Source organism: Onychostoma macrolepis, chromosome 01 (assembly GCF_012432095.1).
Source record: "Onychostoma macrolepis isolate SWU-2019 chromosome 01, ASM1243209v1, whole genome shotgun sequence".
Classification (NCBI taxonomy): Eukaryota; Metazoa; Chordata; class Actinopteri; order Cypriniformes; family Cyprinidae; genus Onychostoma; species Onychostoma macrolepis.
In genome coordinates this window covers 2611789-2755967 of record NC_081155.1, presented here as the reverse complement: position 1 = coordinate 2755967, position 144179 = coordinate 2611789, and the positions used below count along the sequence as shown (strand labels likewise).

General features: G+C 37.9%; 7 protein-coding genes across 11 annotated transcripts; 2 read left to right on the top strand and 5 right to left on the bottom strand.

Annotated features, from left to right (window-relative positions):
• Nucleotides 1-9076: 9076 nt before the first annotated feature.
• LOC131536307 (zinc finger protein 271-like) lies at nucleotides 9077-42419 on the bottom strand. The gene is made up of 6 exons (XM_058769153.1): nucleotides 42326-42419; nucleotides 37566-37733; nucleotides 35029-35395; nucleotides 26334-27352; nucleotides 14750-15041; nucleotides 9077-10113 (listed from the first exon to the last, which is right to left on the bottom strand). The coding sequence occupies exons 1-6, from the start codon at nucleotides 42407-42409 to the stop codon at nucleotides 9077-9079; spliced, it is 2967 nt and encodes a 988-aa protein (XP_058625136.1). The 5' UTR covers nucleotides 42410-42419.
• Nucleotides 42420-50349: 7930 nt separating this feature from the next.
• Nucleotides 50350-58764, top strand: LOC131528272 (microfibril-associated glycoprotein 4-like). 2 transcript variants are annotated; one of them, XM_058757418.1, is made up of 6 exons: nucleotides 50350-50451; nucleotides 50545-50595; nucleotides 50686-50883; nucleotides 50973-51069; nucleotides 51913-52080; nucleotides 58332-58764. In XM_058757418.1, exons 2-6 carry the CDS (start codon nucleotides 50590-50592, stop codon nucleotides 58583-58585), a joined length of 723 nt encoding a protein of 240 aa, XP_058613401.1. In that variant the 5' UTR covers nucleotides 50350-50451; nucleotides 50545-50589; the 3' UTR covers nucleotides 58586-58764. The 2 variants fall into 2 exon arrangements, with proteins under 2 accessions (XP_058613401.1, XP_058613331.1); XM_058757348.1 differs by having other exon boundaries at nucleotides 50434-50451; nucleotides 50532-50595.
• A 5531-nt stretch (nucleotides 58765-64295) lies between these two features.
• LOC131528652 (microfibril-associated glycoprotein 4-like) lies at nucleotides 64296-65907 on the top strand. The gene is made up of 4 exons (XM_058757990.1): nucleotides 64296-64496; nucleotides 64577-64673; nucleotides 64794-64961; nucleotides 65651-65907. Exons 1-4 carry the CDS (start codon nucleotides 64296-64298, stop codon nucleotides 65905-65907), a joined length of 723 nt encoding a protein of 240 aa, XP_058613973.1.
• Nucleotides 65908-79664: 13757 nt separating this feature from the next.
• LOC131526784 (NACHT, LRR and PYD domains-containing protein 12-like) lies at nucleotides 79665-110908 on the bottom strand. Its single transcript, XM_058755331.1, has 10 exons — nucleotides 110816-110908; nucleotides 110410-110574; nucleotides 110227-110270; nucleotides 108189-108464; nucleotides 106827-106889; nucleotides 101307-103125; nucleotides 100744-100911; nucleotides 96749-96922; nucleotides 81788-81834; nucleotides 79665-81479 (listed from the first exon to the last, which is right to left on the bottom strand). Exons 4-10 carry the CDS (start codon nucleotides 108442-108444, stop codon nucleotides 80950-80952), a joined length of 3057 nt encoding a protein of 1018 aa, XP_058611314.1. The 5' UTR covers nucleotides 108445-108464; nucleotides 110227-110270; nucleotides 110410-110574; nucleotides 110816-110908; the 3' UTR covers nucleotides 79665-80949.
• Nucleotides 110909-111735: 827 nt separating this feature from the next.
• On the bottom strand, nucleotides 111736-115515 carry LOC131528015 (uncharacterized). 2 transcript variants are annotated; one of them, XM_058757124.1, is made up of 2 exons: nucleotides 115344-115515; nucleotides 111736-113684 (listed from the first exon to the last, which is right to left on the bottom strand). In XM_058757124.1, the coding sequence occupies exons 1-2, from the start codon at nucleotides 115513-115515 to the stop codon at nucleotides 112876-112878; spliced, it is 981 nt and encodes a 326-aa protein (XP_058613107.1). In that variant the 3' UTR covers nucleotides 111736-112875. The 2 variants fall into 2 exon arrangements, with proteins under 2 accessions (XP_058613107.1, XP_058613119.1); XM_058757136.1 differs by lacking the exon at nucleotides 115344-115515 and adding an exon at nucleotides 113883-114005.
• A 4993-nt stretch (nucleotides 115516-120508) lies between these two features.
• LOC131528209 (microfibril-associated glycoprotein 4-like) lies at nucleotides 120509-125292 on the bottom strand. Its single transcript, XM_058757244.1, is given in 6 exon segments — nucleotides 120509-122132; nucleotides 123249-123374; nucleotides 123377-123415; nucleotides 124268-124364; nucleotides 124445-124642; nucleotides 124733-125292. Coding segments are annotated over 6 exon segments (723 nt in total). The 5' UTR covers nucleotides 124739-125292; the 3' UTR covers nucleotides 120509-121875.
• Nucleotides 125293-125436: 144 nt separating this feature from the next.
• On the bottom strand, nucleotides 125437-139008 carry LOC131526642 (NACHT, LRR and PYD domains-containing protein 12-like). Of its 3 annotated transcripts, XM_058755203.1 has the most exons (8): nucleotides 138819-139008; nucleotides 138274-138358; nucleotides 137790-138062; nucleotides 129966-131772; nucleotides 127851-128024; nucleotides 127047-127220; nucleotides 126612-126658; nucleotides 125437-126530 (listed from the first exon to the last, which is right to left on the bottom strand). In XM_058755203.1, the coding sequence occupies exons 3-8, from the start codon at nucleotides 138046-138048 to the stop codon at nucleotides 125905-125907; spliced, it is 3087 nt and encodes a 1028-aa protein (XP_058611186.1). In that variant the 5' UTR covers nucleotides 138049-138062; nucleotides 138274-138358; nucleotides 138819-139008; the 3' UTR covers nucleotides 125437-125904. The 3 variants fall into 3 exon arrangements, with proteins under 3 accessions (XP_058611186.1, XP_058611015.1, XP_058611098.1); XM_058755032.1 differs by having other exon boundaries at nucleotides 125437-126658; XM_058755115.1 differs by lacking the exons at nucleotides 138274-138358; nucleotides 138819-139008 and having other exon boundaries at nucleotides 125437-126658; nucleotides 137790-138208.
• Between the last annotated feature and the right edge of the window lie 5171 nt (nucleotides 139009-144179).

Genomic DNA, 144179 nt, shown 5'->3' with positions numbered 1-144179 from the left:
TATATATTATTATACAAATTGAGGGAGGAATAGACAAAAAAAAATGTTGTTGAAATGTGACTATACTGTTGTAAATGTTCTATAGTGATATAATTGTCTATTTCTCCTTCCCCAGTGTTGACAGATGATGACATCCAAGAGTTGCAGATTATAGCCCCTGGTGCTGCAGTACTGACAAGTCTAGAAAGTAGTGATACAGACACTGCATCTGATACTGATACAGAGGAACACTCAAACTTACCTGAGCCCTTGACGGCTTTATTTGATGAAACACTCCGGGAACTTTCACCACAAGAATTGCAGGTGAAAAGTGAGGACACATTTCACAGACTGAAGAATACACTACAACCTCATCAGTGTGAAAGGCTGGAATTTGTCACACGACAACAGTCAAGCTCAAAGGATTGGCAAACCTACAGGGCTGGTCGAATTACTAGTACTAGGTTTTATCGTGTGGCTACAGCTGACAATATTAGCAACACCTACCTGAGTGAGATAATGCAGTACAACCACACACAGCTAAATGTCCCATCCGTTCTCTGGGGTAAGTCCATGGAAGAAACTGCAAGACAAGCCTACACTGAAGTCTTGATGGTTTTCGACCATAAGGGCAATGTAAGTTCCTGTGGCCTAGTGGTGAGGCCTTCTGAGCCACACCTCGGATCATCACCAGATGGCATGGTAAGATGTACCTGTTGTGGCAAAGGTTTGGTAGAAATTAAGTGTCCTTACAAATACCGTGATGGTCTTCAGGGAAGCGCAGAGGACAGTCAGTTTTGCCTGGATAAGTCTTTTAATTTGAGGAATTCACACCCATACTACTATCAAACCCAACTACATATGTTTGTAAGTGACGTAAGCTACTGTGACTTCGTGTTGTGGACGAGAAATGAGGTTATAGTGCAACGCATCCTTAAAAATGCAGAGTTTCTGCTGGAGAATCTGTCAAAGGCCCAACATGCCTTCATTTCAACTGTGTTGCCTGAGATCCTAACAAGAAGACATGACCCTTCCTTGCAGGCACAGTCAGTCTGCAAAATCTGTGAAAGGCCAGATTTCGGGAGAATGATCAACTGTGCCAGATGTAATTGCCACTTCCATTACAGCTGCGCACAGATCAAAAGGAAGTCACCAACTTGGTTATGTCGAGAATGTCAAAACAACTGATTTTTTCTTTGTCAATGCCAGAAGCCAAGTGTTGACTAGTAAACTAGTGTTCTGTAGTATTTCTTGAATGTATATTGTTGTCTGTATACAGATGCACTTGTTATTGTTTCTTGTTTGTATGCAGATGCACATAATTTAAGACATTTGCAATTCCATTTCATTATAAAAATAAATTAATCATTATCTTAAATAAAACAAGTGACAGTAAATGTTACACTTCCATAATATGATTTTATTTAATGGAACATGTCCAGATACAGATTTTAGCAGCATTACGCCACAAAACCTTGTACACATCCTCCTGCACCCTCTTTGGGCGATGAGTTATCATACCAGGAAGGAAAGGAAGATTCAATGGATATAATTCCACTGCATGCAAATGATTCCCTTTATGGTAGTGAGGGGAAGGATGAAGAGGATGATGAGGATTAATAAAGGTCTGGTGCTTCAGAGGAGGGGAGCCTGCACGCTGACATTCATTCTCCCATTTTAAGTGCAGATCTTGACTCTTGAGGGGTATGACAGAAGATGAACTAGGGGTTATCAATCCCATGATAAAGGCACCAGACAGTCTTACCAAACTGACCAGCCTTACACTCCAGCTAGGGGAGAATCTCTGAAGAAACGTACTCCCAGGGGTTCCAAACCCTGGGAAGGCCCTGCATAACGGTCTTGGAGTCGATGGGGCATGCTCCCAGCTACACCTGGACAGTTGGGAGAAGTTCACATCAGATCCCTGGGTCCTAGATATCATCAAGAAGGGATACAGTATACAGTTACGGCAGGACCTTCCAACTGTCACGGTTCACGGGTCTGTGTCTTCATACCTGTGTATCTGCGTGTTGTTGTCACCTGTCTAATTGCTTGTCAGTTGTATGCTTTTCCTCCTCTACCCTTGATTCCCTTGGTGCTCAGGAGGGTAGCACTGGCCCATCACAAAGTTTTGCTTGTGGCCCCAAGATGGCCAAAGAAACACTGGTTCCCGACTCTTGTACATGTGGTAATTATTGGCAGCTACCAAGGAGAATCAATCTCCTGTCTCAGGCAGAGGGACAAATTTGGCACCAGAGTCTAGAGCAGGGGTGCCCAATCCTGCTCCTGGTGATTGACTGTCCTTCAAAGTTCAGCTCAACCCTAATCAAACACACCTGAAGCTAATTTAGGTCTTCAGGATTGCTTGAAAATTAAAGGCAGGTGTGTTTGATTAGAGTTGGAGCTGAACTTTGCAGGACAGTCGATCGGCAGGAGCAGGATTGGGCACCCCTGGTCTAGTGACTCTACAACTGTGTGTATGGCCTCTGTTCAGTCCCTCCCTAAGGGCTTAGATGAAGCAGTAATGAGGGCAATAAATAGTTCTAAGGCACCCTCTACTTGGAGTAACTATTCTAGCAAGTGGCAAATATTCTCAGCACGGTGTTAAGACCATCAGCTAGACGCTGCCAGTTGTGACAACAGTTTTGTTCTCCAGCCAGTGTTGGATTCATGGAAATCGGTTAATATGGCAAAGGTCTATATTGCAGCCATCTCACACTTTCATTATTTAGTGGATGGTGTAAGTATTGGTAAATGCTCTTTAGGGTCTCAATCCCTTAAGGCTGCACAATCGTTTATGCCCAGAGAAGGTTATGAGATCACCCACTTGGGATCTTACTATTGTTTTGCATTCACTGGTCAGAGCACCAGTTTTGAATCTTTGGTTTCAAGCTGATCTAAAGTTCCTAACATGGAAAATGCAGTGGTTTATCTTTGGCCAAATCCATCATTCCTGCTCATGGTCCTTAGACCTGGTAAAATAAATCAGGTAATTGAGCTCGATGCTTTTCACCCAGACCCCTCTTGTTCAGGTACAGGGTTGGATAGCTCTTCTCTATGCCAGAGCACTGCACACATACATTGAGCATACTCATCCATTGCGACAGTCACATACAAAACTATTTGTATGTTTTGAAAAGAAGTGTGCAGGCAAGCCTGTGTCTAAGCAACACTTGTCTCACTGGATAGGGGATGCAATTTCACAAGCATATTCCAGTCATAATCTATCTGTTCCAGGTGATCTAGTCGCCTGGTGGCACTTAAGGGGGTAGCATTTTCGGGCATATATACCGCAGCCTCTTGGAGGGCCCTGTGCACATTCACAGGATTTTATACGATTCATGTTACAAATCCAAACTTTTTGGAGTTCTGCTGTTTTATCTGCTGTCAAGTTACCAGGGGAGGGAAATTAAACTAGTACCTCGTGACTGTTGGTATTAGTTATCCAGGATAAGACTTTGGTGATGGTCTGAGTGAGGTTGAAATAGATTGTAAATGATGTCCATAACTATGGATCTATGGGACCGAACGATGACCGTAACCATCCCTTGTCACTCAGGACAAGCTGAGGCTTTCCAGGCAGGAGGAAGTGTTTGCTCCATCTGGATGTTATATAACAGCCAACCCCTAAGGTCACCTGACATTGTTAAAAATGTATGATAGGCGGAAGAATGGTGTCATTCAGGATTAGACCATGTTGACGGTCATTGTTCGGTCTCATAGATCCATAGTTATGGACATAACTTACGATCAGAGGCATGCAGTAAAGAAAGATACAAACAAACCCAGTGTTACTGAGGCCCATCCTTAGTTTCATCAAGACCATCAACAATTGGTCCTCTAGAGGAAGGGCTTTGTGACTTATCTCAATACTGCCACCTAATTTCTTAAGGAGCCATTCAAAGATTACAGAGGTCAGTCCAGTGAAAAACAGTAATTGTCCAATGCTACTTTTAACATTGCTGTATGAAAATTTGGATTTCTGTAATTCATGCTTTAGTTCTTCATTCTCACTGCGTAACTTATAACAGTCCTGCTGCAGGTTGATGTAGTCTTCCTGTAGTTGATGATGTCTAAAGCAAAGATCGTCATATTCCTTTCTCGACACTGGGCGGTCCCCTTCAGCTTCCTCCTCATCTTGAACAGAAAACAAACAGACATACAGAAGTTCAGTGAAAAATGATGACAACTTTGGAGGGTGTAGCTTGTGGTACCACAGGGCTGGTGTATTAGACTGCATTAGTTTTAGCTTTGCGTTTAAGAGATGATTCATACCACTGCAATGATCAATGGTACAGTCTTGTTCCATTTCAGCCATGGAAGAAGCAGGTTGCATGTCAGGGCGTTCATCTCTCCTCCTTTTCCTGTGGTACCTAAAGGAAAACAAAAGGAACAATTAGTGCTGTGTGAAACCATTTAATCATTGTCTAGTTAAACTAGGGCTGCACAATATGGCTGTGATATTGAAATGTTATCATAGAATTTACATGAACAAGGAATTAAAATGCTGTAATTGTAATCTTTTTAATTAGATATCAGGTTCTACACTGAACATATGGCCAATAACACCATTGAGGTCTTAATATCACCCTGGAGGCATGCTTATGCACTGACAAACATCAGACCAATATAATGAGTATTGATTTCATTTAAACAAGGTCCACAGTCCATATAAGACAGAAGGAGAGAGAAATACATGTGACTCAAGAGAGTCTAGTGAGAGGAGTTCAAAGACATTTTGATAAGGATTAGACTAGGTGGTCTACTACTGCGCCCGTTTTCTGGAGAAACAGACAAGCCTTATAGACAGATTCTTTTTTTGTTATTCGTACCTTTCCATTTTTGTCTTGGGTGTCTGGCTTTGTTTTGTGTACACAAACAAGGAGGGCACAAAGTCAGGACTACTGGAGTCAAGTGATGCCTCTCCTACAAAAAAAGAATTGCACACATTGTTTAAAATACGATCTACTGTTGTCATAGTGAAAGCGCTAATGTAAAGCTAGTCTGCTATCTGCTAAGTCTGTAGCATGCCACAGGTCACAATTAATGCCAGATATCAAACTTCACTCAACTATTAAATTAGTCTACAGTTTACGTTAACTCTAACATTGTTGGCACAATGTTGGCGCTAGCCTGCGGCTAACTACTAGCATGACACAGGTCCATGACATTTACAAAACTATTAACCAGCATAGCTTAAGTTTATGGGCTAGTGTACAGAAAACTGTTCATACAATATAGGCTTTCGAGTTTAAGTTAACAGAAAGGGATGATAAAGAATGACTTTACCTGATATGAAGTGAGCACTACAAACACGCGCCTCTTTGATCGTAGCATTGTCCCAGTCTGCCCGTTTAACAGCTTGCAGCCACAGATGTCGTCTATTTTTTTTAAATGGATGAGATCCTGCAGGAATCCTGAAAAACTTGACTCCAGAACTGGTGCGATTTTCACAGTCCACGACGCAACAAGTAGGCATTTTTTTTCTGAACGAGAAATCCTCTGGTTAACACATGGGATGGAATTAACTTTCTGACCCCGACATGCGCACTGCGAACTTTCCTGTGACGTCAACCGTGAAGGGGTTTATAGGAAAGACATTATGCCATAAAAATGGACTATTCTCTAATTAATTCAAACCTTTCTTTGAACGAACACCCATATCATTCAGGTCATTGTGTATATTATTACTGTTCTTGTATGTGTTTTTGTGTATCGTATACTGTTTTATGCATGCTTATGATGGATCACTTGTTAATGTCACTTTAACTCATACCATGTCTGGGCTCTATCAATTCTAATTGATCTAATTGCGAGTGAATATTACATGTTGATACCTATGCAACATATTAGTGTCCTAAGAATCTTTAATAGTTTGTATATCAACTTCCAATCCAACCCCTTAGCAAACTGCCATGCTCTCAGACAAAGGGTCATAAAACCCTTCATTCATCCGAGACTGCATCCGGACACAAAGGAAGTGCAAGTATCGTACATTTAACTAAACTAAACAGAGGTTTAGTATAAGCTATAGACCCTGTTATAAACGGCGCTGATGGTTTTACTCAGGTGGTTAACTGACTCTTTCCATAACTGCATGTTTTCTCTAATAACTTCATCCACTTTAGCTCCCCTTTTGTATATACGCGTGAGTGTATGTATGTTTGTTTGTTTGTTTAGATTAGTTATGTGTGTTAGCGTTTAGTTATTAAAAGTTGTGTGCACAAATTACATGAGTTTCTGGTTCTGCCTTGCAAATTAATTTCCCTTTACGATTTTCGATCCTTACTACATGCTCTAATGCATTAATACTTAGGAAAGTATTTTCTGTGGCCACGAAAATATCCTTTCTTAGAGTTGATATGAACCTACACTGAATAGTTGCTGGACGAATAGATCAGTTGATGGCAATTTAATTCTGCTACAGTTATTACTGTCAACCGATATAAATAATTGTAATTAATCATAATTAATTGTAATTATTTATATACAATTCCCTTTTAAGCTAATTTGCTACACTATATACATTCCTAGTTCCTGCGGTCCAAACATGCCCAAAAGTGGGAACTTCTGCCAATAGTCCTAGGAACTATGGAAAGTTTCCTTTGGTGTGAGAGTGCCTAATAAAACCTAAAAATAACCTGCAGGGAACTTTCTGGGAACGTTCTCTTTAGGTTATTAAAAAAGGAATCTACATGGAATGTTCCTAGAATGTTCTTATTTGGTTCCCAAAAATATAACCATAAGGGAACGTTAAGGGAACATTCTGTGTTTGTTGAGCGGGTATTGTGTACAATGTTAATAATTCCTGCAAGTGCCATAATGCAGTAAATTCCCACTCCCATTTACCTTAAGTATTAGAGAGAGATGTGATTTGCACTGCCGCATCTCTCCCTCGCGACAGCTTGTTGACTCCTGATGATTTTAAGGGCGCGATGCGTGCTGTGAAAGCGTGTTGGGAAGACTCTAATTTACTTGGAAATAATGTACTGAAATTGGAGGACCAGATTCAGTATGCTCCTTATTGATGACCCGTGGCGTTAAAGGTGGGGTATGTAATTTTTCAAAAACGCTTCAGAAAACTGAGTTGGGGCCGAGTACCAAAACAAACTTGTAGCCTATCAGCAGTAAAGGGGGTGTCTACTCATGATGTGGAGGAGAGAGCGTTCAGTGAACAGCCGAGCCGAGTGACAGAAAGATAGAGATGGCGAATAAAAAATAAAAAAAGAGGAAAACGTCTGTGGAACGATAAGGCAAGAAGTAGGACCCGTATAAATATCGGATCAGCTTTCCAGCACTGGAGAGAACTCAAGGAGCGGAAGGCCTGCGATTGGACGCCGAGGTTGCTTTGTTTCTTCTCGATAGGTTAGTAACACCGTGTCTACACCGGACGTGCCGCGCCGCGCAGCAACAGCTAAAGTCTGCCTACACTGGACGCGACTAAGCGACCGTTGAAAATCATTTGAAATTTGTGTCTGCATGTCATAAATAGAATGCGGCAGCAGTTTTCTGTCGCCGATTTGCCGCACAGCATCCAGTGTAGACAGCATCACTGATTATAATGACTTCTATAGCCTAGTATTTTGTCACGCCGCTCCTGGCCGGTGTAGATACGGTGTAACATTGATTTTGCTTTGTTTCACAGAACTAATCATTGCCTGGGTTGCGTAGGCTAAGTATGTGTGGGGTAGAGCTATCAAAATAGAGGCGAGATCCTTTTGGGGTAGGGGCGTGTTTGTTTCGGTGATTTCAAATATCAACATTGGCTTCCAGAAATTGCTTACCCCACCTTTAATATATTGCATTAGTGTCAGTGTGTGATGTAATGTTTGATTAATTTTATACAACCCGCCTTCATTTAGCAAGTGCAAAAACAGTTTTCAAGTTCAACACTTTTTGTTCGATTCAGTTTATAGAGCAGATAGAGCAGCTTATTCATTGAGACTACCACGGCCCATCAAAGAGACTGAGTTTGAGTGTGTTTTCTCTTTTGAAAAAGTTTCCCTGGAAATACTTAACTATTTAATCAGCATAAAAATTTGAGTAAATGTGTAAAAGGTAGGGGATAATGCCCTCATTCTAGAACAATGTGCATTTATGTTAAAATTGTAACATAAATTATCATGGTTAATGATTCTCATTTCTTTAATCACAAAATGCAAAAACTGGCACTGTTTTGGAGATAAATTGGCTCTTTTTAATTTCCCATTTTAACCCATCTCATGGCGTGTGGTGCTAAACCTTCGTATGAGTTTCTAATGGTGTTTGCCTTCTTTGCACTGTCCTAAACATTGATATTTTATGTGCAACAATAGCATGCTCTGTCTCAGTGGCCTTACTTTTTTTACTTTATGATTTAAATGGTGATGATTGTACTGAGAATAACTTTCATCTTTTCATCACTTTAATAGTTTTTTCTGTGTTGTTTTGATTTATTTTAAAGAGTTGGCAGTCAAAATTAAAACTGCTGAATGATAGATATTCTTAATTTTTCTCTGACAAACAACAAAAGATAATGTGAATTACAGTATGCACAATGTTGTCTAAATTCTTAAATTGCAGTGTACAATGTGTAATTATGAGGAGGTAGAATACACAGCTCAGTACTCACAACTCAATACTCACGAGTACTTTTAAATAAGCCAATCTTTTACTCTTACTCAAGTAGTTTTTTGGACAAGTGCTTTTTACTCTACGTACACTACATTTTTTGGAATGTAATGGTACATTTACTTGAGTATATTTTTTCAGTATTCTTTCCACCACTGATCTTGAGTAATGTTTAGTTCACATACTTTTATTACTGAATGAATTAAAATATTTCCAAGGTGTATAAGTAAAATGACAGGCACAAATATCACAACTTACACTCTGGTCTGTAATCCTGCACAAACAGTAAAATCACTCAGTGATGCTGGACTAAATATCCACACTATGAACGCTGCTCAGAAATCCAATTCAGATGTTGTATATTATATTGTGCATGTCTTAATTTGAAATCATCATGTGTATGATATCACTGTCGTATATCACATGGCATGAATGATGAAAGCAACTACCAAAATAAAGCCTTTGTTGACAATCCAAGACATGAAAGTCACTCTGACGATCCTGGAGCAGTTTGTTCTTTAGCGTGTTTGTTCTGGTGGGTCTGAAAACTACCTAAATAAGCGAATCTCTCGCCGCAGATGGAGCAGGAGTAAGGTTTCTCTCCTGTATGAACTCGCTGATGGACCTTCAGGACACCTGATCGAGCAAACGTCTTATCACATTGTGAGCACTTGAACGGTCTTTCTCCGCTATGAATTAATGTGTGCCTCTGTAAAGTACTAAACCTACAAAAACTCTTCCCACAGATGCTGCAGTGATACGGTTTTTCTCCAGTGTGAATTCTCTGATGAACTTTAAAATGAGTTTGATTAGAAAAGCTCTTCCCGCAGTAGGAGCACAGATACGGTTTCTCTCCGGTGTGAGTCCTCTCATGACAATTCAGATGAGATCTTTGACGGAATCGTTTGTCGCAGTATTTGCACTGAAACAGTTTCTCATCAGAGTGGATTTTCTGGTGTGACTTTAGAGAGCTCAAGTTTGTAAAGGCCTTCCCACATTCACTGCACTGGTACGGCCTCTCATTGGTGTGAACACGCACATGTTTCTTCAGATGTGATCCATGGTTGTAGGTCTTCTCGCAGTGAGGGCACTTGTACGGTCTTTCTCCCGTGTGGATTCGCTTATGAACATCAAGATTTGCTTTGGTGCTGAAATACTTGTCACATTCACTGCAGTGGAAAGACTTTTCACTGTGAGTCTTCAAGTGAACTTTTAGTTTTGAAGAATTGAAAAAAACCTTCCCACAGTGTTCACAGTGAAACTCCTTCTTCACGCTTTGCTCTTTAGAAAGAAGTCTCCTGTGCTCTTTTGAATGAAGTCTCCTCTCTTCTACAGTAGGAAAGCTGATTTTGCATCTCCTACAGGGGAAGTCTTTCTGTTTTGTGTGTATTATCTCGTGTCTCTTTAAATTACCCTGTTTGCTGAATGTTTTTCCACAGGTGATGCATGAGGAACTCTTCAGTTGCTCTTTTGAGGTCGAGACTGTTTCTTCATTTCCATCTGAAGATGAGCCACCATGGACATCTGAAAGGAACAAAACCACAATAAAATAAATTTAAAATGGTCTTGAATAAAGTTAGAGAACATCCACTTTAATCCAGATGTTTTCCCACCATTCTTCTGTCACGATCATGTATTAAGAAAATATGCATCCAGGTCAAATTAACAATAATAAAAAGTAGGGATGTAACGATTCACTCAAATCATGATTCGATTCGATTTGGTTTCACAATTCGATTTTTTTTTAATCAAAATGTGATTGAAGACATTATACAGTAAATGAGAAGGTGTCCTTTTATTAGGCTATTGCTGCACGTTTCTTTGTGAAATTGGAATATAACGAAACTAAATTGAAATTTTAAAACAAACCCCAAATCAAATAAATAGAAATCTCTTCATATTAACAAACTAAGGCTTTGTATGTGCTCTTTCCATTTAAAATTAGAGGCAACCACTGCATTTTAATCATCATCCAAACCAGTGGTGGCTGGTCAATAGGGGGCGCCGCCCCCATCAAGTTAGCCAGGGAAGAAACCTACTTCAACAAGTTAAAAATAAGTTAAATATATATTGAAAAATAATCACGAAATTTCATTATTTAGTCATACTATTCGACTGGTAGTCATGTTAGCACCTATTAAAAATAAAAATTGTTTGTTTTGTGTGTGTGGGGCGCCGGACTAATGGGTGTCTATTAGGTCTGTAAACTTCTGAAACGCATGTGACTTGAAGCTGAGCTCTAATTGGCTTATTTCAGATTGTTCTCAGGTTGCAGAGCACTGTGCCCCAGACCCTCCCACTTTTGATCTTAGCATATCAATATTGTTTTTATATGTTTAGGCCTCATGAGAATTGGACCATTCTCGACTGTCAAATAGGTGCAATATCTCTTCCGAGATGAAAGTAATTTAGATTTCACAAGGCGTTCAAATGAAGATGGAAGCTTGGATGGAGTTGGTGAGCTGGATGCGATGTAAGTCATGTCTTTTATTGTTTTCCCTGTTTGCTATTTCAAAGCCCTGTCACCGAAGCATTGTGGGCAACAACACAGAAGGTTATTGAAACAATGCAGTTTAACTTGAGCCGATCATTGGGGTCAAAGCACAATGGCTTGCGAAGATGATGTAGTTATACAAGTAAATTATGAGCCTTTATGTAAGGATTATTATATGCACAATATTCAAACATATAAATAATATAGTGTTCCTTCTTCAGTTGGACATATTCAGTTATGTCTGACAACTTGAATAACATATTTGTCGTCACCATTAAAATTAGGATAAAAAAAATAATGACCTATAAGCATTCAGGAGATTACAGTTTACTTATTACATTGGGCTTTATTAAACCTTATAATTCGTTACATTTATATAGCGCTTTTCTAGGCACTCAAAGCACTTTACATAGTAAGGGGAGTATCTCCTCATCCAGCCCCAGTGTGCAGCATCTACCTGAATGATGTGACGGCAGCCATATTGCCCCAGAACGCCCACCACACACCAACTTATTGGTGGAGAGGAGACAGTGATGAAGCCAATCAGTAGATATGGGGATGATTAGGAGGCCAGGCTGCAGAGGTTACACCCATACTCTTTTTCAAAGGACATCCTGTGATTTTTTATGAACACAGAGAGTCAGGACCTCGGCTTAACGTCTCATCTGAAGGACGGTGCTCGTTGACAGTATAGTGTCCCCATCACTATACTGGGGCATTAGGACCCACACAGACCGCAGGGTGAGCGCCCCCTGCTGGCCTCACTAACACCTCTTCAGAATTATTGGCACCCTTGGTAAATATGATCCTGGCAAGGACGTGTCCAGGAAAAATGGCACGAATGGTCACCCTACTACAAGTCAATTTTATTGAACCATTTTCACAGTCTTTATCTTGAAGGATCTGCTATCCTGTGGCTCCCTCGTGTGGACAACATTATCTCTGAATTATTTTAATATAAATGGCTAATATTGTTTTGAATGATTACAAATGTTTAATGATTACTTTACAGATAATACACCCACATTAAACTCAAATTGGCTGATTCTTACTTCATGCTTTAACAGTTGAATTTTCAACTTACATTTTTAAGTAACAATGATTCATTATTATGTCATTTGTTAAATGGTTATTTAACAGTTGCATTCAGTCATGCTGTCGCATTAACAGTGTTTTTTAGCACCAGCCGCCACTGATCCAATCAAAGATGCAGCATACATGCAGCATGAGCAGTTTTTAATCTAAATTAGACTATATAATTTCGAAATCTGAAGCAAAAACAGAATGGTCTGACTTCTGTGAAACTATACTACATAAAACATATCTGAAGGAAACAGCAGACTAGAGGTCTGCAAGCCCATCGGGTCCTGACGGAGCCCGACACGCTGAGTCCATTCGGGCCGGGCTCGGGCCATTTTTTTTTTTATTACAGATCGGGCTCGGGCTCATTTAGCTTCTCTCCTTTTATTGTGCCCATATACGTGCAGAGCACACATGGCAACTGTATTAAATACTGATTATATTATAAATAGTATACATTGCCTAAGCAATACGCAATGCATATACGCACACATTAGCATACAGGTGACCATGCAGAGCATCAGGGAGAAGTTGGAGCGTAGAGTTACAAAAAGTTCCCAGTGCTTAGGGAAAAGCTGCATTTTTGATCAGTCATGAATTTGATGATGATCCTGACTCGGCATCTCCTCACTGGATGCGCCTTTAGGGATTTTATAATGAAAGAGTTTTTGTTTTCGATTCGAATTATTTCATTTTAAAGTAGTAATTCAAAGCTTTCTATAGATACTATATTTATCAAGTCAGTAAGGCAAGTAGGCTATATGCTGTGTTTCGATTTTTCAGAAGTGTTCCCCTTGCTCAAAACCGCTTGCTTTTTTCTTCTTCTTTATTTTATAAAAGCACGTTTTGTTGATATTGTGAGTGCACACAAATAAAAGTAGACCCTTTACAGTGCCGAACAACGTAGCCTTTTACTCTTACCTTTATGAGCAAAAATTACAGCGTATTTTGAAATGTTTCCAATGCAAGTAATCGTTCTGTCGCGTCCTGTAAAGCGCGCTTCAGTGTCCACTCTCTGCACAAACTACTGGATATGCATCAGTGCACATTTATCTAGGTCAAGCATTTAAACTAACATTGTGGAGCTGTTTTATAATTATAGATTATAGAGAAGTCGTGATGATTTGAGAAAGCTAAATTGATCAAACATAGGCTATGATCAACTCGCTGTCTGCCGCTGGCCGCTTGGTCGTTACTTTAAAAAACAAAAACTTACATTTAACGAATAAAAAAATGTTCAAAATGTTTTTCTAAATTAACTTAATAAAATAACGAAACGAAATACAATCACTTTGCCATTTCATACAAAACTGAACTATTTTAATAGCTGAAACAGTAGTAGATAAGCTGTTTTGAATGAATGAATGAATGATGCATTTATATAGCGCTTTATTGTGTATTGGTGGACACTCAAAGCGCTTTACAATCATGTGGGGAGGTCTCTCCTCAACCACCACCAGTGTGCAGCATCCACTAAGATGATGCGATGGCAGTCACAGGACAATGGCGCCAGTGCGCTCACCACACACCAGCTACAGGTGGAGAGGAGAGAGAGTCATAGAGCCAATCAAGTGCATGGGGATTATTATGACGCCATGATTGATAAGGGAAAGTGGAGGGAATCTGGCCAGGACACCGGGGTTACACCCCTACACTTTATGAGAAGTTTTGGGAGAAGGGGAAAAAAAAAACGGGCTTGGGTCGGACTCGGGCCGAGAATTCTGATGAGCTGTCGGACACGGGCCGGGCTAGGGCCTGAGCGTCTTGGGCCAGGGCTGGGCTAGGGCCCAAATTTTAGGCCTGTGCAGGGCTCTACAGCAGATGAGCTGAATGAGACGCAGATTCACTCTCTGCCAGCAGGTGGCGCTTATGAACAGCAACGATACAGTGTTTCCTTGGTTACCGCTGTAAACAAAGCAGAGCTGCGCTTATGAACACTACTTTAATTTGCATTGTTCAGAGGCAAGATGAAAAGAAAATACCACATAAACCTTTCTAAAGACAAGTCAGTTCATTCAGTTCAGTCAGATACATTCATATAAACTCCTACTCCAATTATATCGTGATTTGTTTGGCATCTCAACCCATTTGAATCGTTACATATTTGAATTGATTTTCAACCGGATCGTGGTTAATCGTTAATCATCTCTAATAAAATGCAACTGTTGTTTTTCGCTGCTTAGTTTGTAGTAAATGCTGTTCCACGCAAGAGACTGTGTCTGCATAATAGGCCTACTTTATTTTTACAGTTAATTAATTATTAATTATTATTTTTCATAATGTATGAATAATTATCACAATATACTCCAAAACAACCATAATGTGATGTTTGGCGAAATCCAGCGGCCTTACCAACAAGCACAGAAAACCTGGAGCTCTTAAAAAAAGCACATTTTAATCCCATTAAAAAAAAATTATCAGAAATATGTCAATTAGAATTTTTCCTATAAATAGTTCAGCCCTACTAACATTTTCCATCATGTTCCCAAACATCTCCGAAAATCTGCACCATCAGTCAGTATGAGCCTGATCCTGCAGAGTCTCTGCTGACATTCAAGTGTCACGAAAAACAACAAAAGGTCTGACTCTGTTGTTGTTCCTCTGCGGTGGTTTCTTCTGCTCTGCTCTCGATCAGGTTCCTGCAGTCCACCAGTTTGACGGAACACATCTTCAGCGGCGTCTGCAGCATCTGCTGTTCTCCAGCGTTACAGTCAGAGGTTTGATCAGTGGATTCATGATCCTGAGCGTCAGTATAACAGAGTAAAGTGAGGCTGAGCTCTGAGTCCTGTGTGTCTCTGGATCTCTGATCTCTGACGCTCCAGACTGAATCCTGAGCTTCTGTCCCATCAGCCACACGCACTGAAACCTTCTCCACATCCTGACAAACACAATCAGCTCATCAATACAGAATCTGGCGATAATTTGTAGTTATTTTGTTTGTGAATCAGCTTAGGAATTTAATTATACATTAAAAGACAGTCATTTCATCAAACAAACCGACAGAGATTGAAGTGAAGGAAGAAATGAAGAGCTCTTGAAACCTCTCTGTTCAGTTTGTCTCCTCTTTCTCTCAGCTTTGCCTCCAGTGACGCCACCTCTTTCTTCAGCCGACAGATTTCTGTGATGAAATCCTCAATATCCAGTGAAGGATCCTTAGATTTTCACTTGCAAATTGTGTGTGTGTGTTTCTATTTTTCATGTTTTTTGTTTTTTTTATTGTCATTCATATAATTTATTTGATTATTTTTGTTATTTGATTATTTTTATCATGTATTATTATTAGTGCTGTCAATCGATTTAAAATAATTAACTAATTAAATCACACATTTTCTGAAATTAATCACGATTAATCCCACCTAACATTAAAGTTTTTAAATATAGATTAGATTAGATTAGATTCAACTTTATTGTCATTACACAAGTACAGGTACAGGGCAACGAAATGCAGTTTAGGTCTAACCAGAAGTGCAATAGCAGCAAGTGCAGTATATACAATGGTTGAATAAGTGCAGGACAAGGATATGTACTGAATATATGTATAAATATATATAGAAAGATGGTTATTAATATAAACAGAATTTACAGGTGATATGTACTATCAATATAATATATATACAGATGACTATTACTATAAACAAGGTGTAAAAGTGCAGTGGAAGTGATTACATATTACAATTAGACGTACGGTGCAAAATGTTAATGTAAACAACAGTCGGCAGTGCAAATGAGCATAGTCCAATTTAGGTATGGTAGTGCAAGATACAAAAGTAAACAGTTGTTACTGTAATAAAAAATTACATTCAGTAGTGCAATATACTTTTATATTGCAATAATTTTACATTCAATCTTAATGGCATCTTTATTTTGATGATTGATGGCCAGAATCACCAATTAATACTGATTTCCTTATAAAAATGTTTCCCCCTAATATTTAACCATTGACTATAGCATTCAACTTTACATTATAATTAAGAGCTATCAATTTTAACATTCATTAGACTTTAAAAATAACTTCTAATTTAAGTGAACTTAAAACAATCTTCACATAAACCCATTATAATAAATGTCATGCCCCTCAGAAGAAATATACAGAAACTGAATAAAGTTATCAAACACTAAATTCCAAACTAAATACAGATGAATCCTTAAAACTATAAAAGTGATTGATTTCCTCTTTTTTCTTTTATTCTTGATGAACAGACATCACAGCAGCTGGTTATTAGGTTGTTTTGGCTTCTGTTTCTTTAAGAGCTGCCGCTTCTCTGGCTTTTCTCGGTCAACTTCTTGACTGACAGAAGACTGTTAAACACTCATTTTGGGTATCAAAAGCTCTGCTGACTAGTTGTTCTGTTACTGGACAAACTGGTATTTTCTGACGGCATCTGGCGTCCAGGGCTGGATCCTAATTATTATCTGGCGTGGAGACCCGATCTAACACCAGCATACAGATCAGTTCCTACTGATTTACAGCAGATCACATCCACCTGCGCTTTTATGATCAAGATCTGAACACAAACACATCATGATTAATATAATACGCATTTATCTGGTCAAACTCAAAACAATATTTACATACGATTAGGTGTTTCTTCAGAATTAACTTAATTTTAAATGTGTTTAGATTTACCACTTCAAGGACAGTCTTTCATATCATTTTCACACAGTAAATACTGAAATTAACCTATATGTTTATTAAGCCTTCTACACACTGCACAATTTTAGAAATCCTATAAGATCATTGCAGATCACACTGTCCGACATGGATCTAATAGACTTGGCTACGACATGCATGAAGACGATGACACCTACTGACTCATAGGCTTCGATGCTCGTTTCTATAAAAAAATAAAGCGTCATCAGCATGCGCTAGTGGTAAACAAAAAGAGCATGATAAGGCATAAGAGCTTGAGGTTTCATGTTTTAGCGCCATGTCGGGTTGATTTCATGTTGCATTTTTATTGGCTGATCAGTAAACGGTCGTAGCAGCAAACCCTCTGTGTGATGATCATGCTGTATTTCTGACACTGTTAGAAAATGACCGTAGGCCATCTTTGATCGCAAGACCGTGACAATGGCTGTCTTTGAACCTTTCTCACTGTACGACATAAGAGCACCGATTAGGAGCCACAGAAATCCCTATGATTGTTTCACGATGGGACAGCCGACAATTCTGCCGTGTGTCTTGGGCTTTAAGGGACACACCAAGCTGACTTCAAAGAACAAGCGGCGATAAAAGCAGACGGTGTTGTCGCCTTCACATCGGCTGCGTTGGACCAAAAAGCTGTGCTTGAACACACCGCACAGACTACAACCGTCTGCGCCGATATACGACATGTAAATAAAGCCGCGCTTGCTTAGTATTTTGAATAGTTATGATCACGTAACATTAGATCAGCCCTCTGTCTGTGCCGCCTTCATTTACTTACTAGTTTTCATCACTTTCACTTTAATTCTCGAGCCCTGACACTATCATTCTGTAATATGTCCCCCTTTCACGATGTCGCTCCACACTGTCGCACACAGAAATATGTCAACAACTAGACTCTATCATTATATCGCGGGAAGACTAATTCTTATCGTGGGGAAAATTTTTGCCGGTATATCGCAAACGATAAGATATCGCCCATCCCTACTTTACATAACAAAAATGCTGCATTCTATTCAGGGAACCAAGGTTACATACGTAGGATGTTCCCTTTCATAGGCTTGCTTCAATGCTGCGATGATGTCATCACTTTGGGAATGCTATACCATAATGCCTGACATACCTTAGATAGCTGGAGACCCAGGAAAGCATCTGCTCAAGCGGATAAGACCCAGGAGCCAGAATGTAGAACTTGATGAAGGTGCTAGGAGAGGACCAACCTGCCGCAGCACAAACATCTTCCACTGATGACCCTTTCAGAAAGGTCTGGGAAGAAGCCACTGCTCTCGTAGAGTGAACACCTAATCCTAGAGGCGAAGTAAAGCCACACGCCTCGTAGGCCAAAGAGATAGCCTCCACTATCCAATGCGACAGTCGCTGTTTAGTGACAGCAGAACCTCTGCTCTTACCACCAAGACACACGAGCAGCTGGTCAGACCCACGCCACTGAGCTGTGCGGTCTACATAAGTCCTCAGTGCCCTCACTGGGTAGAGACTCAAGCTACCTGACCCCGAGGGGGAGGGAGAAAGCCTCTAAGACCACTTGCTGAAAGCGAAATGGGTTCGAAGCGACCTTAGGAACGTAGTCAGGCCAAGGTCGCAGTAAACATTTACCAGCCCTGGGGCAAAGTCCATACACGACGGGCTGATGGAAAGAGCATGTAAATCCCCTACTCTCTTAAGTGTGGATAAAGTCATCAAGCGAACCGTCTTGAGGGTCAACAACTTTTCTGACACGGACTCTAACGGCTCAAAGGGATGGCCTGACAGACCCTTCAAAACGATTGACAGATCCCAAGAAGGAACTCGTGCGGGGCCGAAAGACCTAAGCCATCTCGAACCCTGCAAAAAATGTGAGACCAAGGAATGACGACCCACTGAAACACCTCCAACGGGAGCATGTCCCACAGATATGGCAGCTACATACACCTTGAGAGTAGCGGGGGTCACTCCCTTAGAAAAACGACTTTGAAGAAACTTCAGCACTGAACCGGGTCCAGAATACGTTGCCTACACCATGAGGCACAGAGTCTCCACTTGAAAGCATATAAGCGTCATGTGGAGGGAGCTCTAGAGATGATAATTGTGTAGGTAGTCTCAGCCAAGAGACCGGAACACATTAACACATTTCGCTCAGGGGCCACACCCATAACTTCCGGAGCTGAGAGAAAAATTAACAGCCGGGCAGACTAATCTTTGATAGAACGAAGCGCCAAGACCATAGTACATGACAAACATCCGCTCCAGGCTGCTTTAGTCAGCGCCTAAAGTAGTACACGAAACAAGGGATGGAAGCGTATCACCAATTCAAATGCACATGCCTGCATTAGTGCAGCGCAGAAGTAGAGAGAGAGAGAGAGATAGGAAGACCTGTCTACTCAACTCTACAACCTGAGCGATATAGTATTAATGTTAAAACAGCGTGCCACTTAATGTTCCAGCTTAATGCAGCAGCAGAGCTAAAATAAATATTATATTAGTCTAAAAACAGTGCTCGAACAAGAGTTGAAGGCGTAAGCACCAATCAAATGAACGTGTCTGCATTAGTGCAGCGCCGCGAGTAGAGGGAGATAGACAAACCGTCTGTTCACTCTACAGCCCGAGTCACTACGTTATAGCTTTCCAAGAAGGCTGTCTATAAGAATACTCTCTGTGAGCTCATCCACTTATTTGTTTCAAATCGACGGAGCAGCGGAGTTTGAAGGAAATAGTCGAGCAACTAATGTTTGGTAGCACGAAGCGCCAAAGTATAGTACAAAACAACCATCTGCTGCAGACCTCCTCAGAGTCCGTGTCTAAAAACAGTGCACGAGCAAGAGTTGGAAGCATAAGTGCCAAATCAAGTGAATGTGACTGCATTAGTGCAGCGTAGCAAGTAACGTTAGAGAGAGAGAGGAAAAGCTTGCTTGCTCGCAGTTATAGATTGCTATAAGAATACTCCTCGCGAGCCTGAGGCTGCTGTAGAGTATGCTTCATCTAATCCGCAGCCGAAAGAATCAATTTACGAGCTTCTGCAGCAGGAATCAGATTGACTAAACCACGGGACGCACGAGGCGCTCTATGATGAACGCACACGGTCCGGGGAAGAGAGCAAGATAGGAGGGGATTAATTCCATTCGCTCACTCTCCGTACACTTGGAAGCGGTCTTCCTACATGTTTCCTCGTGAGTCCGTGTAACATGCATCCAAACATACCGGAAAACTCATTGTGTCCGCCTAGAAGAGTAAACTCTATAAAACTTTATAAAAACTCTATAAAAAGGATGGCTTAGAACACAATAATCTCTTTCCGATGGGCAACAGAAGATTCACTTCCTGAAGGAATTGAAATCTGATGAAATAGCGTGCGGCACGCTGATATAGCATACGGTACATATGCGTGGGGGCCGTGCTAAGCGCTATTTGGCCAATGAAATTGGCGTGATGGTATAAGGGCTTCAGACATTCGTCACACCGAGGGTGTTCCCGAAGCGATGACGTCATCACAGCATTGAAGTGAACCTATGAAAGGGAACCAAAAATTAACTATGGTTTTGCAACACTAACCATAGTTTAACCCTCTGGGCATAGGCGTAAATCCCAGGGAGGACGGGGGGGACAGGACCCCCCCTATCTGAGGCTTGTCCCCCCTAAAAATATCATTACAAGCGACTCTGTGTATTGAAAATAATATAATGCACATATACTTAAAATAACTGTGTGATTAGTAAAACAAAATAAACGCAAAAAAACGTTTTAAGTTCAGAAATGTTTTGATTCCCCCCTCTCTTTCCTCACAGTGGTTTGGTCCACTGCCTGCTTTCCTTCTTTACCGATACACAGTTATGTGTTAGTTATGTGTAAGTAGGCTGTCAAGGCTGTTTTATTCTCTTTAAATATCGGGTGAAATGATTCTTTCTCTTTAATACAGATGATTAATAAATTAGTCATGACAAAAAAAATTATGACATCCGATGTATTTTCTATGAGCGATTATAAGGTTAACAAGCTTAATACCGTAGCTCACCCACTACAACTAACACGGCGATAAGCCTGTGTGTGAACTGATATTAGGCTAATATTGTAGACCTACGTGTTGGGTTTTGCTCAATATGATGTTAAGTGGCAGATCAGTGGGTTTAATGCAGTCGAATTAATGCGAAAGAGACATACTAGGTTTCAGACGAAACCTAAAATACTACGGATGACGCAAAATAATAATTATAATATGACCACGTGGTGAACCATGAACTCATATTTAAACACGGTCTCCATGCTATGTACACATGCTGTGTACACACATCTATCCTTACAAGTACAATTTTGGCTGTATTATTTGTGTCCCCTTCAAAAATTGCTCTTGAGAAATTTTACGTTTATTGTCCCCCCCTACTGTCAGATGAAATTTACGCCCCTGCCTCTGGGGTCGACAAACGCATATATGCGTTTTGAGGCAGATTTTCCTGATAAGGCCGAAATGAGCTTGAATTACTCTGCCATTTTTGATCGTACAGATAAGAGCAATACACCATTCGAATCTGTAACGGGTCTACTTTTATCTGTATACACTCATAATAACAACTAAACTTTGTGCTTTTGAAGAATTAAGAAAACAAACAGGGTGCGCTCTCTGTCTTCTCTGTCTCCGCGAACTGCTTTTTGAAACTCAGCAAATACTTCACACAGAGACATGAGAAATATATCTATAGAAAGCTTGACATGTCTACTTTCAAATGAAGTAAGTCTTGCCGAAAACAAATATTCTGTGATAAAGTAATCCGTATGAAACCAAGGACATGTCCAGTTTTTTCCGTCTGGTCTCATTATCTCTAATTAGGTCACGCCCACAAGCTGCTCGCGCTATTGTTATAGAGCTTGGCAACTGACGTCACTGCGCAGTGCATTCTGGGACGTAAACAAGAGGGTGCCGTCATAATGTGAGGCCACATCGGGCGAGACTTAAAACGAAAAACAATGTTGAAAAGTCGATTAAAAGAACGAAATGTACTATACAGAGACAAACTTCTACCTGACGCAAGAAAACGGTACCTGGAAAAGATGGCCAACCACCCGCACCTATATTTTTGAATTATGAATATTAGTAGAATTATGCTTAATCAGGTCCTGAATTTCGGTGTGGGATTGCGCATATTCCCGCAGCAAATGAGGGAAATTCCTGCAAACCATTTATTCAATATAGCGTGTAGGTTAGATGAGTAAATAAATTCACACAACCAGTCATTTGAAAGCAGCGTGAGTGATTCAGCTGTACCGCGTCTTCTCTCTTTGACCTTCTCTTCACATCAGCGCATCTGTGCTGCTGCACTCTGCGATACAAAACTTTAGCTCGCGTTTCGGTACAGTAGACAGAATTGTCAATCGCCTAATCAGTCATTGTTGCATCGTCACAGAAATTTATTATTTGCACGTCTTTTTATGTCTTTCTGTACTTGTGCGCTCCAGAGGCGCTTTTCTGTGTGTTGCAGTCACATCCAAAGCGCGCGCTGCGAACAAACAAACACACGAAGTTTGTTGCGCTTAAGTGGCCAAATACACAAAAAATAGCGTCAAAATGGTCATCCTGGCAAGTCACCGCGGCGCTAGAGCAGTGACGTTACGCCCCCATCCCTTATTACAAACCTCCACGCGAGACACGCGGCATGTAAACGCCCACACCACCGTAAACAAAGCAGCAACGCGTTCATCTCGGATACTTTTCAGTTTTGGAAGAACAAGCTGTGAGGAATAAGCCTTGTATTTACCTCAGAAACGCGCTGAGAGGAAAAAGCTTTGTTTACCTTACAAACCGAACGCGAGCGCAGCTGGAGCTGGCGGAGGAGGAGATCTTCTATACCGAGTAAGTAATGTTTCTTATTGGCATTCGATAATGTGTTGAATGCAATTAATAGTTGAACTTTTCCCAAACTATAACTCCAGAATAAAATGTGTAAAATCGAGTGCAACATTTGAAATATGATAGGCAACCTTTCATTGCATTTAAATGTTGCAGGACGTGAGGATAGTTATATGTTCTATGCTTTATTTATTTTGAATAGTAAAAATATGTAGGCCTATATATTATAATAAATATAATGTACTGTTTTTGCTGTACTTTGGATCAAATGAATGCAGGCTTGGTGAGCTGAAGACACTTCTTTAAAAACAAAAAAACAAAAAAAAACATTACAAATCTTACTGTTTAAATAATTTGACTGGTAGTGTATGTATTGTCACCATGTTTGCTTTGTCCGTTCATTGTGTTGCTCACGTCTGTTTTGTGTTTTCTCATGCAGTTTCTGCTGTCTCCTGTTTCCTGGGTTCCAGTTTCCTGCCACTGTTTTGGATATTTTACCCACGATGTCTTGACTCTTCTGTTGTTTATTTGTTTGTTTGTTCCTAATAAACTGTTTAACTGCACTCACAAGTGAATCTCAAGTTATTTTATGATAGTTATATGTATACACATTTCTTTTTTCCTCACATTCTTTCTTGTAACTCTTCTCTCTCAGTCACACACCTGACTCAATGGCTCATTATGGAGCTCATTATGCGGGCCTTTGTCTTCTCAGGTGTGAGTCACGCCCTCTCGCATAGAGCCTTTCCACTCAAAAAGTGACTTAGAAAATTTAAATCAATATATTGTTTTCTCTGAATGAGTGAGTTAGATTATTTTCAGATCATTTTGAAGCAAATATTCTAGGCTACAAGATCCAGTTCTCAAAAGTCTTGTGAACAAATGTTCTGTATGTGTTTTATGGCCTTATTTAACCATGCATAAACGTTGTTTTCTCAAAAACACAATCACGTACGTACATGCTGCTCACATATTATTGTAGCCCAGTTTGTGCTGAATACAGTGTTTTTAGACTTTAGCCATTAAAATGTTTATAAGCAACTGAAAAAAGCACAAATGTCAGGGCATGTCAAAATTTCTCCGGGGCCCCAAAACACCCTCAGACCCCAGAGGGTTAACCATGGCATAGGGAAATTGTGTTTATACAAATGTAATCAATACGCCAAAGAAAACATGGTTACTGCACATTTACTACAATAAAACCATGGTTAAAATATAAGTCACCTTTGTTTAAAACATGTTCAGCTGCTGGATTTGAGATATTAAAACAGAATATTCTGTACACTTCTCTGTAAAACTTAAAATCATTTAAACTGTCCATCAGCGAGATACGAGAAAGCATTTCAGAAAGCCATAAAGCATAATATGATGCAAATTCACATAACCGACCTGAAATATGTGAACCACGCACCGGCAGAAAGAAAACTCTGCGCTACTTCCGTTATGCGCTCTGCGCGGGTGCCGCAGCAACATATGACGCACTTCCGCCCCCTGCTGGACTGGAGCGCCAACTTCACTGGATAGTGACTTCAGTTTAATGATGAAAATGAGCGGTATTGGCCGACAGAGGATGATTGTAGAAAATGGGTACTACAACAATGACAGACATAATGATTAACCCGTTTTTCATTACGTATAATAAAGGCTTAAATTAAGCTGGTATTACTGACACAGAATTGTACAGCTGTATGTGTCTAAGATTTATGGGTGTAAAAGGGAGAACGAGACAAGAGACGTGCAGATCCATTTGCAAGCTTTATTAAATAGAGATGTGGTTAAAAATACAGGCAGGGTCCAAACACCTGCAAACAGGTATGGCAAAGGCAAAACACAAGAATAGTCCAGTGAACAGACGGGGTCGATCGCCAGCGAACATAATCCAGGGGGGACAAAACAAAGAGAGATAATCCAAATACACAATAATAGTCCAGGCAGGGGAAAACAGAGTCCAAGAAACAAGACGAGAAAAATCCAAGGCAGGCTATAAACTAAAGGAATGAACAAGACTAAACTTAAACACGGGAAACACAGAAAGGCTCGGTAAAGCAGCTATCACTAGGTAACTGACAAACGCAGAACAATACTCGAGACTAAACCGAAACACGGAATGGCTCAGTAAAGCAGCTATAGGTGAGTCATAAATGCAGAACAATACTCGGCAATCTGAACGAGGAAGTCCAGGGCTTATAAAGCGTATCTGATTGGTAGCAGATGTGTGTGTAATCAGTGCAATGGATGATGGGAACTGTAGTCCGGAGTGACTAATCACTGTTGAATCATCTTGAATTGAAATCATCATCTGTATGATGTAATCACTGCATGAATTATCAACTGCTGAAATAAAACCTTTATTGCATTGGTCTCAAACTCAATTCCTGGAGGGCCACAGCTCTGCACAGTTTAGCTCCACCCATCTCCAAATCACACCTGCTTGGAAGTTTCTAGTGATCCTGAGGGCTGTTTCATAAAAGACGCTTAGAAATGCGGGGATTAAAGTCCAAAACTTGATTTGAAATAACTTAACAAATCAATCAGGACTAAAGCGGTTTCATAAACAACAATTTAAGTTCACTTAATCTCACTAATTCGATCCAGGTTCAATGAGTCAGGATAATTTGATGTGCATGCTTATTCTTAAGCAGCCCTTAATGTCGAGCATGGATCAAATCAATCCACCATGGCAAACACGTCACAGGTATATTTTTCATCTGTAAATGTTAGAAAGTCATGCAAATATATACATTTTGCTGTCAGGAGTGGGCGAGGCTTACACAAGCGAATGAGCGCTGCTGCACTACATAGACGGAGCACAATAGAGTACTAGCGCAGTAATTCTGAATAAAATATACATTCTGCTAAAATATTTGTTGTTGGACATTAAATGTGACACATTATGATAGCAGTAACTGTAAATAAAATGTAAGCTGGCTAATACAGCCATACTAGCTCAAATCAGTTGAATGTGTTCCTCTTATCAGTTAAAATGTAGTCTGATTTCTATGATTTATTTAAATTTTTAATTCAGTGATTTTAACTTTTGATTTAGTGTTTTTAATGCTTTAAAGAGACATTTTAGATTGCAATGTTTTAATGTTCTAATAACCATAAAAATGTCATAAATTCAGAGAGAAAGGCTGCATGGCTAAACCGCTGATCAACTAAATGTGCAAGTAGCAACTATGTTAAAATGTCATTAGCCTATATTTTGGGCACAATACATTAAATACAGTTGGTTGTAGCCTATTTTTTTTTTTTTTTTTTTGGATTATTTAAGGTGTATTTTCTGTATACTTTTATTTTTGGACTAATTATAAAGTCAACTAATTGTATGTGAGAGAGTCAGTGGTAATTTCGATGTGTTCCTATTGGTCAGTGTTAGAGGAGCTCAGCTTAGCCGGACAGTTAGCCTGCTCCTGACCAGGTTAGTTTCTCAGCATAAGTTGCCACAGTGACTGAGCTTGAGCTATGGTAATTTTGCTTTCGGAAACCAAATCAAGTGAAAATAAGTCAGAATTACTGAAATAAGCCTGGCTTATTTGGTCAACTAGTTTTAAAAGAGCCCCCTGAAGACCTTGATTAGCTGGATCGGGTGTGTTTGTTTAGGATTGGAGCTAAACTGTGCAGAGCTGTGATCCTCCAGGAACTGATTTCGAGACCAATGCTTTATTGACAGACCAAGACATGAAAAGTCACTCTGATGATTCTGGAGCAGTGTGTTCTTTAGCGTGTTTGTTCTGGTGGGTCTGAAAACTACCTAAATAAGCGAATCTCTCGCCGCAGATGGAGCAGGAGTAAGGTTTCTCTCCTGTATGAACTCGCTGATGGACCTTCAGGACGTCTGATCGAGCAAACGTCTTATCACACTGAGAGCATTTGAAAGGTCTTTCTCCGCTATGAATCCTCTGATGCATTACTAAGTTAGTGTGTTGCTTGAAACTCTTCCCACAGATGCTGCAGTGATACGGTTTTTCTCCAGTGTGGACTCGCTTATGGTCTCTGAAATGAGTTGGATCAGAAAAGCTCTTCCCGCAGTGGGAGCACAAATACGGTTTCTCTCCGGTGTGAATCCTCTCGTGACAGTTCAGATGAGAAATCTGGCGGAATCGTTTGTCACAGTGTTTGCACTGAAACGGTTTCTCACCTGAGTGGATTTTCTGGTGTGACTTTAGAGAGCTTGACTCTATGAAGGTTTTTCCACATTCACTGCACTGGTACGGCCTCTCATTGGTGTGAACACGCACATGTTTCCTCAGATGAGGTCCATGATTGAAGCTCTTCTCGCAGTGAGGACACTTGTACGGTCTTTCTCCCGTGTGGATTCGCTTATGAGCATCAAGATTTCCTTTGGTGCTGAAATACTTGTCACATTCACTGCAGTGGAAAGACTTTTCATCGTGTCTCTTTATATGAGCTCTCATATTATAAAGAGTGGTGAAAAAAACCTTCCCACACTGTTCACAGTGAAACTCTTTCTTCCCACTGTGCTCTTCTGAATGAAGTCTCCTCTCTTCTGCGGTAGGAAAGCTGATGTTGCATATCTTACAGGTGAAGTCTTTCTGTTCTGTGTGTTTTCTCTCATGTCTCGCTAAATGACCCTGTGAGCTCAATGTTTTTCCACAGGTGATGCAGGAGAAACTCTTGGTCTGCAGCTGATCTTTTGAGGTTGAGACTGTTTCTTCATCTCCTTCAGAAGATGAACCACCATTGACATCTGAAAGGAACAAAACTTTAATAAAATAACTTTAAAATGGTCTTAAATAAAGTTATAGAACATCAACATTAATCCAGACATTTTCCCACCATTCCTTCTGGCATGATCATTTATTAACAAAATATGAGTCCAGGTCAAATCAACAATAATAAAAAGTAACTGCTGTTTTTTGCTGCTTGGTTTTAAGTAAATGCTGCTCCACACAAAAGCACATGTATGCATAATGTTGTTATGTTTACAGTTAATTAAAGGTGCACTAAGCGATTTTCGCCAAACAATGTTGATATTTGAAAGCACCAAAACAAACACGGCCATACCCCAACAGGACCTCGCCCCTATTTTGATATCTCCACCCCACATGTACGTACACAACCCTGGCATAACGACGATCGCGGAAACAAGTGAAGATGACACACAAGCATATTCAAACAAAAGCCAACACGGATAAGTTCTATGAAACAAGCAAAATCAACGTTGCTCACCTATCAAGAAGAAACACCTTGAGTTCTCTCCACCGCTGAAAATCTGCCCAATTATTTATGCAGGTCCTACTTCTTGCCTGATCGTAGCCCTTCTTTTTAATGTTTTGTTTCTCTGATATTATGATGTGCAATGACTGTGGCAACTTTAACATTTGAAAGGATACTATGGCAAAGTTATTGCTTTCCTTATTCAAACTGATTTTTTTTTCATGAATATATGGTTGACCTGAAGAATGAAAGCTATATCATACACTTGGAAAATTATGAGCTGTATCACCGCTTATCAACACTAGGGGCGTGACAATATACTTAGATCACGAGATGAGACAAAATACAGATACTTGGTTCACTAAAACGAGACAATATTTTAATACTATTTTTAAGAAATTTTCAATGACAAAATATTGGTCTTTTAATTACAAAAAGTAAAACAATGCAGTTGTATTTTAAAATATTTTAACTAATCTAGGGCTGTAACTAATGATTATTTTGGTAATCAAGTAATCTACTGATTATTTTGACAATTGAGTAATCTGATATTTTTTAGTAACACAAATAGACCTAAGTGAAAACCAGGCTTTAGTATGACTATTTATATATAAACTAAAGATATGGCAATAATAATTGGCTCAAATAAAATATCAAAATCAAATAATTACTTGGTTTTATTGAACAACACTGTTAAAATACATAATGTTACATGCCTATACATAATATGAACATAAACAACTTAAGTACATTATGTATTATAACAAATACCTGAAGAGGGTGCCAACAGCCTGGTGACGTTTCACTTTACAGCGTGATTAAACGACGTTTAAATCCATTCAGTTTTAATATTTGGCCACAAGCAAACTCAGAAACTTTTATTTTAAAATCACTATGTACAATAAATGGCATATTTAGAAATAGGTTGATGTATTCTCCTGTGATGGCAAAGGTGTATAAATGATTTACGTTATAAATCTAGTGAGATAATGCACATTGTTTTCCCAGATGAACGTTAACGCAAACTCACAGCATATGCAGAGGAAGAGTTTAGCCCCTTTCACACATACAGTCTTTACTGGTAAATTACTGGTAAGTTACCATTAAGAGATCATGTGAGAACAGGACCTTTTCAAAAATCCCAGTAAATTTGTTCTGGCAATCATATCGTTCTCATGGAGATGACATGATTACTCTGAGCTGTTTACAAAGCTCTGCTGCTTTTTAATTAGTTTTTCTGTGTAAATATGCACTAGATGGACATCTTTGACCATTGTGCCTCACAGCTTTTTCAACGTGTCGTGCTTCTCCATTCATCAGCACTGTGGCTCTGGTGCGTTCATACCATATCGTAATTACGAGATACCAACTTGTAAAAAGTGTTAACGTCCTCGTAGAACTCTTAATTTCAACTTGTGAACTGAGAGCTTTCTGAAAGCTTGTACCACGTTACTGCTGCAGATTATTCCGACGTTTTGCTGAACGTTGTAGTTGGCGGAGCGGCGGCGCTGATCAAACACTTCAGGACGCGCGGACAGGGGAAGTGAGCTGGCGCACTCGTGAAGCTCAGACAGCGCGGATTCAGAACACCGTTGCCTAGCATCCAACGGGGAAATCGCGCAGCGGCGGGACGTGCTTTTACATCAACGAAAGGTGGTGTACAGATGTAACTGTGTTAAAGAAGATGTGCTGTCCCGATCTTGAAACACTCTTCATTAACTGCAAACCGTTCTATTCACCGCGGGAGTTTTGCTCGTTCATTATCGTGAGTGTTTACATTCCTCCGCAAGCGCACGTGAGCTTGGCTTTACAGAAACTCGCTGATATGATCACAGAGAGTGAGCAACAACACCCGGACTCTGTTTTAATCATTCTCGGGGACTTAATAAAGCAAATCTCTCCTGTGAACTGCCAAAATACAGACAGCATGTCCCACCAGAGACAGTAATATATTGGATCACTGTTACACAGCAATAAAGGATGCATATCACTCTATCCCACGGGCAGCTTTGGGGCTCTTTGATCACGGTTTAGTTCATCTCATACCGACCTACAGGCAGAAACTGAAATCAGCTAAACCTGTATTAAGGACCATAAAAAGATGGACTAATGAAGCAGAGTGGGATTTACAAGCCTGTTTCGACCTTACTGATTGGACTGTTTTTGAAGCTGCTGCCACAGATCTGGACAAGCTGTAACATCATTTATCAGTTTCTGTGAGGATATGTGCATTCCTACCAGGTCTCATTTAACCTACAACAACGACAAACCATGGTTCACTGCAAAACTCAGACAGCTCCGTCAGGCCAAAGAAGATGCTCGCAGGAATGGGGACAGTGTCTTGTACAAACAGGCCAAATACACACTGGAAAAGGAGATCAGAGTGGCAAAGAGGAATTATTCCGAAAAGCTACGGATTCAGTTCTCTTCTAGTGACACAGCTTCAGTGTGGAAAGGTCTGAAAGACATCACCAATTACAAGACACCATCCCCCAGCACTGTGGAGAATCAACAACTGGCAGACAATCTGAACGAGTTCTACTGCAGGTTTGAAAAAACACCATTCACACCTCCTGCAACTCCCCTCTCCCACCCTCCTGCACTGCAGATCAGTGAAGATGATGTGCACCAGGTCTTCAGAAAGAACAAGAGAAGAAAGGCACCAGGCCCAGACAGTCCAGCCTGTCTGAAAACTTGCGCTGACCAGCTGGCCCCCATCTTCACACAAGATCAACAGATCACTGGAGCTGTGTGAAGTCCCCTCATGCTTCAAACGCTCCATCATCCCCGTCCCAAAGAAACCCAAAATTACTTGACTTAATGACTACAGACCTGTGGCTTTAACGTCTGTGGCCATGAAATTATTTGAAAGACTGGTTTTGGCTTATCAGAAGGACATCACTGAACCCTTACTGGACCCCCTGCAGTTTGCCTACAGAGCAAACAGGTTATTATGTTCTGCAACATCTGGACAGACCAGGGACTTATGTGAGGATCCTGTTTGTAGACTTCAGCTCTGCTTTTAACACCATCATCCCATTACTCCTCCAGCCCAAACTAACTCAGCTCTCCGTGCCCACCTCCATCTGTCAGTGGATCCAGCTTCCTGACAGACAGGAAGCAGCTAGTGAGGCTGGGAAAATTCTCATCCAGCACCCGCACCATCAGCACTGGTGCCCCTCAGGGCTGTGTTCTCTCCCCACTGCTCTTCTCCCTCTACACCAACAACTGCACATCTAAAGACCCCTCTGTCAAGCTCCTGAAGTTTGCAGACGACACCACACTCATTGGCCTCATCCAGGATGGTGATGAGTCTGCTTACAGACAGGAGGTTAAAGAGCTGGCTGTCTGGTGCAGTCTTAACAACCTGGAGGTGAACACGCTCAAAACAGTGCAGATGATCGTGGACTTCAGGAGGAACCCCCCTGCACTCCCCCCACTCACCATCATGAACAGCACTGTGACTGCAGTGGAGTCATTCGGATTCCTGGGCACCACAATCTCCCAGGACCTTAAGTGGGACAATCACATTGAGTCCATTGTGAAAAAGGCCCAGCAGAGGTTGTACTTCCTTCGCCAGCTGAGGAAGTTCAACCTACCACAGGAACTGCTGAAACAGTTCTACTCCACCATCATTGAATCTGTCCTCTGCACTTCAATAACTGTCTGGTTCAGCTCAGTTACCAAATCTGACCTCAAAAGACTACAGATGGTAGTCCGGACTGCTGAGCAAATCATTGGTACAACCCTCCCCACTCTCCAAGAACAGTACTTATCCAGAGTAAGCAAAAGGGCTAAGAAAATCACTCTGGACCCCTCACATCCAGCACACTCCCTCTTTGAAATGTTGCTGTCTGGTCGACGCTACAGAGCTCTGAGCACCAGAACGACCAGCACAGGAACAGTTTCTTCCCTCAGGCAATCCATCTCATGAACACTTTTAAAATTTGCACATATCATAACTGTACATACATAATTGCCTATATTATATATTGTGTTTTTTGCTATTTTGTATATTTGTATATTATTCTTTTTATTATCTGTGTCTTGTCTTGTCGCTGTCATTCTGTTGCACTGTGGAGCTTCTGTCACTTATACAAATTCCTCATATGTGTAAACATACCTGGCAATAAAGCTCATTCTGATTCTGATATTATGCATGTCTTGTATTTATAATAGCAAAACATTCTGATTGGCTAGTAATGTTAGCTTGGTTGAGAGTGAAATCTGTGCTCCTCTCATACCATTGGTAGGCAAACTCATGGACTCGAAAGTGATATCAATAAGTTTTTTTTTTTTAAATGTAGGATTATTTTTTTCCGCAGCCAAACACTGCACACGCCAGAGATCCGGCACGGTGCTGGAGAAATTTAACTATTAACGATTACTAGACACCCCCCCTTACTGCTGATTGGCTACAAGTGTGTTTTGGGACTCGGTCCGACACTGTGGTCAAACACGTTTTATAAATATTGCTTATTGCACCTTTAATTAATCATTTTTAGGGGTGTCCCCGACTAAGGATTTTCATAGTCAAATCGGAATTTTCGAATCTTGCTGATAGTTGACTGATAGTAGAATCATATGTTTGGGGGCGGGGGGCAAAATACACTGAACAAAATTATAAACGCAACACTTTTGTTTTTGGCCTTTTATTGTGGCCAGCCTAAGGCACATCTGTGCAATAATCATGCTGTCTAATCAGCATCTTGATATGCCACACCTGTGAGTGCTCACTAACACAGATTTAGACAGATTTGTGAACAATATTTGAGAGAAATAGGCCTTTTGTGTACATAGAAAAAGTCTTAGATCTTTGAGTTCAGCTCATGAAAAATGGGGGCAAAAACTAAATTTTGTTCAGTGTACATTACCAAGAGTCAAGTCAGACATTCGACAGTCATAATTACTGATGTTAACACACAGGAAAAAATGTGTAACGGACACCTCGCAGATACAAAATAATGTTTTAAGTTTTGGTTAAAAGATAGTTAACATTACACATCAGCGAAAGAATTCACAACATTTTTTACAACAGTGCTCTCATTATAACATTATGTATATGACAATAGTTATTAATGTTCAGCATTTCTGTTTTGAGCTGCGCGAGCTGAAGATGACCAGTAGAATGAAGCATATGATGGCAGATTTTTAATCAATGGGATTTAACTCATCATTTATCTCATATAGAATACGCTTCGTTATTTATGCAACATAACGTTACTATTAGGCTACGACTTATAGGCTATCTGCACAAAATGCACCGAATGCAGAAGTGAACGTGTCTGCGCGGCTCTGAATGAACTCCTTTTGTGGGCGTTCTTCACGCAACAACATGCAGAAACACAGCATCTAAACTTCACAGCGTTTTATAATAGTGTCCTCATTATGATGTTATGTATATGGCAGTCTCCGTCATAGGTATTAATATTCTGCATTGCTGTTTGTCCTGCTCGCTCTGCGCGCTGAAGAGATAATCAGCGTAGTACTACAATGAAGCGCTTTACTGCAGCACAACTCAACCAAATGCATCTTATACGAAATAAATAATATATACGATATATATAAACCGGCTGAAATGTTTTGAAATCACTTGTACCCTACCTGATTGGAAAAATCCAGTCTTTGCCAGTGTTAGTTTGAGTCTTGTTAAAGATTTAAATCCCTGCCGCTTTTCTGTCAGTCACAGATCATAAAAGTGAAACTTAAAGGTGCTGTATGTAGGATTTTGACTCTACTAAAGCATAAAAATACCATAATATGTTTGCAGATATTTAAGAAACATGCTAAGTTAACATACATGTTTATCTGAAAAACAATACTACAGTCAGTTATTCTCCTTTGAAAATGTGCATTCCGGCCCGGAATGTCTGTGTTTGTTATGGTTTGTGAAACCCGCCCACTGCCAGTTTACCCAATTGTATTTTGGCACCGCGGGTTGCCAGTTGGTGGAAAACACAGTGTATTTAATTGTATTCATCCTCATGTGCGCTTGTTCCTGTTGGTGTCATTAATCTGGCAACCTGCGTGTGCGTCAAGTCTGAGGAGGAGGGGCAGGGTGAAAAAAACATCTCCAATATTTTGAATTTGGACTGCAATACCTAGTTCAACCTCTGGGTGTCAATCCTACATACAGCACCTTTAAAGGTTTTAAAAACAAACTATCCCGACCGTCGGCTTGATGTGTCCCGGCCTTAAAGGTGGGGTATGTATTATTTCAAAAACGCTTTAGAAAACTGAGTCGGGGCCAGTACCAAAACAAACTTGTCCGGTGTAGACACGGTGTTACGATAAGGCAAGAAGTAGGACCCGTGTAAATATCGGATCAGCTTTCCAGCGCTGGAGAGAACTCAAGGAGCAGGAAGGCCTGTGATTGGACGCTGAGGTTGCTTTGTTTCTTCTCAATAGGTGAGTAACATTGGTTTTGCTTTGTTTCACAGAACTAATGGTTGCTGTACGTATGTGTGGGGCGGAGATATCAAAATAGGGGTGAGACCCTTTTGGGGTAGGGCCGTGTTTGTTTTGCGATTTCAAATATCAACATTGGCTACCAGAAATCACTTACCCCACCTTTAAATCTATAGGGGTGGTTGGATTTATTCACACACATTAAAATATTTATTTAAAGCTTCTTTATTTTCAGATTCTTATTAACCGCATTATCTTAATAGGCTGTATATTAACTTATTGGGAGAAAACCAGTAGTTCTATGTGAAATCAGACATTTGAGCACCTCCATATAGCCAAAATGTCGGATCATAAAACCCCACGAATATTCGACTGTGAGATTGGGAGTCGAATCAGGCTCCTCCTGAGGAGTCATTGACTATTCAGGGTCACCCCTAATAATTCTTATTCATAATGTATGAATAATTACCACAGTATATGACAAAACAAAAGCATTTGGGAGTTTGGCCAAATCCTGCAGCCTTACAAACAAGCAAAGAAAACATGAGAGCTTTTAAAAAAGCTTTTTTCTTAGTAAAACTACTTAAATTTATTTTTTATTTATTTATTTTCATAAGAAATATCTCAGTTTGTGTTTTTTTCCTGTAAATACTTCAGCCCTACTAACATTTGCCATCATGTTCCCAAATATCTCAGAAATTCTGCACCATCAGTCGATATCAACCTGATCCGTCAGAGTCTCTGCTGACATTCAACTCATCAAAAACAACAAAAAGGTCATAAAAGGAAGAAACACACCTGGAGGAATGAAATCTTCATCGTCATCATTCCCATTATTCTCATAATCATCATCCTCCTGCTCTTCCTCGTGACTCTGTTGTTGTTCCTCTGCGGTGGTTTCTTCTGCTCTGCTCTCGATCAGGTTCCTGCAGTCCACCAGTTTGACGGAGCACATCTTCAGCGGCGTCTGCAGCATCTGCTGTTCTCCAGCGTTACAGTCAGAGGTTTGATCAGTGGATTCATGATCCTGAGCGTCAGTATAACAGAGTAAAGTGAGGCTGAGCTCTGAGTCCTGTGTGTCTCTGGATCTCTGATCTCTGACGCTCCAGACTGAATCCTGAGCTTCTGTCCCATCAGCCACACGCACTGAAACCTTCTCCACATCCTGACAAACACAATCAGTCATATATTTAGTAATAGTATGATTCAAAATAAGACATTAATTCACATAACAATCAGTCCATATTAGCAGCCAGGGCCTAAAACTAACTTTTTGCCACACATGCCAATGGCCGGTGACGTGATAAAATTTACCGGCCAAAAATTTTTTTTACCGGGCGTGAAACTCTTTTTGCAAAAACAGGTAGTTGTTATTACTACTACAATGACTAAAAATATTTACAATATTGGTCCTTTACTTTACTTACAAGAAAAAAACAACAAACAGATTTATTGATTTATCTTTTTTTTTTTTTTGTCCCTAAAAAACTTTTGAGATTCTTGTTCTTTGCATGTTTTTGGCAAACGGAGCAGGCCATCGTATTACGCCAGCTTCACGCATACTCCGTTTGCAGTGCGTATTTTTTTTCCACATCCGTGTTAACAGATTAGAGCAGGGCTATTCAGTTAGCTTCATTTGAGGGCCGGATTATCGAACTGAAAATTTTAAGGGGGCCAAGGGGGTATGCATAAACTATACAGATTTATCTTTATTCAAGCTACAAAAGTTAATCAGCGACTAGAGCAGTCCAATGATTTCTCTTTTTCTTTTGTTCTATGATTTACATCAATGACAGACTTCAGCAGGTTTTACTTTAAAAGCAGCACTGTTTCTTTAAAAACTGATGCACATGACGCGGATCTGACACATATCTTCTCCAGGGCTCGCAAAATCGCAAGCCCGACGTCCCGGGGCTATTGTGTTTTCCAGTCGGGCTACCAAAATGTAGCAGCGTTTATGAGCGCGGAGCTGCTTTGTGTACAGCGTTTCTGGGGAAAGCGCAATATTTCAGCGCTCCTAAAGCGCCACCTCGTGGCAGAGAATGAATTTGCTTTTCCAATAAGCCTTTCTTGCTGTTTATGGTCAGATCAATGCAGATATCAACTCATGTTTTTACGCAGCAAACACAGAGTTGTAAATGAGAAAGAAGTTGATGTGCCTTCTAAAAATCTAAACAATTAAGACAATAATATTTATACGTTTTAAATTAACATAATTTATGTTTGATTGATCCCTTTTCATAAAAAACGGTCTATAGCCTGAAACGCTGTTGTATAAGATTAAAACCTGTATCTGAACTGTAAACCATGTAATTTTATGGCTCAATACTGTATGTTACCATAGACACTGTCCAACCCCGCTCATTCTGTGTTCATTTTACTTGTGCAGCTCTTAAAATGGGTCATAAATTGCCTTAAATATATTTTTAAAAATTCTGCAGATACCCTGTAAATAGTGAAATAAAATTCCTTCCTTCATTTTTGTTGATATTTGTGTATTGAAAATATTTTTGATTGACATTTAAACTCCTATCTGATTTTCTATATTTAAATTAAAATAAAATATTTAATAATAAAATAAAATAGTAATTTTTTAATTCGGGCTAGTTAAATTAATATTCTGGCTACCAAAATATGAAGAGTACCTGGCCGAAGGGCTACCAGGGATTTAGAAATTTTGCGAGCCCTGTTCTCCAAACTCTTTACAGTCATTTAAGACTTTATAACTCATGTAAGACTACATTTACGAGGTAACTCGCCAAAACAGCGCATTTTGACATAATTGTGTGTGTTTTCGTCCGTCGCTACTGGTGCGATGTCTAAAAGCGGCTCAGCGTATGTGTTCAGCCAAACGAGCAAACTTTCAAACTATAGGCTACTTCACTGCACCGTTTCTGTGGCGTAACCCCTGGTATGTGTCGCCGCATTCTTGGGTTATGAAGAATAAAGAAGGGACAAGTTAATCTTCCGAAATGAAGCAGCAAAATCTTCTCAGAGTCTATAGGCACAAGCTGGCCATTACACTGCTCTGACCTTATCAGCCCGTTTGTATCCTATTATTTGATTCGCTCTTGTCGCTTATGACAGAACAGCTAATCATCTTATCTTTGGAAAATATTATTTTTGCTTACATCAGAAACAGCGAATCCCTTTTAAAGCTGGCTGTTGTTCTCACTACATTGCATTGTTATATTTCGTAAGAATTTTACCCGCCAACTCGCGACTGACACTGTTACATCTACTCGCTAACGACAATTTTTACTCGCATTTGGCGCTTGGCGAGTGTTCATTTTAGGCCGTTAGCAGCTAAAGATGAAATGAAGAGCTGTTCAGACCTCTCTGTTCAGTTTGTCTCCTCTTTCTCTCAGCTTTGCCTCCAGTGACGCCACCTCTTTCTTCAGCCGACAGATTTCTGTGATGAAATCCTCAATATCCAGCATGGACAGATCAGTTCCTACTGATTTACAGCAGATCACATCCACCTGCGCTTTCATGATCAACATCTGAACACAAACACATGATTATTAAAAGGCAAGGTTTTTTAATTTTTTTAAATTTTTTAATTATTTTAAATGTGTTTAGATTTACCACTTCAAGGACAGTCTTTCATATAATTTTCACACAGTAAATACTGAAATTAACCTATATGTTTATTAAGGCTTCTACACACTGCACAATTTTAGAAATCCTATAAGATCATTGCAGATCACACTGTCCGACATGGATCTAATAGACTTGGCTACGACATGCATGAAGACGATGACACCTACTGACTCATAGGCTTCGATGCTCGTTTCTATAAAAAAATAAAGCGTCATCAGCATGCGCTAGTGGTAAACAAAAAGAGCATGATAAATCACACTTTGGCCGTTGTAATTTTTATGTGTGCTGAAAAAAGTGGCATAATAGCTTGAGGTAAGCAGGTTTATGTTTTACTGTCATGTCGTGTTGATTTCATGTCGGATTTATATTGGCTGATCAGTAAACGTGGGTTGCAGCAGCAAACCCTCTGTGTGATGATCATGCTGTATTTCTGACACTGTTAGAAAATGACCGTAGGCCATCTTTGGTCGCAAGACCGTGACAATGGCCGTCTTTGAATCTCTATCACTGTACGACATAAGAGCACCGATTAGGAGCCACAGAAATCCCTACGATTGTTTCACGATGGGACAGCCGACAATTGTGCAGTGTGTCTCAGACTTCAGGGCTGGGACACACCAAGCCGACTTCAAAGAACTAGCGGCGACAAAAGCCGATGGTGTTGTCGCCTTCACATCGGCAGCGTTGGACCAAAAAGCTGTGCTTGAACACACCACAAAGACTACAACCATCTGCGACGATATACGACACGTAAATAAAGCTGTGCTTGCTTAGTTAAATAGTTAATAGTTAAATAGTTAATATTAATGTCGATAACTTTCTTCATTTTATGCGACTCATGTTATTATGAAAATATTTGCATTTTGGAATGTTTGGGAAAGATCACGTAACATTAGAACAGCCCTCCGTCTGTGCCACCTTCATTTACTTACTAGTTTTCATCACTTTCACTTTAATTCTGGACTCGTTTACTAAACTGAACATCCAATCAGAGTTCTCACTCGCTCCGACGTGTGCAACACACCAAACAAACTATCCCGACCGTCGGCTTGGTGTGTCGGGCCTTAAAGGTGGGGTATGTATTTTTTCAAAAACGCTTTGGAAAACTGAGTCAGGCCCAGTACCAAAACAAACTTGTAGCCAATCAGCAGTAAGGGGCGTGTCTACTCATGATGTGGAGGAGAGAGCGCTCAGTAACACGACGGACATTAGCCGAGCGACGACAGAAAGATAGAGATGGTGGATAAAAAAAAACAAGAGGAAAGCATCTGCGGAACAAAAGAAGGCTTACACCGTGTCTACACCGGACGCCACGCTGCAACAGCTAAAGTCTGCCTACACTGGACGCGACAAAGCAACTGTTGAAAATCATTTGAAATTTGTGTCAATACGTCATAAATAGAATGCGGCAGCAGTTTACTGTCGGGGATTTGTCGTGTCATGGCGCAGCATCCAGTGTAGACAGCATCACTGATTATAATCAGTTCTATAGTATTTTGTCGCGCCGTGCCGCTCGCGAACTGGTGTAGACTCGGTGTTACGATAAGGCAAGAAGTAGGACCCGTGTAAATATCGGATCAGCTTTCCAGCGCTGGAGAGAACTCAAGGAGCAGAAAGGCCTGCGATCGGACGCTGAGGTTGCTTTGTTTCTTCTCGATAGGTGAGTAACATTGGTTTTGCTTTGTTTCACAGAACTAATCATTGCCTGGGTTGCGTACGTATGTGTGGGGCGGAGCTATCAAAATAGGGGCGTGTTTGTTTTGGTGATTTCAAATATCAGCATTGGCTACCAGAAATCACTTACCCTACCTTTAAGTGAATGGTTAAATATTTTATCACCATGAACGTTATACTGTATGTTTAACTGCTGACCAAGCATGTCAACAAACTTTCTTTATATTAATATAAATTGGTAAAGTTCATTGCCTTCATATAATAATATAATATAATACAATAATGTCACTGATTCTTGCTAAAATCAATTTTAGCTAGGCATAGTCTATATATTTACAATAGCCTTTTATGGTTTTTGACAGAATGTCTGGGACAATGGTAATAAAGATAAACTCTAAACATAAAAAAGTATTTGATAAAATGTTCCAACTACAACTTTAACGGTACTGCGTTGGGCTAACTGAGACTTGTCATAGCACTTGCTTATTATTGCTCTTTTGTTGATTCTGATTGCATCCGTTGTACTTATTTGTAAGTCGCTTTGGATAAAAGCCTCTGCTAAATGTTACCTTTACATAACAAAGTTTACTAAGAAAAAAAACAAAAACAAACCTTATTAGAGACAAAAAAAAAAAAGTGCCCAAGAAAACATCAAAATGTTATAAACGTGACTTATAACACTTATGAACATTAACCATGGTTTTACTACAAATAAAACCCAAAATCCATGGTTACTATTAAAACATGGTAACCAAAAATTAACCATGGTTTTGCACCATAGTTTAACCGTGGAATTTGTAGGAAAGTTGGTTATAAAAATAATCAATACGCCAAAAAAAACATGGTTGCTACATTTTTACTACAATAATACCATGGTTAAAATATAAGTCACCTTTGTTTAAAACATGTTCAGCTGCTGGATTTGAGATATTAAAACACAATGTTCTGCTCGCTTCTCTGTAAAACTTAAATCATTTAAACCGTCCGTCAGCGAGATACTAGAAAGCAATTAAGAAAGTCATAAAGCACAATATGATGTAAATTCACATAACCGACCTGAAATACGTGAACCACGCACCGGCAGAAAGAAAACTCTGCGCTACTTCCGTCGTGCGCTCTGCGCGTGTGTCGGGCCTTAAAGGTGGGGTATGTATTTTTCAAAACGCTTTGGAAAACTGAGTCAGGCCCAGTACCAAAACAAACTTGTAGCCAATCAGCAGTAAGGGGCGTGTCTACTCATGATGTGGAGGAGAGAGCGCTCAGTAACACGACGGACATTAGCCGAGCAACGACAGAAAGATAGAGATGGTGGATAAAAAAAAACAAGAGGAAAGCATCTGCGGAACAAAAGAAGGCTTACACCGTGTCTACACCGGACGCCACGCTGCAACAGCTAAAGTCTGCCTACACTGGACGCGACAAAGCAACTGTTGAAAATCATTTGAAATTTGTGTCAATACGTCATAAATAGAATGCGGCAGCAGTTTACTGTCGGGGATTTGTCGTGTCATGGCGCAGCATCCAGTGTAGACAGCATCACTGATTATAATCAGTTCTATAGTATTTTGTCGCGCCGTGCCGCTCGCGAACTGGTGTAGACTCGGTGTTACGATAAGGCAAGAAGTAGGACCCGTGTAAATATCGGATCAGCTTTCCAGCGCTGGAGAGAACTCAAGGAGCAGAAAGGCCTGCGATCGGACGCTGAGGTTGCTTTGTTTATTCTCGATAGGTGAGTAACATTGGTTTTGCTTTGTTTCACAGAACTAATCATTGCCTGGGTTGCGTACGTATGTGTGGGGCGGAGCTATCAAAATAGGGGCAAGACCCTTTTGGGGTAGGGGCGTGTTTGTTTTGGTGATTTCAAATATCAGCATTGGCTACCAGAAATCACTTACCCTACCTTTAAGTGAATGGTTAAATATTTTATCACCATGAACGTTATACTGTATGTTTAACTGCTGACCAAGCATGTCAACAAACTTTCTTTATATTAATATAAATTGGTAAAGTTCATTGCCTTCATATAATAATATAATATAATACAATAATGTCACTGATTCTTGCTAAAATCAATTTTAGCTAGGCATAGTCTATATATTTACAATAGCCTTTTATGGTTTTTGACAGAATGTCTGGGACAATGGTAATAAAGATAAACTCTAAACATAAAAAGTATTTGATAAAATGTTCCAACTACAACTTTAACGGTACTGCGTTGGGCTAACTGAGACTTGTCATAGCACTTGCTTATTATTGCTCTTTTGTTGATTCTGATTGCATCCGTTGTACTTATTTGTAAGTCGCTTTGGATAAAAGCCTCTGCTAAATGTTACCTTTACATAACAAAGTTTACTAAGAAAAAAAACAAAAACAAACCTTATTAGAGACAAAAAAAAAAAAGTGCCCAAGAAAACATCAAAATGTTATAAACGTGACTTATAACACTTATGAACATTAACCATGGTTTTACTACAAATAAAACCCAAAACCATGGTTACTATTAAAACATGGTAACCAAAAATTAACCATGGTTTTGCACCATAGTTTAACCGTGGAATTTGTAGGAAAGTTGGTTATAAAAATAATCAATACGCCAAAAAAACATGGTTGCTACATTTTTACTACAATAATACCATGGTTAAAATATAAGTCACCTTTGTTTAAAACATGTTCAGCTGCTGGATTTGAGATATTAAAACACAATGTTCTGCTCGCTTCTCTGTAAAACTTAAATCATTTAAACCGTCCGTCAGCGAGATACTAGAAAGCAATTAAGAAAGTCATAAAGCACAATATGATGTAAATTCACATAACCGACCTGAAATACGTGAACCACGCACCGGCAGAAAGAAAACTCTGCGCTACTTCCGTCGTGCGCTCTGCGCGGGTGCCGCAGCAACATATGACGCACTTCCGCCCCCTGCTGGACTGGAGCGCCAACTTCACTGGATAGTGACTTCAGTTTAATGATGAAAATGAGCGGTATTGGCAGACAGAGGATGATTGTAGAAAATGGGTACTACAACAATCAAAGACATTATTAGTTTAGCCCGTTTTTCATTACAGTAAATACTAAAGTAAAATAGGCGATACTGACACAGAATTGTACAGCTGTATGTGTCTGAGATCATTTATGGGAGTTTAGGAAATTGCTGGTGTTAGTGATTACGTGACTCACATATGTCCAATTAAAAATAAATGTGTGCAGCAAGCCTAATTTAAGGGCATTTTGATGCGATTCGTGGGGTGGTAAGCAGTGGCCACTTGTGCTTTCAGGGGGCACAATTTTTTAATTCATCCTAATCTACTTTAAGTATTATTAATTCAGTCATTTTTCACCATGTCATGTATCATTGTAATCTATAACAATTTCAACTAAAATGAATATTTCATCATGTTTCATTTATTTGACAAATAATTTTGTATGTCAGGGGCATAATTTTTGAGGGGGCACAAGTGAGTGGGGGCTCTCATGCTTGTCATATGACACACAGCAGCCACAATACCACTGCATAACTGATATCGGCTTATGTATATTATTTTTTTATTCGAAATATTCCCAAAATATATCATGAAATATCTTGATTCTCAAATATGTGTAAGTAAATGCATTTTGCACCTTTATAGATTATATTAGTAATAGTGTAATATTAACTTTGTATAAACTTTGCTTTTTACTTAAGTACCAGATGTCATACCATAAAATGAGTGTCATGCGTACCATACACATAATACGACTTACTTTGTATTTTATGTGGATTTAATAAAAACATTATACAAAAAGAGCAAAGAACATTTACATTATCAAAGAACATTTTCACTTCAGTCCAGCGAGTTCAAGCACTCTCAAAAACTCCCATAATAATGATGTTGTCATGCCATCACGTGATGGTCATTTAAATGTATGTTTTTTTTTTAAATGATAAGTATCGGTATCGGTATCGGAAACGGTATCGGCGATACTGGCCCTGTATTTACTCGGTATCGGATCGATACCAAAATTTGCAGTATCGCACACCCCTAATACATACAAGCTCCCATACTGTACCAGCTCAGTACATTTTTTTTAAAGGCCTGGAAAAGTAAGCGTTATAATTCCAGGTCATTCCAGGATCTTAAACTACCCTGTCAGGCTTGCAACTGGGGCTGGGGAGCTAAAACCCTTGAAAAAGAACTGTTTTGCACAGCTTCTTGCATATGCTGGCACTCTGTAACTCCAGGGTAGTTAATTTTGCGATGTGGTGCAGCCTTACTTTGTGAAATACAGACACCATAAATAACACAAGCATGAAATGATGGTTCTCAATTCTGAATTGGGTTTCTGCAATGTGCTCCCCAAGTAAGAACACATCCTTTGAACCAATCTCCGCCTGAAGAAACGGTTGACGAAGGACACACTGACACCTTGTTCTTTTGAGTTGTGTCGAATCACACGCTCTGCTGTTCTGATCACCTTCACTCATGAATCAGGTAATCCCACGCGATCTGGTATCAATACTGCGCCGGTTATTTTTTTCATATCGCGATATTATCGCAAATGCAATTAATCGTTCAGCCCTACGTTAAAATTCAACAAAGCGGTTTAATAAAGAATGTATTGATCTTGTGAATTAGCTAATTTTACTATACCTGTTATGCGTCGTGGTTGTAGTAAAGATGTGCACAAAGAAGGGAGTAGACGTAAAGGGTTTTTAATAGACATCAACACACGTTTGGCATTGGAACAACATTAATTCGGGACAAAGAACATAAGGAGAACATAGGGCTTATAAAGACAGGCAAACAAAAGGAACAAACAAGATAATTAATCAGATAATTAAGATAATTAAACTAAGGAGCAACACAGGGAAATGACCAAATAAGGGAAGACAGGAACAAAACAGGAAACATGATGAAAACTAAGACAAAACAAACTGAACATGTGACAATACCAATATTTTTAATTGGCTGTTAAAGTTTTATGTGGGATTATTACATGACACACTGATCCTTTAACAATGTATTGGCGCAAAAACACACCTTTTGGACCAATTTCGCAACATGATTCCTCGACTGCCACAAATACTGCCTAAACAAAATCCTGATTTTATGCACGTTTTACTGTAACAATATTTTAAATTGGCCTTTGAAATTAGCTTTATTGCATGGCAAAAAAAAAAAAAAAGCCTCACCTTGCCAAAACACTGACAGAACCCACTGATATATTGGCATTGTTGAGCACTTCAAATGCAAACTTTGCATGCAACAATCAGGCAGCAATTGACAGCACTCTGATCTAATGGCATACAGGCATCGTCAGATTGACAGTACTCTAGCTCAATGATGTTGGGGGATCCAGTTGAGCGAAATCATATTTCAGCTACTCTTTATCACAATCCTGCTAAAATGTAGGGCCAGTACGTGCGCTCATTGGCGCCCCCTCCAGCTGGTGGCACCCTAGTCGACCACCTAGCTTGCCTATGTCTAGAAACGGTACTGAACAGGAGGAAACACTAAATGTACTTTATATAACGGATAGTTCCGGTCATTGATTCTGATTGGTTGAGCCACGTTCGAAGCTGTTGTAAATTACACTACAAACATACACTTTTGTTTACTTCTAGTGTGTTGCTTGGCAACCACTTTGTTGGAACCACAACTGTTTCTGAGGAACTACATTGTTTGGTGGAAGAATACTGTTTTTATTTATATCATTACACTTTATTTGCTCTGTTTTATTATGTGAAACCTTACTACGTATATGGAATAACTGTTTTATAAAAGCAAAAAGCCCCATGAAGCCGTGGTTTACAGTCAATTCTTAACAACTAAGGGGGTTTTCTGCTTCGCGTCGTGCCTAACAATGCTGTTATAAATTCACTGTAAACCACGGCTTCTTGGGGCTTATTGCATTATTAGATGTGATATATAGTTGATATGACAACATGTTCTCCTAGGAAGTCTGTGTTTCCCTTCAGCTGGCTTTTATGTCTTTAGGGAAATTCATCTTTTTACAGTGTACTGTTTAACATACATTAACAAACATGTTTCTTATATCCATGTTTTCCTTGCACACGACATGTTCAAAGTAAAACATCCTCAATGGTTTGGTCTTCAGTAGATCTGATGTTTGAGAGGTAAACAGGCTGACATTTAAAGACACTGTCTGTATTTGTCTACACAGTCATTTATTTGTTTTTATACATGTGTATAAAAGAGAAATGTTTTTCTCTGAAAACAAAATTGATTACTTTGAGCTGTTGACATCCCCAAAACCAATATAAGAATCATTTCAGTTCTGACACATTCACACGCAAAGCTGGAGGTCATGTGATCTGTAATCAGCTCTTTAGCTTTTCACTAAGACCAAAACCCATCGAGGATAAACAGCACTTACTCAAAAACATACAACAAGAACAAACTATTATTTCTACAGAATTTACTGTGAACCTTCCCTCGATCACAACCTGTCTAAACATCTAAACAGCAATGAAAATTTCTGAAGCTGGAACCCTCTTCTTATTACTTTTCTTTCGTTAAAGGGGTCATGACATGGACTTTTTTATTATTTTAATATGTTCCTTGAGGTTTACTTATAATGATAATAAAGTTTTTTTACACAAAAAAATAAAATTAAATAAAAATAAATGTGGAAAAATTATTGTTTTCAACCCTTATTCTGAACTAGAGTTCTGCATTCCCGCGGCTCTCCCGCAGAAACCGCGGGCCCCAACCAGATTTCTTGCAACGCGGGATTGAATTCCCGAATAAAACGTGGTAGCGGTCGGTAACTTTGGTGTAATTTGAACAGGAGCGGGCGGTCTAACAATATCCTGTTCCCGACGTCCTTTCAGAACAGCATATCTGCGCGCTTTATTCTTATTGACCACCGGTACAGCCTGCACTCAGGACAGGCTGCATGCATGAACCAGTGCTTTCTGCATCACACATTTTATTTGCAGAGCCTGTGCGCAGCATGTGCATAACAATGCTCAGAGCAGGCTGTAGCCTACCGGTGGTAAATATACGGCCCTCAGACAGAACAGGCAGGTTGTCGATGAGTAAGAGAGCAGAATAAGGATGGAGCGAAGTGTGGATGCAATGTCTTTGAAGGACCTTCAACCCAGTTTTTTTTGTATTTTGCTTAGCCTATAAAAATGACAGATATCGCATTTATTTATTTATCTCTGTGACACTTTTCCTACTGTGCTAACAGCAAAATGTTAAACGAATTTAGTATTTTGACAAGAATACTATTGTGTTATTTTTAATTTATATTATGATATTTACTCAGTATGGTATTATTTCACTTAAAATATGATGTATGTTCAAGAATGTAATCCATATACTGATCAATATGCTGAATTATTCCAATACTGGATGTCTTAATACAGATTGTGAGTCTTAAAGGGCCATCCATTGGGCAGTACTGGTGTTTTTCCATTGAAGTATACTAGTGAACTTAAATAGCCCAATGAACTTTGGGTGAGTTCCAGAATATGACAGGAACAGGAAAACAAGTTTGATGTATGTCTCATTAGATCCCCTCCAACCAATAGGAGGCCGTAAAATAAAAGTTTTAAAAAAATGGCGGATCTGGCCAAATTCCACCATTAAAAAATGGACCAGGTGGGCTAGTAATAAATTGTGGCAAACCAGACAGGCATAGCCAATTAAAAACCGGAACTACCAATTTTGGGTGGAAAGATGGGTATTAAATGAGTGCCCCGACAGACAGAAAATTCAGATGCGGTGACCGTTATCTTGGCTTTGTTATGTTGCTTAATAAAGTCTTATTTTGACATCTGGAACTCTGCTTTTCGAGCTTCATTGATCAAATAGAAGAAATCCATCATTGCTGGCAACATTTTTATTTTCTCTGTGACACTTTTTTTCCCTACTGTGTTGGCAGGAAAATGTTAATGTTTTTGCTGTCAATAAATTCAAGACTCTTGACAAGATGAATAAAATTAGCCTATCTCTCTTTCTTTCAGTAGCGGAAATTTAAATGTGAGATTCTGGAAACGAGATCTAAATTTATGGGAATGGTCGGGTCGGGAAGAAAATTATTATTAAGTGGACAACGGGTGAACAAAGAATGAATGTATAGCGGGAGCGGGTAGGCACAGAATATAGCCTCACGGGAGCGTGACTAAAAAAAACAGTCCCGAGCAGACCTCTATTCTGAACTTCTCTCAAAAACAGGCTGTTTTTAAGGGGTGGGTCCTTTAAAACTTCTCAGTAATCGGCAACTGTTATGATTTAAATCTGGCCCCTGGCTTTTTTATTGATGATGAGCACATTTTAAGTTATGAAACTTGCAGGATGCATTAACCATACAAAGACCTCTTCTGTATCAAAAGATCAAGGGAAATTTGGGAAATTTCACGTCATGACCACTTTTATTTGGTGGCATAATCAGAGTAATAGAGTGATGTGTTTTAGAAGAACATCATAGGCCTGATTGTGCTATGATGTGTAAATGTAAAATATACAGGTGTAAAAAAAAAAAAAAGTGTAAGGTCATTGCTACACAACAAAGTGAAATATTAAAGCCCAGCTAACAGGGAACATTATTTCAAAGTTATAAGCACAATTCACTTACCGGTACTTAACATTTTTTCAATAACATGAACAGAATGTTTGTTCCAAATTCTCTGGTATTTACCAATGTACTCAATACTTTAGCACAAATGTTTTGGTTGGACTTCATCTAACATTTTTTAAATATTGCTACTTCTTTCAGAACGTTCCCATTCGAAAGTAACATTCGCATAATGTTTGCAGAATGATAACATGGAAAGTTCCCTTATCGTTCATATAACCTAGAGAAAAAAACTTTTTTTAAAACATTAATTTGGATATTTTGAACATTCAGAGGACATATTTTGTTGGCTGGGTTTGCTGTCATACTATATTTGTCTGGCTCTACAAGACAATCTGAGTGCAAGTAGTCAGGCTGTGTGAGTGTGGCAGAGGCAATTTACACTTTAAATATAATCAAATTAATTAATATAAATAAAATTGTTGTGGCCATTTTGGCCTTTGTTATACAGTCATGGCCAAAAATATCGGCACCCTTGGTAAATATGATCAAAGAAGGCTGTGAAAATTAATCTGCATTTTTAATCCTTTTGATCTTTTATTTAAAAAATTCACAAAAACCTAACCTTTCATTGGATAATAAAAATTTAAAATGGGGGGAAATATCATTATGAAATAAATGTTTTTCTCAAATACATGTTGGACACAATTATTGGAACCCCTAGAAATTCTTATCAGTAAAATATCTCTGAAGTATATTCCCATTCATATTCACAATTTTGAGCACACCAGGGTGATTATGAACATGAAATTATCCAGCCATGGCTTCCTGTTTCACAGAAATACAGCTTTCCTGTAGCTCAAATAGTAGAGCATGGCGCTAGCAACGTGTAAAAAATGTAAAAAAACTGTAACTTGAATGCAATGTAAGTCGCTTTGGATAAAAGCGTCTGCTAAATGCATAAATGTAAATGTAAATATAAATAGGAGGGAAAACAAAGCCCAAATTCCCTTAATCATCCATCACAATGAGAAAAATATATATTTCTGATGTGCAGCAAAAGATAATTGAGCTTCACAAATTAGTGAAGTGGCTTTAAGAAAAGAGGTAGAGCAGTGAAAATTCCCATTTCCACCATCAGGGCAATAATTAAGAATTTCCAATCAACATAAAATGTTACGAAACTGCCTGGAAGAGGACATGTGTCTATATCGTCCTAATGCACGGTGAGAAGGACCACAGCTAGAGAATTGCAGAAAATAGTTGAGTCTCTGGGTCAGAAAACCTTAAAAAAAAATTGGTCAAACAGCACCTACATCACCACATGTTGTTTGGGAGGGTTTCAAGAAAAATTCTCCTCGCTCAAACAAACTCCAGCATATTCAGTTATCAGACACGACTGGAACTTCAAATGGGACTGGCTTCTATGGTCAGATGAAACTAAAAAATGAGCTTTTTAGCAGCAAACACTCAAGATGGGTTTGGTGAACACAGGGATAAAAAGTACCCCACAATGAAATATACTGCTGTATTTTTGATGTTGTGGGCCTATATTTCTGCTGGAGGTCCTGGACACATCTTGTTTAGATCAAATATCAACAGATAAAAAATCAATAAGTGACTGACTCTGTTAGAAATCTTATAATGGGCCATGTTTGGATCTTCCAACCGTACAATAACCCAAACACAAACCTCAAAAACAACACAAAAATGGGTCACTGAGCACAAAACCAAGCTTCTGCTGGCCATTCCAGTCCTCTGACCTGAACCCTGTAGAAAATGAGTGAACTGAAGAGAAGAAGCACCAACATGGAGCTGTGAATCTAAAGGGTCTGGAGTGATTCTGGATGAAGGAATGGTCTCTGATCTCTTGTCAGGTGTTCTCTAACCTCATCAGGCATTATAGGAGAACATTTAGAGCTGTTAAACTAGCAAATGGAGGTTTCAAAAAGTATTGAATAAAAGGGTGCCGTTAATTGTGGTCAATGGGTATTAGAGAAAAACATTTATTTCATAATGATATTTCCCCCCATTTTAAATTCTTATTATCCAACGAAAGGTTAGATTTTTGTGATTTTTTTTAAATAAAAGATCAAAAGGATTAACAATGCAGATTAATTTTCACAGCCTTCTTTGATCATATTTACCAAGGGTGCCAATATTTTTGGCCATAACTGTAAGTGATGGTGTGCGAGTTAGTGTGTAAATAACTTTTGCAAGCAGGATGGGTTATTTGCCAGAATCCAATATTTAATTTTGAATCTCTCTCTCTCTCTCTCTCTCTCTAAACATGTTGCTAGACATCTAGAGCTTCATAGTGGACATTTACATAAATATGCAGAGGAGGAGCCTGAGAATCTGACAGATATATAAGGAGCGTTTGTTTCAAACAGAACAACACAAACGGCACAACACAAACGGTGAGTTACTTTACAGAACATAAATATAAACTTGAACTTTTAGAAAATAGACATAATATAAAAGTTATTTTTTTATTTAGTTTTTTTGTCTAGGTAAAACAGATCCCTGCTGTGATCTGCTGAGGAAAGATTGAAAAGATGGCAGTAAGTTCATCAATAACTCTACATTCCTAAATATGTTTTCAGCTTTATTTCAGTGTGACGTTCATCTCTTTCTCTCTTTGTCTCATGTAGATAATGGTGTTTTTGCTAGCTCTTCTACCGGCTGTACTGGGCAGTGACTGTAAATTCATGCCATTCGACTGTTCTGACATTTTCAGCTCAGGACAAAAAATCAGTGGGATTTTTCCCATCTATCTAGCAGGTGATGTTCCTGTCTGGATTTACTGTCACATGATCTCAGATGGGAAAGTTGACAACGGAGGATGGACGGTACGAATGTGACTTTAGATCATTAAACACATAAAACACACATCAGAACATTCATTATGAATAATTTATTCTGTATAAACCCATCACAGGTGATTCAGAGGAGAATGGATGGCAGTGTGAATTTCTATCAGCCGTGGGATCAGTACAAGAGAGGATTTGGGAATGTGGAGGGTGAATACTGGCTGGGTAAGATCTCACAGTGTGTGTTTGTGTGGATGTTCATGTCCAGTGTTTGGTTGATCGTGTTCTTCATGTGTGTTTGTGTGGATGTCCGTGTCCTGTGTTTGGTTGATTGTGTTCTTCATGTGTGTGTTTGTGTGGATGTTCATGTCCAGTGTTTGGTTGATTGTGTTCTTCATGTGTGTGTTTGTGTGGATGTTCATGTCCAGTGTTTGGTTGAACGTGTTCTTCATGTGTGTTTGTGTGGATGTTCATGTCCAGTGTTTGGTTGAACGGTTGAACATGTTCTTCATGTGTGTTTGTGTGGATGTTCATGTCCAGTGTTTGGTTGAACATGTTCTTCATGTGTGTTTGTGTGGATGTTCATGTCCAGTGTTTGATTGAACGTGTTCTTTGTGTGTGTTTGTGTGGATGTTCATGTTCAGTGTTTGGTTGAACGTGTTCTTCATGTGTGTGTTTGTGTGGATGTTCATGTCCAGTGTTTGGTTGAACGGTTGAACATGTTCTTCATGTGTGTTTGTGTGGATGTTCATGTCCAGTGTTTGGTTGAACATGTTCTTCATGTGTGTTTGTGTGGATGTTCATGTCCAGTGTTTGATTGAACGTGTTCTTTGTGTGTGTTTGTGTGGATGTTCATGTCCAGTGTTTGGTTGAACGTGTTCTTCGTGTGTGTTTGTGTGGGTGTTCGTGTCCAGTGTTTGGTTGAATGTGTTTTTCATGTGTGTGTGTGTGTGTTTGTGTGGATGTTCATGTCCAGTGTTTGGTTGAACGTGTTCTTCGTGTGTGTTTGTGTGGATGTTCGTGTCCTGTGTTTGGTTGAACATGTTCTTAATGTGTGTGTTTGATCAGGGCTTGAGAACATGTATAAGCTGACAAGTAACAGGAAGTACATGCTGAGAGTGGATCTGGAGGACTTTGAGGGAAATCAAGCTTTTGCTCGGTATTCGTCTTTCTCCGTGGGTTCTGAAGCTGATGGGTATCGACTGCATGTTTCAGGATTCACTGATGGAGGAGCAGGTAGGTGTTACATTTTTTTAACACGTTTTTTATCATGTCTTTGTGTTTTGGTTTAGTCTATTTTGTTCCTTCCTCTTTAGTTTAGATCTTTGTCTGGTGTCGTCTCTGTTATGGCTGTGTTACTTGCCTGCCTTGTTTGGATCTACCTGTGACTATTATTAAAGACTATCTTGGAACTTTACCTTTTTCATCGTCCTTGTCTTTACAAGTGTTATTGTGACAGAACACCAGACCTGAAAAATGAAATTGGAGATTGCTTCCATAAATGTGGCCCCAATGTGAAATTATTACAATCCCAACTGGGCCACGATCTTTATTTTACAAAGAAGAAGAGACTTGGAGGTGTATGTGAAGAAGTTTGTTGGTACCAGCCATCTTGACATCTGCGATAACATTACCCTCATGGAGGGGTTTTGAGTCAGATTGGGCAATAAGATCCGGTTTGTGATGCTCCAGGTAAAATCCTATTGGATGCTGGCTAAATACATTCCATGTCCGTCCCAGAGAAAAAGCCTGAGATTCTGGCTGACCAGATGTGTGAGCCTGCCACTACATTCCTGCCTGTAGGAATTTTGTTGAAGCTAGAATCCGAGAAATGGCTTATTGACTGGGACATGGAGGTAATGCTTCCCACCCTGCGCACCTATAAATCTTTCTCTTGTATAAGTGTGTCTTCATCATCGCTGATCCTACTCAGCTCAGAGTCTTCTTCTTTGTCACTGGTTCTGTCCAGTTCAGAGTCTTTGTTGTCGTTGATATTGTCCAGCTTAGAGTCTCCATCGTCGCTGATTCCACTCAGCTCAGAGTCTTTGTCGTCACTAGTCCTGTCCATCACAGTCTGTTCTTCGTCATCACCAGCCCTGTCAATCACTAAGCCTGCTTCCTCACCAAGTCTTCCTCTCCTGCACATTCCACCAAAAATGGCCATTACTTCAGCTCTGCCTCCGCTGGTGCCCTTCAGCCCCTCAGCTCCACCATCAGCTCTGCCATACAGCCCTGATCTGCCTTGGGGCTTTCAGTACCCAGCTCTGCCCTGGCTTGAGGAGTCCCATGTTATGCTTCATCGTTCAGAGCCCCCAGCTCCACTTCAGACTGTTGACCAATCAGCTCGTCCCTAGCTTTTTGCCCTCTCGGCTCCACCCGATTCCTCCCACAGGCTCTGCCCTGGTCAGTTGTTGCTCCACCATCTTCGCTGTGCTCCATCCCTTCACCCCTATGGTTCTGTTGGGCTCCTCCTTCTTCCCTCAGGCTCCACCTCACTCCTCATTCACTCACTCCATCATTACTGCAGTCCTACGGCACCATAGCTCCTCCTTGGTTGCTTGTCACTGGGACTATTTGTTTAATGTCGGGAATTTCCCCTGCTTATTAAAAAGTTACATTCATATACATTACAGTAGTGAACATCAGATGAACATGATAAACAACGGACGGACTAAATTCTCAACATATGTACAGATGACAAGCTCATTCTGAAATCTGAATAAAGCTTTATGCTTTGTATTCACATACCTTAATTTGCCTTGTACAGTCACTGTTTATGTAATTTATTATAGTGTTTTTATTCATACAGTAGGCTAACTGCAAATGTTTCAACAATGAGTTCATTAACAGCATTCATTATGATGCAGATAATGATTTAAACGTTGGTTAAATTAATTATTAATTTAACATATATAAATAGCATTTTGAAATGGAAACAGTAACGCTAGTAAAACGACATATTTGTGTGAAATTGGACAGTCTGAAATAGATGTTGCTCAATCAGGATATTAAAAATATACACATCATAACTTATTCAGAGAAATAACGCTGACCACATATGGTACGGACTTAAAGACATGAAGCTTTATTTCCAAGATGAATGAAAAGCTTTTAATTTCTATACAATATAGAACAACATAGTAATAGGCTTGTATCGTATTATTAATTGTATATTTGGATCAATTTCGGGTACTAATACCAGATATGTTCATGTTTAATATCTCCTGCATAATTACATACATAAAGAACTATATTTTTTGTTGGATCCGTTACCTGTGTTGGCAGTGTGCAGTAGACACACTCACCTTAACGATTTAAATATATAGCTTATATATTAAACATTGCAGATAACATCAGAAGTAAACAAATACCATAAAAACTAATCCTGTGCGACTGATACGCTTCAAATCGGGTGATTTAGGTCAGTGTTTTGGCTGTCAGTCAACATTTACATGCACAATTTTTGGTTCAATCGGACTGAATTCATTCCGATTGATGAATCTGAATGTAGTGTTTACATGAATGCTAAATAAATCGATCGGGTTGATGTCAAATCGAAATTGATTTTTTTTTTATATGCGCACACTGCACAAATATAGAGTTTCTCATTGTTTGCACATACACTCTAACAAAAATGGTGCTATATAGCACTAAAATTGGTTCTTTGGCTCATAATCATAGGAGAACCACATTTGGTGCTGTATAGCACCAAATCTTGGTGCTTCAGTGGTTCTTCACCGGTTCTTGACTGAGGGGCTATATAGCACCGCTACCATATACAGAACCTGTTAAGCTCCTGTATGGTTTTTCAACGGTTCTTCAGTGGTACCTTGGGGTGATTAAGGTGCTATATAGCACCACTGCCGTACAAAGAACCTGTTAAGCCCCTTTAAAGGTTCTTTACGAGCCAAAGAACCACTGTTGGTGCTGTTTAACACCATTTTTGTTGAAGAAATACAATGCAGTATAGCACCTCTTATGGTTCTACATGGCACCATTTGACAAAGGTGCTGTATAGCACCTTTAAAGATATGGTGCTATATAGCACCAAAAGTGGTTCCCCTATGATTGCTCTCCTACACTGTTTCTTTATTCGTTTTTAACAGCAGAATTAATATTTATCAATTTTTGGATAAATATAAACTGCTGTGCCGTGCTGCTCATATCGCGCAGTAAAATTGCCCCTCCCCGCACCCAAAACGGGTTGCCTGGCTGAGAATCCAAAACAAGGACTGGTGGGAGGTTGTCCTGCTCCACTTCACAGTTACCGAGTGAAAGGAGAGTTTTATAATGACAGGACACACATTTATACAACACTTTATTCAAAATGAAGAACCGCTCGTTCTGCCCCATACAGAAGTCACATAGATTGAAATATATTTTTAATAAATATATTTTGATATATTTAAATATCTTAAAGTCAAATAGAAGAAAAATATTTTATACAATATATGTAAATATATTTTGAAATATATATTAAAAATATATTTAAATATTTGATTTTGGCTGCTTTTAATATTTTTCATATATTAAATATATGTAAATATATATTTTTGGAAATATTTACATATATTTATTTCCTTTATATGTAAATACATTTAGATATCAGACTATGTAAATATATTAATTTGCAATATATGTCCATATATTAATTTCTAATATTTGTTAACATATTACATTTCTGTACATGTAAATATATTAGATTTCTATAAATGCAAATATATTTTAAAACATTAAAATATTCAATTAAATAAACTTAAACATGTTTCATAGAATATATTCCCGTTTACTCAAACTTTATGTAAATAAATTAAATCTCCACACATGTAAATGTTTTCATTATCGAGATTATAATTTTCCTCTTCATAATAAATAGAATACAAACAACATTTGGACACTGAAAAACTGGAAAACTCTCCAGACAATGCAACTTAAAAACAATGACAATATAAATGGATTTATTAATATAAAGAGTACATTTATCAACACAAGTTCAGTATGAACCAACAAAATTATGAATGCTTATGTTTCTGGCACATAAATGAAAGATTATCCTTCTGTAATCATCCAGGGTCAAAACATTATGCACAAATATGCAAGTCTTAGTAGGCATTCAACACACTGTATTTAAATATTTAAGAGCTATCATTAACTATGCACAATTTCTCAACTAATCACATGCTCCTCTATTGAACCCGAATCGAGCATTGTAATGCATCAGCTAATCAGGCCCTTAACCAACCCACTTCCAATAATTAATTGAAATTTTTTTCAAAAAAGCAAAAAACAAAAAAACATTGGAGGTTGCATTGTTATGCCAGTAGGTGGGAGCAAGAGACTGTCTTAATGAGTTAGTTAACCAATGAAAGAATACTATGACAACAATATCACTTTATGGATATACAGCAAATGTGGGGGGAATTATGATTCACGCTGGTGCACTTCTGAATAGATGTATTATAGCAAACCAAGTTTAATGAATCAACATACACTATTATGGTCATTATACACTGCCACAAATTTTGTTTTGTTTGGTCAGTGTGTTCACCCTGCTGGAGTATGACAAGTGTGAAATGCCTTTTAGGTGCTTTGAAAAAAAAATAAAATCCATATATATATATATATGAAGAGTTCATTTGCAAAAACCGATAAACGCCACTTTAAAAAAAAAAAAACTTTCAAGGCATTGTGAGTTCACGTTTTACTGCAGAAGCCGACAAGCGCCCTTGTTGCTTTTGAACAGAAGCCGATAAATCAATTTTAGCGAATCAGCGCGCTGTATTCAGGTCAGATGACAAGACTAATTTCACTTTGAAAAGACGTGCTAGCTGAGAAGAGTTTCGTCAAAGCTGACTAAAAGTGATTGAGGATGGATAATTTTGACGAACTTGATGAACCTATGATATCTTCTTCAGGGCGTAAAAGGAAAATTAAAGCTTAAACGTTTTCATGGAACCTTGCAAAAGCAGCGCGTTACAATGGTGAGGGAAAAGCTCTGTGTATTGCGTGTAATCACATCCATAATCTATGATCACAACAACAACAACGTTTGTCAGACTTCTACATCATCTGAGGAGATTACAAAGATTAAATGAGAGTTTCTTTTAAAACTCCCAAAACATGAAATGTGGAGTTATCTGCTTTTGCCAAAAAACAAAGTTGGAGTTATCTGCTTTTGCTATAAAACAAACTATTAATATGTAATAAAAACATACTTTCAATGAACTTTAATTTTGTAAATTACTAGTATTTGCACCTAACTCTGAAGAGAACACATAATATGCTAGTAGACAGCAGTCCTTGTGCGTGAGAAGTCTGGTGTGGAGGCTGGATCTGGAGCTGAATTCTGTCCAGGTTGTCACAACATCTCTTGATTTTCTGTCTTCACGAACAGCCCTGAAATACAATTCAAACATTAACAATGATTGTTATAAATGTAATGTGAAGCTTTTACATTCACAATGCTCATTTTGATCTTGGTGGTGAAGTGTGCAGGAAATTCTGCCGGACTGAAATATACTCTTTGGTGAACAGTTTTCAAGAGTGCAAATAGGATTTTAAGTTTTAAGCACCTTTCAGGCTTGTGTGAGGTTTCCACAAGCAACAAAGTCTACTTGAACAAACACTTTACTACATTTAAAGTTTAGACAATCTTACTTATAATTCCCACCTTCAGCATCCATCTGACAGATGACCATAACAGATTGTTTCACTTTGAAGTGAGGCACAGTCACGGTACTCTGTACTCGAAGTCTTACCATTATTAATTTTCATTTCAAAGAACTTTTTTATTATCATCTGTGTCTCGTTTTGAATTATGTTGTACCTCTCTGGTTGTAGTGTCCTCAATGCAGTGTTAAACAGGATGGCCTTGTAAGACATACAGGACTCCAAAAATATTTGATATCCATTTGATATATTTTTTTAAATATCTGATAAACTTTTGAATGTTTGAGGTTTTACTTACTAGTCAGATGGTTCATAGTGCCTGGAGAAGTTCTTCAACAAAAGGTCCCCTCCAACTCTGCTGCACGGCCATCAGCATGGAAGAATATAGGAACATAAACAATCTGTCACAGAGCCAACAATATGTAGTATACAGTGTCAGGTTTATTAAAAATAAACTACAGCAGAGGTGAAATGCAGAAAAGATAAAGAATAATGTACAGAACATACAAAAAATCTTAAGAAACGAGAATTTACGTTTTTAGGTTTTAAAGATGCATGATGTAGGTGAAATATATATTGTGAAAAATACATGTGAAGTTATTTAATAAGCTTTCTCAGATCACCTGTGTTTCCTATATCTCTACCAGCAGCATTTATTTTTTTTTTTTTTTTTTTTTTTTTCCTGATGCTTCTAAAATTACAGTACAATTTTTATCAATATTTGTCTACAATGAAAGATAAAAACTTGTTTGGAATAGTTGCAGCCCATTTTAGTTAATGTAAGTGGATTAACAATACAGTGCTCTTCCTCTCTGCAGGCGAGTCTTTGACCTACCATAATGGACAGAAGTTCTCCACCTTTGACAAGGACCAAGATTCCTATGAACATAACTGTGCCAAACTGCATCTCGGGGCATTTTGGTACAATATTTGTCACGGTACAAACCCCAACGGTGTGTATTTATGGGGAACAAATACAACCTTTTTTGCCATTGGAAATGTTTGGCGAACTTGGAAGGGTAATGATGTCAGTTTGAAATCCATCAGCATGAAGATCAAACATGTTTCTTAGAAAACATTAGTGTTTTCAGGAACCAGTGTCTGATATTGTTTTCACTATTTGACAAATGTGAAGTTTAAGGTTTTACTTTCCTCAATGTAAGTAAATCAGAGTTTATCTTTGTTTCTGGTCTTTTGATTTACTATTAAATAAATTAATCAAATCTTCAAATAAACTCCTGCATTGAAAGCGTTATGTCTATGTACATTATGTCAGATGTGATCTCATTGGAAATCAATCATTTTATGAACAATAAATCATAAGTGAAACAAATGCTTAAAGTAAATAAACCATTAAATAAGTTAAATAAATAAATTAACAATTTTTTTTGGCAGATAAATCATTACAAAAGTGAAATACATTAGATAAATGTAATTTCTTGCCACACTGCTGCAAGTGGGTTTTAAAGGTACGGTCACATTTACAGTTGCTCAGCAAAATTTTGCAGGCAAAATCCGGTAATTTCAATAAGAATCTGAGTGAATTTGCCACACTGATGGAAATCTGCAGGGTTTGAAAGCGACTTCTATGGAAGCCCGTTTCTGCCATTGAATAAAAAAAGGTAATAGTGACTTTTTATCTCACAATTCTGACATTTTTTTACACAATTGTTACTTTTTTCTCAGAATTGCGTGACGTAAACTCGCAGTTGTGAGAAAAGTTTCAATTACCTTTTTGTTTTGTTTTTTTAATTCAGTGGCGGAAAAGGGCTTCTGTAGACTTCGGTGTGAACTGTGCTATACATTGCTACTTTATTGACAATAAAAATTTTAGAAAATTAACTTTTTTTGTAACTGCTGAGGAAAACTTTACGTAATGGATCCGAGTTATCTCAACAGAATATTAAACATGAGCAGATCTCCTCCTATATTAAAACAGACAAACCAACTTAATTTCAACATTTACTTTCCTAACACAATCTGTTTCAAAGCATGCAGGTAAAAATCATGTCCCACTTACTCAATTTCTTTGTAAATTGTTGTTGAAGATGAATAATATTGATATGAAATATGTAATAATTGTAGTTCCCAAAACTGTTCAGTATAATTTCTCCATTCTCAAATATTTTGATTGAAATTTTACAAAAATATTAAGTGTATTTTAAAAATATCAATTTTAGTCAAATACTAACTTCCTTTCATGAGAAAAAAAACAAAAAAAACACTTAAATAATAAATGCACAACACAAACTAACTCAAACTAAAAGTGGTATTCAAAGATTTTATTAAAGTAGCAAAGTTATTTATTATTGTTATATTTATTTAAGGCCACTGAGTTGTTTTTAGAGTGTACTGCTAACCATGTAACTTATCACCAGTTGGTATTTCAACATTGTGCAGTGCAAGTGTGACTCAAATACAGATGCTCTTCCCGATAAAAGCTCATCTGAAGATGAAGTGACTCGTCAATTGTATAGGGTTCCCTTTCGAAAGGGAACTCCACGCTGCGTCCTCTAGAGGGCGCTAGGGGAACGCCTTCAGCGTGACCAGTGTTTGAAGCATGAATGAAACAACGACAATGAACTTGACATTGGAAGGCGGCAGCCTATGACGTGAACAATAAAGCGACTGCAGGTATAAAAGAGCACCTGTGGAATACGCAGTGTCGGAGCCAGGATGTTTTAATAGGGGTGGCCAAGGAGGGGCCAGCAACCAGTCTGGGGTGGCACAGAAATCTTCCTTATTTCAATAGAAAAATGTGATTGACTATAAAGTATTTAGTGCCTAAAACACAACTGAATACAATTAATTTCTACTAAACTGTAATTTAGATATTTGTGAATTAGATCAAGTAATGCTGATTGAATATGACAACTTGAGTCTATTCCCCACCTCCAGGTATTTTAATGAAGGGAATCACTATAGCTTTATTGCTCACTCAGCTTGGTTCTGGTTCTCAAACCCCCCAAAAGCTTGTTCTCCATCGTTGCATACTCATTGATGAGACACGCAGATAGTGATAAGAACTGGTTAATAAAAAAATAAATAAAAAAACACATAAATGCCAAAATGTAAAATGAGTTATTGTATGCATTTGAATTGTTTCATTTTCATTTATAATTGCACAATATTTTAGTACATACATTTGAAAGACATTCTTGACTAGTTTTAACTAATTCAAAAAGTTTTTCTCTATGGTAGAAGCTAGACTCAGAGAGACATCAAGAATCAGCTTGTGAACCTCAACAATGGTGACCGATAAAATAAATAAATAAATAAATCATGCAGCAATGCATGCTGGGAGCCATGCATGAGTTTTGTACTATGCTAGTACCCAACATGCATTGCAGCAATTTATTATTATTATTATTACTTAATGGTCACCATTGTTGAGGTTCATTTCAAGTTGATTCTTGATGTCTGTATGAGTCTACTTGCAGCCATAGACTGAAACTTTTTGAAAGTCCTTTATATTAACTGGCTGTCATAGAACCAGTGGCTCTTAGAATCACTTTTACTATAATCAATACAACATCCATTTAACCAGAGACTAGACACACAATGAGTCTATGTTCACTCTCAATGAGATTAGCTCACTTACAGATGATTGTCATCAAAAATATATAACAACCAACCACTGATCATTTCCTCTGGGCTTTTGAGTTGTAACAAACATGTTTGAAAAACACATAGTTACAACAACCAGAGAAAAAGAGAAAGAAAAAACAAACAACTAAAGTAGATGTCAAGGGTCAAGAGCCCAACTAAAGCAGACACTGATCTCTAACATGGTTACTTCAAATGAAACTAAATCAACATCTAAACCTTAGTTAATTCTCAATAAGATCTTCTGTAGATGTCTGACAGAAATAAAGTCAGTCTGGTTATTAATAAGTGGAGCTGGTGATGCTGTTTGTGGGATTGTTTAATCAGATTTTGAGATTTTTTTTAAGTTATATTTTTGGGCTTTTTATGTCTTTATTAGATAGGACAGTAGTAGAGAGCAGACAGGAAAGCATTGGGTGGAGAGAGGGGGCAGGATTGGCAAAGGACCTCGAGACAGGAATTGAATTTGGGTCACCGTGAACACAGTTGCGATATATGTCAGCACACTAACCACGAGGCTATTGGCGCCGACAGATTTTAAGATTTAATGTATTTTATTTCAGTTGATTTCATCTAAGGTTATGGCTGAAGTCAGTTGTTGTTATTGTGTTTCTCTTTCTGTCAGTGATTCTGTTTGTTAACAGCAGGTGTTCATCACTAATGCTCAATCAGCACTTAATTAATCACTTAATTACTTAACTGCAATGTATATCTTATTTTAGTGAACTCAACTGAAATAAGTTCAGAGCACTCATAATTGCTAGTTTTAAAAACAAATGGTTTAAGGTAATCAGTTTCCTCAAACGGTTTGAGTTACTCTAACTTGTCGGGTTTTACAGCGTAGGCTTGTATGATGTTGACGTGCTGGCTTTGTTCACATCGAGTCTGCATGCTTTAACAGCCTCTACTAGCTTCCGCAGGATGCGGTCGTGGTGCCACCCGTACCGGCCCTGGGTCAGAGCAGTCTTACAGCCGGAGAGGATGTGTTGTAGGTTGGGACTCTGGTGGCCACAAAGCTGGCAAATCTCTTCTATGCCGTACCAGTGTTGCAGGTTCTGGGGGCTTGGGAGGGTATCATATGTGGCCCTGATCAGGAAACTTAACCTTGTTTGGGGCAGCTTCCACATATCAGCCCATATAATGGTCCTGTCGATTACGGCCTCCATTTGGTTGTCCATTTCCCTTGCTGGGATTGGCTCACAGCTTTGACCCTGTAGTTTTCCGTCTCCTCCTTCGTGACCTCCTGAACAATCAGCCTTTTCCTCTCTATCTTTGTGGTTCTGGACCACATGTTGGTTGATGTTGTCCATCCGAAGCCTGCCCTGCCGTGCTGTATCAATCCCACGACCTCTTGGTGTTTCAGACGTGTTATGGCCTGATGCACTGCGTATGGTGCGTCCCATTTTCTTTCGGTACAAACTTGGGCATTAGTATTTTGTACCACTGGGTCAGGAGAGTCTTTCAGTTCGAGCAGCAGCCTCTCCTTTTCCAGTTTGTAGCCCAAGCTGATGGTTTTCATTGGAAGCCTCAGGGTGTTCTTCCCAAACAGAGCTGAAGTGGACAGACATCGGGGAAGGCCGAGCCACTTCCAGATGTAGTTATTTGTCTTTGTGACCATCTTCAGGATTGTCGATGAGGTTAAAATCTATTTGAAAAACATTTATTTCATGCTAAGTATACTACAAATACATTTACATATGTACTTTATATGAATACCCTGCAATTGTACTTTTAGTATACTAAACTAGTATACTTAGTGTGCTAAATTGGAACAACTAATTTTGAACTTAATGCACTTTAATTGTGTGGAAGTAGTGCTGAAGTCCAACTAAAGATATACTGAAGTATATTTGATTGTGCTAAAGTGGAACTATTGCAAGTATACTTCAGATACACTTTAATAAACACCTTGTTTGCTTTGAGAGAACTTTGAACTGTTTTTCCTCCTCGTTAGCCCTTTGAATCTTAGGGAAATAGTCTGAATGAGTAACAGTAAGTATGTTAATGATTATGAGTAATTGCTGTCTTAGATCCATGTTTCCTTCTCAAAATAAAATTTTATGACATGTTACATTGAAGTGTACAATCGAAATGGTCAAGTCCTGATGTTTGTGGATGTTGAACAGACTGGCATTTCACCTTCAATGACTGATGCACTATTGGTTATTAAAGATATTGGTCATTAATGATCTAATTTGATGCTTTCAGTGTAAAATATTGGTAACACTTTATTTTAAGGTCCTGTTCTCACTATTAACTAACAATTAACTATGATTATTATTTTTTTTCTCTCAACTCCTAATTACATCTTATTAATAGTTTGTAATGTAGTTGTTAGTTTAAGTATTTAGGTAGGATTTAGGATGTATAATACGGTTGTGCAGAATATGTGCTTTATAAGTACTAATAAACAGCCAATATGCTAGTAATATGCATGCTAATAAGCAACTAATTAATAGTAAGCATTGGTCCTTATACTAAAGTATTACCAAAATATATGTTTTAAATGATGCATATTCCCTGAGAAGCCCTATTGGGAAATATGAGACATGGCTCTAGATACATTTACTTAAAAACATATTTAAAAATCCTGATATTTGCTGAATTCATGTATTCTGTCTGTCAGAAACGCACTGCAACATGTGGTTTATTACCATATAACATACCATAATGATTCATAATCATTAAACTTGTCATTTCCGTATATAAAGTCAAAATAAAAACATCTGATCTGCCAGCAATAACTTTGTCAAAACTGAGGAATTTAACAGTTGAAAATGCATAATTAATGTTTTTATGTACTTTACTTTTCTAAACGATATTTACTTAATCCTGAACATGTCAAAAGGACACAGAGGAGGAGCCTGAGTATCTGACAGATATATAAAGAGTGTTTGTGTCAGACTCAACAACACAAATGGTGAGTTACTGCTTTATTCTTCATATACCTCACAAAATATTCTGGAATTTTCAGAATATAAAATAGAATATGAAGATGTTTCTTTTAATTTTCTAGATAAACAGATTTCTGCTGTGATCTACTGAGGAGAGCCTGAGAAGATGGCAGTAAGTTCATGTGTTTGCTTCATTGCGTTAGTTACCCTGAACCACTGGTCTAAACTCATATTTGTTTATTTTCAATATGATGTTCAACTCTTTCTCTCTGTCTCGTGTAGATGATGGAGTTTTTGGTGGTTCTTCTCCCAGCTGTATTGAGCAGTGACTGTAAATTCATGCCATTTGACTGTTCTGACATTTATAACTCAGGAGAAACAGTCAGTGGGATTTACTCCATCTATCCAGCAGGTGACATTCCTGTCTGGGTTTACTGTCAGATGATCTCAGATGGGAAAGATGAAGACAAAGGAGGATGGACGGTACGAATGTGACTTTTGATCATTAAACACACATTAGAACATTCATCATGAATCATATATTCTATATAAACCCATCACAGGTGATTCAGAGGAGAATGGATGGCAGTGTAAATTTCTATCGGCCGTGGAATCAGTACAAGAGAGGATTTGGGAATGTGGAGAGTGAATACTGGCTGGGTAAGATCTCACAGCGTGTGACCGGTTGTGTGGATGTTCATGTTCTTCATGTGTGTGTTTGTGTGGATGTTCATGTCCAGTGTTTGGTTGAACGTGTTCTTCATGTGTGTGTTTGATCAGGGCTGGAGAACATGTACCAGCTGACACGCAACAGGAAGTACATGCTGAGAGTGGATCTGGAGGACTTTGAAAGAAGGAAGGGTTTTGCTCTGTACTCTTCCTTCTCTGTGGATTGTGAATGTGTCGGATATAAACTGCATGTTTCAGGGTTCACTGATGGAGGAGCTGGTAGGACACTTTCATTCCTAGGAGTAAATGCACACTTGATCATGCACTTTCGATTTTTTTTCGTCATTTTAATTGAAGGGATAGTGAAAATGAAAATTACCTCATGATTTACTCAAGCCATCCTAGGTGTATATGACTTTCTTCTTTCAGACGAATACAATTGAAGTTATTTAAAAAATGTCCCAGATCTTCCAAGCTTTATAATGCAGTTAATGGGGGTTGAGGTTTTGAAGGCCAATAAAGTGCATCCATCCATCATAAAAAAGTGCTCCACACGGCTCCGGGGGGTTAATAAAGCCCTTCTGAAGCAAAGTAATGCTTTTTTGTAAAATAAAAAAACAATAAAAACATAAATAAATTCATTGTTTTGAATGTCCTCAACTTGGATCCAGACTGTTTGTTCAGTTTGTAAATATAATTTATATGTCTCATTCCTTAAATGTGACTTTCATTGGTGAATGTTAAGAAAACTGGACATTAATCTCTGAAATCTTCAGGAATAATTACACTGTCAAGGAGAAGTGTGGGTTGTTGGGGATAATACTCTGATAACATACACAATGTGGGTAAAATGAATACTGCTGATTGGAAAAGTGCGTATTTATCATGAAACCCATCTGGCTAACCAAGTAGGAACAAGACCATGTGATACATTGTTAATCTTGTTAACAAACTCTTCCTCTCTGCAGGTGACTCGTTGACCCACCACAGTGATAAGAAGTTCACAACCTTTGACAAAGATCAGGACTTCCATGAAGGTAACTGTGCCAAACAGTATCTTGGGGCATTTTGGTACAATTACTGTCACAGAACAAACCCCAACGGTGTGTATTTATGGGGAGAAGATCCCACCCATTATGGCGTTGGTATTTCTTGGTACACCTGGAAAAATAATGATATTATCAATATGAAATCCATTAGCATGAAGATCAAAAGTGTTTTCTAGAAACATTAGTGTTTCCAGGAGCAAAAAAATGCTATTATTTGACTCTATCACAAATGTGAAGATTTAATGTGTAAAGTATACTTTGGTTTTGACACTTGAATACAGCCATTAAAACTAATTAGTACCATGATGTACAGGGTCCTGCAACTCATCTGTAGGACAAAACATCTGTTTTTTCTTGTCTTCACCACCTGGCTACTTTTGTAAAATGTTGAGCTATTCTATTTATTTATTTATTATTTTTAATTGAATAGAATAAAATAAAATACATTTAAAAAAAGATTGCAAGTGAAGTCAATAGTGGAAGTGCAGGTGTCTGAGAGTGCAAGTACTGAGAGTGCAAGTGCAAGTCTGCAGCCAGACCGTATTGGAATACATAGCCTTTCAAAGTATACTCCATTTGATAGTGTGCACAGACACAATCGCTCGACAATGTGTGTTAGAAACATAAATATTTGTCCAGTGTCTGCACTCTTTCTCTCCAGAAATTTTCAATGACGAAAAATTACTCTGTTAAACAAGAGTTGTGGGTGTCTAATGAAGTACAAAAAAATGTACTTCATGAATGATATGTGACCTGTCCTTTTAATACACTGATTCAATTCCCTTTATTTAATTTGATAATTTGGCTTAAAGTCAACAATTTGCAAGATTGGCCTAATAGTTGGCTCTATTGAAAGGATACAAGAAGCCATTTTCACCTGGCCAGAAGCATCACGGTCTGACCAAACAGATGCAGATGACATTTGAAGGAATTGATTTTATGATCATAGTTAGTGTACTATCAGAAGAGGTGGTTTCTGGAATGATTGTAGTTTTGGGTAAATGTTTTATGGTCTTGGTGTTTTCACATTAGTGTCTATGATGAAGCTGTTCTTTTTGTTTTTGAATGTGAGCAGATTCTTTTTCGGGAAAGTGGACACAAACTGTTTTAGTTCTATTGTAGTAAATTAAATTTCAGTTCTGTAAGTTCACACTTTCACATGCAAAGCTGCAAGTTCTATTACCTGTAATTCTGAGCTTCCACAAACTTTTCAATAAGAATACATGAAATGCTTCATATTTATTTTAAAATAAGAATTCATGTAACATGGACATGTAAACTTCTTTTTGTTTTTCTTTACTGTACATTGATATCAACCTCAGCACCTTAATAAACATCTTGTTTGCTTTTAGAGATCTTTGAACTGTATTTACTCCTCATTAGTCCTTGAAATCTTTTGGGAAATAATCTGGATGAGTAACAGTAAGTATGTTAATGATTATGAGTAATTGCTGTCTTAGATCCATGTTTACTTCTCAAAATTAAATTTTATGATGTGGAACTTGAAGTGTACAATCGAAATGCTCAAGTCCTGATGTTTGGGGATGGGGAACAGACTGGCATTTCACATCCAATGAAAAGTGAAAGTGACATGTGGCGAAGTATGGTGACCCATACTCTGAATTTGTGCTCTGCATTTAACCCATCCAAATGCACACGCAGTAGTGAACACACACACACACACACACACACACACACACACTGTGAACACACACCCGGAACAGTGGGTAGACTTTTATGAACTATTGGTTGAACTATAAAGATATTGGTCATTACTAATCTAATTTAATGCTTTCTGTCATGAATCCTGTCCATGATCTTCCGTCTGCTAGCCACCAGAGGTCGCCTTTGCATTATATTGACTCTCACACCACACAGACTGTTACATGTCACCCTGGACTACATTTCCCATGTTCCATTGCACTGATTACGCACTCACCTGCAGCCAATCACACACACAATACGAGGCCCTAACCACTGTTCAGGGCCGAGTATTGTTTGTGTTTATCGCTGTCAGTGATAGCAACTTTACGCAGCCAGTTCCCTGTCCTAGTTTCTAGTTCCTAGTCCTAGTCTAGTCACGTCTTGGTTTTGCTTTGTAGCCTGTTTCCTGATCACCTGCCCTGTCTTGAATATCCTTTTGTCTTGCCGTTTCGGACTCAGTTTGCCCCTCGTCTGGACTATAGTCTGTCTGTTGGATTACCCATTTGCCTTGCCCTTTGGATTACATTTGCAGTCGATTAACCTACGCCTGTCTCTGGATTACTCTTTGTCTTGCCCTAGCTATATCTGTTTGCTGGTGTCTGACCCAAGTTTTGACCATGTCTTTGAATAAAGCTCTGCAGATGGATCCGCACACTTCCTCTGTTCGCTCCGTAACACTTTCAGGGTAAAATATTGGTAACACTTTATTTTAAGGTCCTGTTCTCACTATTAACTGTGATTTTCCCTCAACTTCTAATTACTTCTTATTAATAGTTTGTAAGGTAGTTGTTAGTTTAGGTATTGGGTAGGATTAAGGATGTAGAATATGGTCGTGCAGAATATGTGCTTTATAAGTACTAATAAACAGCCAATATGCTAGTAATCTGCATGCTAATAAGCAACTAATTAATAGTGAGCATTGGTCCTTATACTAAAGTATAGCCAACATATATATATATATATATATATTAAATGATGCATATTCCCTGTGAAGCCCTATTGGGATGGCTCTAGATACATTTACTTAAAAACATATTTAAAAATCCTGATATTTGCTGAATTAATTTATTCTGTCTGTCAGAATCACACTGCAAAATAATAATTGTGGTTTACTACCATATAAAATACCATAATGATTCATAATCATTAAACTTGTTACTTTGTATATAAAGTCGAAATAAAAGTCAAGTCAAATCAAGTCAAGTCAAGTTGAGCTTTATTGTCACTCCGCTACATGCGGGGCATACAGTGGAACGAAATGTTGTGCCTCACAGGACCACGGTGCTACATAAATACAGGCATACAACAATGAAGTAAAACAATATAAACCTATACACAACTATCTTACTGATAGATTTGACTATAAATATGCTATATATAATTTTTTTTTTACCTATACATAAACTAAAAAATACAAACTATACAAACTATACAAACTATACGAGTGCTTTAGATAAATACTGTTCATGTGCGAAGAGAAACATTGTGAGTCAGCATCTGGCTGGGGAACAGTGCAGGATGATTTGTAGTGCATGAGCATGTAAACATACGTATATTACTGAGTCTTTTTGTGGGATTTGTATACACACAGCATTGTGTGTGAAAAGTGACTAGTGCGCATAGAGGGGGAGAGTGTGCTACTACAGGTGGTTTGTACAGGCCCACTCACCTGTGTGTAGCACACTTCGATTACACAAAAAAAAGTTCCATAAGTTTCAGATGGTCCATGTTTCAGGAGGTAGGGGGTTTGTATGGGGTTTCAGAGAGGGGCGAGGTGATTTGAGTTCAGGGCTCTCACAGCCTGGGGGAAAAAGCTGTTGAGCAGTCTGGCAGAGTCTGGGCTCTGATGCTGCGGTACCGTCTTCCTGATGGTAGGAGCTGGAAGAGACTGTGGGAGGGATGTGTGGAGTCCTTCACGATACTGTTGGCTTTGCTGGAGCATCGTGTAAGGAAAATGTCCAGGATGGAGGGGAGAGGGGCACCGATGGTCTTTGCAGCTGTGTTCACTGTCCGCTGGAGGGTCTTGCGGTCTGCTGCGGTACAGTTCCCTTACCAGACAGTGATGCAGCTGGTCAGCACACTCTCAATGGTGCCCCTGTAGAAAGTGGTGAGGATGGGTGGAGGGAGACTTGCTCTTTTCAGCCGGCGGAGGAAGTGTAGGCGCTGTTGTGCCTTCTTGGAGAGTGACATGGTGTTGGTGGTCCAGGTGAGATCCTCTGTGATGTGCACCCCCAGGAATTTAGTGCTGCTGACTCTCTCCACAGGCGAGCTGTCGATGGTCAGTGGGGGGTGATCACCGGAGTTCCTTCTGAAGTCCATCACAACCTCCTTTGTCTTACTCACATTGAGGGACAGGTTGTTAGTGCCACACCATTTCGCCAGCTGTGCCACTTCCTCTCTGTAGTGCGTTTCATCATTGTTGCTGATGAGACCTACCACTGTTGTGTCATCAGCGAACTTGATGATGTGGTTGGAGCTGGATTTGGCAGTGCAGTCGTGGGTCAGCAGCGTGAAGAGCAGCGGGCTGAGCACACAGCCTTGTGGGGCACCTGTGCTCAGTGTGGTAGTGCTCGAGGTGTTGTGGCCGACACGGACTGACTGAGGTCTTCCGGTTAGAAAGTCCAGAATCCAATTACAGAGGGAGTTGTTAAGGCCCAGCAGGTTTAGTTTATTTATGAGCTGATTATTATTTTGTTTAATGCTGAGCTGAAGTCAATAAACAGCATTCTAACATAAGAGTCTTTGTTTTCTAGGTGGGTAAGAGCCAGGTGGAGGGTGGAGGAGATTGCATCGTCTGTAGAGCGGTTTGGACGGTATGCAAACTGGAGCGGGTCGAGTGTGTTGGGAGGCTGGTTTTGATGTTGTGCATGACTAACCTCTCAAAGCACTTCATTATGATTGGAGTCAGTGCTATGGGACGGTAGTCATTTAGACAGGACACAGGTGATTTCTTTGGTACCGGTATGATTGTTGTGGATTTGAGACATGTGGGGACGACTGCCTGGCTCAGCGAGGTGTTGAAGATATCTCTTAGGACATCTGTCAGCTGTACAGCAAAGTCTTTCAGTACATGGCCAGTAGGGTGCATCAAAAAACACAATTCTTGAATTTTGATATGGCTGGGTGCTAAAAATGTTCCAATATATGTAGAAACAACACATGCAAAATATTTTTCCAGTACATGATGATTTAGGGGTGCCACCGCACATCTGTTTTTGTTGGATAAAGTGGTTAACAGTGGTCGCCATTGAGATCTGAGGTAAACAATACTACAGCTCAAGAAAACTGAGGTGATCTTTCTGTTTGAGGTGATCTTTCTGTGTTGGGTATGTATTATTACATATTACTATCATATCTGTAGTTGTGTCTTTGTATACTTATTTATCATAAGTCATTTAAGTCATATTTATAGGTATTTGGTGCTCATTACATCTAGCTAACGTTAGTTTGCCAACCACAGTTAGCTATCTATGTTAGCTAAGCAATAGCTTAACATCAACAGTTTTCTAGAGTGGACAATGTCATATTCAGTGTATACTGTAGATGTCTCATGTTTATTGAGAGTAGCATTGTATTTGTTACAGTAAATTAACATGATGTTGCTCATTGGAGCAGACTCTGGCACAGACTGAGCAATTAAGTTTGAAGTTTAGTTAGTGTCAGCTCTTACCATTTAGGCCCTGTTAGTTGCCAGTGAGTTAGCCACTAGAGAGGGTTTGTTCTTTTAAGTGTGTCAGTATCGCCCCTTGTGTTTAACAATAAAGTCAATTAAACTTTATGTGTGTGTCCGACATCCATCACTGCTGCACAAAATTCAGGGTAAGACCATGTGAACATGTCCCATTGACCTCCATTCATTTTGTCTATAGGACAAATTAATGGAGAATCTTGAAAGTTGAATTCTGAGAAATGCCCAAGTTGCACAAAGGGCAAACAAACAACTTTTACTTTGATAACCCTATAGAACATGTTACTGTATAAAAGTTCACTGTACTCAACATTTCCAGGTCAATCTTTTGGCAATTAGACAAAAAATTGCACATTTTTCGAAATTTCGCCAAAGTTCATGTGTTAGGTGGCACCCCTAAATCTCAGTGGAATTCCTCAAAACTTTGCAAAAGTAATTTTTATGTTAATTGGAACAAAATGCAATGCCAGCCAAATTGATATTTTGAAATTAAAATTTCCCATTCAAATTTGATGCACCCTAACGGCCAGGTATGTTGTCGGGACCCGCAGCCTTGCGTGGGTTGATCCTAGATAGGGTCATCCTTACTTCGACTGGAGACAGACAGAGCGCCTGGTCGTTGGGAGGTGTGGGCAGTTTTTGTGCAGGTGTGTCATTCTGCATTTCAAACCGTGAATAAAAGTGGTTGAGTGTATCTGGGAGGGATGTGTCATCATCACAGGCCTGTGGCGGGGGCTTGTAGTCTGTGATGGTCTGAATGGCTTGCCACAGACTCCGTGTGTCTCTGCTGTCTGTGAAGTGATTGTTGATTTTTTGAGCATATGACCGTTTTCCATTTTTGATGTTGCGGGACAGATTGGCTCTTGCTGTTTTGAGGGCTGCTTTGTCTCCTGATCTGAAAGCTTCATCTCTGGTCTTTAGCAGCCCGCGAACCTCTGCTGTCATCCATGGCTTCTGGTTGGCGCGTGTGGTGATGGTCTTGGTGACTGTCACATCATCAGTGCACTTTTTGATGTAAGCAGTCACAGTTTCAGTGTACTCCTTCAGGTCTGTGTGGTTGTTGTAGGTGGCCGCCTCTTTAAACATGTTCCAGTCTGTGTCCTGGAAGCAGTCCTGCAGTGCTGAAGGTAGCATTTTCTGGCCATAACGTGATCTGTTTTAGAACTGGTTTGGCAAGTTTGAGAAGTGGTCTGTATGCTGGGATTAGCATAACAGAGATGTGGTCGGATTACCCGAGGTGGGGGCGGGGTTCGGCTTTGTAAGCATTCTTTTCTGTTGTGTAAACAAAGTCCAGTGTGTTATTTCCCCTTGTTGCAAAGTTCACATGTTGGTAGAACTTTGGCAAAACTGTCTTTAGGTTTGCGTGGTTGAAGTCACCGGCTATGATGAAAAAGCCATCGGGGTTATTTGTTTGTTGTTCGCTGATGGCGCTGTACAGTTCACGAAGCGCGTCCTTAGCGTTTGCACACGGGGGAATGTAAACCGCGACAATAACAATGGCCGTGAACTCCCGCGGCAGATAGTACGGTCGACACTTCACAACCATAAACTCAACCAGCGACGAACAGTGTTTTGATACTAACACAGCATTGTTACACCATTCTTTGTTGATATACACACACAAGCCACCCCCGCGAGTCTTACCAGACAGTGATGAATCTCTGTCCGCTCGGTAGCAGGTTAGCCCGTGCAGCTGAATGGCGGAGTCCGGGATGTTGTCGTTTAGCCATGTTTCAGTGAAAACAGACAAACAACAATCCCTTGCCTCATGCTGTGAAGACCGACTGAGTTGAATTAAATCCAGTTTGTTTTCCAGAGAGTGAACGTTTGAGAGCATGAGTGTTGGAAGAGCCGGTCTTGTGGGGTTAGCCCTTAGCCTGGCTCAGATACCTCCGCTTACCGCGCCTGGCCCTCTCTCACACCGCTTGCGACCCCGCCTTGTGCGGGTAGCATCAGTAGGCGAGGCCGCGGTCTCGAGGTCCGGCTCCAGCAGTAAACAAAGGCCTCGTAGCTTCTCAGTAGCCGCCGGCGAGAGTTTGTGTTTGTATGTGTTGTCGATATCCAAAAGGCTTTGGCGATCATAGATGAATTAGCGGTAAATTGACATTGTTTGGAGATGAACAGACGACATTAAAAGACATAAAAGCACCGTCTTTGGGACCTGCTGCGTCTGAGTGCGCCGCCATCTTGGTTATACTGTGATGACAAAAACATCTGATCTGCCACCAATTGTGTCAATACTGAGGAATTTAACAGTTGAAAATGCATAATTAATGTTTTTATGTACTTTACTTTTCTAACAGATATTTACTTAATCCTGAACATGTCAAAAAGACACCAAGGAGGAGCCTGAGTATCTGACAGATATATAAAGAGTGTTTGTGTCAGACTCAACAACACAAATGGTGAGTTACTGCTTTATTCTTCATTTACCTCACAAAATATTCTGGAATTTTCAGAAAATAAAATATAAAATAGACAGAATATTAAGATGTACTTCATGTGTGTGTTTTTATGGATGTTCATGTCCAGTGTTTGTCTGAACGTGTTTTTCATGTGTGTGTTTGTGTGGATGTTCATGTCTAGTTAAACGTGTCCTTCATTTGTGTGTTTGTGTGGACGTTCATGTCCAGTGTTTGGTTGAAAATGTTCTTCGTGTGTGTGTGTGTGTGTGTTTGTGTGGATGTTCATGTCCAGTGTTTGATTGAATGTGTTCTTCATGTGTGTGTTTGTGTGGACGCTCATGTCCAGTGTTTGGTTTGTAAGGATCCACCCGCCAGCCCAAAAAGCGAAATCCAGCGGCGTTGTCGAAGGTTTAATGCACTTTTACTTGCGCTTCTGAATTTATGAGGATTTCAATAAAATTGTTTCAATTTTAGTCTAGCTTCGTTTTCAATCGGACTCCAATTTCAAGTGATCATTACGTTTAGGCAATATTCTTAATTAAAAACTGATCACAAATATTGATTATTAATTTAGATATTTGATTATTCTGAAAATCCCATACTTTCAATTCTTCGTTCATTAGGGACCAGGTATCGCACAGGAATTACACTTCGGCCGATTTTAGTGAATCCACGGCACAAACTCGTCAGTCCTGACATATAAGTTTCCATGTAACAGAGAAAACATACACACACACACACACACACACAAAAAACCTTCTCAGTATTTTACATTAATATACAATATCACCTCTTTTCTTGTCTTCTATCAACATATTTCCAAATCCACCACATTTTAAAAACATTTTGAAAGGTCCCCAAACTCCATCAAAAATTATGAATTCATCTCTTAATATATATCTTTTCCATTAATATATTTGATACCATTTCTTTCAGCCATCGTCCTATGTTTGGTGCATATATACTTTTCCAGTTTAAAGAAATAAGCCGTTTCGCTTCAAGAATACATATATTTATAAATATATACTCCGTCTCTTTTAACTTGATCTCCTTAGGATATAAATGAAATAAAAAGATTAAAGGTGACAGTGGTATGTTAACATCAAGGATCTTTTCTATCATTCCTTTCACATCTTTCCAAAACTTCCTAACTTCTTCACACTCCCATATACAGTGATATAGCGTTCCTTTAAAGTCACTGCATCTTAAGCAAGTATCTGGGAATATTTTCATTATATTTATGCAATACAACTGGAGTTATATAAATCCTCATCAACCATTTATATTGTAGCAGTTTCATTCGTGTGTTCATTGTTAGTGATTGAGCTTCCTTGCATGCTTCCATCCAGTCCTCTTCCATCCATCAGACCTTTAGAATGATACCAAACATGAAAGGGAAAAAAACAACATTCACAAGATATAACACTCATGGCATACTGATATTCTTGTTTTTGGGCAAGAAGAGTGAGGGGGGAGAGTCAGAGGCAGGGAGGGGAGAGGAGAGGGAGGAAGGGGGTCGTAAAAGATCAAGGAGACAAGTTTGGCCAGGGGGGTGTTGTTTGTTTTCTTTGGATATCGCTTCTCCAGATTAGTTTTATTGTTCTATTGCATGGCATCTGTTTTGCGAGAGTTCCTGAGTTTTGGCCTCATGAGAAATTAATTTCATAAGGAAATAATTTCACTTCATTTCAGTCCTCCCCTGGTCCCTTGGAAAAACTCTGAGCGTTCCCATAGGGGGACACAATCAGATGATTTCCGTATGATGTTCATTACTGCCAAAGTCTTTGCAGAGTGGGCAGCACCAGAGTGGGATTACTTGTGGTATCAGGTCCATTGAGTTGATCAAGCATTAGTTGAAAGTGTACTTCTATTCTGGGGAAACATCTGTGTCCAGTGCCGTCCTCCCCTGGATGCATGTCTGACCTGCTGAGAAGCCTTCTGTTACCATCAGGTAGAAGGTGTGATTTGCCGAATTTGTCAATCTCCATGAGTGAAGGAATCATTTGACCACAATGACCATGCAATACTGAACACAGATGACTTTGGTGATGTTGTGGGATGAGAAGAGGATTATAAGATAAACAAAAATACACACAATAACAATCATGTCAAAAGTGCAAGTTTTTCAGTCAAATATTTAGTGGACAGGTCTCATTTGGTTGCCAGATTGTTTATTACCACTAAATAATGTAATTTGGATTTAGGTACTTGGTCTGGGTGAATAAAAGGGAAGTAGAAAATATAAAATTTTCATAATTACCATCATAAAATTGCCAATATTAAGTGTTTTAATTGCAAAGCATTAATGCAGACCTAAGGTTTCAACTAGGTCAATCAGATAATTAAATTAACAGAAAGAGAGATTTAAAATCTTTAGATCAACTTTTTCAATCAATTTCTGTGCATTTGATGTGCAGACGTAAGTCACACTTGATAATGTAGATTTGTTTAAATAAATGTGTATGATCATTAGACGTGTTCTAAACTAGTGGGCCCCCTAGTTTGCAACAATGCTAATGATTGGACATGATAAATATTTTGTCCTAAGAGACCAGTTGCATTGCTCAATAGGTCTCATTTTAGAATTTGTAAATATAATTTGAATCAATTGATGTGTGACTGTAGCCATGCAAGTCCTATGCACATTACAGTGTTTACATGTGTCATACATAAGTTCATAAGACCATACAATTTGCACAAGACTTTAAAACTGCAAAAATGTTTGCCATAATTGAAATGAAATTATAAAAAAAATAATTTCCTTTGACCTATATGTATGAAGTCAATAATGCTTGATAGGTTTGAATGATGTGAGTAATTTAGACCTGGATGTCCATCGGTTTTGCTGTACTTTTGCTAAACATCTGAACTCGGTAGAGTGCACACTATTGGGAATCTGTGTTGCAGATTTGGCACATTTTTCAGAAGAAACCTTTAGAATCTAGAAACTCATTGCTGCTAAAGACACAAGTCTCACCATGTATTTCAAATATGAGAATAATTAAATTATTTTAAGATGACGCTGTGTATTTTTATTTATTTTATTATTATTTTTTTGGTAACACTTTAGAATAATGGTCCGTTGTTAACAAGTAACTATGCAGGAAGTAATAGGTAGTGCTACATTAACACTCAACTTAATACTATTAACTAATAGAGAAGTAAGATTAACTAAGCAGTAAGTAGTAACAATTTTAGGACAAATGTAGTTCCTTATTAGTTATGTGATAATTATTAAATAAAAATCTCCTCATTGAGAACTACTTGCGAACTATGACCAATTAATAAAGAATAACCAATTAATTACTAATAACAACAGTAACATCTTAAAAGTGAGCAATTGGGTTCTTTGTGAAACTAATTTATGAATATGATATCCCCAAATAAGTCAGCTACAGTTTGAAATTGTGACTTCTACTCTTACCAAAGGATGGATGTTCTCCGTTTATTTCAATCAAAACAGAATAATAATAAAACGATAATTCACTTAAAAAATTAATAATTAGGAAGTGATGCTGACAAGCTCATGATTGAATTAGTTCACAATTATGAACTCTGTTTTATGTCATTTCAATATGTATCCCACTCCAAATGACTTACTGGTAAAATATCACTAGTGCTTCACACAAATGTATGACTCTATCATGTGTCAGATATAAAACATTACATAACTTATTAATTTATGTGTGAGTAATTACTGAGGGGTTAACGTGTTTTTCACTTTAAAATAATGGTCCAGATCACTAGTAGTTCCTTAGTAGCACCTTAGCTTTAAAGTGAAAAATACATGAACCCCTCTCAAACGTTACCTTGTCATCCTGCAGGAACTACTAGTGATCTGGACCATTATTTTAAAGTGAAAAACACCTTAACCACTCAGTAATTACTAAGTAATTTAATAAGTTATTTAACACTTTATTTTGATGGTCCCTTTTGAACATTCTGCTGACACTAAGTAATGTTGCAACTACATGTCAACAAACTCTCATAAGAGTATTAGTAGACTGTCTGCATATCTACCAACTCCTTGTTGTGTTGGTCTCCCAACAGATAATAACTTTGCAAGAACGTGTCAACTTAATCTAACCCTAACCCTACTAGTCAACTAATACACTACTAACACTCTAATGAGAGTTAGTAGAAATGTAGGTGCAACATTACTTATAGTCAATAGAATGTGTTAAAGGGACCATCAAAATAAAGTGAAACCAAAATATTTAAATCTGACACATAGTGTACATTCATACATTTGTGTGAGGCACTAGTGATATTTTAGCAGGCACTGTAATCTGGAATATGCTGTTTTGTGCTTAACACAATATAAATGCAGTCGATGCCTTCATTAAGGATGTAAACTGCTTTTATCAAGAGAACATCATTAGTTATATTCAAGATAATTCCTCCCCAGTCTACTGTCACTAAAGGTAGGTCTTTTGGAGTCGGAGGCATACTGAACTGACACAAACTAGAGCTCATAATTGTTAACTAATTCAATCACTTCCTAATTATTAACATTTTTAAATTAATTATTTTTATTATTATTCTGTTTTTGATTGAAATAAACAGAGAACATCCATCCTTTGGTAAGAGTAGAAGTCACAATTTCAAACTGTAGCCGACTTATTTGGGGGAAATCATATTCATAAATTAGTTTCCACAAAGAACCCAATTGTTCACTTTTAAGATGTTACTGTTGCGATTAGGAATTAATTGGTTATTCTTTATTAATTGGTCATTAATTCACAAGTAGTTCTCAATGAGGAGATTTTTATTTAATAAGTATCAAATATCTAATAAGGAACTACCTTTCTCCTAAATTTGCTACTACTTACTGCTTAGTTAATCTTACTTCTCTATTAGTTAATAGTATTAAGTTGAGTGTTAATGTAGCACTACCTATTACTTCCTGCATAGTTACTTGTTAACAATGGACCATTATTCTAAAGTGTTACCATTTTTTTGTTTAAGAAATAAAGAAAAGGGATGAGTCAGAAGTATAAATAATTATTTTGTTTCTTAGTGGCTTTGATTGCAGAGGATGAATTTGCATTTTCAATAAGCCTATCTGCTGTTTTTGTTCAGAACAAAAAAGCTTGTGCCTTCAAAAATCTAAAACAATTAAACAGTAAGATGTCTTGTGTGCTTTAAATTCAAATACATCTTTACACTTTTGACTCATCCCTTTCCTTTATTTCTTAAAAATAGTTTAAATGCTAAAATATCAGGTTTTGTCTGCCAAAGACTATAGAATCAGGGTATCTTCCGTTCATTCATTTTTTAATTTAATATTAAAAACAGAAAAATAAGAAAATGGTGCCAAGAAATCACGCCTGCTCCTTGAGAAAGTCAATATGTTAATTTTATTAAATAAAAATCACTAGAGACGCCAGAATTTTTTATTACATTCTGTTGTGCTCCTAAAAATGTGCTTTATGTGCCTTTTTTTCCGGTTGCTTGGAGGCATTTGTAAACTGCAGAAATAAAATAACTTGGAATTTTCAACATATTTTTACATCATTTATTTTTGCACCAAATTATATAGAGTAGTATGAATAATGGTATCGATGAGCAGTATCATATCGGTATCAATAAAATGTAAATGATACCCATCCCTACCCTGAAATCGATCGCAAAATCCACCAAAGGGGGCCCCCAAAACACTAAACACGCCCCTGCTTGTAGCGCCACATGGCAGAAATGTGTTGCAAACAGGACGTGAGCAAAGGGGAAGTGGAGGGAGTCAATACTCAGGCAAGGACTGGATGAATGAGTGTGTTTTTTTTTTTAAGTGTTAAAAGCTGAAGGAGCCCAGCAGGCACAGGACGTCAATATAACGTCTGGTTGACATTGGACATAACGTCGAACGTACGTTGCATTTTGGTTGAGAATGAAAATCGGGTTGACGTCAGTATTTAATGCCAATTTGACATTTTGACTTAACGTTGTATTTTGGTTACACAACCTAAAAACAACACATATCAATGTCAGCTGACCTCGGTATTGGACATCAAATTAACATTGTCATTACATGTTGAATTGACATTGAATTTTGGTCACCCGATGTCGCAACCGAAATTTAACCACATTTTAAATATCTCAATGTCTTATGACATTATGAGGGCATTCCTTTAAAGGTGTGAGGTCATGTGAAAACTAGGAATAGGAAAGAATTCTTTAAACTTGTTAAATCTGTGAAATAAACATGAATTTTAAACTCCATACCTACTAAACTACTGAAGGTGTTTCCTGAAGTTAATGGACATCCTTTTAACCCTTTAAAAAGTCTTTCAAAAATGGGCCACATTTTGGCCGTTCCTGCTAAAGGAACTCTTTTTTTAAAGAGTTTGCCTTTTTGTTGATGTTAAATTAAACAAAATCATTGGAACTTTATTTTTATTACTACTTTTGTATTTTTATTTTATTATTTTTTATACTGTCCACATGTGTGGATTATGCAGTTATCAGGTCTTGGTCACATTGCTTTTTATGGTTTTATGAACAGATTAAGTCCCAGCAGACACAAATAGATTTAGAAAGAAACCACAAAAAAAAGATAAGGATATAAATGGAAAGTATGAAGTAATTTTTGCTTGAGACAGGAATTTTGAATAGAGTTACTCTTGCAAGATATGTGAAACATGTAACTGCTACTATTAAAGCATGATGATCAGAAAGCAGAACTCATCTTGGATGTGTGAGACTGATATATTTTAACTCTTCCCATGAGTTCACTGTTTTATGGCTTTATGTACAGCATCACATCAACTAACAGCAGGGATTGATAATAAGGACTGCCTCATGGCCCGGGGTCAGCATGAAAGATGCTCTGGACAGTTGATGGATTTGTCACTGGCCTGACACTGCTGCATCATCACGAAAGTTTATAATTTGCACGTAATTTTAAGCCTTGCCAGTTTAAACTTTCAAGTCAAGCTTTCAATTTTAAAGCATTCAGATTCAAGATAATGCAAAATAATTTGGGTAATTGCAAACACTGAAACAAGTTTTCTCTTTCATCTTCTTATGCTTGAACGGACAAATATACTGTATATAAAATTATGTCAAAATAATACAAACATTTAAGAAAATATCAGATGTGTGTCAATGGAACATGATCACTTTCTTCATTCCAGACAGCCGGTAAGATGTGTGCAACCTCTTTACTTCCTTGTTTGTTTGTTTTTCTTCTCATGAACTGATTCTCTGAGCTGATCAGCCAATCAGAATGATCTCTCGCACCAACTGCCCAATGCGGATTCAACACTCAAAAAGCCACCAACAAGGTCCAACTAGTGCCAACAATGCAGAACACACCGCAAAAACTGCTCAATGATAGCCTATTGTTATCCTATATAGTCCCAGCAACTGTAAAACGTGTCCTAAATCTATTTTTTTTATTTTATTTTTTTTTATTTGTGTACTCAAATCTGACACAGAGACAGTGAAGAATCATAATGAACCCCAAATCCAGCATAGAGGGGTTCAGTGAGTGTGGTGTTGAATGTGTGTAAGTGTGTGTGTGTGTGTGTATCAGAGACGCTGTAGAAGGACAGAGTGCCGGCCATCACATCCACATACACTCCTACTCTTGTAGAGAATGAAGCAACAGTTATGTCAGTTTTCTTATTATTGTGACGGACAGTGAATCTGTTATCAAAGTACCAGAGACTCCAGGATTTGTCATTGTATCCAAACCAACAACCTTTACGTTCTTTCCTGCTGATTCCTTTATATGACACTGCTATAATAGCAAACCTCCCACTCCATTCAGCCTCCCAGTAATGGCGCTCAGTAAGACTCTCTCGACACAGAACCTGGTCACAAAGCTCAAATCTCTCTGGATGATCAGGATACGGCTGATGCTCATACACAAGTGTGATCTTCCTGTTCTCATCAGACAGAATGAGACGAGTATGTGTTGTGTTTGGATCCAGTGTGAGGTCACAGGCCCCTGCACACAAGAAGAGACAAACAGTGTTTCTGTGGTCCATTGACCCCTATTGGTCCTTTACATAATTATATTTAACAATATAATATTTGTACAGATGACACGTTCCCATTAAAAAGACAATGTAACAGATGAAATGGCTGAATATTGGAAATTAATTATACTTGATTGCATTTGTTCATCAAAGTCATAAAGGACAGGTTGAGGATGGTTTCAAAGCAAGTTCATGATTAATGACTCTCAAAAAAGTTTGAGACTTATCTACAACAACACAACAATTATTAAAGGTGTGTCTGTGTTTGAAGACTTACATTTTCGTAGTCCTGCTGACATTCTGATCGCTCCTCCATGATCCACACTATAAACACACAAAAACACATTTGAACTTTATCTCTCATCTTCATTATCAGGACATTCATCACAAGTAGTATTTTTTTTTTTTACTATACAATTTATTATAAGTAAAATGTAGTAAAATATTAAAACACTTTTGAGATCTGCATTTTTTTCTTCCCTTGTCATACTTTGCAGATGTTTGTCATGGTCGGCACCTCTCTCCGACTTATTCCTGCTGTTCACCAGTGTTCTGTCTCTGTCAGCTACACGTGGTAGTTTGTTTTGATCCTGTCATCATCTGCTGCACGTGGGGGAGCAATCAGTGCTAACTCGTAGCGCTGCACGCTCTATCAGCCCCGCACCTGTTACTCGTTTCCCCTTCCTATTTATTCCTGTCTTTGTCTTCTCTTGTGTGACACAGCACTTGTGTGACAGTGACTACATTTACATGGACATCAATACTCCGATTTTAATACGATTAAGACAATACTCTGATTAAGAGTCTACCATGTAAACAGGGATTTTTGAATACCTTAATCCGGCAAAAGTCATAATCGAAGTAAACACAAATCGAATTAAGACATGTGGAGTATTTCTATTTTAGTTGCATTATTGAAGTGCAGTACAGACATGTAAACACTTTAATCACATTATTACCATCGTGTAGGACTTTTCGCCGCATTTTGTGACAGGACACACACACGGCAGTGGTCAACCGTTTGATGGCAAATAAAAGAGCTTCAACTCTGCCGTCGTCTGTATGCACATACAAATAATTACCTGCTAAACGTATGTTTATACATGAATTTCTGGAGGGGACGTTGGATGGCATCGTGTGGTGACGTAATGACGTGTGCCATTAATCGAACTATGTACTATGACGTGTAAAACGGGAACATGAAAGGATTATTTTAAAAGCAACTCATGTTAATCACAATATTGTCTTATTCAGAATAAGGTAAATAATTTACCTTACTGATGTCCATGTAAACGTAGTCATGACTTCACACGGTTATGTGATTTCCATTTAGACACGTGCACAAGTAAAAACATTGCTCTTAGATTTTTTTTTGTTATCAACATTTTTTATTTTTCATACATAACATCCAAAAAAATTAATAAATAAACAAATAAAAAATACAAAATAATAATAATAAAAAAAAAACACAACAACAACAGACACATACTCAATATCTCAAAGTCCAGTCAAAGGGAGGGAGAGAGGGAAGGACAAGAAAAACATAAGTCACTCCTTTATACAGTCACGTATATCAAAGAGAAAGCACTGCCAAGCATCAATGGTAGAAGGCTTGGCCCAATTGATTCATGCTGTTGTACATTCACAAGTCACTATTTGCAGGAGGCTACGGATCCAATATGTTTTTCCACACATGTGCGGTGTAAACCAGTTTTGTATTATTGTCTTCTTTGCAGCTGTAAAACCAGCAAACAACATTCTCTTTTGCATTGAAGTTATACAGAGGCCAGAATCATCATTAAGAAGACACAAACTTGGATTAACAGACCAATCAATATGCAGTAAGGATGATAGAACCAGGTTTACATGTGTCCATAGACTGATGACGACAGGACATTCCCAAAACATATGCAGAAAAGTACCTGACGATGTAGTATTACATATATGGCAGTTGAGATTCGGTTGTAGTTTCATTTTAAATCTTTTGTAAGGAGTTATGTATGCTCTATGAATGACTTTGAAGTGAATAAGACGATGAGCCAGATTTTTAGATGTTAAACTGAGATTAGACTACACTCTCTCCCAGTCGACAGACAAATTAAGGTCAGATAATTCCCTATTCCAAATAGTTTTAATAGAAGGAGGTTTGGTAATGCAATCAATAATCTTATTATATATTAAAGAAACAGACGGCCGACCAACAGATGGTGCAATCCAATCTTGCATAGGATGAGAGGAGATGGGAGATGCCCAAGGAACTCCATACGCTTTGAGAGCAGAACATAATTGAAGAAAGACAAAATATGCGGATGCTGGTAGACAAAATTTGGTTCTTAATGTCTGAAATGAACATAAGCCCTGGTTATCATATACAGTGGGTACGGAAAGTATTCAGACCCCCTTACATTTTTCACTCTTTGTTATATTGCAGCCATTTGCTAAAATCATCCAAGTTATTTTTTTTCCCTCATTAATGTACACACAGCACCCCATATTGACAGAAAAACACAGAATTGTTGACATTTTTGCAGATTTATTAAAAAAGAAAAACTGAAATATCACATGGTCCTAAGTATTCAGACCCTTTGCTCAGTATTTAGTAGAAGCACCCTTTTGATCTAATACAGCCATGAGTCTTTTTGGGAAAGATGCAACAAGTTTTTCACACCTGGATTTGGGGATCCTCTGCCATTCCTCCTTGCAGATCCTCTCCAGTTCTGTCACGTTGGATGGTAAACGTTGGTGGACAGCCATTTTTAGGTCTCTCCAGAGATGCTCAATTGGGTTTAAGTCAGGGCTCTGGCTGGGCCATTCAAGAACAGTCACGGAGTTGTTGTGAAGCCACTCCTTCGTTATTTTAGCTGTGTGCTTAGGGTCATTGTCTTGTTGGAAGGTAAACCTTCGGCCCAGTCTAAGGTCCTGAGCACTCTGGAGAAGGTTTTCGTCCAGGATATCCCTGTACTTGGCCGCATTCATCTTTCCCTCGATTGCAACCAGTCGTCCTGTCCCTGCAGCTGAAAAACACCCCCACAGCATGATGCTGCCACCACCATGCTTCACTGTTGGGACTGTATTGGACAGGTGATGAGCAGTGCCTGGTTTTCTCCACACATACCGCTTAGAATTAAGGTCAAAAAGTTCTATCTTGGTCTCATCAGACCAGAGAATCTTATTTCTCACCATCTTGGAGTCCTCCATGCGGGCTTTCATGTGTCTTGCACTGAGGAGAGGCTTCCGTCGGGCCACTCTGCCATAAAGCCCCGACTGGTGGAGGGCTGCAGTGATGGGTGACTTTCTACAACTTTCTCCCATCTCCCGACTGCATCTCTGGAGCTCAGCCACAGCGATCTTTGGGTTCTTCTTTACCTCTCTCACCAAGGCTCTTCTCCCCCGATAGCTCAGTTTGGCCGGACGGCCAGCTCTAGGAAGTGTTCTGGTCGTCCCAAACGTCTTCCATTTAAGGATTATGGCGGCCACTGTGCTCTTAGGAACCGTAAGTGCAGCAGAAATGTAATTTTTTTGTAACCTCGGCCAGATCTGTGCCTTGCCACAATTCTGTCTCCGAGCTCTTCAGGCAGTTCCTTTGACCTCATGATTCTCATTTGCTCTGACATGCACTGTGAGCTGTAAGGTCTTATATAGACAGGTGTGTGGCTTTCCTAATCAAGTCCAATCAGTATAATCAAACACAGCTGGACTCAAATGAAGGTGTAGAACCATCTCAAGGATGATCAGAAGAAATGGACAGCACCTGAGTTAAATATATGAGTGTCACAGCAAAGGGTCTGAATACTTAGCACCATGTGATATTTCAGTTTTTCTTTTTTAATAAATCTGCAAAAATGTCAACAATTCTGTGTTTTTCTGTCAATATGGGGTGCTGTGTATACATTAATGAGGGGAAAAAAATGAACTTAAATGATTTTAGCAAATGGCTGCAAAATAACAAAGAGTGAAAAATTTAAGGGGGTCTGAATACTTTCCGTACCCACTGTATATCACCGCATGTGTTTACACCCAAAGAGGACCAAGAGGGTTGGACAAATGGACGATTTCCGCATACAAAATTAAAATTGTGCCATAAAGGTGTACTGTTACAAAATTTGAAGGTTCCTCCTATCCGACGTTCCACCGTTTTCCAGATTTTAATAGAGTTGGCCACAACCGGACCAAATTTATAATTATCCCCTTTTTTTCCTGTGCCAGTAAATAACATATCTTGGAGTCTATTTGGTTTAACCTTGTCAGCTTCAATCACTCTCCAAGAAACTGTAGATTGAGGATCAACCCAATTATGAAGAGCCTTAAGCTGGAGCGACCAATAATACAGTTCAAAATTTGGTACAGCCAGTCCTCCTGCGCTATTAGGATGTTGTAATGTGGTAAGCTTAATTCTGGGGCATTTATCATTCCAGATAAATTTAGAAATTATGGAGTTGATCTCCTTAAAGTAACCTGGAGGGGGAGAAAGTGGTAGCATAGAGAAAAAAAAAATTAAATCGAGGTAACAAATTCATCTTAACAGTGGAGATTCTTCCTTGAAGAGATACTTTAAGATTCTTCCATCTTTGAATGTCATTTTTGACCTTAACTAAAATATTATTAAAATTGTCTCTGGTAATCCTATGAATGTTTTTATGTATGGTAATGCCCAAATAGATGAAAGATTCCTTAATAGGGATAAATGAGGGAATAGAAGAATTAACTTTAACATTGTTAATTGGCATTAAAGCAGATTTGCTCCAATTTATTTTATATCCTGATAAGCTACTAAAATGATCAAATTCCTTAATTATACTAGAGACTGAAACATCAAAGTGGTCTAAATATAGAATAATATCATCAGCGTATAATGAAATACTATGATTATGATCATGAATCTTAATCGATACTTCAGATTTCTGATGGCTTGTGCTAAGGGTTCAAGAGATAGACAAAACAATAAGGGGAAAGCGGACATCCCTGCCTTGTTCCCGCTGCAAAGGGAATGGGGAAATAATATTACTAGTTATGACTGATGCTGCAGGTGAGTGGTATAATGTCTTAATCATAGAAATGAAGTGTTCACGAAGCGAAACATTGCAGAACTGCCCACATATAATTCCACTCTAGCCTGTCAAAGGCTTTTTCTGCATCAAGTGAAAAGACCGCACAAGGGGTCAGGTGGGAGTCTGCAAAGTCAAGAATATGAAGGAGTCGACGATATTGTCAGATGCATTGCGCCTTGATGAAACCAGTTTGGTCCTCCTTGATCAAACTATGAATTACCTTCTCCATACGAAAAGCAAAAACTTTAGCATAGATTTTAAGATCACATGGGATAAGCGAAATCGGTCTGTAGCTGGAACAATCTAATGGGTCTTTCCTTTTTAAGAAGTAATGAAATCAGTGATGTTTTTGATCTCTATGAAATACCCCATGTTCAATTGCAAAATTAAATGAATTAAGCATAAGTGTCCCTACCAAATCCCAAATTTCTAAATATAATTCAGGGGAGACCATCTAGACCTGGCGATTTGCCCTTTTGAAGGCTTTTAGAGAGACGTGCAGCTCCTCCAAACTTAATGGGGCCTCCAAAGATTCTTTATCCATCTGTGAGATTCGAGGCAGTTCCAATTTATCTAAATACTGCTTACAAATTGGTTCATCAAAATCGGTTTCGCTTTATACAGATTCATGTAAAACCTTTAAATATGTCATTAATTGCCGCAGGGTTCGTGGTGACCTGATCATCCGATGATTTTATTGCGCTAATATATGCCTTAGACTCGCATTCTTTCAACCTAAGGGCCAATAAATGACTAGGTCTCTCTGATTCAAAATAATATTTTTGCCTAGTCCTATGTAAAATAAATTCCGCCTTTGAGTGTGAAAGTAAATCATATTCTTCTTTTAAAGAGGACAACTGTGTAGCCTGTTGATCAGTAAAATGTTGTTTTGTAGGTTTTGCAATGATTGGATTTTATTTTCTAATTGTGTAAACTGGTGAGTTTTCGCTTTGGCAAGAGTAGAAGAGAAAGATATACAGAATCCTCGTATGGCACACTTAGTCGATTCCCACATTATTTGAGGATCCACATCAGAGGGCATATTGATTTCAAGAAATTCCTTAATATATTCTTTTAGTGAAGTAATGAAAGTCTGATTACTTAATAATGATATGTTAAAGCGCCATCTAGGGGACTTGGCTTTAACATCGGAGAGAGGAACACTGCACAACACAGCAGAATGATCAGATAATAAAATTGGTAATATAGAAATGGAGGAATTAGACGAAATTAAAGATGGGCTGAGAAATATGTAGTCTATCCTAGAGAAAGTCTTATGTCTATTAGAAAAAAAAGTGAAGTCCTTAGCTTTAGTATTCTGAATTCTCCAAAGATCGATTAAGTTGAGCTCCGTGATAAATTTATTCAGTAATTTAGAAGATGGATTGGCTGTTGTAGATTTGATTTGATCAGATTGAGATTCATCTAAAGCAGGATTTATGACAGCATTAAAATCACCACCCACAACTAATGGGCAGTCAGTCTGCTCAAGTAATGTTTTGGAAATCTGTGTAAGGAACGCACTGTCTGTCTCATTCGGACCATAAATAGAGACCAATGCTAACCTATTATTATATATTTTGAATCGGATAAAAACAAATCTACCCTTCTCATCACTACCAAGGTGTTCAATTGTTAAATGTAACTTTCGATTAACAAGGATAAGCACCCCCTTAGTTTTATTTTGAGCGCAGGAAAAAGCCGCTAATTTATAATATTTATTCTGAAAACGTGCCATGTCAGATTGTTTTAAATGCGTCTCTTGAATTAGGGCACAGGAAATAGACTTACGGTGTAAATATTCTAACACACGGGTTCGTTTAACAGCAGAATTTAAACCATTCACATTCAGTGATAAAATATATAGAGTATGCATTGAATATTCATAATCCCAAAATTGTAATCAATAAATGAAAAAAAAAAACAGAAGCACTTCCATTCTGTAAGTAGCACGTAAACGCTGTTGCTCTTAGATTTGATGACAAGAGATGATAAGAGTGTGCCATAGTCAGTAGATTGGCACTGATTTAAATAATAATAATAAAAAAACGTTTTAGACATTAAGAAATAAATAGAGGTTTTGTGAAGAGTCTTCTGAATGGTGTACACCAGGGACGTTTCAAGACCCTTATTAAGTCTTGTTAGTTTAAACATTCAAGTGATTTTAAGCCATTCCATCACAAGGCACCATGAGAACTCAAATCAGTATTTGTGTAATGTGATTTCTGTGCACGCACACAGAAAGCCACCTCTCAGACAGCACACAAGTAGTAAGTCTTTGTGAGAAAATACACACAAAACTTTGTCAAAATGCCTGTCTGTTTTCCTGTATTTATTTATACTACTGGTTGTAATTTGTTTATTTGTCCTTACTTTATTATTGGCTGTCTTTAATGGTTGAACTTTATTATAGTTAGACTAGCATTTTTTATTTTGCCTTTTTAGCAATTACTGGTTAAGAACAATGAAAGCAACAACTTATTTATTCAGGTGTGTAACGTGGGGAGCGTGACAATGGAGTTAGAGATCCAAATGCAAGGCTTTATTATAGAGCATGGTCAGACAGGCAGGATCAAACACCAGAAAAAAACAGTAATATCCAAGGCACAGGCAAAAGGGTAATTTAAAACACAGGCAAGGGTCAGGGCAGGCAGCAAACAATAAAAAAACAAGGAAACAGTCCACAGTCAAAAACACAGGAACACAGGAAAATACAAAAGCTAGGAACACACTACAGGCTAATTATACTCAGCAATCTTAGAGTGTGTGTGCAACTTTTATACTCCTCCTGATGGGTAAAGGGAGGAGTCCGTAATTGGTTCCTATGCAGAGGGTCATGGGAAATGGAGTCCATGGTAGAGTAGCAGGAGTCTGGAATGGAGTGCCCTGTAGTGGAGTTCATGGGTACTCCAGCTGGCGATCTTAACAAGGTGGAACCCGTGAATATTTGGCGGTTAGCATTGAGCCCGTAGTCAATATTTTTGTTTTAGCTGCTATTAACAGTAATACTTGTTAATAATGATGACAATATTCAAGAAACCATGATTGTTCTGTTTATTCCTGTAAAGTCGCTTTGAAACAATCTGTATTGTATGAAGTATATAAAGTAAATAAAGGTGTCTTGACTTAAGGGAATACGAGCAGCAGCAGCAGCAACTAATGACCTGGCCTGTTGTTCAAGTACTAGCCATAAACATGACCCTATTCCTAAACCAGAAATTCCCAACTAAGCAGTTTAATTTAATTAACATAATATATTAACACTTCCAGTTTCTGATAAGTAAAGTTTGAAAACAAGCAGCATTGAGAGTTATAGCACAAATACCAGAGGAACTATATCTAATATTTAAAAAGAAGTGAAAAATGAAATATGAGGCCTCAGGGCCAGTTCCAGTATTTCATCTGAAATAGTCTGAAATCACTGAGGGTGCTCTTGTGCAGATATTATGTGTAAGCAATGGCTCCTAAGCTGATAACAAAAATAGTAATGTACAGGTAGAGATTTACACAATTGCAAATGTGCTATTCATTACATTTACAAATAAGTGCACCCTGCTACACTCTTGCAAAAAAACTTTTATTATTACATTACATTGCATTATTACAATGAAGCTGTCTATACTGCACAATGTAGCTCTCATTTACATCATGTACAACACTGTTTATATGACAGGATTCACAAGAATATAGAACTCAGCGCTGAACAAAATTCCAGTGTTTTGAGCGGTGAGTGGATTCTGACAATGTAAACACCTCTCATTGACTATTGCGTCGACAAATAAATCAACTCCTATGTCAGTGATTGGCTGCACTGCTCAATGCTATAAAGAAACCTCTGACGCAAACACAAATATGTAGGGTACAACGGGGCTAAAGGCCCACCTTTAGAAAAAATGTGCTATTCACTGCGCCTAAAATGTATAATTGCAGAAAAAAAATATATGCGTTGTATTGAACATTAATGGAGTAACAGATTTTGTGTGAAAATAAATCATTCAAGTTGTTTATTTTGTTTAAAAATCTTAAATGTATGAGGTGGCAAGGGGGTAAAAGGCACACAGAATTGATACAAATAATTCAGCTAAAATAATCTTTTGTTTAATAATGTCTAAGTTAATACTTGTTGAAAACAATCACTTTAGCAAAGTTTGTACTGTTTTCTGCTTAATTTGAAAAAAAAAGTTCAATAAATATACTGTCATTAAAATATGTTAATATAAAAAAATATTTTAAAATACAGAAACAAAATCATTTTAATTAGTAAAGATTCTGAAAGTACTGATGGAGATCCAATATTAATTGAAAATATATTTACAGCAGTAACAACAAATTAAATTTTATTATATGATATTATTAATATCATGTTTTAAAATATGATGGCTTCATTCTAAACATGGTGATTATCTCTAATATGGACATATGATATTTACCATCTGAATCTAACCATTTCATGTCAACAAATGGAAAAGTCAGCAATCTATTAATTATCATGTTACTTACTGTGCGCCTTTCGCCCCCAACAGCAAAGGCACTTTTTACCCCAAATACCATACTTTTACATATTCTTTCGTTATTTAAAAAAATTTGCTTTAATTATCTTAAACAAAACTAAAAATCATAAAGAAGACCTTTGTCTCAAAATATATGCATTAATTTTAGAGATTCTCATTTGCTACTTAAATCTATTGTAGCATTTGGACCAATCAGACACACAATTTTGCATTTGATTTAACAAATCAATTAGTTATTAGATTAACAAATGGTCACAGACCCTTACCCAATACACATTCCCGGTGCCAGTAGGACTGTCAAGGACTTTAGGCCCCTGGTCCCATGGCAACCAATCAGATAACACTAGTTTTATTGCTCAAATGAATGCAAATGGCCGAGCAACACTCACTTCATATCCCCTTTTGGAAAAAGACATTATGCCATAAAATTGACTTTTCTCTAATTAATTCATAGAAAAACCTTTCTTTGAATGAGCACACATATCATTAAGTCATTGTGTATATTATTACTGTTTTTGTGTATTGTATACTGTTTTATGCATGCTTATAATAGATCACTAGTTAATATCACTCTGACTGTAACATGTTTGGTCTCTATCAATTCGTCTTCGGATGAATAAGTGTAACAAAATCTCTCAAACATCAGTTTAACGAAAGCCACAATAAAAATATGGGATACCATCCATTGAGTTTTTGATACTGATATATTAAAGTGTCATAGTGTATACAAACAAGCAACCTCCACACATAAACAACCATTTCACCCCCTCTCCATAATATGTACACATCAGTTCCTTCAAAACAGTCCACGCAATAAGTTTTACAAAAAAACCTGTGTTTCCAGCGTTTTTGGCCGTTGCCAACAATTTTGTCCCAAGTGTTCCAATACCGGCAATGACACGATGAATCAGTCAATGAATAATCCACAGACCGTCGGTATGTAATCCAATGCTATTTCCCACACGCATTTCGCGGTTGAACTTATCGTACACAGTCTAATAGAGCTACTTAACTCAAAACCTTGTGTAACATACAGTCAATTTAACATAAGGCTCAGGGATTCAGTAGAAAAACATTTTCTCATCTCTGGCCTAACAAAGGATGAAAACCAGTGAGCTCTCACTCAAGCATCCCGCCTTTTGTATTAAAACCAACCACCCTTCAACTTCACTTACTCTCTCTGCTTATATTGGAGTCCTCCCCCTCCTACCTGAGGACGTAGCCCTCTAGTGTTGAGGAGAAGAACTGCAGTAACAGTAAATTCAACATAGAACTGTTACATAAGTGAGAGTGAATATTACATGTTGATACCTATGCAACATATTAATGTCCTAAGAATCTTTAATAGTTTGTATAAAAACTTCCAATCCAACCCCTTTGCAAATTAACATGCTCTCAGACAAAGAGTCATAAACTCCCCCCAGTATTTCCAAACTCCCGCTTGGAAATTCAGCCTTTCTCATTGGTCAAGCCCATCCTGAGAGGTGTTACTTTTCTCACCTTAAAGGGCTCACGCACAGTTCCGCCTGCGGCTCTTCTGCAAAAACTCTACTGCTAAATCTCCAGACTGCTGCCCGTGTGGAGAGCCTGAGCCGGTACCGGTGTGCCTGGTGGGCTCCAACATATCTCAGTCTGCGGTTCTGTTAGATCCTAAAAGGATGTGAGCTAGAACTCTTCTGAAACACTTAAATTTTGCGCCAGGCCTTGCGGCCTTGACTTTCCATTCAACCAAAGCTCCTCGGACCTCAGAACACAGAATAACAGCTTGTGGAATTCATCACTCTTCAACCCGGAAGAACGTGATCGCGAGTCCAAAACCTTGAATCCATCAAGACTTTTCATCCGAGACTGCATTCCAGACACACGCCAACAGCCGTGGAAGTGCAAGTATGGTACATCTAACTAAACTAAACAGAGGTTTAGTATAAGCTATAGACCCCGTTATAAACGGCACTGATGGTTTTACTCTGGTGGTTAACTGACTCTTTCCATAACTGCATTCTGTTTTCTCTAATGGCTTCATTCATCCACTTTAGCTCCCCTTTTGTATATACGCATGAGTGTATGTATGTTTGTTTGTTTGTTTAGATTAGTTATGTGTGTTAGCGTTTAGTTAATAAAAGTTGTGTGCACAAATTACATGAGTTTCTGGTTCTGCCTTGCAAATTAATGTCCCTTTACGATTTTGACCCTCGCTACATGCTCTAATGCATTAATACTTAAGAAAGTATTTTCTGTGGCCACGAAAATATCCTTTCTTAGAGTTGATATGAACTTACACTGAATGGTCGCTGGACGACCAGATCAGTTGATGGCAATTTAATTCTGCTACAGTTATTATTGTCAGCCGATATAAATAATTGTAATTAATCATAATTAATTGTAATTATTTAAATACAATTCCCTTTTAAGCTAATTTGCTACACTATAACATTTAAAAAAAAACATAAAATATTAGATAAAGTAAGCACAGAATCAACTTTGCACTGTTCTGCGCGATCGCGTCAAAGATCAGACAAATATACACGTGCATCTTGAAAAGAGAAGGTATTGGAAAGTGCTACGCCATGTTTTTGTGCCATTTAGTGGTTTAGATGAAAATAATATCAAAGGCACCTTTTACCCCGGGGCGCCTTTAGCCCCGTTGTACTACTGATGTGATTTTTAAATCTGTTAACCTTAATATTATGGTTTCAAATGAAGGTGCTCTTGCTTTTGTTGCACTTCTAACACCTCTGTAGAAACATGGGGCTTTTGAATATTGTGATGGACAAATGGGGGTGGGGGGCATAGAGGTTGAGAACCGCTCGACTATATACATACATATACATATAAGGGAGCATTTAACTCACACATTGGATCTATGAAATTATCAGACTGGATGAACAAAATATTCAAGTTGAAATTCTATACTTATATACAGTGTGCCTTACACAACAATGGTTAGTGAAAGCAAAAAGGGCTGGATTCAAAAATCACAATGAAAATCATATAAAAAAATAAATAAAATTCAGGCTGATAATAATAATAATAATAATAATTCGTTACATTTATATAGCGTTAGAGAGGAGACGGAGTGATGAAGCCAATCAGTGTATGGGGATGATTAGGAGGCCATGATGGTCAGAGGCCAATGGGGAAATTTGGCCAGGATGCCGGGGTTACACCTTTCAGAAAGATCACAGCCACTCATAATGTAAATCAGTAATGTGTAAGGCTCCCATGTGCCTGTATGCACTCCCGATAACATCTAAATATTCTCCTGATGAGATGATGGATGGTGTCCTAGTGGATCTCCTGCCAGACCTGGATCAACGCATTAATGAGCTTCTGGACAGTCTGTGGTGCTGTTTGGCAGCTTCAGATGCTCCGATACATAATGTCCCAGAGGTTCGAAAGAATGAATGAAAGAAAGAATGGATGAAACGCATTTGTCCATGTTTCACTCCGTCTCGAATCGCGCTCACGGAAACCGCTCGAGAACTATCTCTTCTGCGGCTCGGTTCACTTTCAACTCCTTTTTATTTTTAGTAAGAGCAAGAGACTGTACGACATTGACATTACATTATTTGGCTGATTTTTACGTAGAGAGCGTGACAGCGCACCGCATTAAAATAAATGACCATTCATGTTTTCATAACCGCTGGCCAAATTCAAAAACTAAACTAAAATTAAAACATCTTTGAGAGTAAGGGTATCTGTCTCCCGGTATCTCTTCCATGCTCTTGAAACTGTGCTGGGAGATACAATAAACCACCTTGCGACAGCATGTACGGATGTGCCATCCTGGAGGAGCTTGTAGGGAGTTAAATTATTTCCTTTATGAAAATAACTCCTTGTGAAGCCAAAACTTAGGAACTCTTACAATTCAAATGTCAGGCCACAAAACAAACTCTTAATTTAGGCTTTGATCTCTTTGTGAAGCCAAACACCCAGGAACCCTTACAATGCAAATGTCATGCCACAAGACAATAAACTCTCTAATCAGACAAGAAGATCTGAGAGAAAGACCATTTGGTCCACTCACCCATCCTTCCCCTCTGGACTCATGGTACTGGTCACTGAAAGAACTCAAGTTGCTACTCTTACATAAATATTTACTGTATCTTAAGAATTAATGATCTTAACCCTTTCATGTTTGGTATCATTTTAAAGGTCTCTGTGCGATGGGTAAACTGGTCTCAATTTCACAGTAGTCATTTATATTATGGGAAATATTGGAAACTTAAATGAATTCTGTACCTCTGTTATGGGCGGTCTCCTTTCAAAACCTGATAAACATTGCTCTACAGGTGTGACCATTTGGGGCACGAGAACATCTCTTCCTGAGGCTTCTCATCCCCCATACACAGATTTAATCTGTTTTGGGGCAGAGAATAAATGTTTATGAGCCTTTTGTTCTGGTAGTATTTAAGGGAAATTTGCAAATCAGTCGGGGCGATTTGTAGCCAGATCAGCCCGTAGTGTGGAGGGTATTTAATATGTTCCATACTATGTATTTTTCTCTTGAATTCAGGTAAACATTTTACTCTTAGATTCATCTTTGAACAACTGATATTATGTATTTTCTTATTTTTGAATTGGCTTCTTATTGTTTTATGTAATTGGCACGACACGTTTACCTGACTAATAATAAATTGTTATATTTGATTTATTCTGAACTGTCCTGAAATCATTATGACTATTAGACTGTGAGGAGGCTTTTGTTCCCGCAAATCTACGGCCAGGATAGGTCAAACTGAAGGCTCATGAATGAACGGAGCAGTAGGCACGTCATCAGAGACCTCAGATTTCTGTCTATCACTGGTGCTAGCAAGTTGTACGGGAAAAGACTAAATAAACTACACTTTTTGTCATAAGCAAGCAGTTGGCGGCAGACAACTAGGTATTAGTCTACCTGCATCCTCTGACTAACATCAGACTGGCGAGTTTGTGATCGTGAGACCGGAGCTTCGGCCGACGCTATAGGCTCAAAAGAGACATTAGGTCCCCAGTGAACGGATAATTGAAAATATGGTATGTCGAGAATAATCAAATATCTATATTAATATATAAGCGATATTTGTGATCACTTTTTAATTAGTCTAAATTTAATGATCACTTGGAATTGGAGTCAGATCAGAATTGGAGCTAGGTCAAAATTGAAACTAAATCCTGATAAATTCAAAAGCGCCAGTAAAAGGCCGAATATGCATTAAACCTTCGACCAGGCCGCTGGATTCCGTTGTTTGGACTAGCGGGTGGATCCTTACAAGCTGGACTGCCTGTGCAACATGACTGAATTGCAGGTACTGCCTCATGATAAAAGGAGTGAGAAGGACACTAACACTACAGACAAATTAGTCAGGAAGGATGAGAGAGCAATTGTCTGTGTCCACCACCTGTAAAACAATTCCTATTTTGGGGGTTATCTTGCTGTTGCCTCTCCAGTGCACCTGTTGTCACTTTCAATTACACTAAAGCAGGTGAAACTAATTCACAATCACTTATGCTTCCTAACTAGACAGACTGATATACCTGAAGTTTAACTAACTTTGTGTTATACTGTAATAATACTGTAGTAAGTTATAATATACTGTAATAAATGGTCCCTTATTTTTTTATTGTTGTTTTGAGCAGTGTATATAAAATTTACTTAGTGTACAATTACTGTACAATGTTTCTTACTGCCAAACATACTTGAGTATATGCAGTTTGTAGTTTGGATCCTCCAGTTTGTGGTTGAGCAGCTGGACTCCTGATTGTCCTGGGTGATTGTAGCTCAGATCCAGCTCTCTCAGGTGTGAGGGGTTTGAACTCAGAGCTGAACACAAATAACCACAGCCTTTCTCTGTCACCATACAGCCTGACAACCTGCAGAAACACATCAAGTGTCCAAACACATTATTGGTTAAATTACAAACATCATGTACAAACACTTATACCTATATTAGTGGCCTGAATTATATTAAGAAAGATTTGGCTGCAGGGTTAAATTTGCAATAGTTTCTTTAAATATTTATCTTTGTCAATTTCACATTTTCTAAAGAGAGAGAGAGAAAAAACAAGTTGATGGAATCTTGTTGCATCACATCTGGTTATTACACAGTGTAAGGCCAAATCTGCAACTTTAAATAATTCAAATTCTACAGTTATTTGCTCTGATTTGTTAAGGATTATTTGGTAACACTTTATTTTAAGGTCTCTTAACTAGTTGCTTATTAGCATGCATATTACTAAAATATTAGCCATTTATTAGTAGTAATTAAGCACTTATTAATGCCTTATTCTACATGACCTTATTCTACATCCCTAATCCTACCCAATACCTAAACTTAACAACTACCTTACTAACTATTAATAAGCATTAAATTAGGAATTTATTGAGGGAAAAGTTGTAGTTAATAGTGAATAAGTGTTCCCTATTCTAAAGTGTTACCGATTATTTAATAAAGATTGATTAGGTGTGTCCAAAATTTTGACTGGTACTGCACTCATTCCCTTTATAGAAATTAACGTAAAATCTGCTCAAAAGCCACAGACAGAAAGGTGAAATTATGTTTTGTGTGAGCTGGTCCTGCCTGCAAGGATCATACATAAAATTTTAATCTTGTTAGGCATTAATTTCGAACTCACTGAATTATATGTCCTCGCACACAAATGCTTCAGTTTACCTCCCAGCATGGGAAAACTTTTGTTTTCTTTTAGTTTGAATCAGAACTGACTGTGGCACAGTGGGAGCCTGCCTCGATACATGATACATCAAAAGGAAATAGAATCCATTTTAATCAGTGATTCTGTCTACAATGGATGCAGCACGAAAAGTAACTGCACTGAAAAAAATGTTTAGTTGGTTCAACTTAGAAATTGCCTTTTTAGATTTAGTTTTTCTCTGGTTGCTGTAAATGTGCATTTCTAAAGTACATTTGATGCAGCTGAAAGTGCTTGATAAAACTTAATGAGATGATGATTTTATCCTCAAGTAGTGATCACATATCACATCTGGAGTGTGTTATTTAGATTTATTAGTTTCACATTTTGAAGTGTTGTACTGCTCTGAAATTTAGTAAGTTTTTAAATCATTATGCAGAAATTATTGGGACTGGATCACACAGACATCATGAATCTGCGTATGAACCTCAAGAATGGTGACAGGCAACTCTGAACATCACAAAAAAGGTTTGCATTGATTGTCACCATTGTTGAGATTCATGCGCTGATTCTTGATCTTTGTGCGAGTCAAAAAGACACAACTCAAAACACTTCCTATATAACAAAAGAAGAAATTCACAATAGCTGACAGTCATAACATGACGAGACTAACAGCTAACATTTTCAGACATCAGACTCCTGATATGATCTGTGAATCTGACCACTACATGATGACTGAATCATCATCATCAATAAGTAATCAAGATCATCTGATCACAGTTTCTCTCACAACTGTTGCTATAACAAATGCGCTGTATAAACACACAGTTGCAGCAGTCAGAGAAAAACTTAAAGCAAAGCCTAGTTAAAGCAAACACGTATCTCCACAATGGCGACTTCTTGATTATTTTCAATAAAACATCAACATCTAAACCTCAGTTAATTCTCATTAAGAAGTTTAATATGAAAGAAATAAAGTCAGATTGTAATGAGTGAGATAGTGATCTGTTAGTGTTGAATGTTTTGTTGCTTCCAGTCATGTGACATTTTTTATTTTATTTTTTTTTTTACAGTGGTTACCAGCGCTGTCAATTGTGATTTTCACTTTGCTACAACTTAAAATATATAATAACTTCAAATCATAATTTTTCATTGAACCAAGATTCACTGATCAGCATGGAGCAGGTGTTTATTTTGAATATGTTTTTTTCTGAGTTTTATTGGAAGTTGTATGTTGGGTCAACATAATGGATTTAAGTTTAAATAACATCCTCCATTATCTTGGTTGAACTATATGGAATGATTTTCCGGACTATTGTCAAAAGCAATTGCAAATTGTATTTTCAATTGTGTTTTCCACATGTGGGCGCATAATATTGAGGCAGGTGTAGAAAGGAATAAAATGTACTGTAATAATTGTAGAATTGCACTGTCTGTTTCCTCATTTGCATCAATTGGAGTGAGAGAAGCAGTGAGAGATGTTGAGACAGGTTAAAAGCGTTTCGTTAATAGTGAAAATTGACCTATTGTGCGTACCGTTGTTGCTCCCGCTGTTAGCAGGGTATAATCGCTGCATTTGGGGTAAAAAAGACAGAATTATGTATTGTGCCAAGAAGGTTGTCTGTTCGTTCACACAGGCACGAACTGATTGACAGCTGCCTTTAGCGAAGCCTTTCCCGATTACTTCCATTAAGCAAAGTGTTCAGCACGGTCATCTGTGAGTGACGTCACCTCCCAATACAAACATGCCCCCTAGTATAGTCCCGCCCCCCTCACATTGATTGACAGCTTTCCATTTAGACATTGGAAATTCAAATGCAAAAGGAATTGCGATTTCATTTAAGTTTTGGCAGGTTACATGCGCGACACAGAGAAAGTGAAAAAGCAAATGTGGTAATTAATATTGCTATTTAAATATGACAGGCTCATAACTAGTAAGACATGGGAAATACAGTTGCAAATGGAATTTGCTTTTTCATTTGAAATGTGGCAGTCACTGTGCGTTTGCGAAGGCGAAAATGCAAACGCTAATGCAAGATTTGCAATTGCATTTGGATTATGTCCCAATTTATGCGCCCACATGTGGAAAACGCGATTTGCAATTGCTTTTGAAAATAGTCCAGAATATTATTCCATAGAACTTAGTTACAACAACAAAACTAGAATTGTATGTAATATCAGATAGAAATACCTCCTTAAAGCAACAACTGCACAGGTTCACTTTTTACAGCGTGGCAGTAAACTGATGACGAGTTCTATTTCTGACAAACTTTAGGTGTTACTTCCGACAACAGGACAAATACCTTTGGCTTTGGAATGTTTACTTTGATTTGTCCAGTGTAGACAGCCATGAGCCGTTGCAGTGTGACAGTGTCTTACAATGTGCCATGCATGTGTAGGGAGCACCATTTAACTGTATAATTTGATGAACATACAATAACATACCAGGAACACACCGTTTGTCTGTTACATTTCACAACAGACTCTTTTTCTTAATTATTCTCAGCACACTGACAGTTTTTCTAAATATCTTGCATTGAAAGTATTTTGTCCTCTGCGGCAATCTGAAGCTCACGCTGATAAACTCAGACATTGAGGGAGCATAACATACAATACCAAGCAGTTTATTAGAATATAGCAACACAAAGGAATCAGGGAACGGGGCACAAGGTACAGAACTCAACATTCCAACAAAACATCCATAAATGAACACAATCAAACAATGAATGGAAGAAACGCCTTGGCTTCTATATACAGAGGTTAACAAGATTAACTAAACATAGATGAAAACAAGGAGACTAATGACAAGGGACCAGGGAATAGAAACTAAAGGCAAACTGTACCAAACTATTCACAATACCAAACAAAAGCACAAGGAACAGAGGGCAACATGTGACACAAACATATACTCATTGCTGGTCATCTGGAATATAAAACACTTTTAAATGTAGCTGCACTGCATTACTAATGTTTAATATTATTTTAAAGGTAGTAGTTAAATCAATGTTCAGAACAATATTGTAAAATACAGAACTGTACTCTACCTCAGTATCTCCAGCTGGCAGTTTGGACTCTTCAGTCCATCAGAGAGCAGATTCACTCCTGAATCCTGCAGGTCATTGTTAGTCAGATCCAGCTCTCTCAGGATGGAGGATTGTAGCACTGATGACAAACTCTCACAACACTCAACTGTGAGATTACAGGACTGTAGCCTGTGTGGAAAACAAAACAAATAATCTATGATTTGAAAGCAGAAAAAAAAAACTTTTGATTGTAGAGAAGTTAATAACATCAGATGTATCCTGTGATTATGGAATTTAAGTCTGTGAAAGTAATTTAAAAATGTTCCTTTATTTTCATTCAATAATTCAGCTCTTCATAAAACAACTCCTGATTTGTGACAAGATCAAGACAATTTACCCAGTATTTTTGTAGCATTAAGTTTCTTTAATTTATGAAACAAAATAGTTATTTCTGAAACAAAATAGAGACAATTTGACTTGTCTGATGGTAGAGATTCAGTGTCACTTAATGAAATGTAATATTACCACCTAATTACAAAGACTAATTATGAATATAAATGAATAAATGTAAAAATGGTTCTTACAGTGCCCTTCTTGTGTTTTTGATCACTGGCAACATTCTCATCAGTGCTTCTTCAGATCTTCTGTATTTTTGCAGTTCCAACTTATCTTGAGTCACTTCTGACATCAGCAGCACATACACCAGAGCTGACCATTGAGCAGAGGAGAGATTCTGTGCTGAAAGATTTCCAGAGCTCAGATTCTTCTGGATATCCCTGACAAAGTCATATTTCAGTTCACTTAGACAGAAGAACAAGTTGATTGTCCTCTCCACTGATTTCTCCTTCTCTATTGTCTGTTTGATGTAGTCAACAGTGTCTTTAATATTCACGGTTTTCAGTTCCACTTCTGGCAGCAGTTCCTTCAAATCATTCTGATTGGACTCCAGTGAGAGACCCAAGAGAAACCGGAGGAAAAGGTCCAGGTGTCCATTCTCACTTTGTAAAGCCTTGTTGACTGCAGACTTCAGAAGATGAAACAGCTGCCTATTAGACAGTTTCCATGATAGTGTCTTTTTCCAGGTTTGAAAAAATAGGTTTGATTTCTCATCTTTGTAAATCAGAAACACATAGAGAGCAGCAAGGAACTCCTGGACACTGAGATGTACAAAGCTGTAAATGTTTCTGGCTGAAAAAGCCTTTTCCGTCTGAAAGATCTGAGTGCATAATCCAGAGTACACTGACCCTTCACTGACATCTAGTCCACACTCCTCAAGATCTTCCTTGTAGAAAATTAGATTTCCTTTCTCCAGCTGTTTAAAGGCCAGTTTCCCAAGCTTTAGAACAATCTGATCAAAGCACCTGGCTTCGAACTTAAGTTCAGGATTATCACTGTATTTTTTTTCCATCTGCTGCTTCTGAGAAAGCAAGAAGCTTGTGTATATCTCTGTGAGAGTTGTAGGAGTTTTGTCATTGCTCTCTCGAGCCAGCAGTGGCTGAAGAACAGTGAGAGAGATCCAGCAGAAAACAGGGATGTGGCACATGATGTACAGACTCCTGGATTTCTTGATGTGACGGATGATGTTTCCAGCAACCTCAGGACTACTGTTTTTGATGAAGTATTGCTCTTTTTGCTCATCGTTGAATCCACGCACTTCTGTCACCTGATCAATGTATTCTCGGGGTATCAGACCGGCTGCTGCTGGTCTAGACGTGATCCAGATGAGAGCAGAGGAAACCAGATGTCTTTTGATCAAGTTTGTAACTATCTTACTCACTGTTGTTTTTTCATGCACATCTGTTAATCTATCACTATCATGAAATCTCAAAGGGAAGCGACATTCATCCAGCCCATCAAAAATGAACATGACCTTACAGTCATCCTCAGGAAGTAAGGGCAGTTCTTCAGGACCACTAAAGAAGCATTCGTGAAGCAGTTCCATGAGACTGCAGTCCTTTGTAATCATATTCAGTCTACGGAATGGGAGTGGAAATATGAAGAGTAAGTCCTGATTTTCTTTTCCGTCAGCCCAGTCAAGAATGAACTTATTGACAGAGACAGTTTTTCCCACCCCGGCGATCCCCATCGTTAGCACTTTTTTGTTTCGTCGACCAGTATCATACTGGACTTTGAACAGATCATTGCACAAGATTGTGGTGTCCATCACAGTAATTTGGTGGATGTTCAATTCAATCCGTCTCACCTCATGGTCACTCACTATTCCTCCAGTCTCATTCTCCACCACGTATAGATCAGTGTAAATATCATTCAGATATTTCTGATGACCCGTTTGTGAATTACCAATCAATATCCGATTATAGTACTCTTGTAATATGTTCTTCAGTCTGAGGCTGATCTCTCTGTAATCAGGAATACCAGCTTTACTGTCCTCTGCAGTTGAGCCTTTGTGAAAAAGGAAAATAAAATAACAAAACAAGTTAGTGTTATCAAAATTCAGTGTTTAGAACTCAAAGTTTAGTACCACGGACTGAATTTGGATTTACATATTTTTTTTAATTAACTTGGTATATACATTTTAAAAAAGAAGCTGTATAAGTGTATTTTATTTGATCTTAGTGCTGTGTTCAACACTTAAGATTACAACATACTCTTAGATTAATTACACAATTATACTGGTATTCGGAGTCAAGCATTATGATTGATTAAATCCTTCTTGTGTGACTTTTAACATTTGTCTATTTAAACAGGGAATTATGTAAGTTAACACAAGAAAAGTTTGGAGTGCCACAAGGATTTGTCTTAGGACCTCTGATATTTTAAATATATATGATGGTCCTTAGTAATATTAGAAAACATGGGATTAATTTTCATTGTTATGCTGATGATACGTAGTTATTATATTTCATTGAGACCAGACCAGAAGTTAACAGTGTGTTAAAGATATCAAATGTTGGATAACCAATAATTTTCTTCTATTAAATTCAGATAAGACAGATATATTACAAAAAATTACAATTTGCATTTAGAGGGATGTACTGTTACTTCTATTCTATATCTGGGTGTTATTAGACAGCAACTTATATTTTATCTCACATAATTCAAAACAGCCTTCTTCAACCTTAGAAATATTGGCAAGCTAAGAAACATGTTATCTCTCTTTGATCCACAAAAGCTAATTCATACATTCATGACCTGGACTGGATTATTGCAATGTACTACTATGTGGTTTTCTTGCATTTTCAATAAACAAGCTACAGCTGGTCCAAGAATGCAGCTGCTAAAGTTCTTACCAGGTCAAAAAAAAAAAAAAAAAAAAAAAAAAATATATATATATATATATATATAAATATAATTACTTTTAAAACAAATATTATTATTATTATTTACATAACAGAGGCAAAGATAAATCTATTTCTAATCACTGTTAAAAAAAAAAGAAAAAGAAAAAAAAGGTTATTTAAAGCTATACTAAACATATTCAGCCAACACTGATTTTTTTAATGCACAGATATATGTTGAAATTTTATGTTTTTCATCCACTGCTATGGCTATCACTGTCAATCTTCAATTTTTTTATTTTTTTTATTTAGCAGATTCACGCCTCCTGCATTTAAATGCAGCTGCATGGAAATTAAAGGTTGTACTCAAATTGTGAATGGACTGTTTACAATAAAACAAATAAAGAACGCATCAAATCTGGCTGAGAAATTACCCTCCAAAAGATCATTTAAAGCCATTATTGTGTTAATAAAAAGAAAAGCAACAAATATACATTACAAAAAGTAGCTTTTGAAAGAAACATTTTATTTGTGTCAGTTTCAGTTCCTGTTTTGCCTTATTTGGTCACCTTCCTATCCTTGTTTAGTTTGATCATTAGTTGATTCCCCGCACCTGTCTGTCCCTCGTTATCCTGAGTTTATAAGCCCCGGCCTGTTCAGTTCATTGTTTGTCGGGTCTACTTGTTTATTTGTGTGTTGCTCAAGCTCCTGTTGTGATTGATTCCCCTTGTTTCCTTGATTAAAGACTGTTAATCGTTTCCTTGTGCCTCCAGTGTGTTCCTATACAGCGTAACATGACAATTTGATTCAATATAGAATGTATTACACAACTTTTACGCTACAATTGCCTAACATAAACTGTGGAATATAAAATATAATATGAGAAATGTCTTAATATTTTTTCTTCATACAATGTATTGTTGAAAACAGTTTGGTTACCAACATTAAAATATCTTTATGCCCCCCACCCACAAAAAAGTAAATGTCTTAATGAGTCACTGAGCCATTCATTTGATTCATTCAAATAGCTGATTCATTCAGGATGGCTCGCTTTATGAATGGACATTTAAATCACTGGTTTGCCTGATTCATTCAGAACCCAGATTCATTCAGAAATGAATCACTGCTGTGTTGCTCGGAGATGCACAATAGTTCTGCTGTTTCTTTGTAAGTAATATTTTCATTGAAAATTGGGCTAAAATAGACAATATTGTGCTGCCAATCAACTATATGAAATGTAAGATGACCTGAGGTAGGGGTGTGCATATAAATGTGTTAATTATTAACGCGTTATTAATTAAATTAACATGTTAAGTACACAGCCTTAATAATAATAACTCTTGTTCATGGCTTTTTTGCTCCCTGGGAAGGTGATGGTAATGATATTCCAATTGTCCAGTCAAATCAAATCTGTTATTTGACATTCAGTGACATGCTTTTTTTAATTAAACAAATAAATAAAACTGTGCTCCAGATATATCTGATCAAATGAGCATGGTTTTCTTTTGCTAACAGCAGCAATGCTGGGTGGAACTAGATATTATGCAAGCTCCAGTTTGGATCCAGCCTCTTATGAAGACTTCAGATGACGCATCACCTGAGAAGAGATAATGTCAACCCCTGCAAGGACTTCAGACCAACTCTGAATCTACATACAAAACAGCCGAATTGTCCTTATTGTAATCATCATGATTAAATGTAATTATTGCTTCAATCATGTTCATATTGAAGCAATAATTACTCTCTACTCTCCAAGAACTGTATTTATCCAGAGTGAGCAAAATGGCTAAGAAAATCACTCTGGACCCCTCACATCCAGCACACTCCCTCTTTGAACTGCTGCCGTCTGGTCGACGCTACAGAGCTCTGAGCACAAGAACGACCAGACACAGGAACAGTTTCTTCCCTCAGGCAATCCATCTCATGAACACTTAACAATAAACATGGAACACACAACACTATAATACATTATTTATTTAACACACATACTTATTTACATTTCAAATTTGCACATATCATACCTGTACATACATAATTGTCTATATTATATATTGTGTTTTTGCTATTTTGTACATTGTCTATTTTGTATATTTGTATATTATTATTTTTATTATCTGTGTCCTGTCCTGTCGCTGTCATTCTGTTGCACTGTGGAACTTCTGTCACTATAACAAATTCCTCGTATGTGTAAACACCTGGCAATGAAGCTCATTCTCATTCTCATCGTTTCAATATGGTCATTTACTAACTGTGACTTTTGTTATCCTAGAACTACCATTTGGACATTATGTCTGATAACAGATAACTCTTAACTGTAATGTAGAAACATTTATTTTCTGTTATGCTGATTTCAAACGATGTGTATCGTGAAAAGTACTATACAGATAAATGTGAACTGAAATGCAGTGAAATGACACTGATTTCGCTTATTAAACAGACATGTCATGTCATGCATGTGCTTTGGCTCATACGGAGGTTCAAAGGAATAAATAAAGCCAAATCTAATGCTTACTGCAATAATTCTGTAAATGTGCTATTTCAGGGAATTCCTGACAGGCTTGCACAGACACCATGCAATTAAACAATAAATCTACAAACCTGAAGAAGAGATCATGAATCAGGGCACAGAAGGCCATTTGTCTAACCCTGTACTACTGTTGCGAGGTGTGCTCTCTGAAGACGCTACAGCCTACTCAATTTACTTATATCAGATCTGCTGCTGTTGTGCTTAACCCTGTAACTATTGCTAGCAATTACACTTTCTCTGGTATCAACCTGAGATAAATACCATATGACTAAAATATGAATAAACCCCATTGTGAAGTAGATAAATATTTCCAAGTACAGAAAGTTATCATTATTTACCCCAGATCTGTTCTGAAGCAGCTCCGATGGTGGTTGAAGCATCTACATCGCCCTGATCCTGAACTGTAGACGAAACAAAATGTAAATGCAGTGACATAAAGCACACAAAGAAAATAGGAATGTTTAAGCTGAAATCCAACTATTACTTTTTTATCTTTACACTTCTGGGGCCGGTTGCACCAGCTAGACGTAAAAAAGCTGGGTGTAAGCCCTACGCTGGACTTTGCAACGTCCAGCTTAAAAATAAATATTTACACCTGTTGCACCAACTAAAACTATGATCAGGCGCAACTACGCCTGGCATAGACGATGCGCGTCCACGCGGACACATTCTCCCGCAGTGATAGCTGAGACGACGTTCATGCTGCAGTGGCTACAACTACTAATATAGAACTGAATTGCTCAAGACATCATAACAAGTCAAGCCACCGCGCCATGATTTCATTGAGTAAACATTTTCTAACAAGTTGTTAGAATTTTTTATATCTGAAGTCTCCCTGCACGCTCCCATGACAGATTTTTTCAAACAAACATTAAAAATGAAGGCGGCAGGTTAAGCAAAATATAATGAATGTAGCCTAATACAATGCTTCTCTCTAGAGTTATTTTTTCTAGCTGACAATCGAGTTTATGTACAATGAATGTCTTTCCTGAGGTAAATATGACTTTACGTGACATTGTGCATTTTACTGACATCTTTCTGTGGCTGAAAAACACATTTATAGTTTGTATTTTGTGATAAAACCGACAGAATTTGAAAAATGATACTTTATTTCTGATTAAAAGTAACAAAGCACAAAACTTACTGCGATTATTGGATGGCAGGCACGCTACAAATAATGAATGGAATTAAAGACGTGAAATATTTCCAAGCATTTGTTCTGTCCTTCCAAGCAAGATGTTGAATGGTACAATTTCTTTTAAGAATCCCAGATCATATGTAATATTTTACTGCATATTACATTCTGTGCAGAAATATAGTTTTTTTTTTTTTTTTAGGTCAATTACTGTCGGCATGGTACACCGAGCTTCGCGATTGATATCGCTTATCCTGCCCCGAAAAGACCATACATTACAGTTCACATCTGCAGTAATAATTAACTAACAGACATGAATCCTAAAAACTAATAATGTCCGAGCAAATCATGACTTTTCACTTTACACCTACCTCTAACTAGGCGTAAGATTTAGCATCGGACGTAGCTATACGCTGAGATGGTGCAACGGGTATGAATTCTACGCACGACCTAAAGCGCATTTTATGTCCAGCCTAGTCTTACAACCGGGTGTACGTCCAGCTGGTGCAACTGGCCCCAGAAGCCTCTCTGTTAAAGATAAAATATATAATTTAACTTTTAGTACCTTGCTTGTTTTCGTTCTCTAACTCTTCAACCAGAAGGTTCTGGTTCATCTTCTTCAGGATGTTCATTGTGATCTTCACAGCTTCGTTTGGTCCAAAATATGCCACCATTGTATCCACTGTGTCTAAGATATCTGCATTCTCCATTTCAGAAGCTGAAACACACTCATAATTCTTCAAGTGCCACTGAAACTCCTTCAGATCATCTTTTACCAGTTCCTTCAGTGTGTTTACAAGCAGCTCTTTAACAGATGCCATTGTCCTTCAATGATTCACTTCTGCAGGACAAGAAAAACAAAATCTTAAATATAAGACCAAGCCCTGAACAGTCAGCAAAACCAGTGCAGAGCCGGAAGAGAAAAACAGCATAAAGAGAATGAAAAAAGAAAAAAAAAAAAAAAGAGTTTGGTGTAACCCCGGCATTCTGGCCAAATTTGCCATCATCATGGCCTCCTAATCATCCCCATGTTCTGATTGGCTTCATCAAAAGATAAGTACAATGCTTACCCAGAAAACAAAGAAATCGAAAAGACACATCACTCACAATTTCAAAAAGTTGACCCACACTGGGCTCAAACCCATGGCCTCTAGGTTTAAAACATGTTACTCATCTTGCTATGCCACAGGAAAGGGGAACGCTGTTTCCATTCAAATCAAAGCGTAAATAAACGTACAATACATATCCATGCGTTACTGATGACAGAGAATAGCGTACGCACTTTGCGTCCATCGGATGCTCTCCAAAATGGCACTACGCTGACACAGAGAGACAGAGAGGAGACGAATTGTTGAATAAATGTCATCATTTTTATTTTTATTTTCTTTGCGTACAAAAAGTATTCTTGTCGCTTCATAAAATTCAGATCGAACCACTAATGGCAGATGGACTATTTTGACAATGTTTTTTTTTATACTTTTCTGTGCCTTGACAGTGTAATTTACTTGGCAGTCAATGGGACAGTCACAAGCCTCCCGGTTTTCATCCAAAATATCTTAAATTGTGTTCCGAGAACGAATGAAGCTTTTATGGGTTTGGAACAACACGGGTGTAAGTGATTAATGACCAAATTTTCATTTTGGGGTGGAGTATCCCTTTAATGATGTTTTACAATAATATGAAACTTAGCAAACTGGCAGTTCTGGTAGTAAGATTAAAAGATTTATCTTGAACTCTGTCAAGGAAACTAGCATGCATACACCTTAACTGAATGATTTAATAATCAATTAAAAATGAATTTATACATGTAGCCACACTGGACCAGGGGTTTGGAAAATGGATGGATGATTCAGCTGAAGACGCCATCTTCTGGCAAGACGCAGGGATAAATTTGGCAGGACCCTCACGGTGCATCATTGGTATTCGCTAGCTGTTGGGTGTACATCATTTGGTCTCAACTTTTGAATTAATGAGTACAGGAAGAAAGAAATTAATAAATATCTAAAAATGAATTTATTCATGAAAAAAGTTACTCAAACATACTTAATGTTTTAAGTCATATGATATTATTTGTCTATTGTGCAACAAAAATAAATGGTTAACAGGCGCAGGGTTGGATATTCTCAATGTTTATCAGTTGTTTGTGACAGCAAGAAAAAGCATCTTCATTCCGCAGAGAATGCAACAACAAAATGTCAATGATACTGAAGTGAGTCAAAATACTTGAACAAAACAGAAATAACTTATTTTAATATGCACATATTGTATAGTTTTTTTTTTCTAAACTTATACTTGTTTTCAGAAAGCAAAATTCTTCTCTGTCCCCTGAGATGAAATCCTGCAGACGCCCCCGCTCAGCATTAAATGATGAGTACAAGAAAAGAAAAACATCAGTGCAACGCTGCTACATAAATTGCATACAGTGGACTGTCACTTCACAGGGACTTTAGACAAAGAAAGACTGTAAAACATGTAACCTTTGTACTAGAAACCAATATCAGAAGTTGTTTTGGGGTGTGTATCTTAACACCTTTTACCATATCTTTAAAGCAAGTCGAATATGGACTTGAATTATTAGCATTTCAAAAAGAAAATAAACTCACCACAGAGGAATCTTCAGTCCTAGTTGTATGTTCTTGCTCAAGTTCTTAAGACATTTAAATCCAAAGCCATTTTTCCCCCCAAATCCAGCCGAAAAGGTAAAGGGAAAAGCAGGTATAAGATAAAAACTATTTAATTATATTTTATATTAAAGAATGAGACACAATAATGAATGGTGTAATCACCTTTGGGCTTCTAGTGTTCGGTGGGACCAGAACTTGAAGCAACTATCAACTCAGTCTTTTATAATATGGATATGAGGTCATCTCATTAACTTGGCCAAGGTGTCCAAAGTCCTCCTCCTTTCCTGTTCAAATATCTTTCAGTCGATCTTCTGCTGCCTCATTTCCCTGAACACACGCAGACACACATGAGAATGTTTGAGAAAACAAAAAAGATGGTAAAAGGCTAAACATGTTACTGTAAAAACTAGCTATTTTGTTAATGGTAAGCTTCTTATATGTGGTAAAAAACTAAATAAGTTTGTGAGATCGTGATGAACTAAGGAGAGTTTGCAAATGTCAAATTGAACTTATACAACAGTTTTATACATTTTTGAGTTTATACAAAAGTTAATAATAAGTGACTTACATTTTAGGAACACTCTATTTTGCTCTATTTCGTCAACAAAAATAAATTTCAAAAACAAAGTCACAGCTGAGCCGCTGCACATCTATAGTCTTTGACACAGTGCAGTTTTGTTTATGAATGAATCTTTGCTTTTGAACAAATCTAGTGAGTCAATGATTCAATGACTCATTCATAAAGAGAATCACTTGCTTCGTTCCTAAATGAATCAGCCGTTTGAACAAATCGATTGAATGGATGATTAAGTGACAAAGACAGTGACTTGCTGCTACTGGCGGTTTCAGTTTCATTTTTAAAGTAAAAATTCAGTCATTTAAATCGTTTAAATTTCTATATTCAAAACTTTATATTTAAAAGATTAATCTCATAACATTGTTATTATGTCTTGTCAAAAATTCTGTAAATTTTCCTTAATGCCACATATGTGCCCTTCTGTGCCATGCAAAGATACATTGTTGATGCTGATTTTATTTGACTAGTGACTTATTCTTCCTGATTGTATCTTATTATTTTAATTGAATTTATTGCTTAATTAAAATTTTTGATAGAAGTGTATAAATAAAAATTTTTGGCATAAAAGATGACATACATTTAATAAAATTAGAAAGATTATAATAATACGTTATAATAATAATAATTAAAATAATAATAATAATTAAAAAAAAAAAAACTTTAAGGAATCAAATATCAATGGGAGGGTTAATTTCCGTCATTGATCAGGTGTCTGTTCCTTTTTTTCTTTCTTTTTTTTTTAAGTAGGAGCAATGAAAATAAACAGTGTTGGGCTAGTTACTCAAAGAATGTAATATATTACTCACTACTAGTTACTCCTTTCAAAGGTAATATTGTTACTTTACTTATTACTTTCTGGCAACAGTAATTAGTTACACTACTAGTTACATTACTTTTTCTTCACTCCCCACAGAAGTTGTAACTGTGTATCTTCCAGATCAAATTCTTCTAGAATGTTACTAACAACATATTTCTGCCTCATCATTTGAGCAAAATCCACATTGGATCGCAGTCAGAAGTTATTACAAACACTCAATAGTGATTGATAGTGACATTCGAGTAGAAGAGTTGTATTAATCTCATTAATTGTCATGTATAGCTTGAAGTAATTTTTCTGTTACCCATATGCGATTAAATTTCGTTATGTATTTTATCAAATCACATGAGTTTGTAAGAAACGGTTTAATTTTCCAAAAATATTTTAAATGATATTATATTAATATAATGTACCACATGCCGATAATGCAATATTTCTATCTGCTTTTCCATATTCCAAGCTTGCCTGCTGCACTGGGGACATCACATGCATGTGCGAGTCATGAAAATTATGAAAATAAATCTAGGAATTATTTGATTGTTGGATTTTAAATCAGCGGGGTTGAGGCATCAAAAGTAACTAAGTAACTAAGCTGTTTTATGGAAAGTAACTGTAATATTATTACTGAAATCTTATTAGTAATTAGTTACACTACTAGTTACTGCAAAAAGTAATATTATTACAGTAACTAATTACTAGTAACTAGTTACTGCCCAACACTGAAAATAAATATAAGCATACATTTCCTTAAGTCCTTAAGAATGCTGCAAACATATTTGCAAAGTGTAAACTATTAAATATAATCTACAAACATGCAATATTGTACCAGTAAAAGAAGTGTTTTGAGAGCTTAGCTAAACAGGCCAGTTAGAGTCACTAATCATTCTCATTTTTTTTTTATTAAATCATTTTTTATTTTCACTAATCATTTTTAGTTTTTTATTTTATTAAACACAGGGGGTCATTAATGATGCTTACATTATAACATGTGGAAATTCACACGCAATATATCTTTAATTTGGCCAAAATTGCAGGTGCTTGTCTTAATATACCAGACAGTTTAGAGAAAATATTAATAAATGTTATTATAGATTATAAAGTGTTTTATAACTAAATACATCCGAAAGGTCATCTAAAATTACCATTACCGAAGTGCTTGTAACACCATGTCTCAGGCATTGTTTAAATAAGTACAAGCTAGGGAAGGAATAAATAAGTTTTTTTTTTTTTTTTTTTAAGTGTAGGGTGAAGTCAAGTAGTGTCGAAAGAGATTAGTTTTCAGCTGTTGCTTGAAGATTGACAGGGATCCAGTACTCCGAATATGGGTGGGAAGATCATTCCACCAGCCAGGAATGGTGAACGAGAATGTTCTGGAGAGTGATTTTGAGCCTCTTTGTGATGGTACCACGAGGCGTCGCTCACTAGCAGATCTCAGATTTCTGGAGGGGATGTAGATTCTTAATAGTGAGTGCAAGTAGGCGGGTGCTGAGCCTGTGGTTGTTCTATAAGCAAGCATCAGTGTCTTGAACTTGATGCGAGCTGCGATTGGTAGCCAATGCAATGAGATAAAGAGAGGTGTGACATGGGCTCTTTTGGGTTCCTTGAAGACCAGTCGTGCCGCCACATTCTGAATCATTTGTAGAGGTTTGACGGTGTTTGATGGAAGTCCAGCCAGAAGAGCATTGCAGTAGTCCAGCCTAGAAATGACAAGGGCCTGGACAAGAAGTTGTGCAGCATGCTCCGTTAGAAAGGGCCTGATCTTTCTGATGTTGTGTAGTGCAAACCTGCAAGATCGAGCAGTCTTTGCAATGTGGTCTTTGAAGGTCAGCTGGTCATCAAAGATTACACCAAGATTTCTGACCGAAGTTGATGGGGTAATTGTTGATGAACCTAACTGGATCGTGATGTCATGCTGTAGAGTCGGAGTGGCGGGAAAGACAAGAAGCTCAGTCTTTGCCAGGTTGAGCTGAAGGTGATGTTCTTTCATCCATGCCAAGATGTCCGCCAGGCAACCTGAGATCCTTGCAGCTACCGTTGGATCATCTGATTGAAAAGAGAGATAGAGCTGTGTGTCATCAGCATAGCAGTGGTAGGAGAATCCATGTGCCTGTATAATGGGACCCAGTGATGTAGTGTATGTGGAGAAGAGGAGGGGTCCAGGAACCGATCCCTGAGGAACCCCAGTGACCAGTGTATGTGCTTTGGATACCTCCCCTCCCCAGGCCACCCTGAAAGACCTACCAGTGAGATAGGATTCAAACCAGCGAAGTGGAATTCCAGCGATGCCCAGTGATGAGAGGGTGGAGAGGAGCATCTGATGATTGTCAGAGGAGAACTGGCCCCCCGACTGAGCCTGGTTTCTCCCAAGGTTTTTTTCTCCATTCTGTCTCAGAGGGAGTTTTGGTTCCTTGCCGCTGTCGCCTCTGGCTTGCTCAGTTGGGGACACTTAATTTCTAGCGATTATCGCCGATTTGATTGCACAGATACTATTTAAACTAAACTGAGCTAGACAATGACATCTCTGAATTCAAATTGAGTGTTTAATCTTATCATTATACATTACTGACACTCTATCCTCCAATTTGATACTGTTAAGTGCTTTGACACAATCTGTATTGTAAAAGCGCTATATAAATAAAGGTGACTTGACTTGACTTGATTGACAGTGTCAAACACGGCAGATATATCGAAATTATTCTAAGTAGTTACTAACTCACTTTAACTAATGATATTTGTAGATGTTTCTTGCACCTCCTCTGAACTGTTATCTTCAGCAGAAGCCCCTCCAACTTCTCAATTTCCATAAATGTCAAATGTTTTTTTTTTTTTTTTTGCCTGAACCAGTTAAAGCACACCCACTTTGTTAAACATCATTATTACATCATATGACCCAGTAAATGAAAGTATACACAGGTATGTCTAGTCTTGTAGGTCAGATTGTGTCCCAATAATCCAGGGGTTTCTGGAGCACATTTTAAATGTTTCTGTTTGTGGACACACTGAGCTCAGGTCAGGTCTACTGATCAGCTGAGGAGTTGAGCAGTGAGAGAAGCATCTGAAATGTGCAATGATAAGGAGGATCCAGGAAGAGTTTGGAAACCTGCAGCAGTCAAAGCGTGACGTTAACAAACTCCCTACAGACAGGACACGCCCATATCAGCGTCTGGTTCAGTGTTTGTCAGATAGAGAGCCAGTCTTTCAGCTTATCTGTGCTTCTGCAGCAGGAAACGAACTGAAACTTTAAATACATGACAGTTTTCAGAAAGGTATGATCTCATTTTCTATTCCACTTGTGAAAGAAATACTTCTCTATTAAACAAAAGTTTTTTTTTTAGTCAATATATGTATATACAACATACACACACACACACACACACACACACACACACACACACACACAACAATTCTGTATTGCTGATTTGATCTTTTGTAAATGTGTTAAAGTTGTGGAAGCTCCCAAAATTTGCTAGTATTTCAAACAAGATTAAGTAAATTATAACTCTATGAAGTAGTTGTTCACTGGTGAATAAATAAAAACATGAAAAAACTCCAATACCAATAAATAAATCAATTCAAGTATAGTTTTATACAGTATACCATTATATTCAGAAGGCTAAACAAAATAAATGCACTATAAACACATTTATAGAGAGAGAAAATATTTCTGCAGAACTCTGAGTGATCTTGTATTGTAATAAATACCTTCATATTCATCTCTCCTGCTAAGGTACAGGACCATGGTGGAAACATTAAATGAATTAGCCCAGCTGAGGAACACTAGCCCAGTCAGCAAACAAATTTGGCCCAGATTTGGCATGCATCTGGCACAGCTGGCATTCATCCGGCACTGGCATACAGCATGTGGGCCAAACATGGCCCGGGTTTGGCAGAGATGGTACAGGGTTTAAGACGGCACACGAGACATGGGCCAGATGTCAAATGCAGTATTTGGCCCAGATATCAAATATAGATATGTGGGCCACATAAGTATTGCCGATCTTGACCCATATTTAAAATCCATTTCAAATATTTTTGAGTAAAATGCCAATGTTTTCCCATACAGTAAGGTAATATATTCACATAAATGTGAAACTGTTAAATATATTTTGAAAATATATTTTTAAAATGCATAACATGAAGCTCATGTTGTGTGTTATTATGTGTTTACTTGTATGCAAAATTATATTCATGCCTCATATGATATTATATAATATATGATGTTATATAGTATATTATAGAATAATATATTCTGTTATTTTATATATATATATATATATATATATATATTCATATATTCATCTGCCATTCATCCGGCACTGGCATACAGCATGTGGGCCAAACATGGCCCGAGTTTGGCAGAGGTGGTACCGGGTTTAAGACGGTACACAAGACATGGGCCAGATGTCAAATGTAGTATTTGGCCCAGATGTCAAATGTAGATATGTGGGCCACATAAGTATTGCCGATCTTGACCCACATTTAAAATCCATTTCAAATATTTTTGAAAAAATATAAAATCCCAATGTTTTCCCATACAGAAAGGTAATATATTCACATATATGTGAAACACTGTTAAATATATTGAAATACATTTTGAAAATATATTTTTAAAATGCATAACATAAAGCTCATATTGTGTTTAATTGTGTTTACATGTGAAATTATATTCATGCCTCATATGATATTATATTATATTATATGTTATATTATAGAATAGTATATCCTGTTGTTTTATTTATATACAACTGACTTCAAACAATGTTTTGCATTCACTGCTTTTATATTCTCATTCAATTTACAGTTTGATGTAGGCCTACTAAACAATACATGATGAAATTTCAGGACATTTTATTTGACTCTTGTACTATTTATGTAAATGCGTAACTTTGATGTGTTTTAGGCCATGTTGGCCAATCAGAAGCCTGACAAAGTTTCAAGTAGGCGGAGATAATTATTTTTTTGTTTCAGTGACAACAACTGAACGGCCGGCCGCATAGAAAAAGCTGCTGTTTTGAAAATAACCGCGTTCGTGTGGACGGCCAATGAGCGCGCGCGTTGAGCATTCAAATCAAACTGAAGCAGAGGAGGTTACCATGGTAACAGCGCGTCAACTCACTCAGCTGACAAGTAGCCAGAGGCTGTCTCTCTGCTGTTTTCACTGCTTTAACAATCTCTAAAAGCTTTAAAAAGCTCATTCACAAAGTCAGCATCTATATTAAATTTTGAATCATATAATAACTTTATAATATATTCTAGCCACTTATCATGTTCAATATTATTAGACCTTCCATAACTTTTAATTTTCTTCCACAGGTGCTGTGTTTTCCTATAGTATATTACCTTAAACATTTAAATTATACTGTTATTTTTTTCTATAACATAATTTTTTTTTCTTTTCTCAAGAATATAATTGTTCATAGTCCCCACACTACCTGTTCTTCTGAATTGATTTAAAACACTATATTTTACAGATTTCTGAAATGAACAATCTTCATCCCACCACTGTGGTTGTTTAACTTTAAATATAGACTTTTTAATTAGAAATCTACCTACTTCTTGTAAACAGTCTGTCAACATCATAGCCGCTGTATTATTATCTTCTTCCACTGCAGTAGAAAAGCCACCTAAAAAGTTTCCATTCAGTAAATAAGATAATCTTTGCAAAAAACATTAGTTCATCTCACCATTAGTTCCCCATTTAAATCTTGTCCAGGTTCTTACATCATTGTGATTTTTCTACATTTTTGTCCTTGATTCAACACTAATTAACCTCATGGTATATGATGATGGGAAGTGATCAGAAATATCTACATATAAAATCTCAAAATCTTTAACATATGTAAAGAGTTCACTGGCTATAATAAAATAATCAATCACACTACATCCAGCTGCTGACATATGTAAACTCTTCATCGATATCTTTAACAATTCTTCCATTTACAAAATGAATGTTTAAATTACGACACATATCTAAAAGACAGTGACCAAATGTATTAACAATCTTATCTTTTGATTTTCTATACTCTTCAAAATGATCATTACTATAATAACTACCACATTGTCATGCCCCTGGACTGTTTAGTTGTGTTTTTGCTCCCCATGTGTTCCCTGTGACCCAGTTTCTTCCCAGTCTGATTGTGTTAATTTGATCCCAGGTGTGTCTCCTTAGTTCCCTCATTATCCTGTCTTTATAAGCCCCAGTCCTTTCAGTTAGTGTTTGTCGGTCTTTAAGTGTCTACCCTGCCTGTGATCCGTGTTCCTATTTGAATATTAAACTCTTATGTTGTGAATTCCTCGTCTCTTCGTTCCTGGTTCCCGTGCTTCCCGTGAGCTGTGACACACATGCAATATATTCAGAATCATCACACTCAGTGTAATCACATGCATTACCAGTTCCAGCAATACAAATGTTGACAATTAGAAATAGGGCTATTCAGACATTGTGATAAACTATTTGTGCATTTAATATCAAAATTATATTAATATTACTGGAAAAGACGTTTTGTTCCACAACACATATTACAATTACCTCAAGAATGAATTATGAAGATAATGTACTTTTAAAACAAATAAATGAATATAAATAACATTTGTTCTTATTTTTATACAAGAAAAAAAAAAAATCATAAGTCAATGAAATAAGCATGTGCAAAATTGATATGGTGAAAGCCGATTCTGTTCCCCTCAGAATGTCTGTTTCCCTTCACGCAACTATACTACAATTATCGCGTAGTTGCCTAGTTACCATACGTACGATCAGAACTAGCATGTGCAAGAAGCACAACTGGATGTACGGCAAGTCAAATGGCCCAAAATACCGTCTTTAATCCGAAACTCGAAAATAGTTTTAAGAAGAGAGGTTTTTCAACTTGAAATTTAATTCCACTTATTTTTTTCCAATCAAATTTATTACCGATTTCAATGTGATGCTTAAGGCTTTGGCTATTCTGTTTTATACTGTCTTATACTTATTCATTTATGCTAATTTATTTTTATTTTTTTATTATATGTCTTGCTGTTGTTGTTTTTATGTGTGCACTCAAAGCTTAAAAAAATCCTTGTCTGTGGAAAACATAGGCTACATTAAAATAAATATACAATGAACCATAAATGTTGTGTACAAATCTTTATGGATACTGATTTTTTTCTTTCTTTCCTTCATTCAATAAACTACAAACCTGGTCAACAGACTCTGTGCCTTGGTCAGTAAGAATTGTCTTTGGTGCCCCAAACCTGTAAAATAAATGAATGCAGTGAGAGACAACTGCTTCAGATTTATTCGGAATAGCATAGGCTATTTTGTGTAATAGTCAACCAGGACACAAATGTATTCATTTCCATGTTGGTCCTGGTGACTTTCCCCACTAAATCCATGCCCAGAAGTTCCAGAGGCTTGTACACCATAAAATTAAAATTGCTACATTAATACAATTACATTTTGTGACCTCATGACTTCTCAAAACCCATGCACATCTGTGGACAACAAGCTTACATACACATATTGGGATGTACTTGGGCTCCTGCTTGATGGACAGTCTGCTAAACTGGCACTTGACAGACTACAGAAATCTAAAAGCAAAGTATTGATAACAGCATACGTTGTCCCCGACAGCAACATTTTACTCTTCTGAACAGCAGCTAGCATGTCAGTCCAGCATGTCAGTGAATTGTGCTGCTTAAATTAACAAAAACTATCCCAAAATATACATCACAAATGTCCATACCAAAAAAACAAAAGAAAAAAAAAGAAAGAAAAAAAGTAAGATAAGTAGAAACACCCAAGCTTTGTCTTCAGTTATTGTACCTACTTTGCATTAATATGGCAGTGATAGTTATAAAATAAGTGTCATTTAGACTGTTGACTGGATAAGAAATGGTCTATAAACACTGTGGAGTAATACAGAGAAAAATACTGTATGAAAACCTCTAATGCACAGTGGGTCTGCATTGTGCAGCATAAAAAAAGAAACAAGCTCTTTTTGTCCAGCAACCACTTTTCTTCTTAACTTTACATTGTTTTTGAGGAGATGTGATAAAGTTTGCCATCTATTGAAATAGCTTTATTGTTAAAATCTAAACAAATGACCTGCAATGAGTTTCTAAAGGCCCAATTGAAGGAATAGGCCCATTTAAACTGAAATTGGAAAACAGGTTGTGCTAGTTGCTTCAAGTAAGTTGACTTTTTGTTAGTATCAAGTCTTGGTGTATCACTATACCTCACTTCACTATGAGAAAACATGTCAGTGTGTAGTTATCACTTAATAAAGTAGTTTGCTTACCATCAACTTGGAAACTGGAGGAACATCTGCAAATGAAATATTTCTGCTCTTTTTTTTTTTTATGACAAATGGATAAACAGCTCGAGTTTTGTAATTTAGAATTTCCTCATATTGGTTTGGATCCATTGCTTTCATTTGCCAACAAGAACAGTCGTTCAGGTGACAACATTTTGTGATCATCTCCCTAATTTATAACTGAGCTATTTTGAATGATTGATCGATTGATTTATTTGGTCTACTCTGAGATTGTATGCCAATTACAATTACAACATTATGTTCCACACTTGCATCTTGCATGCAAGGCTTTTGTGAAAACAATAACGTTTGGATAAGTGTTCAGATGAAATACATTGCACTGTATCAGTAAGAAGGTAAACAGATTAATCAAATAGAATATTAATTAAAATGTATTGTTGCTCTATATGGAAATAGTAATAGCCTATGCCCTGAGTTTGGATGTCCGCATGGACAGATTACACTAGTTTGCATAGGCAAAATTAAACTGCAAAAACGTGGACATAAGACAAAAACAAATGAACAATTGCAAGATGAAAAAAAAAAGAGAAAGAAAAATCACAGAAGATTAACTGGAGTGTGAGAATCATTTTACTATGCTGCAGTGTAACAAGACATTTGTCCCTTTTTGCTTTCTGTACATTCAGTTGTGTTTTGGTGTATTTGCATGCTGCAGTGTTGCCATATCCACAGTTTTTTTCCCGCGGAATTGGGCTACTTTAGTGCAATGTTTGATTAACAATTTTGTCAGGTTCATTACGCAGACCTGGCAACCCGCTAAGCAGCCACGCTTCGTCAAGGGGGAACAGGAATCGACTGCTACAATGGAAAAGGCAGACATCATGAGAATCGTCATGAGCTCAGGACCTATACCAAGGTGCTGACCTTCAAGAGATGCAGAACAAAAATAAATGACATTTATACAGTATTTTTTTTTATTAAAAATGCATGATGGCCAATTACACATGTGCGCAACAGGCTTGCACAGAAACAAACGAAGAATTACAAACAAATGTTACTGGAATTATTAACAATATTTACCATCTTGTAGTCTGTAAAGAACCCAATGACATTAATTTAAAGAAAAACCCGAAGATGACAGACGGACCATGAGTGCACTAAAGGAGCAGCTTCCTTAACCTGAGGCGGGTAAAACATCATATCCGTTCGCAAGTCTCTGATTGGCTGTAAAAAGTGAGCAGCAATAATTAAAAGCATGAATAACTGGAGATAAAATAGCCCTCAAAATTCTCAAAATTTCTAGAATCACTCTTGATTTTAAATATATTTTAGTGATGACGTGATTCATTACAATCAGAGAAGTTCTTCAGACCTGCGAATAAATGTACAGGTTTCATAACCCAGCTCTTCTGTTCTTTACCTGACAGATATATGAATGACCGTGTTAATCTTTTCGCAGTTCAGTCAGTTTATCAAACACAAACTTTAATGAATAATCCAGTCAAATGTGAGTTGATGTCAGTGTTTAGTGAATGTGTCCCTCTAGTGGCGCACATCTTCATCACATGCAACGCAACGCGCATGTGTTCACCACTAAATTGACACTCATCAGAATGTTGTTCCACACATGAATGACATTCTTTCTTCTGTGGAACATGAAATAAAATACTTGGAGAACAGAATCTTTGATATCTACTCTAGTCACTGTGGTTACAGTCATATTGCTCATGATACTAGCTATAAAATAAATAACACACTATGCATATTAGGAGGGACATTTCTTGAGGTTTGCAGTGGCAAAACAGTCATTATAACACATCTACATACAGACATAATGCTTTCAATGCTGGAGTTTATTAAAGTCATTCTGACCTAGATGATTTAGTCTTTTGTACAGTTACGATATAAAGCATAAATTTACTATGCAAAATATACAGTTGCCATTATCAGACCAATTTCTCCTGGAATCACTAATGTCTCTAAGATACAGGTCTGATCTTCATGCTAATAGACTTCATACTGTAAGTGAAATTGTCCTTCCAGGTTGACCAGACAACGCCAATGGAGCTATAAGTATTATCATTTCCCCATAAGTACACACCGTTGGGGTTTGTAGTGAGACACTTTGCATACCAAAATGCCCCAAGACGCATTCTAGCACAGTTATCTTCATAGACATCTTGATCCTTGTCAAACGTTGAGAACTTCTGATTATTGTGGGAGGTCAAAGAGTCACCTGTGCAGAGAAAGAGCATCATTATAATGATTAACATGATATACAAAAGAGCCCAGTTTCTATTTAATCGGATAGTTGCAATCAAAAAAATCCCCCAGAGAAGAGAAGAACAAACCCCCCAGACACTGTTGTACTTTACAAATGCAAGCTTTTCTGAAGAAAATTGCAAAATTGCATCTATGACAGTTTACTGGCATATTAAAAGTGATAATGTCAATATAATGTAATATTTTTGAGTTATATGATTTTTAATAACACAGCTATATCATAATTATTCAACCCGTATTCAACATTGTTGTTTTTAAGTCATGTATTTGTACGGTAGGGAACAAAATTGTCTTAAAACACAATTAAGCCTTTAGAAACTCTAGTAGAAAACAGAACTAGCTTAAGTTATAACATACGCATACATTTTGAAATCTATAAAGAAGAAATAGTTTTATCACATTAGAAAGTCTACGGTTACAATAGGTTTTTAAAGAAATTTCTCAGAGGCACAGCTTATTAGAGACACAGCAGCCTTATTCATAAGCTTAAAATTAATTGTACCAGAAAACATTTGAGAGTGTTGAAGAAAAAGCACAATATCATAAAATGTTTGATCAGAGCAACTGAGAAAAACCTGCATTGTACAACAAAAGACTTAAAAGATGACTCGATGAAAGCGACTTACAAATGAGGACAATGGAAGCAATCAAAATCAACAAAAGAGCAATGATACGCAAGTGCTACAACAAGTCTCAGTTATCTTAACACAGTATACGTAGCAAGGTTTTTTTATAATATAGAAAAAGAATAGAGCAAGCTAGTGTTCGAAGCCTTTTTTGCTTTTGTTATTTGTGTAATAAATAAAAAGAAAACAAATAGATAAAATAAATTTTTTAAGAATAAAATTAGAAAAGAGAATGCTAGAATTAGAGGGTCAAATAAAGATGGAAGAGATGTGTTTTTAGCCAATTCTTGAAGATGGCTAAGGACTCAGCTGCTCGGATTGAGTTGGGCAGGTCTTGTTATGATCGAGGCCAAATGGGGTTGCATAATTTTGATTGCAACTGTGTATATAAATGTGAATGAGCAAGCATATTTACTCAATGAGTATAAATGAAAACGTCCTACCTGCTCCTCCATCAGTGAATCCTGAAACATATATTTTATATCCGGCACATTCACAATCCACAGAGAAATACGAGTACAGAGCAAAACCTTTCCTTCCTTCAAAGTCCTCCAGATCCACTCTCAGATGTACTTCCTGTTGCGTGTCAGCTGGTACATGTTCTCCAGCCCTGATCATACACATATATGAAGAACACGTTCAACCAAACACTGGACATGAACATCCTCACAAACACACATGAAGAACATGTTCAACAAAACACTGGACATGAACATCCACACAAACACACATGAAGAACACGTTCAACCAAACACTGGACATGAACATCCACACAAACACACACTTGAAGAACACGTTCAACCAAACACTGGACATGAACATCCACATAAACACACACATGAGGAACACGTTCAACCAAACACTGGACATGAACATCCACACAAACACACATGAAGAACACGTTCAATCAAACACTGTACATGAACATCCACACAACACACATGAAGAACACGTTCAACCAAACACTGGACATGAACATCCACACAAACACACACTTGAAGAACACGTTCAACCAAACACTGGACATGAACATCCACATAAACACACACATGAGGAACACGTTCAACCAAACACTGGACATGAACATCCACACAAACACACATGAAGAACACGTTCAATCAAACACTGTACATGAACATCCACACAAACACACATGAAGAACACGTTCAACCAAACACTGAACATGAACATCCACACAAACACACACTTGAAGAACACGTTCAACCAAACACTGGACATGAACATCCACACATGAAGAACACACTCAACCAAACACAGGACACGAACATCCACACAAACACACACATGAAGAACACGTTTAACCAAACACTGGACATGAACATCCACACAAATACACACATGAAGAACACAACCAAACACTGGACACGTGACGAACATCCACACAAACAAACACATGAAGAACATGAACATCCACATAAACACACACACTGTGAGATCTTACCCAGCCAGTATTCACTCTCCACATTTCCAAATCCTCTCTTGTACTGATTCCACGGCTGATAGAAATTCACACTGCCATCCATTCTCCTCTGAATCACCTGTGATGCTTTCATATAAAATATATGATTCATAATGAATTTTCTGATGTGTGTTTAAAGATCTAAAGTCACATTCGTACCGTCCATCCTCCTTTGTCTTCATCGTTCCCATCTGAGATCATCTGACAGTAAACCCAGACAGGAACGTCACCTGTTGGATAGATGGAGTAAATCCCACTGACTGTTTCTCCTGAGTTGTAGATATCAGAACAGTCAAACTGCATGAATTTACAGTCACTGCCCAATACAACCGGGAGAAGTGCCACCAAAAACAATATCTACACAAGACAGAGAAAAAGAGTCATATTCTACATGTGTAATGATAATCAAAATGAAATGAAAGCGAATGAAAGAAGCAAGGAACTTACAGTCATCTTCTAAATCTCTCCTCAGTTGTTCAGAGATTTGTTCTAGAAGGTAATATTGCACAGATGTCTGAATGTTCTGTAAAGTAAATGAAGAATAAAGCAGTAACTATGCCATTATGCCATTCAGTCTGACACAAACACGCTTTATATCTGTCAGATTGCAGGCTCCTCCTCTGTCTTTAAATAAATGTTCACCATGACATTCTAGATTCTTCAGTAAACATCTGTTAGGGGAAAAAATCATACAACATAAATTAAATGTACATTTTCAAATATGTAAATAGACCACAATAAGGAAATGAGAAAAAGCTGCATTATGTTATATTTTGTCTAGCAGATGAGATATTTAGCTTATATTTAGCTTATATCAAGTTATTTTTAAAAAGTTTTTTTAACATTACACCTTGATCAGACCAGTAAAATGCCAGTGTACTCCCCAAACATCAGGAGTTTACAATTTTAGCTGTTCATTTAAATTTAAACAAGTAAATATTTGTTTTGATATAGAATCAGGTTCTAGAAGAGCAATTACTCATAATCATTAACTTATTTTCTTTTTTTTACAATAAATTCACAATTCACAATTCACAAGATTCTAAGGGCTAATGAGGAGAAAACACAAAGTTCTTCTGAAAAAACATCCCATATTAAAATCATCTCTTAAATGAAATTAATCCATGAAATAAAAGGTAATGTCGCCCATGTGTATATATAGATTTATTCTGGAAGCACTCCTGGCCAAACTTCCCCAGAGAGCGCGCGTCCTGATCGAGATACAGTTCACGGACTAAAAGCTTAAACTTTATTGAGATCGGGACATATCAACCAGTAATTTCATTTCCAGTTCCGGATGGTAGAAAGTTCAGAAATTAATGGTAGGCTATGCGATTTATGACAGAATAGTCCCACAACTGATAATTTATTTTTTCCTCATGTCTCACCACAACAATTCAAAACGGACACATTTCAAGTGACATTTCAGAAAAGCAGCGCGCACATTTCTGGTTAAAAATGAAAGGCCATCAACTGACACTTTTGGGAAGCATCGCCATTCAAATCAGCAGCAAGAGTCAAAGTTCCACAGTTTAGTAAATGCAGCCAACCTCTTTAAGTTATTCTGCTGAATGTAATCAGTGTTATGTTTTTCAGATAATATCTGTTGATAAAGTTGATTACTGAAAGTTTTTTTTTTTAATCTTTGTCTGTGTCAGATGGTTCTTCACCTCCATATTCTGCATTAATACTGAGTTGTACATATGCTTATATGGTGTAATCTCACACAGAGATACTGAGGAATCATAAACCCTAAATCCAGCATAGAGAGGTTCAGTGAATGTGGTGTTGAATGTGTGTAAGTGTGTGAGTGTGTGTGTGTCAGAGACGCTGTAGAAGGACAGAGTGCCGACAGACCAGTCCACATAGACTCCTACTCTCTTAGAGGGGTGTGAAGGGACAGATATATCAGTTCCGTTATTATTGTGCCAGACAGTGAACCCATTAGCAGTGCAAAACAAACTCCAGGATTTGTTGTTGTATCCAAATCGACAGTCACTGCCTCCTTTCCTCCTGATTCCTTTATATGTCACTGATATTTCTGTCCCAACTCCATCCCATTCAGCCTCCCAGTAACAGCGTCCAGGCAGACTCTGTCCACATATAACCTGACACCATGTATCAAATCTCTCTGGATGATCAGGATACAGCTGATGCTCTGGCACACGTGTCATCTTCCTGTTCTCATCAGACAGGATGAGTTGAGTGTGTGCTGTGTTTGGATCCAAAATGAGATCACAAGCATCTGAACACAAGAACAGAGAAGCAATGAAAACACAATAGCAGCAACAATCCATGGAATGAAGATGTGTGCATTTAAACATACACCTTTTTGGTCCTGCTGTCATTCTGATATCTCCTCCATGATCTACACTATAAACACACAAACACACACAATTGAACGTAATCTCTCAAGTTCATTGTAACGACAGCTATCACAGGCAGTACTATTTAATCTTCCCAGCCAACATTTCCTGGTGGGGCCAATAAACGCTTGATATGGACTTGAGGGATGGGCCCTACATGGCTTTGTCCATGGGTCCTATGTTGGTTTTGGCCATAGTAGGCTTGCTCAGACAGGACCAACATGGAACCCATGGACAAACCCTTGTGCACTGTCTGTGCAGACACAAAAATTTGGGCTGCATGTTGATGCATGTGGACCCTGCTGATGACGAAAACCACATCATGCAGACATTGCGCGTAACATCTTGGAACGCGGATGGCCAAAGCATTCTTTGGACAATATTGTTTGACCTACTTGAGTATCTCCAGTGAGCAGTTTGGATCCTCCAGTTTGTGGTTGATCAGCTGGACTCCTGATTGTCCTGGGTGATTATAGCTGAGATCCAGCTCTCTCAGGTGAGAGGGGTTTGAACTCAGAGCTGAAGACAAATAACCACAGCCTTCCTCTGTTACCATACAGCCAGACAACCTACAGACATTCAGAGAGATCATCTACAGATACACATGAACATTATGGGCCTGTTTACACCTGGTCACTTCATGCGTTTTCTCTGATGGAATAGATATCCGAAAAAAAAAAACAGGTGTAAATGCCCTCCGAAACACTTTCGACACGCATTTAAATCCTATTGCTCAAACTACTTCAGGAGGTGGTCTGGGCCGCATACAGACGAAACTGGACAAGTGTAAATGCATCTGGTTGTTGAAACCACAAACCGCCATATCCAGTGTAGACAGCAGAATAGGTTCTATTGTATTTTGTCACGCAGCACCGCGCCGCTCACGTCTGGTGTAGACACGGTGTTAGCTGAAATTAGCTGTTGATGAATAAAATAGCATAAAATGCAGCACATATCTGTTGCTTTCGTTGATGTGAACTCCATTAAATTTGCATATAGCACGGGAATTGAAGACCGGTTTTATATCCATTTATTTGCGAAGACACATTTATGTGGCCATGCGTAAATGGAAACGTTTTAACAAATCAGATAGATATCCGATCAGAGAAAACGCATAGTGTGACCAGGTGTAAATAGGCCCTATGACTGACTGTACATTATACCTTTATGTACTATGCATTATATAAGTTCTTGCATACCTCAGTATCTGCAGCTGACAGTTTGGACTTTTCAGTCCATCAGAGAGCAGCTTCACTCCTGAATCCTGCAGGTCATTGTTACTCAGATCCAGCTCTCTCAGGACACAGTTTGAGGATTGTAGAGCTGATGCCACAGTTTCACAATGCTGATCAGTGAGATTACAGGACTGTAATCTTTGTGGAGAACAAAAAATATGTTTATTAAGGAAGGTTTTATAATATGGAGCACACATTTGGGGAAAATATATATTTAAAAAAAAAAACGTTTGACTGTAGCTATGTAGTAGAAGCAAGAAGAAATCCAACATATGTATCCTGTGATTGAATTAAATTAAAAAGAAAGTTAAAGAGAGAATGCAATAATACAAAAAATAGCTTTCTTCAGTTTATCTATTAGTTTAGACGTCATGAGACTTCACTTAGACTTCATAAAAAATAATGATTAATTTTATGTATCTACACTGAACAAAATTATAAACGCAACACTTTTGTTTTTGCTCCCATTTTTCATGAGCTGAACTCAAAGATCTAAGACTTTTTCTATGTACACAAAAGGCCTATTTCTCTCAAATATTGTTCACAAATCTGTTTAAATCGGTGTTAGTGAGCACTTCTCCTTTGCCGAGATAATCCATCCATCTCACAGGTGTGGCATATCAAGATGCTGATTAGACAGCAAGATTATTGCACAGGTGTGCCTTAGGCTGGCCACAATAAAAGGCCACTCTAAAATGTGCAGTTTTATCACACAGCACAATGCCACAGATGTCGCAAGTTTTGAGGGAGCGTGCAATTGGCATGCTGACTGCAGGAATGTCCACCAGAGCTTTTGCCCGTGAATTGAATGTTCATTTCTCTACCATAAGCCGTCTCCAAAGGTGTTTCAGAGAATTTGACAGTACATCCAACCGGCCTCACAACCGCAGACCACGTGTAACCACACCAGCCCAGGACCTCCACATCCAGCATCTTCACCTCCAAGATCGTCTGAGACCAGCCACCCGGACAGCTGCTGCAACAATCGGTTTGAATAACCAAAGAATTTCTGCACAAACTTTTCAGAAACCGTCTCAGGGAAGCTCATCTGCATGCTCGTCGTCCTCATCGGGGTCTCGACCTGACTGCAGTTCATCGTCGTAACCGACTTGAGTGGGCAAATGCTCACATTTGATGGCATCTGGCACTTTGGAGAGGTGTTCTCTTGACGGATGAATCGTGGTTTTCACTGTACAGGGCAGATGGCAGACAGCGTGTATGGCGTCGTGTGGGTGAGCGGTTTGCTGATGTCAACGTTGTGGATCGAGTGGCCCATGGTGGCGGTGGGATTATGGTATGGACAGGCGTATGTTATGGACAACGAACACAGGTGCATTTTATTGATGGCATTTTGAATGCACAGAGATACCGTGACGAGATCCTGGGGCCCATTGTTGTGCCATTCATCCACGACCATCACCTCATGTTGCAGCATGATAATGCACGGCCCCATGTTGCAAGGATCTGTACACAATTCCTGGAAGCTGAAAACATCCCAGTTCTTGCATGGCCAGCATACTCACCAGACATGTGACCCATTGAGCATGTTTGGGATGCTCTGGATCGGCGTATACGACAGCGTGTTCTAGTTCCTGCCATTATCCAGCAACTTCGCACAGCCATTGAAGAGGAGTAGACCAACATTCCACAGGCCACAATCAACAACCTGATCAACTCTATGCGAAGGAGATGTGTTGCACTGTGTGAGGCAAATGGTGGTCACACCAGATACTGACTGATTTTCGGACCCCCCTAATACAGCAAAACTGCACATTTTAGAGTGGGCTTTTATTGTGGCCAGCCTAAGGCACACCTGTGCAATAATTATGCTGTCTAATCAGCATCTTGTTATGCCACACCTGTGAGGTGGATGGATTATCTCGGCAAAGGAGAAGTGCTCACTAACACAGATTTAGACAGATTTGTGAACAATATTTGAGAGAAATAGGCCTTTTGTGTACGTAGAAAAAGTCTTAGGTCTTTGACTTCAGCTCAGGAAAAATGGGTGCAAAAACAATAGTTTTGCGTTTATAATTTTGTTCAGTGTATATATAAAAAATGAATGTAAATTTGAGTTACAGTGCTCTTCTGGTGTTTTTGATCACTGGCATCAGTCTCATAAGTGCTTTATCAGATCTGCAGTATTTATGCAGTTCAAATTTCTCTTGAGTCTCTTCTGACATCAGGAGCACATACACCAGACCCGACCACTGAGCAGAGGAGAGATTCTGTGCTGAAAGATTTCCAGAGCTCAGATACTTCTGGATTTCCTCTACAGAGTCATCTTTCAGTTCACTCAGACAGTGAAAGAGGTTGATGGTCCTCTCTACTGATTCTTCCATCTCTATTGTTATTTTGATATAGTCAGCAGTGTCTTTGACACTCTTGGGTTTCATTTGTAGTCTTGGCAGCAGTTCCTTCAGATCACTCTGATTGGACTCCAGTGACAGACCCAGCAGGAACCGGAGGAGAAGGTCCAGGTGTCCATTCTTGCACCGTAAAGCCTTGTTGACTGCAGACTTATGAAGGTCAAATAATGATGTTTTGGAGAGTTTCCATGTCAAATTTTCTCTCCATGATTGAAGAAATGGGTTTCTTCCATTGCATTTGTATCTGAAAAACACGTAGAGAGCAGCAAGGAACTCCTGGACGCTGAGATGTATGAAGCTGTAAACTTTTCTCTCTGACACAGCCTTTTCCATCTGAAAGATCTGAGTGCATAACCCAGAATACACTGACCCTTCACTGACATCTAGTCCACACTCCTCAAGATCTTCTTTGTAGAAAATCAGATTTCCTTTCTGCAGCTGTTTAAAGGCCAGTTTCCCAAGCTTCAGAATAATCTGATCAAAAGACTTGACTTCAGGTTTAATGTCATCACAGTATTTTGTTTTCATCTGTTGCTTCTGAGAGAGTAAGAAGCTTGTGTACATCTCTGTGAGAGTTGTGGGTGTTTTGTCATTGCTCTCTCGAGCCAGCAGAGGCTGAAGAACAGTGAGAGAGATCCAGCAGAAGAGGGGGATGTAGCACATGATGTACAGACTCCTGGATTTCCTGATGTGACGGATGATGTTTCCAGCAAGCTCTGGAAAGCTGTTTTTGATGAAGTATTGCTCTTTTTGCTCATTATTGAATCCTCGCACTTCTGTCACCTGATCAATGTAGTCTCGAGGAATCAGACCGCCTGCTGCTGGTCTGGATGTGATACAGATGAGAGCAGAGGAAACCAGATGTCTTTTGATCAGGTGTGTAACAATCTTACTCACTGTTGTTTTTTTATGCATATCTGTAAATCTGTCACCCTGTTGAAAGTTCAAAGGGAAGCGACATTCATCCAGCCCATCAAAGATGAACATGACCTTAGAATCATCCTTAGGAAGAGAGGACAGTTCTTCAGGATCACTAAAGAAGCATTTGTTAAGCAGTCCCATGAGACTGTACTTTTTTGTAATCAAATTCAGTCTACGGAATGGGAGTGGAAATATAAAAAGTATGTCCTGATTTTCATTTCCTTCGGCCCAGTCAAGAATGAATTTATTAACAGAAACGGTTTTTCCCACTCCTGCGATCCCCATCATCAGCACTTTTCTGTTTCGTCGTCCCATATGGTCTTTGAACATGTCATTGCACTGGATCGGTGTGTCCTTGGCAGAAAATCGAATGCGCTTTGATTCAATCTGTCTTACCTCGTGTTCACTTACTATTCCTCCAGTCTCATTCTCCACCACATATAGATCAGTGTAAATATCATTCAGGTATTCCCGATGACCCATTTGAGAATTACCAACCAATATCCGGTTGTACTCCTGTTTTAATTTGTCTTTCAGTCTGAGGCTGATCTCTCTGTAATTATGAAAATCAGCTTTAACGCTCTCTGTGTGTGAGCCTTTGAGAGAGAAGAAAAGTTGACAATAAGTATACATGTTAATAAACAAATAGTTCATATGTAAATTCTAATCTTGCAAAGTCATGGAGATAACAAAAGGGGGGGGGGGTTTGTTGGGGTTGAAGTGTAAACTGTTCTATTGGAGTCCCGGGTCATGCTCCCTCATGAGGTTTATTTATTTGTTTGTTTGCTTATATTATATATATTGTAAAATGGACTTTTGTGCTATCATCCACACATGCAAAGTTGGTTGATAACATGACTTCAACAAAGTAATAGCCTAGTTAACAATTACTTGTTTACATAGGATATATAATGTATTTTATATTATTTAGGCACTTATAGGCTACAGTTTGACAGAATGTTCTAATTCAACACACCATGGGAAGTCAATTTAACATTTTCTTATATTGATATTGTTTATTTCTTACTCCAGTTCATCAGGCTCTTAATGATTTAATCTATGCCATCTACTGGAATATGTGAAGGCCAGGTTTTTCCATCACTCATCATTAGAAACCATTTTACACATGGCTCTTGAATCTGACTTGTACCTTCTCTTATAAAAATGTACCATAGTTCTTATCTGTAACATTTGACCTATTGAGCCTATTAAGACTAGCCTATTAATCACTACCAGGCCAATAATTACTTTTTTTTATTAATCTATATAGCATTTGTTATGAAAAACAACAGCCTGCACATTTAGAAACAATAGCTACAACATACCACAGTTGTAATATCTATAGGGAAAAATCTATTTCCTTAATAGATTATCCATTATAAATTATACAACAAATTATACTAAATTTACCACAATAAATAAGCCTATAATATGTGATAAATTCCAGTAAAGGCAGTCATAAGTAGTTTAAAGATTTTAATATATGTTAGTTCTGGTGCAAAATTATGCTTTCTCCTCTTTTCATCAGTCTTTTTAGTTTATTTGTTTTTTTTTTGTTTTTTTTAGATAATGTTAGACTTTCTCCATAGCATTTTAAAGTGGCAATTTCTCAATAGAATTCAAATAGATTTCACATTTTACCATCTGTATGGAAGAAAAAACACACGATTAAAGAAACCGATTTCATTACCACTTTGTCTCCTCGTACTCCTTGGAGGGCACCAACACGTAACAAGTGGACTATCGAAATAAAGTGTTACCTAATATTGGACAGGCAAATTTCGATGCATTTTATTTCACTTTCCAAATTCGCTTCCACAAATTCAGTGGTTAAAATTCCGAAAATTCGCCATTGCACATCCGGGAACTGCAAGGATAACAATAGAGCACCAATGCATGATCTCCATCTGCTGTCAGTCGCTCACCAGCAGGTGGCGCAAGTGGCTGTTGATGAAGACCAAACCAACAAGTAGATTAAGTCATTCATTCACAAAAACTGATCTGCAGAAATGGAGCAAGCGCTAAGTAGAAGTTTTGATTATCGGGACCAGTATAAACATGAGGAAAAGCAGATTGTGTGTATGTTTAATTCAACATCTGCGCTATTTCCTGTAGCCTACATGTAAGCAGCTTTCTCTACCACAAAGGACATTATAATGCTATTTTACCCAACGCTGAAGTACAGAACCAACATTACATCTGAAGAAGACATATATTGCTTTCGGTTGCTTAGTTTCCTTTACTTTGAATCATGGCTTGTGTGACGCTCACCACCGGATGTGCAATAGCGAATTTTCTGCCGAATTTTAACCACTGAATTTGTGGAAGCGAATTTGGAAAGTGAAATAAAATGGACTGAAATTTGCCTGTTGAATATTGTACATCGTATTTTTAAACAGATTGAATATTTTGGAAGTGAATTCTGGAAGGTGAATATGAATTATTTATTTTTTAATCATGAAAATGTGTGTGAAATATTTTGAATTGAAATATTCACAGCTTAAATAAACAACTATGTTAAATTTCAGGACCTAAAAATGCAAGCCCTGTAAATACAAGGCATTAAAATGCAAGCACTGTTAATTCAATGCATTATTTTTTCAGTTAGTTCTATTCAACATGCTTTTTTGTTTCAAAGACATATGGCATTATTTTTCTTCCATACATCAGCTTCACGATAGGAACGGCTCTACCAAATCTTATCACACTTTGAGTGCTGGTGAACGCACGCAGAGTATAAACTGATTTGCTTGCCACTCATGCACAATTAAAAGAATTGCGTTTCAGTCATATTGTGCTGATAACTGGTCCATTCAGTTCGCATGTTAAGTTAATGCTTTTAAAAGCGCCGAAGGTGCGATATAAACAGTTAATTAATAGCCTGCCGCCATTCTGTTTTTGCAAGTGACAGCGGTGTGCCAGTTCTAACGCCATGGCAAAAGATCGAGCAAAGCATGCTAACTGTTCTTTCCTTGGTTGTACAGATGAGCACAGAACACTATTTAGAGTCTGTTCACGATACAGCTTTATATTCAGGACATGCAGGTCCCTCACTTTATATTTCGTGTATGTTTGCAAATCACCTTTCTGGGTAACACTTTAGTATACTGTTCCATCATTAATGCATAACTACACAAGAACACATGAGTAATGCAATATCAACACTCTAGTACTACTAGTATCTAACAAGAAACTCTGATTAATGAATAAGTAAGTAATAGTGCTTATTCAAATGTGGTATTTCACTATTAGCTAATCAGTAACTACTATTTTTCATACCTCCCTAAGAACTACTGTATACAGGTTCATAATTAATGTGAATAATACATAATGTATAATTAATTCTGAAGTGAAGGTCATGGTAACCCACTAGTAATGACTCAAGTATTACAAAATTCTTCACAAGGAATTACTAATTATTTGGATCAGTATTCTAAAGTGAATAACATGATAATTCTCTAGTTATGACTGAAATCATTGTAAGCTTTTAAGGGTTTTGTAAAGTATTGGATAGTAATTATTGAGGTGTTACTACATCCTTCTAAAGGAATTAGTAATTTTTTGGGTCAGTATTCTAAAGTGAAGATCGTGATAACTCCCTATTAATTACTTAAGTCATTGTAAACTTTTGGGGCTTTGGGGTTCTAGTTAGTAATTAATTTTGCTAGATTCAGTAACACTTAAATCATTACTAGTGGGTTACCGTGATCTTCACTTTAGAATACTGATCCAAATAATTAGTAATTCCTTTCGAAGGATGTAATAACACTCAAGTCATTTCTATCCAGAACCTTACATGTATCTCAAAAGCTTACAATGACATCAGCCAATCTTAGGGAGTTATGATGCGTTTAACTTTAGAATACTGATCCAAGCTATTAGTAGTTCCTTTAGAAGGATTTGGTAATACTTCAGTCATTATTAGTGGGTTACCATGATCTTCACTTTAGAATTAATTATACATTATGCATAATTCACATTAAGTATGAACCTGTATACAGTAGTTCTCAGTAGTTCTCCAGGATATATGACAAAATATAGTAGTTATTGATTAGCTAATAGTGAACTACCAGTTTCAACTGAGCGCTATTACTTACTAAATCATTAATCAGAGTTTCTTGTTAGTTAATAGTAGTTACTAGAATGTGCATTAGTCATTTGTTTCTGTCAAGTTATTAATTAACAATGGAACAGTATTCTAAAATTTTACCCATTTCTGAATGTGCTTGTTAGCATGTCATATCTTATTGTATTCACAGAGACCAGAGCTATTTGTTATTTTTATTTTTAACCTGAAAACACTCATCATCTGTCTTTATTGCTTCTTAAGAATAAAATAAATAACAACATAGCTCTGGTCTCTTTGAAAACAGTCAGAGACAATGGTAGCTTTAGTCACATTAGCCGTGCTGCATGCTAACAAGCACATTCAGGAAGGCGATTTGCAAACATTGACAAATTTTGCGATAGTTTCAAATACTAGTCAAAATTATAAGCAATTGTATAACTGTGTAACTGTGATATACCAGGATGCTTGCCTGATTACAGCCCCAGATGCTGGATAAGCTCCAACATCCCTGTGGCGCTACATAAGACAAGGGGATGGATGGATTATGATATAAGTAGTCTGTTATATATGGCCTTGGTCCTGTAATTACTCTACTTCACCTAGAATCTGATATGACTAAAATATGAGTGAACCCAATTAATTGGTCAATATGAATTTCCCTGTACCGACAGTGATCATTATTTACCCCAGATCTGTTTTGAAGTGGCAGAAGTTTTGATATTTCCCTTAGCCTGAACTGTTAAAGAGAGAAAATGCATTGATATACTGTGCCCTCCAAAAGTATTGGAACAGTAAAGACAAAATTGCTCTTCTGGCTGTGGAGTCAAGACATTTACAAATATGATTAAAAGATGAATATGAGACAAAACTACAGAATGTCACATTTTATTATTAGCCGTTTCAACACATACATGTTTTACCAAATAAAAAGAACATCACTTTTAGAGTTCATCCCACTCATTGATGTGAGCATAAGTATTGGGACAGTTGAACATAAGGCAGATATAAAAGATTAAAAGCTATTATTTAGTTGCAGATCCCTTGCGCACAATCACAGCAGTGAGTCTGTGACCCATAGACATCACCAGACTCTTGGTCTCATCCTTTGAAATACTTTCCCAGCCTTTAATGCAGCCAATTGCAACTGTTGCTTGTTTTGAGGAGTTTCTGCCTTTACTCTCCTCTTCTTCTGGTGAAATTCGTGTTCAGTTGGATTTAAATCTGGAGATTGACTTGGGCAATCTAAGACTTTCCATTTCTTTGCCCTTATAAATACCTTGACTGAACTGGCAGGTGTTTTGGGTCATTGTTCTGATGAAATATGAAGCACTTCCCAATGAATCTGGTGGCATTTTCTTGAATATTGGTAGGCAAGATGGTTTTGTACCTTTCTAAATTCATTCTGCTACTGTCATCATACATTAAGTCATCAGTAAAGTTGAGAGGGCTGTTCCAGAGACAGCCATGCGTGCCCATGCCATGACACCACCTCCACCATGCTTTACAGATGAGGCTGTATGCTTGGGATCATTGCAGTTCCCTTTTTTCTCCACATTTTTGCTTTCCCATCACTTAGATAAAGGTTCATCTTTCTCTCATCGGTCCATAAACACAGTTCCAAAACTCTTCTGGCTCACCTTTGTGCTTTTTTGCAATCTCTAATCTTGCCTTTCTATTTTTGGAGCTGGTCAGAGGTTTGCATCTTGCTGTATAGCATCTGTAATTCTGTGTCAAAGTCTCCTGAGGACAGTAGATTGTCAGAGCATCACCCCAGCTTTCTGGAAGTTGTTGGTGATTTTACAGACACGTCTTTTAGGATTAATTTTCACAGCTTTTATGATTTGTCTGTCATCAACTACTGTTGTTTTCTCAGCCGGTCATTGTTGGTTGCTGGTGTCGCTGGTGGTTTCCAAACTCTTGATTTCTCCATGCCCTTTGTTTTTGCTAGAGCTCTAACTGACTTCTTCTTTTCTTTTAGCATCCAAATTGCTTGCTTTTCTCTCAAAGTCAGCTCCCTCGTCTTCATCCTGGATTGTGTGTGTCATCATCAAATGCAAGATTCAGAATGCAGAAGTAATGGATAAAACCGATACGACACATTCCCTGCTTTTAATATCTGAAGAATTAATGCAACAGGACACAGCTGATCGCTTAGAAAGACCTGTGAGGCAACTGTTCCGATACTTATGCTCACATCAGATAGAGGGATGAAACTCTAAAAGTGCTGAGCTTCTTAGCTTGAAAAACATGAATGTGTTGAAACGGCTAATAATAAAATGTGACATTCTGTAGTTTTGTCTCATATTCTTCTTTTAATCTTATTTGCAAATGTCTTGACTCCACAGCCAACAGAGCAATTTTGTCTTTACTGTTCCAATACTTTTGGAGGGCACTGTAAATCACACAAGCACATTGGCGGAGCTAAAAGGAAAGTTTAAGCTGAAAGCCAACAATTACTTCCTTATTTACATTAAAGACCATCACACTTCTAAACAGTCACTGTTAAATAAAAGAGAAAGCATTTCAATTTAATTTTAATGTTACCTTCTTTATGCTCATTCTCTAACTGTTCAGCCAGAAGGTTTTGGTTCATCTTCTTTAGGATTTTCACTGTGATCTTCACAGCTTTTTCTGGTCCAAAATGTGCCACCATTTTATCCACTGTGTCTAAGACATCTGCATTCTCCATCTCAGAAGCTGAAACACACTCATGATGCTTCAAGTACCACTGAAACTCCTTCACATCATTTTGGACTAGTTCCCTCAGTGAGTTTGCAAGCAGCTCCTTAACAGATGCCATCATCCTTCAATAAACCACTGTTGCAGGAAAAGAAAAGAAAATAAAAAAATTCTAATAGTTTCACTCTAAGTGCTCAAATGTTATGGTTAATGAAATGAAACAAAAATTCACAAAATTTTGATTAAAGTCTCAATTTTGACACTGAGGGTCTAATCAATGTGAACTAATGCATGACACTTTTAAATCTATACAGATATGTATTTCACGAAGCAGTATTTATTAACTTACTGTGAATAATGATGATGCAGATGTTTCTTGTTCCTCCTCTGAACTATTGCCTCTTTAAGCAGAAGCTCTGAAAACCATCCCGCTTCTGCATTTTCATACAGTGGGAGTGATTTATGTCAGAATGTAAAGCAGTAAAAGCAGAAACATTTCAGAGAGAAAAAAAAAGAAGGAAATTACAGTTAAAGGGGTCATGAACTGCCTTTGTTTTTTATTTTGTACTGTTCTCTGAGATCCACTTATAATGTTTTTAAGATTTTTACATCAAAAAACTTAATTTATAACTAAAATGCTATTTTCTGTCCTGTTTTTAACCCCCCTCATCAGAACGCTCTGTTTGAATTGGCGTGGCGGATTGTAGACTCTGAAGTAAATGCCCACTGCTGTGATTGACTAATAGTTGTGTGTGTTTGACAGGGTACATTCCTCATAGATGGAAGCTGCTGTTATATAGGTCAAAAATGCACAAATAACTCAATACATACAGTATTAAATGATCTGTAAGAAGAGACAAAACAATAGTGATCACATAATGAAAAGTTCCTCACACTTGTGTTGCAACATTACTGTGAGCCAATATAGTCGACAGCATCGTCTTTTAGTTTCAATCTTTCTGAAAATCCCACGTCGAATTGTGCCTTATTTGTAAATGAATCCACGGTAAAATGAAGTGAACAAAGGACCGAGTTCTTACTGAAGCAGTCTGGATCTTCATTAAAAATAAAGATCAGCCACTTTTTCCTAACGCTGGGATCAGAAGGAAGGCAACACAAACACTGTTTTTCAACAGCTTGGCACTGAACAGTGTCTTGTTGTCTTCAGAGTATCTTTATCGTTTGATTTCTGTGACACTATTACATCACAGAGTGGAACATTCCACAAGCTGTGGTTTTGGCAGACTGCCTTCAATATAAGCTGTTTTTAGACTAACGACAAAGTTTTGAGTTCTGAAAATGACAGGATGTTTTTATAGTACAATGACCTCTTATATGTCAAAAGATCAAAGGAATTTGGGTTTCTCAGTTTATGACCCCATTAGTGCACTCTCAGGGCTGGGTTGTGGCAGGAAACATGTTTATGACCCCATTAAAATGAGACAGACAGCAACAAGATACAGATAAAGACAGACAGGCAGAAACAGAGGAGAGACACTTTGGTTTGAAAATTGGAGGGATGGATGATCCTAGATGATTAAATCGGTTAAATCTGGAATGAAACAGCGGGTATGACAACTAAGGATGCACATTTTAGTCAGTTAGTTTACTAATTTGAGTACTGACCAACTCAGTGAAAAACAATTGAGAAAGCCTGTCTTTTTGCACTGTCTGCAGATTACCGTAATAATCAAAAACACACACACACACACATACACACACACACACACACACACATTTTCAATTTGCTGTGTCAATTTGTGTTTTGAAAGTCTTTCTCAAGATACAAGGGTCCATTCCTTTCATTTGCATCCCATCTGACTTGCGCTGTCCTTAGAATTCATGTGTTCTCTGTTGCTTTTCTATTAGATGAATGCTGCAAAATAAATGGTCATAACTTTAAAATTTAAAGATGCCTCTACTTGAACAACTTTGTAGAGGTGTTATAGAATTTCATGACAGGTCATTGTTTTCATGATCAATCTTTGGTGTTTCAGGCTCTCACGCACATTGTAACACACAGCTGCAGTGGTCAAATGTGTTAAATGAACAAGAACTCATACATGTTATCTTGTCACTGCATTATAACTGATGTTTATTGATCCTGGAATATTTTTTATAATGTTGGTTGGACAAGTCTGTATTCGCAGCACAGTTCACACTTGCATATAATTAGCTGGAGTATAGTAATGCATAATTGGCGTGCTGTCCGGGGAAGGGCCCTGAGCTCGGCCCTTACCCCCCGTATAAGTGTGGTAAGAACTCAAGTAGTAAGAACTCAAGAGTGGAGAAGGGGCAGTGGAGGGATGCCGATTAACCGTCAATGGATAGAGGTATGTCAGCTGTATTTATACCTATGCGTTGATTAACTTGAGTGCGTTCCTCTTGTGTTAATTAGGCTATGTGTCTGACATGCTCCTCCTGAACTTTGTTAATAAAACATAATTTCGTGCTAGTGAAAGGATGAAATTATTTCCCTATGAAATTATTTCCTCATGAATCCAAAACGTCAGGAACTCACACAAAACAGATGCCATGCAACAAAACAATAAAACTAATCTGGAGAAGAGCTCTCCAAAGAGAGCAAACAACACCACCCTGACCAAACTTATCTCCTCCCTCAAAAGCGAGAATATCCATACACCACGTATTATATCCTGTGAATCTGTTGTTTTTCCCTTTCATGTTTGGTATCGTTCTAAAGGTCTCTGTGCAATTGGTGAATTGGTCTCAATTTTACAGTAGTCACTTGTATTATGAGAAAGATTGAAAACTTTTGTAGTATTCTGTTCTGCTGCTGAGGGGTGTGTCCACCTCAGGGTCTGTGGGAATGTTTATCTATCTCCAGCCAGGTGCGACCCTGGGTCATGAGAACCTAAATAACCAAAGTTATATGTTTTTACAACTGATTTGAAACTTTGTTATCTGGGTATATAAGGGAAGTGGCAAAACACTACGGTGGGATTTTGTAGTCAACCCAGATAAATGTGGAGACTCTGGAACTCACATGCTGCTGTGTGTCCCTTTGCTGTCAGGTATGCATCTCTTAGATTCAATCTTTGAGCAATTGATGTTATGTATTTATTTGAATTGTAACTGAACTTAACTCTGAATTGCCTTCTAATTGTTTTGTTATGTAATTGGCATCAGGGGCGGACTGGCCGGTTCATCATCAAAGAAAAAGTGTCAAATTAAGTGATATTGATGGCAGACAAAATTGGGCGCTAATGCAATCTATTTTTGTTCATGAGAAACCGAAACTAACACGAAGTGGGCTCATGATGGCAAGCAAATAGCGTGAAGATAAAGGTGGTTGGAAGAAGCTAAAAGAAAAAGAAAGACGCGAACAGTTAGGTTACCTTTGCCCTCCTCTCTCATGTAGCATGTAGCCTATGAGCACTATAGTAAAATCCTAGGACACCCATAGTCTGAAAGTTCACTGATATGTATCACTCCGCATTGTCTGGCAATTCATTCATAAAGAGACTAGAGACAGCAGCGATTCTAGGTTCTAGATTTTGTGTTATACTTTTTTTATGTAGATTTCAAGAATTTTAGTTCATACGATAGCCTAATACATTTATTTCAATCCCTTTCTGAAAAAAATAAATAAATAAAAATAATACTGGTTACAATGAAACTGTTATTGGTTTTAATGGAAACTGTAATAGTGCCTATTGGTCTCTGCTGGTAATTGGTCGCCTTCTATTGGTGGCTTTAAAACAAAAAAACAAAAAACCTGCTAAATCCTAATGTAATATGTCCCAAAACACACTACAGGAACCGTTTCTTAATGATTTTAATTGTTAAAGGGGTCATCAGATGCCCATTTTCCACAAGTTGATATGATTCTTTAGGGTCTTAATGAACAGTCTATAACATACTTTGGTTAAAATTTCTCAATTTCTCCATGGGGTGATGAGCAGTTCTGCTTACTTTAGCTTTTAGTTCTGCTTATTTTACATAATACATATTTACCTGACTGATAATAAAACGTTATATTTGATTTATTCTAAACTCTCCAGAAATCATTATGACTAGTAGAACGGAGCAGTAGGCACGTCATCAGAGACCTCAGATTTCTGTCTATCACTGGTGCTAGCAAGTTGTACGGGAAAAGACACAGTAAACTACACTTTTTGTCATAAGCAAGCAGTAGGCGGCAGACAATTAGGTATTAGTCTACCTACATCCTCTGACTAACATCAGACTGGTGAGTTTGTGAGCGTAAGATCCACGCAAGGCCAATGTGAGACTTAAAAGAGACATTAGGTCACCAGTGAATGGATAATTGAAAGTATAGCGAGCCAGGAATAATCAAATATCTAAATTAATACACAATCAACATTTGTGATTAGTTTTTAATTAGAAACATTGCCGAAATTGGAGTCAGATTAACGTGGAAGCCCATTTCCGCCATTGAATAAAAAAAAAAAAAGGTTATTGCGACTTTTTATCTCACAATTCTGACTTTTTTTCCCCCACAGAATTGTGAGATATAAACTCGTTATTATATCTATATTGTTATATCTAACAATTCTGACTTTTTAACTCACAATTGGGAGTTTGTATCACACAATTATGAGAAAAAAGTTGTAATTACCTTTTTAAGTTTTTTATTCAGTGGCAGAAACGGGCTTCCATAGATTAAAGACGGAGCTAGACTAAAATTTAAACTAAATCCTGATTAATTCAGAAGCGCAAGTAAAAGGCCGAACATGCATCAAACCTTCAACCAGGCCGCTGGATTCTGCTTTTTGGGTTGGTGGGTGGATCCTTACACTAGGAGCTTTTGTTTTGCTTTTACGTTACTTTAAAGCAATTTTCAATGTTTGAAGTAGAAAGACTGAAATAGGATTTTATTGTAAAATGTACTCCAATGTTCAAGTCAAGTCTCCTTTATTTCTATAGCACTTTATACAGTACATATTGTGTCAAAGCAGCTTTACAGTGTTGAACAGAAAAATATTTTAATGATACAAACAAAATGTAATTCTGCTGTAAAGCAGCTGTAAAAAGAGGACAATAGTAAAAAGTATATATTTTTTTCAGTTAAAGACAGTTCAGTGTTGATTCAGTTTAGTTTAATAACTGTGTAAAGTCCATCAATTATGGAATGAGTTCAATTAATCTGTAAAATGGCTCTGGAGAAAACAGTGATGTCATCATACAGTTCAGTTCTCCTCCAATAGTGTCTGTGCAATCAAGTCAATAATTTTGTCAAATATCAAGTGTCCCCAACTAAGCAAGCCAAAGGCAACAGTGGCAAGGAACCAAAACTCCATCGGTGACAGAATGGAGAAAAAACCTTGGGAGAAACCAGGCTCAGTCGGGGGACCAGTTCTCCTCTGGCCAGATGAACCAGCATGGCGAGGTTTAATTCCAGTCTGCAACACAAGTCAGATTGTGGATTAGCATTGCTCAGAACATCCATCCAGTTCCTTCCACTTGAAGACTGGATACATGACATGGTGAAGGAGTCGAAGCTGGAGAGGACTCATCTGGTTCCTGTGGTCTTGTCCCGATGGCCGTTTAGGAGACAAGGTTTTCACTGGGGATCTTTCTCTGGGGCTCATCTAGGTGTCCTGGTCTCCGCTGACATTCAGGACTGTAGGGGTCATCTCTAGGTGCTGATCCACTATCTGGGCTGGATACGGGTGACTGCAGTGACCATCTGATCTGGATACAGTCTGGAGCTGGGTGGCTATGGTGACCTCGGAATAAGAATGAAACAGACTAATATTAGCGTAGATGATATTCTTTTTACGATGTAATGATGGTGTTATGGGAAGTGTTCCCGGTTCCGGTTGACCTAATTAATGCAGCCTAACAATCCTTTCATGGATTTGAATTATAGAAATGTGATAGTGTGTTATGTGTATAGGAGACTGTTGCAGAGTTTAGGAGAAGGATCTGCCACCCGCAGCTGATTTTGATATTCTAGGTATTTTCAAATGGCCAGAGTTTTGAGATCGTAGCAGACATGAAGGACAATAATGCGATAAGAGCTCGATCAAGTACTGTGGAGCTAAACCAGGGGTGTCAAACTCAGTTCTTGGAGGGCTACAGCCCTGCAGAGTTTAGCTCCAACCCTAACAATCACATCCTTCAGGCTTATTTGAAAAATACATGGTTTGTGTGTTGGAACAGGGTTGGAACTAAACTCTGTAGGGCTGCGGCCTTCCAGGAACTGAGTTTGACACCCCTGAGCTAAACCATTCAGGGCTTTATAAGTAACAGGGAGCCAGTGCAGTG

Coding starts and splice junctions, on each gene's coding strand:
- LOC131528272 (XM_058757418.1), top strand. Junction 50,884..50,972: donor TTGACAACGGAGGATGGACG/GTACGAATGTGA, acceptor AACCCATCACAG/GTGATTCAGAGGAGAATGGA. Junction 51,070..51,912: donor GGAGGGTGAATACTGGCTGG/GTAAGATCTCAC, acceptor GTGTTTGATCAG/GGCTTGAGAACATGTATAAG.
- LOC131536307 (XM_058769153.1), bottom strand. CDS start 42,409: ATGTTGCTGCGGCACCCGCGCAGAGCGCACGACGGAAGTAGCGCAGAG. Junction 37,734..42,325: donor GCGTGGTTCACGTATTTCAG/GTCGGTTATGTG, acceptor GTTTGTGTTCAG/ATGTTGATCATGAAAGCGCA. Junction 10,114..14,749: donor CGCAGAGGAACAACAACAGA/GTCAGACCTTTT, acceptor TGTTCCTTTCAG/ATGTCCATGGTGGCTCATCT.
- LOC131528652 (XM_058757990.1), top strand. CDS start 64,296: ATGATGGAGTTTTTGGTGGTTCTTCTCCCAGCTGTATTGAGCAGTGAC. Junction 64,497..64,576: donor AAGACAAAGGAGGATGGACG/GTACGAATGTGA, acceptor AACCCATCACAG/GTGATTCAGAGGAGAATGGA. Junction 64,674..64,793: donor GGAGAGTGAATACTGGCTGG/GTAAGATCTCAC, acceptor GTGTTTGATCAG/GGCTGGAGAACATGTACCAG.
- LOC131528015 (XM_058757124.1), bottom strand. CDS start 115,515: ATGTTTGGCCCACATGCTGTATGCCAGTGCCGGATGAATGCCAGCTGT. Junction 113,685..115,343: donor CAGGAGAGATGAATATGAAG/GTATTTATTACA, acceptor CTTTTCAATCAG/ATGATCCAACGGTAGCTGCA.
- LOC131526784 (XM_058755331.1), bottom strand. CDS start 108,444: ATGGCATCTGTTAAAGAGCTGCTTGTAAACACACTGAAGGAACTGGTA. Junction 103,126..106,826: donor TGCTTCAGAACAGATCTGGG/GTAAATAATGAT, acceptor TTTTTCACAAAG/GCTCAACTGCAGAGGACAGT. Junction 100,912..101,306: donor AAAAACACAAGAAGGGCACT/GTAAGAACCATT, acceptor TTTTCCACACAG/GCTACAGTCCTGTAATCTCA.
- LOC131526642 (XM_058755032.1), bottom strand. CDS start 138,048: ATGATGGCATCTGTTAAGGAGCTGCTTGCAAACTCACTGAGGGAACTA. Junction 127,221..127,850: donor TGTCAGCTGCAGATACTGAG/GTATGCAAGAAC, acceptor GAATGTCTGTAG/GTTGTCTGGCTGTATGGTAA. Junction 126,659..127,046: donor TGCTCACTGGAGATACTCAA/GTAGGTCAAACA, acceptor GTGTGTTTATAG/TGTAGATCATGGAGGAGATA.